The sequence below is a fragment of the Leucopleurus acutus genome, assembly GCF_964270905.1.
Source record: "Leucopleurus acutus genome assembly, chromosome: 2".
In the NCBI taxonomy this organism is placed as follows: Eukaryota; Metazoa; Chordata; class Mammalia; order Artiodactyla; family Delphinidae; genus Leucopleurus; species Leucopleurus acutus.
Window position 1 is genome coordinate 156785220 of NC_139143.1, and position 140687 is coordinate 156925906.

General features: G+C 50.0%; 7 protein-coding genes across 8 annotated transcripts; 3 read left to right on the forward strand and 4 right to left on the reverse strand.

The window, feature by feature from the left end:
- Positions 1-208: 208 nt before the first annotated feature.
- On the forward strand, positions 209-15253 carry PTCH2 (patched 2; the record flags this gene model as incomplete). Its single annotated transcript, XM_082832979.1, has 22 exons — positions 209-280; positions 724-916; positions 7434-7623; positions 7731-7800; positions 7991-8082; positions 8723-8918; positions 9517-9638; positions 9787-9934; positions 10020-10151; positions 10234-10389; positions 10474-10566; positions 10843-10968; positions 11062-11180; positions 11287-11635; positions 11785-12097; positions 12189-12331; positions 12417-12597; positions 12725-13005; positions 13095-13232; positions 14287-14429; positions 14517-14616; positions 14990-15253. The coding sequence occupies 22 exons, from the start codon at positions 209-211 to the stop codon at positions 15251-15253; spliced, it is 3621 nt and encodes a 1206-aa protein (XP_082689105.1).
- A 7861-nt stretch (positions 15254-23114) lies between these two features.
- Positions 23115-26961, reverse strand: BTBD19 (BTB domain containing 19; the record flags this gene model as incomplete). Of its 2 annotated transcripts, XM_082833633.1 has the most annotated exons (8): positions 23115-23249; positions 23378-23503; positions 23627-23758; positions 23836-23904; positions 24004-24063; positions 25259-25312; positions 25405-25618; positions 26876-26961. In XM_082833633.1, the coding sequence occupies 8 exons, from the start codon at positions 26959-26961 to the stop codon at positions 23115-23117; spliced, it is 876 nt and encodes a 291-aa protein (XP_082689759.1). The 2 variants fall into 2 exon arrangements, with proteins under 2 accessions (XP_082689759.1, XP_082689760.1); XM_082833634.1 differs by lacking the exons at positions 24004-24063; positions 25259-25312.
- Positions 26962-29082: 2121 nt separating this feature from the next.
- Positions 29083-29819, forward strand: DYNLT4 (dynein light chain Tctex-type 4; the record flags this gene model as incomplete). Its single annotated transcript, XM_082859537.1, is given in 4 exon segments — positions 29083-29353; positions 29356-29453; positions 29457-29726; positions 29730-29819. Coding segments are annotated over 4 exon segments (729 nt in total).
- Positions 29820-29838: 19 nt separating this feature from the next.
- On the reverse strand, positions 29839-34592 carry PLK3 (polo like kinase 3; the record flags this gene model as incomplete). Its single annotated transcript, XM_082859545.1, has 15 exons — positions 29839-30349; positions 30457-30570; positions 30749-30878; positions 31036-31198; positions 31292-31375; positions 31512-31605; positions 31847-31938; positions 32132-32258; positions 32370-32568; positions 32656-32751; positions 33563-33650; positions 33732-33861; positions 34001-34117; positions 34212-34319; positions 34479-34592. 15 exons carry the CDS (start codon positions 34590-34592, stop codon positions 30158-30160), a joined length of 1848 nt encoding a protein of 615 aa, XP_082715671.1. The 3' UTR covers positions 29839-30157.
- A 9614-nt stretch (positions 34593-44206) lies between these two features.
- Positions 44207-47570, forward strand: BEST4 (bestrophin 4; the record flags this gene model as incomplete). Its single annotated transcript, XM_082834818.1, has 9 exons — positions 44207-44358; positions 44451-44545; positions 45138-45371; positions 45560-45714; positions 46120-46197; positions 46491-46676; positions 46777-46857; positions 46969-47123; positions 47297-47570. 9 exons carry the CDS (start codon positions 44207-44209, stop codon positions 47568-47570), a joined length of 1410 nt encoding a protein of 469 aa, XP_082690944.1.
- A 3250-nt stretch (positions 47571-50820) lies between these two features.
- On the reverse strand, positions 50821-53450 carry RPS8 (ribosomal protein S8). Its single transcript, XM_082862117.1, has 6 exons — positions 53391-53450; positions 52888-52994; positions 52321-52420; positions 51760-51935; positions 51398-51527; positions 50821-50981 (listed from the first exon to the last, which is right to left on the reverse strand). Exons 1-6 carry the CDS (start codon positions 53392-53394, stop codon positions 50872-50874), a joined length of 627 nt encoding a protein of 208 aa, XP_082718243.1. The 5' UTR covers positions 53395-53450; the 3' UTR covers positions 50821-50871.
- An 11152-nt stretch (positions 53451-64602) lies between these two features.
- KIF2C (kinesin family member 2C) lies at positions 64603-76237 on the reverse strand (the record flags this gene model as incomplete). The annotated part of the gene is made up of 17 exons (XM_082832980.1): positions 76123-76237; positions 74239-74364; positions 73590-73690; positions 72843-72938; positions 72113-72167; positions 71859-72021; positions 70606-70696; positions 70272-70335; positions 70101-70192; positions 69197-69339; positions 68209-68413; positions 67980-68090; positions 67038-67105; positions 66595-66700; positions 66388-66501; positions 64795-64918; positions 64603-64685 (listed from the first exon to the last, which is right to left on the reverse strand). Exons 1-17 carry the CDS (start codon positions 76220-76222, stop codon positions 64603-64605), a joined length of 1842 nt encoding a protein of 613 aa, XP_082689106.1. The 5' UTR covers positions 76223-76237.
- Positions 76238-140687: the final 64450 nt, after the last annotated feature.

Genomic DNA, 140687 nt, shown 5'->3' on the forward strand with positions numbered 1-140687 from the left:
CACGCGGGAGGCACTCCGGCTCCGCGCCCCGGGCCCGCACCGCCCTGCACTCCTACAGCTCACGAACGCCACTGTACACCCGTACCCGCGGCTAAGCGGCCCCACTGAATTCCGACGCGGGACCTCGCGGTACGCGGGACCAGGCCAGCCTATGGGGGCGCCCAGATAACGCGGGTTGGGGGCGCCCAGGCCCCCCATCCCCGCCAGCATGGCTCGGCCGCCACCCCTTGGGGAGCTGCCCCCGGGCTACACACCCCCAGCTCGATCTGCAGCACCCCAGGTGAGTGGAGGGGAAGCCGGAAGAAGGGGCCGGGTCTAGAGACCCCAGGTCTGTCACTCGGCAAGGTGTGATGTCTCTTAAATGCCATGCGTTATTGGCCCTCGCCCGGGAAGGCTGTGTTGTGTGTCTGTCCGTGTCTTCTCCTGCTCTGCCCGGTGAGAGTAGGTGTGTCTATGTCCACCTCTGTCCACCTGAGAACAGGTGTGTGTATATGTATCCTATCTCAGAAAGGAATCTGTGCCTTCCTCAGGTGTATATTGGGTGGGAAGCAGGGAATGGAGTCCAATTTTTTCCAAGTTTGGGCCCGTGTCTGTTTAGGTCCTCTGTCTTGTATCCAGAAACCAAGAAGCTAGAGCTTGGTAGAGGGCGTAATAAGGAGAAAAGGGAAAGGTTTCATGTGTTGTTGCAGTAATGCCTGGCTGACCCTTCTCTTTCCATCCCAGATCCTAGCTGGGAGCCTTCAGGCTCCACTCTGGCTTCGTGCTTACTTCCAGGGCCTGCTCTTCTCTCTGGGCTGTGGGATCCAGAGACACTGTGGCAAAGTGCTCTTCCTGGGACTTTTGGCCTTTGGGGCCCTAGCATTGGGTCTCCGCGTGGCCATCATTGAAACAGACCTAGAACAGCTCTGGGTGGAAGGTGAGTTGTGGACACTGGCCATAGCTGCTTGGGTATGGTGAGAATAGGGTGAGGCGCTGGCTACTGAGTTCTAGTGGGCTTTGCGCTGGGTCTGGAGGGGGCACCTGCCTTCCAGAGCCTGGGCGTCTGGGAGCCCTGCTCCCTCTCACATCCATAAATGGACATCTGCAGATGGTGGAACCCTGTGAATGGGTATATGGAACAGTTATCTGTGAGTGCGTGTGTGTTTATTTAGCATTTACTGGCAATCTTTAATATGTGTTTGATTGCACTGCAGTGCTTGTAAAGGCAACTAAAACAAGACCCATCTTTCAGTAGCAAGGAAAGTAAAATATCTGCTGGGATATAATATACAATATAATACAAAGCAGAAAAAGATTATGTTGTATAAAAGAAGGCAGGGAGAGATCTCATCTAACTAGGAGAATCAGAAAAGTTAGAACTAGAAGGCTGGGGAAACAGTAAATCATTTGGCAGGCCTCCAGGGAGAGGTCCCATACACCGAGGTCCCCTGCAACCATTTAGTGGGAAAGTGGCACAGAATCTGTACTTTGAGGCAATAGCAGAGTCAAATGGAACCAGATCTTCACTTCCTAATGGCAGCATTAGAGTAAAATCATTTCTTATTAATAGTTTTGACATAACTCTCTCTTGCTGGAGCCTGGTATGGCAACCCTTTAACAGAGTCCAACTCCCCTCTGTTCTTTCCTGGGAAATTTACATTTGTGGGCTCGCCCAAACCTCCCCCGGCCCTGGCCCACACCCAAAGGCAGGGCCCAGGTTAGACTCTCACACCCTTGAGTTATTTTAAATGCTAGCAAGCCCTAGGATCCAGAGCAGATGTTTCTTGGAGCCTGCCTGCCTATTGGGCTCCCACACCCCATCCCCACCCAACCCCCCAGCCCTCTGCAGACCCTCACATATATACACACTCTAGGTCAGCCCTGGGGTCCAGAGCAGCTGTTTCTCTGTGCCTGCCTGCCCCCAGCCCCAAGACAAACATGTGCACACACGCACATGCACATAGCCCCACCCACACTACTGCTGCCTGGGTGGTCCCAAATGACTCTTGGATTTCCTGCCACAGTAGAGGCTGTCTCCCACCTCTTTTTCCTTCTCCATTCCCCAGATCTTCCCAATCTAAACACTGCTTGAACCTCCATGTTTCCTCATCCTTTCTCCTACACTCCAGCACAGGATAGGCTAGATCCCACTGGATTTTTGCTGCTGCTTGTGCGAGGGTGATATAAGAGGGTGGTAATCAATTCCTAAGTCTTTTCTCTTTATGTCAGAATATCACTCTGGGACTTCCCTGGTGGCGCAGTGGTTAAGAATCCGCCTGCCAACGCAGGAGACACGGGTTCAAGCCCTGGTCTGGGAGGATCCCACATGCCGCGGAGCAGCTAGGCCCGTGCACCACAACTACCGAGCCTGTGCTCTAGGGCCCGCGAGCCACAACTACTGAGCCCGCGTGCCACAACTACTGAAGCCTGCACTCTTAGAGCCCGTGCTCTGCAACAAGAGAAGCCACTGCTATGAGAAGCGCGCACACCATAACGAAGAGTAGCCCCCGCTCAGCGCAACTAGAGAAAGCCTGCGCACAGCAACAAAGACCCAATGCAGCCAAAAATAAAAATAAATAAATTTATTTTTTTAAAAAAAGACATTACCTGGGCTTCCCTGGTGGCGCAGTGGTTGAGAGTCCGCCTGCCGATGCAGAGGACGCGGGTTCGTGCCCCGGTTCAGTAAGATCCCACATGCCGCGGAGCGGCTGGGCCCGTGAGCCATGGCCGCTGAGCCTGCGCGTCCAGAGCCTGTGCTCCACAACGCGAGAGGCCACAACAGTGAGAGGCCCGCGTAACACACACACAAAAAAAAGACATTACTTAAAAACAAAAAAGAATATCACTCTGCCCTGTATTAGCTGGGGCTACGGGTGAGATGAAAGCAATGATCTTGACCTGATCTTTTCTCTGTACATCTGTCATTGAGGCTTCTTCCAACAATGCCCTAGGCAGTGAGGACTGAAGGGTATTTTCCATTCCTTTCCTGTTTTGTTAATGCAGAAAGCAAAGAAAGAAGCTAGACATTAACTATCAGAGTTCTGGACTCTCCAGCTTTGCCGTGGTGAGATTTGGAATGTGACTTCTCCTTCCTGATCAATATTAAAGCTGAAGGACTCAGATAAATTCTCTAAAATAAAAATCACAGGGAATCCCCTGGTGGTCCAGTGGTTAGGACTCTGTGTTCTCACTGCCGAGGGCCCGGGTTTGATTCCTGGTCGGCAAACTAAGATCCCACAAGCCAGGTGGTATGGACAAAAAAAAAAAAGAAGAAGAAAGAAAGGAAGGAAGGAAAGAAAAGAAAAGGAAAATCACAACATGTAGCCCAATTAGTACTTACAGGAACAGTGATAGAGATGGTTTGAAACTGGAGCTGTCCCTGAAGATAAGGAACATACAGCCCTTCTGTCTGGAAGGCAGGGGACAGCCACATATCAATTGGTGGGACCACTATTCACTCAGACACCCAAGGCTGAAACCTTGAGAGTCAGCCTCAGTTCTTCTTGCTCACCTGATTGGTCACTAAACAATTAAAATTCTTCCTTCTCGGCCTCTCTCAGATCCCTCCTTTCCACGCTTGCGGCTGTTGCTCTAGTTGAGGCCTGGCAGTACGCTCCTGATTGTATCATTTAGCATGCTTTTAGCCACATGAAAGAGAGAGAAAGGGAAAGAGGGAGGAAGGAAGAAGAAGGCTGATTTATTATCCCCCCCAACAAGGAGTCTAGCAGTAGACAGTAGAGAAGTTCCAGCACGGATAATTCAGCAATCTAAGGACATCAGCAATGACCCAGTTTCTTTCTATCTTTCTCCTCTGCCTTCTGCATGTTGGGCTTTTGTCCTCAGGCTTATCACCTCCTTCTCCCAAGGTGGCTGCTGCAGTGGTAGAAAAGGGAAGTCATCCCTGTCTTGCATCCCTTTTTGAAAGTGAGGAAAAATACACCACCTACCCCTCCCCACCATCCACCCCCACTGACTTCCCATTTGGTTATATACTCTGGCAAGAACTGTGTAGCATCTTATGCCTAAATCCTTCACTTGGCAAAGACGGTGGAATTACTGTGATTGACTTATTAGACTAATCAGGTGTCACCTCCTAAGGCTGGGGAAGGGCCCAGCTGCCCTGAATCATTAGGCCTTTCAGAGGATGGCCCGGGAAATCGAGGTCTATTAAGTGACTCATCTTTCCCCCTCACCTTCAAATCTGCCTCTGCACTGCCCTCCTGTGGTGCTTCTAAATCTGGCCAAGTCAGTCCCTGCTTAGAGCCCTTCCACCACTCTCTACTGGGTTTCGGGGAGTCTCCAAAACCAAGTTCAAGCTCCTTAGCATACTCTAGGCTGCTTATCCAGTTTTGTCTCTGCCTCACTCTTAGCAGCCCAGCAACACAGAGCCTCTTACAGTTACCTGCACACACTTGGTCCAGAACCCCTTTCCCTGACTTCTTTCCCTGGCCAACTCCTATGCATCATTCACAGCTCAGCTCCAGAATATATCAGGTGATGAAAAAGCCAGGTCATCTCACTTCTCTTCTTAAAACATAACATGGCTCCCATTCCACACAGAGACAGCTTGAGTCCCTACAATAGCTTCCAGGTCCTCACATGTGAAATTTCTGGACCAAAGATTATGAACATTTCTGAGGATCCTAAAACATACTGCAGTATTGCTTTCCCCCAAATACTGTACCAAATTAAACTCCTGCAGTAGGTAAGTTAGAATGCATTCCTGTAAGCCAGCAATGAGTACTACCAATTCTTAAATTTTTGCTAATTTGAAAGATGATAATTCATTGCTATTTTAATTTGCATTTATTGGATTACCTATAAAGTGGACTCTTTTTCCATGCTGGCTAACTGGTTATATTCTCCCTTTTGTAAAGTTTTTTTTTTTTTTCCCCCACAGTTCAGTAGCTTTTATTTATTTATTTATTTTAACATCTTTATTGGAGTATAATTGCTTTACAATGGTGTGTTAGTTTCTGCTTTATAACACAGTGAATCAGCTATATATATACATATGTCCCCATATCTCTTCCCTCTTGTGCCTCCCTCCTACCCTCCCTATCCCCCCCCTCTAGGTGGTCACAGAGCACCGAGCTGATCTCCCTGTGCTATGCGGCTGCTTCCCACTAGCTATCTATTTTACGTTTGGTAGTTTATATATGTCCATGCCACTCTCTCACTTCATCCCAGCTTACCCTTCCCCCTCCCCATGTCCTCAAGTCCATTCTCTACGTCTGCGTCTTTATATCCTTCCCCTAAGTTCTTCAGAGCGATTTTTTTTTTTTAGATCCCATATATATGTGTTAGCATACGGTATTTGTTTTTCTCTTTCTGACTTACTTCACTCTGTATGACAGACTCTAGGTCCATCCACCTCACTACAAATAACTCAATTTCATTTCTTTTTATGGCTGAGTGATATTCCATTGTATATATGTGCCCCTTTTGTAAAGTTTTCAACAAATGTGATGATTTTGACGTCTCCTTCCCCTGTTCCCCCTGCTTCTTCCCCACTCACTTACAGTCTCTTTTTCTCTCCAGTTCTTTCTCATTTTTCCATCATATCATTTCTCTCCCAGCAGCCATTGAATAATAGCTCCGTATCTGTACCTACTGTGTTCTGGACAACTTCCTAAGTACTTTGCTCACATTGATTCTAATTCTACCAAGGTAGGCATTTCTCCATTTCACAGATGAGAACATTGAGGGTCAGAGAGACTAAGTAATCTACTCAAGCACAGACCAAGCATCAGAGCCAAGACCCAAAGCCAGGTCTGTCCAGAGCCTTTGTGCCCCCCCCACCCCATCTCTTCTTGCCTCACAATACATCCTAGTGCATCTGTCATCATCATCGTCAGTGAAGACTTATCTTTTTCTCTTTCTCATTTTCTCTGAGGATTCCTTATTCTCTTTGATGCCGTATTTTTTTTTTTTTTTTTTTTTTTTTTGGCCACGCAACGTGGCTTGCAGGGATCTTAGATCCCTGACCAGGGATCGAACCCATGCCCTCGGCAGTGAGAGTGCAGTCTCAACCACTGGACCTCCAGGGAATTCCCTTGATGCTGTATTTTAAATTGTGCTTGTCTCTTTCTCTTGCTTTCTTATTAGTTCTGTCCGGGTTCCTTCTTTCTGCCATGCCTCCTTTCCCTCAGCAAACTCACTTACTGTGAGGAGCCTATCTCTGCCCTCCCCTCCTATCCCTCCTTGTGGCAGCTCTGGTCCAAGCCTGATGAAATAAACACTGCAGTACGGACCTACTGCAGAGGAGTGGGGAGTCGGGAAAGGAAGAAAAAGAGTAGGTGGAATTGCCAGCAGAGAAGGCAGGATGATGGCTGTGTGAGACTGTTGTGGGGATGGGAGGTGTGAGCATATGGGTGAATCTGTGATGGGGAGTTACCAAGGGTTTGGGGCTCGCATGAGTGAGGGGATTGTGTGGGTTTGGAAAAGAGATTGGGGAGCATGATAATCCCAGGTGGGGCTGGAGTCTCAGAGAAGCAGTCCGTTGGGCCCCAAGGGTGGCAGTGACCTACAGGAAGAGGCCCCAGATGGGTTGAAGCAAGATTATGGGTCTAAGACCAGGCCAAGTCCACAAAGCCTCCGGGGTGGTTTGGCCCTGGCCCTCGCCTCCCCCAAACCACAGTCAGGTCATAGCATCCCTCACAGCATCCCCACCTCCCCAGATCCCAGGTACAGAGCTGGCCTCCATGGCCAGTGCAATGCAGGACTTGATCAAGGAGATGAAGGCAGGCCTGGCGCTGGGACTCCCTGTTGTCTGAACAGAGAGACTGGTGAAAGGGATCTTTTTCCCCAGGCCCGCTTTGATGTCACCTCTGCCAGGATCCAGGAGTGCTTCCATGAGTGGAAGCAGTATGTTGGCAGCATCACACTGAAAGACCGTCTGACCCTGCCCCGCACCTGTGCCACCACAGAGCCATTATTGCCAGGCACACCCCACCCCTTTGCAGAGCAGTTTGCAAAAAAGTGTCTGTCCACTGCCTGGGACAACCTGAACTAGGAACCAGCCCCAGCGCTAGACCTGTTCTTTTAGGAGACCCTCCAAGGGCAGCCTCCCTATTGGCCCCTCTGTCCCTCCTTCTCCTCCCCACCAGAGTAGAGAGGGACTGAGTGAGGGCTCCCTTCCCAGGACACCCCCAGAACCCCACCCTGCCCCAGCTCATGTTGATCTCTCGTTTTAAAGTTATTTGCTCCAAACCCAGCCAGCCGGGTTCATGCTTAAACCTTAGGTCCCACAAGAATTCCACAGAGCCACACAGCTGGACCTCTCCACTCCAGATTCCAAGCAGAGGGCCAGGAGCCTGGGAGTCAGCATGACCATCAGGGAGAAGCTTCCCCCACTTGTCCTGGGAGGCCTCTGTGGGTTAGGGTCCCACGTCCCCCAGAGCTCTGATCCACTGAGGCTCTTTCCCCCCAGCTTTCTCTCTCTGCTCTGGCAGCGGGCAGCCGGGTGAGCCAAGAGCTGCAATACACCAAGGAGAAGCTGGGGGAGGAGGCTGCATACACTTCCCAGATGTTGATACAGACCCCGCGCCAGGAGGGGGAGAACGTCCTCACACCTGAGGCACTTGGCCTCCACCTCCAGGCAGCCCTCACCGCCAGTAAAGTGCAAGTATCACTCTATGGAAAGTGAGTCTGGCTGAGCCCCTGAGCAGCTGGGGGTGAGAGGTGCTGCAGCAGGGCTGGAGCGGGAATCCCCCTCTTCTGCTGATGTCCTGTGCCCCTGGCTATTGCAGGTCCTGGGATTTGAACAAAATCTGCTACAAGTCAGGAGTTCCCCTAATTGAAAATGGAATGATTGAGCGGGTGAGCATCCTGAGCTGTTCTCTGAGACTAGGTAGAGGTGGAGCCTTTTCTGCAGTAAGGGAGGGCTTGGAGAGATGGGGAAGGGGGAGGTGGCGTCGGGAGGTGGGGGCATTGCAGAGGGCATCCTACAAAGGTCATGGAGAAAAGAGCCCAGGGACAGGACTGATATGGCCTGGGATGTCCCTGGCAGATGATTGAGAAGCTGTTTCCCTGCGTGATCCTCACCCCCCTCGACTGCTTCTGGGAAGGAGCCAAACTCCAAGGGGGCTCTGCCTACTTGCCGTGAGTGCTGCCTCAGCTGCTCCCAGGGCCCTGCTTCATCCCCTGCCAGGAACTCCCCAGCAGAAAGGAGGGTGGGAGTAAAGATGATGATCAAAAGCTCACCCAGGGCCTAATTACCTCCCAGGCCAGGGTCAGAGCACCGGCAGCCTCAGGGCTCTCTCCACATCCCCCTTCGCCTCACCTCCGAAGGAGAGGCAGACCTGTCTTATTTGGACAGAACACGAAGATCTGTAAGATCTGAACAAAGGACGGAAAAGATCCCCAGAAAGACTTTGCCAGGGAGACTTAACTAGGTGTCAGCTCAGCTGTGACCCAGGCCAGAAAGAAAACCTGTTATAAGCAGGTGCCTGTATGGTTATGTATTAGATCCAAGGATAGACGGTTTGGGAAGGAATGCAATGGGGCTTTTCTGGGCCTTTTCATCGTGTTAAGTACCATCTGTCTTGAGGTCCATCTCGGCCCCGGTATCTGTCCACAGCTCACTGCAGCAGCCTGCTGGGCTGAGCCTTGCCCACCCTCCACACAGAGGGACAGATGAGCAGCTAGGAGGAGGGTGGGCTACTACATGGGTCCCATTGCAGTGGTTTGGAGGGTGGGCATTGATCCTTGATCCTCACCAACTGTGAGCTCTCCCCTGCAGGGGCCACCCCGACATCCAGTGGACCAACCTGGATCCAGAGCAGCTGCTGGAGGAGCTGGGCCCCTTTGCCTCCCTTGAGGGCTTCCGGGAGCTGCTAGACAAGGCACAGGTGGGCCAGGCCTACGTGGGGCGGCCCTGTCTGCACCCTGACGACCTCCACTGCCCATCTAGTGCCCCTAACCATCACAGCAGGCAGGTGGGTTCCAGCCAGGTCTGCCAGGGACAGGTTATTTTCCTTCCCTTTCCCCTCATATGTTCCCCTGTTCTAGGAGAGAGCAGACTGCTCTGTGCTCTGCCCCCCATTTCCTGGACGTTGTTACCCTGGCCCCACTGTGCTAGACACCTAGAGGGTTCCATTCCCATTCAGCTCTGCTAAAGAACCCTCAAGTGGCCTATGAATCCCTTTGTCCTTTTCTAAGCCCAGAAAGGCTGGACTTCATCAAAATACACGTTTACAGGGAAACAGGACAAATTAGCTAAGCACGAGTATCATACCTAATTTCCTGAGTGTCTGTGTGGCCCTGTGTACGTGGACCTTTTTCCAAAACCACCAAAGTTATGCCAGCTCCTCTCCGCAGCCTGTCTCTAGGCCTCTGCTCCCTCTTGTGGCCTCCTCTCTGCAGGACACTAGCTGCTCCCTTACAGAGTAGGCAAGAGGCTCAGCAGAATAGCTGAGCACTCCAGGTCCACAGAGCTCCGTGGCAAGCATGGTTCCTGGAGGTTCCAGCCCAGAGACACCCAGTTATCCAAAACCAGGGCCTTGAGTAATGAGCCCCTCCGCTGTCCCCCTCCAGGCTCCCAATGTGGCTCAGGAGTTGAGCGGGGGCTGCCATGGCTTCTCCCACAAGTTCATGCACTGGCAGGAGGAACTGCTGCTGGGAGGCATGGCCAGAGACCCCCAAGGACAGCTGCTGAGGTAGGGCCTCCCCTGGGAGTTGGTAAGGGCACCCCAGGTATGGGGAGCCACACCCTGATGCCAGGCGACTCTGGCAAAAGCCCCTTGCACACCCCCTCCTGAGTGTTCAGACCAGCTCTGACCCCTACTTCTCCTGTACCCCAACCAGGGCAGAGGCCCTGCAGAGCACCTTCCTGCTGATGAGTCCCCGCCAGCTCTACGAGCACTTCCGGGGCGACTACCAGACACACGACATCGGCTGGAGCGAGGAGCAGGCCGGCACGGTGCTGCAGGCCTGGCAGCGGCGCTTCGTGCAGGTCGACGTGCAGGCGTGCAGGTGGCGAGCGCGGCGCCCTGAGGCCGCTGCCACCTTCTGCCCCTCACACCGCCCTGTCTCTCCAGCTGGCGCAGGAGGCCCTGCCTGGGAACGCGTCCCAGCAGATCCACGCCTTCTCCTCCACCACCCTGGATGACATCCTGCACGCCTTCTCTGAAGTCAGCGCTGCCCGCGTGGTGGGAGGCTACCTGCTCATGGTGGGTCCTCCTGGCACCTTGTCCCCCACCACCGGCCCCCACCCTGGGAGGCCCTATCCAAGACTGCCCTCTCTCCCCACAGCTGGCCTACGCCTGCGTGACAATGCTGCGGTGGGACTGTGCTCAGTCCCAGGGTGCTGTGGGCCTCGCCGGGGTGCTGCTGGTGGCCCTAGCGGTGGCCTCGGGCCTCGGGCTCTGCGCTCTGCTCGGCATCGCCTTCAATGCCGCCACTACCCAGGTACATCAAGACTGCGGGGCAGACTTGGGGGCCGACGGCCCAGGCTGCCCGGTTCCTCCAGCTGCCCACCCCGTGCCCCTCCAGGTGCTGCCCTTCTTGGCACTGGGCATTGGCGTGGATGACATATTCCTGCTGGCACATGCCTTCACAGAGGCTCCACCTGGCACCCCTCTCCAGGTGAGGCCTCGTCCTCCAGCCTGGGCTCATCTGAGGCAGTGCTGCGTAGGGGCTCAGAGCCTCTTGGTTTGAGTGACCTTGGGCTGGTAATTAACCTCTCTGTGCCTCGTTTCCTCATCCGTAAACAGGGGTAATAATAGTGCTTGTGTCGTAAGGGTTGTAGTGAGGATCGGTGAGGTAATCCAAGTCGAGTACTTAGAACAGTACGATAACTATTAACTGCTGTGAGGCTCCTTCCCCCCCCATGCCGTCCTTCACGCTGCCTTGTCCTGACAGGAGCGCACAGGTGAGTGTCTGCAGCGCACAGGCACCAGCGTTGCACTCACGTCCATCAACAACATGGTCGCCTTCTTCATGGCTGCCCTAGTTCCCATCCCTGCACTGCGGGCCTTCTCCTTGCAGGTGAGGCCTCACAGACGGGGCCCGGGCTCAGGGTGAGCATGGAGCCGGAGCGGGCTTCATCCAGGCTTTGTGCCCCTCCTGTCCATCCTGCAGGCGGCAGTAGTGGTTGGCTGCAACTTTGCAGCCGTGATGCTTGTCTTCCCAGCGGTCCTCAGCCTGGACCTGCACCGGCGCCACTGCCAGCGCCTTGATGTGCTCTGCTGCTTCTCTAGGTATCCCTAACCCACCAGACCATCCTTCCTTGGCCCCATCCCGTCCTGTCCCTTCAGCAGCATTTCCAGGCACAGACCCGTCACCCTCTCTCTCTGCCTCTTCCAGCCCCTGCTCTGCTCGGGTGATTCAGATTCTGCCCCAGGAGCTGGGGGATAGGACAGTACCAGTGGGCATTGCTCACCTGACTGCCACTGTTCAGGCATTTGCGCACTGTGAAGCCAGCAGCCAGCATGTGGTCACCATCCTGCCTCCCCAAGCCCACCTGGTGCCCCCACCTTCTGACCCACTGGCCTCTGAGCTCTTCAGCCCAGGAGGGTCAACACGGGACCTTCTAGGCCAGGAGGAGGGGACAAGGCAGAAGGCAGCCTGCAAGTCCCTGCCCTGCGCCCGCTGGAATCTTGCCCATTTCGCCCGCTCTCAGTTTGCACCCTTGCTGCTCCAGTCCCACACCAAGGTAAGCCTCCAGGCCCAGGCAGGTCAAGGTGAGACACAGCAGAGGCTTCTTAGGTATCTCTGGGCCCCAAGAAGGGAAGAGGGCTTCGCCCAGCATCTGAGGGCCCAAGGGTATCCCTGGGCCTCCAGCTTGGTTGCCGTTTCCCACAGGCCATGGTGCTGGTACTTTTTGGGGCTCTTCTGGGCCTGAGCCTCTATGGATCGACCTTGGTGCAGGATGGGCTGGCCCTGACAGATGTGGTGCCTCGGGGCACCAAGGAGCATGCCTTCCTGAGCGCCCAGCTCAGGTACTTCTCTCTGTACGAGGTGGCCCTGGTGACACAGGGTGGCTTTGACTACGCCCACTCCCAACGCGCCCTCTTTGATCTGCACCAGCGCTTCAGTTCCCTCAAGGCAGTGCTGCCCCCACCGGCCACGCAGGCACCCCGCACCTGGCTGCACTATTACCGCAACTGGCTACAGGGTGAGAGGCAAGGAGACCGGCAGGGAGGGCTGCGGCCAGCAGGAGCTCCCAGAGCTCCAGGCCAACCGGACCCCACCCTGTTTTCTCCCAGGAATCCAGGCTGCGTTTGACCAGGACTGGGCTTCTGGGCGCATCACCCACCACTCATACCGCAATGGCTCTGAGGATGGGGCCCTAGCCTACAAGCTGCTCATCCAGACCGGGGATGCCCAGGAGCCTCTTGATTTCAGCCAGGTTAGGAGAGGACTGGAAGGGTCAGGGAGCACCCTGGGGCTCCAGGCCCCATGGGCCCAGCCTTCAGCTCTCTCTGCCTCTGCAGCTGACCACAAGGAAGCTGGTGGACAAGGACGGGCTGATTCCACCTGAGCTCTTCTACGTGGGGCTGACCGTGTGGGTGAGCAGTGACCCGCTGGGTCTGGCAGCCTCACAAGCCAACTTCTACCCCCCACCTCCCGAGTGGCTGCATGACAAGTACGACACCACCGGGGAGAACCTTCGCAGTGAGTCCCAGGGGAGCCCGCAGAGCCTAGGCCTGGGCCCACACGGGCCCTACCCTAAGGCCCTGCCCACTGCTCCCGGTGCTTACCGGCCACCCCTCCCTCTCCCTCCGTCCCCTCCCCTCCACAGTCCCGGCGGCCCAGCCCCTGGAGTTTGCCCAGTTCCCCTTTCTACTGCACGGACTCCAGAAGACTGCAGACTTCGTGGAGACCATTGAGGGGGCCCGGGCAGCGTGTGCCGAGGCAGGCCAGGCTGGGGTGCGCGCCTACCCCAGCGGCTCCCCCTTCCTCTTCTGGGAGCAGTATCTGGGCCTGCGGCGCTGCTTCCTGCTGGCGGTCTGCATCCTGCTGGTGTGCACTTTCCTCGTCTGCGCCCTGCTGCTGCTCAACCCCTGGGCAGCTTCCCTCATAGTGAGTCCTGGCAAGGGTGGGGCTGGAGAGACCCATAGCTCCCCACCCTGCCCTGCCCAGGAGCCCTGGGTGAGCCCTGCCCTCCCTAGGTACTGGTCCTGGCAGTGATGACCGTGGAGCTCTTTGGCATCATGGGTTTCCTGGGCATCAAGCTGAGCGCCATCCCCGTGGTGATCCTTGTGGCGTCTGTAGGCATTGGTGTCGAGTTCACGGTCCATGTGGCTCTGGTGAGCACAGGCACTAGGGGAGGGGTGGGCCAGCTGATTTGGTATTCAACAAATATTGATCAAGCACCTACTGTGTGCTAGGTACTATTTAAGAACTGAGGAGATAAGAGCACTACAGACGGGCTTTACCTTCAAGGAGCTTATTCTAGAGCATAGAGATAAGCAATAAACATGTAAACAAACAAATAAATAAGCAGCCATTTCAGTAGAGAGGAGGGACAAAGGCCTGACCAGAAAGGGGGGAGGACAGAATGGAAGGTGAGAAAATGAGAACCAACAATTCTTTTGGATGGATTTACAGTGAAGAGGATCAGAGAAATGGGGTGGTAGCTGGATGGCAAGATCCCACCAAGACAGAGATATTAGAACAGGCAGGCAGGCCTCTCTCACAGCCTCATGGTCTCTGGCAGGGGAGGAGCGTGGGTGGGGTGGGGGGCGTGGACCAGCTGGCAGCTCCGGCACAGACCTGGCCAGACCCCGCAAACAGCTCCCTTCTTTCTTCCCCCATAAAAGCCTTATTATTTTTCCGCTTATAAGAATAATATATACTCCTTGGGAGACAAAAAATGTCAGCATGCTGGAAAGTACCAAGAAAGAATTAGAAATCCTCTGAAATGCCACCCCTAGAAGTTATCACTTTGGTGTCCATCCTTCTAGACCAACCAGGGGTTGGCAAACTTTTTTCTGTAAAGGACCAGATAGTAAATATTTTAGGCTTGGCAGGCCATAGCGTCTCTGTGGCAACTCTGCCGGGGTAGCCCAAAAGCATCCATAGATGCTATGTGCACGAATGGGTGTGGCTGTGTTTCAACAAAACTTTATTTACAAAAAAACATGGGACAGACTGTAGTTTGCCAGCCTATTCTAGACATCCCTGTGTCTCACTCATCTATACAGTGTTACCTATATGGACTCGTGCTTGCGTCCTGGGCAGCTCCCAGGGACTCGGTTCACCTGGCCTTCTGTGGGCCAAGGCATGGGTGAGCCCTGGGAACACAGATGAGCTGGCCGTGGTTGGCCAAGGAGCAGCTCCAGGACCACTTTATTCCCTTAGGGCTTCCTGACCTCCCAGGGTAGCCGGAACCTCCGGGCTGCCCGGGCCCTAGAGCACACACTGGCCCCGGTGACCGATGGGGCCGTCTCCACATTGCTGGGTCTGCTCATGCTTGCTGGTTCCAACTTTGACTTCATTGTAAGGTAGGGGAGGGCTCGGGGCAAGGAGGCAGGGCTGGCCTGCACTGGCTGCAGGACCTGCCCAGACTGAGCGGCCTCACACCCCCCCAGGTACTTCTTCGTGGTGCTGACAGTACTCACACTCCTAGGCCTCCTCCACGGGCTCGTGCTGCTGCCTGTGCTGCTGTCCATCCTGGGCCCCCCACCAGAGGTGACCACCCTCCTTCTGCTCCCAGCCCAGGGGACGGGGTGGGACAGAGCCAGGGCAAAATGCCCTCAGCGGCCAACAGACAGGGCTCAACTCACAGGGACCCCTCCCCATAAGTACCACCAGCTGAAGGTGGCAGCCTCCCCCTTTGCCCAGACATCATGTCCCTACCCCTCAGCCCTCCTGACTTCTTCATGGGACCCACCTTAGCCATTTAGGTGCAGGGTTTGCCCCAGACCTCGACATCCTGTCCCTTGTCAGCTCTCATATCCTGCTGGAAGCCGCCAAAGGCCCCAGCTTCCCAACCAGGGAGGTGCTGAAGGGGGCTGCGTCCGCAGTAGCCCCTGGGCTCACTGGGGCTGGTGTCTCCCCCAAGGTGGTACAGATGTACAAGGAGAGCCCGGAGGTCCTGAGCCCACCAGCTGCACAAGGAGGAGGGCTCAGGTGGGGGGTAGCCCCCACCCTTCCCCAGAGCTTTGCCAGAGTGACTACCTCCATGACCGTGGCCCTCCGCCCACCCCCACTGCCTGGTGCCTACATCCACCCGGCCTCTGAAGAGCCTACTTGGTCCCCTGCTGCCACACCAGCTGCCAGTGGCTCCAGCAACCTCAGTTCTAGGGGACCATGTCCAGCCACCTGATGAAAGAGCAGCTGAAGCGTGGAGACCTTGTTCAGGCCACATGAAGGCACTGGGAAGCCATGGGGGGTTATTGAATGCAGGGCGGACTCCTGGAGAGCCCTGCTGCTGCTGCTGTCTGCCTCCATCTCCTCCCCGACCCAGCCATCACAGACCTCCCTGAGATCCACACTAAGCCACCACCCTCTAGGCTGTGAGCAGCCTTGCACACCCGGGTGCTCCGTGCCTGTGCCCGTGACTGGGTGGGGTGAAAGCCAGCAAGCACTTCAGGCTGCAGTGCAGCCCTGTCCCCCCTCCCACCCCACCCTGCTGCCCCCAGCAGACCAAGCCTGAGGGATCCTCTAGCACCCTTCTCCAGTCCTGGTCCCCCACTGCTTGCTGACTTCTGGGTAGGCTCTCTGTATCCCTGCCCACCTCTTACCACATAAATTATTTATATGGAGACGTTTATTTTTGTAGTTTGTATAGATGTTAGCTATGCTGAAAGTTTTATTTTTAAAAGTGAAATATATTCTATATGAACTCATCTCAAATGACTTTGGCGCTTTCTTTTCAGATAGAGCTGTGAGTTTGCAAGTGGAGGCGTCAGGGCCGCAGGTCGTGGGGCTACCCTAGTCCTTGGTGTGTTTATTCACCTGGCACGTGAAGATGATGTTCAGCCAATGTGTTGGTCATATACATGGTAACAGGGTCTGGCTGAAGTGCTTAGTACACAAGGTGATACAAATGTTTTTGATGTCAAACCCCACCGTGTGGCTTTCAGAGCCATCATAAGCCAGCCTTGTGCACCTCTCCAGACTCATCACCCACCTTCCTTTGTGAGCGGCATGGGGGGATGGGCAGAGGGACACAGCCAGGCAACAGGTGAGAGGAGAAGTGGAAGCAGATCAAGAAAGCGTCTGAGGGAATTCCCTGGCGGTCCAGTGCTTAAGACTTGGGCACTCTCATTGCTGGCCCGGGCCTGGGTTAGATCCCTGGTTGAGGAACTAAGATCCCACAAGCCATGCAGCCAAAATAAAAAAAAAAGAAGAAGGTGGCCAATTGAAACAGAGATGGGGATAGCAGGGAGGTATTTTAGGAGTTTTGTGCCCAGACCAACCTCCAAGGCAGAGGCCTCTGCAAGTCAGCAGTCAGCTTGGCGCCCCAGAGGCATCTTTGGCCAGACAGCTAGCGGATCAGTAGGGGCACTGCTGAAATTGAGGTCGCATTAGCAACCAGTGAGGCTCTGTATTTAAGCTGTTTGTTCTGTGAATGTTGAACAGGCCCACTATACAGAGGCCTGGACGATTCTGGCCACACCCCTGGGTGTAGAGTGCAGAGTCTCATCTGACGCACGAGGTGGGGGAGGTCTTTTATTGCCCTTCTCCAATTATCCCAGGGCTCGGTCTCAACTGACACTCATACACACCCTGGGTTCCAGCCACCCACTCACCAGGAACGATCCCACCCCCAGAGTGCTGCATTCTCACACTCCACCCCACCAGGCCAAAGGCCAGAAAATCATGTTCTGACCAAAAGTGGGCAGGGAGGTGGGGGGGGGAGGGCGAAGACTTCTGCAGCTGAATCAACACTAAGATGCTTGAGAAGACTTAAGAGAAGCAGGCGGTTGGCTTGGAACCTAGAGTAGGGGATGCATCCAGGATGCCCAAGGGGTGGACACTGGATTTGGAGCCAGTAGTGTTTGGGTCACTTTGGAGGGGCTTTTGGGTAGAGCAGGAGAGCTCACCAGGCTGGAATAGTGCAAAAGATGTCACTCCATCGGTGCCACTTACCAGCTGAGTGACCTGGAAAAGTCAGAGAACCTCTCTGAGCCTCAGCGTCTTCATCTGTGAAATGGGAAGATTAGAGCCTATCTTGTAGGGTACTAGTTTTTCCTTTCAGGATTTTAAATGAAATATTTATGTAAGACATCACCCGGCTTCTCATAGGTGCTCTCTATTTCTGTAGTTTGTGGGATATTAGCTATGCTGAAAGTCTGTGCTCCAACTGCATGCTTAGTGAATAACCCTGAAACATTGCCCAGTGTCCTGGTGTGGCAGCAGCTGAAGGATTCCAGCCAGTTGGAGCCGGACCACCCCAGGAATAGTCAGTTCCGGGACACTGACCACAGCCAGTCTTGGGGACAAGTCTCAGTGTTTGCAGGACAGCCCACCCTGCGTGGCAGTGCACACTATTCAGCCCCGTTCATGGCTCCCCATCACTGATATCACAAGATCAAAGCCAAGCCCTTTCCAGGCCTAACTCCATCTAGCCTCTGCCATCATCCCAGCTCTCTCAGGACAGCGACTGGCTGGATTCACACCCTCATTCAGACACACCACACTCTACTCCAGACAGACTGATTACTTTCTATGTTCCCCACCCATAACTTCACAGAGGGCATTCCCTCTGCGGAGAACACGTTTCCACCTCCCATAAACCCGAACCATCCTTCCAGATAATTTGGATGCCATCTCCTCCAGAAGGGGTGGTGACCTGCCTCCTACATGGTCCCAAAGTCCCTGAGTGTCTGTGCTTGACCGTTTCTGCTTCTGTCCCTAGAACAGGGTTGGGGGCGGGTGGGGGGAGGGGTGGTCCCTGAAGGTACCGAATGGTAGGACTTAACCTCAGCCTGGGTAAGGAAGCGCCGGCTCCCGGGCGGACCTACAGCGACGAGAGAGCGCTGCAGCCCTGGGGTCCCCACGGTGCCGCCTTGCCTGGCCAGCGGCTGGTGTCGCCCAGCTGCCGGAACGGCCTGCGATTTGCATACCCATGGTGCACCACGAAAAGACAGTTTCACGCTGCTTGAGTTCCCCCCACGGGGTTTGTCCACTGTTGCAGGGGACAGTGCCTATTAGAAATCTATGGTCTGTGTAAATCCCACGCAGGGAGCGCGAACTGCGCAGGAGCGGAGCAACCATAACTGAGCTGAGTGTTACGTTGTTCCGGGAGTGTTCCAAGCGGAAGCGAGTAACCATATTGTGGTTTTTCTTCAGATCGTATAGAATTTTCGCCTTTTACTGAAGTTTCCATGGAGGGAAACAGTTTTGAGAATTTTAGTTTTTGAGGTTGCGTGTTTTAGTGGGGGTACATATTGGAGTTAAAAAAACGAGAAGTTAATGTTTGATCCTGTGTTTTAACAACTTGTCTGTAATTACCCGGGGGAATTTAGACAAAGGCTCGTGTCGGATGTTGGAGTTCCTTTCCAATTATTCACTTCGTTTTGCCAAGTGTGCCTCTTTTACTTTTCTGCTGGTTTCTCTCCAAGGCTTCGCGGTAGGTGATGAAGTTAACGAAATAAAGGAAGGCGTGAAAAAGCACTGAACGTTTTTGGCTCGACATATAGCGACACAAATTAAGCGCAACAGTGTTCATTTCCAATCAGGCTTATTGGTTCCCTTCCCAAAAATAGCAGAGGAGGCAGTTTGGTCAGATTGTTCCCGTTCAATGCTCGCTCGATGCCAGTTTTCCGTGTAAATATACACGGTTCCTTCTCTTAAGGAGCTTAAGTTTTTGGTGAAATCAAGAACTAAAAAAACAAAAAAAATTGGGTACATAATACAGGATCTCAGTGAAAAGTGCTCTACAGCAAGAGCATTATTGAGAGGACAGGGCTAGCTAGCAAATGTGGTTCTCTTGTTCCTGGGTCTTAGATCTACCTCACGGTAGGGGAGGTTACCTAGATCTGTGGCTTTAAGTAAGTATCATCTCCTACCTGGTGTCCTCCGAATTCACAGCCATCAGCTGCTCCCACTGACTCTCATATTCAAAGTATATGCTTCACGCAACCGCATACGTTTTACTTCCTCCAGTGCTAGCAAGCTGCTCCAAGAGTTCTTGGATTCCGGCAATAGCCTCCCAGCCCCCGCCTCACTCCCTTGACCGTCTTTGTCCCAATCCTCCACACAAAGGCCAAGTAATCGTTTAAAATGTAAATCCGATCACACCACCACGTCGCTGTGTAACATGTTTTTTCTTCAGAGTGCAAACCCGCCCCGGAATATCATACATGCATTTCTTTACTTGTCTGCTCTTTCTCCTCCTAGAATGTAGGTTCTGTGAGGCAGAGACTTTACCTGATTTGTCCTCTGATAGATCCCATGACCCTAAATCAATGTCTAGCACATGAACACTCAATGAATATTTGTGTAACAAATGAATGAAGAGATTTATTTTCTAAACACATGTACTGTCCCACTACAGTCCTAAGCACTTTACAAAATTAATCTTCCTGAGAACCTAAATAGATTCTATTTTTATCTCCATTTTATAAACAAAGAAACTGAGGCATAGAAAGTTAAATAGCCTCAATCAAATCACAAAGCCAGAAAATGATGGAGCTGAGATTCAAACCCAGGCAGTCTGGCTCCAGAAGAGGCATTCTCTTCATCACTGCGCTACTTAGCGATGGGGTTCAGGACATGCTATCCTAAAATATGGCACCTCCACATACTGAGTATTTTAAGCTGAAGGAGTTTGAGAAAACAGGAAAGTCATTCTGACCTCCTCACTCCCTCAATGCCCGACACACACACACCCCCCATGAAACAGGTCATAAAACTCTCAAGTGAGAGCTGCCCTTAGTATACCGAGAGGAAGGGAGCATCATCTCCAAGGACAAGGAGACTCTGAGAAGAATTCTAACGAGCAAGTCTTGCTAAATTCCCCCCCCAGATTACTACCCTTTAACCTAGCATAAAAATACTCAGGTTTAACTGTTTCTTTTGGTCTTCATTTCCTTATGAAGGCTCCCATGTCACGTAAAAACTTACATTAAATAAATTTGTAGGGACTTCCCTGGTGGTGCAGTGGTTAAGAATCCGCCTGCCAGTGCAGGGGACACGGGTTCGAGCCCTAGCCTGGGAAGATCCCACATGCCGCAGAGCAACTAAGCCCGTGCGCCACAACTACTGAGGCTGCACTCTAGAGCCCGCGAGCCACAACTAGTGAGCCCTTGTGCCACAACTACTGAAGCTCACACGCCTAGAGCCCATGCTCCACAACAAGAGAAGCCACCACAATGAGAGGCCTGAGCAACGCAACGAAGAGTAGCCCCCGCTCACCACAACTAGAGAAAGCCCGCTCGCAGCAACGAAGACCCAACGCAGCCAAATAAAAATAAATAAATAAATTTATTTTTTAAAAACATTGTATGCTTTTCTCCTGTTAATTGTTTTTGTCAGTTTAATCTTCAGATCCAGCCAAGGACCTGAAGAGGAGCAAGGAAAACTTTTTCCTCTCAATATTACCTTTTCTTTCAGCAAAATGAATCATGCTCTACTTGGTCTGCACTGTGCTTTTCTTACCAAAAGTCATGGATTTCTTTTTTTGTTGTTTTTTAATTTTAGCTGCGCTGGGTCTTTGTTACAGTGCACGGGCTCTTCGTTGCGGCACACGGGCTTCTCGTGCAGGCTTAGTTGCTCCGCGGCATGTGGCATCTTAGTTCCCAAACAGGGGTGGCACCCGCATCCCCTGCATTGGAAGGCGGATTCTTAACCACTGGACAACCAGGGAAGTCCCAATCATGGATATTTTTTAATATCACTGTAGGAATATACCATAGTTAATTTAACCAGTCCTCTAGGTTAAACCAGTCCTCTAGGACTAGTTTGTCTTCAATTTTCATTATCCAAACAAAGTGGTACTGAGGGTAACCACATTTTCAGTCTTGAGAAATAATAGCAAATAACTATTTTTAATCCACGCACAATACATTTTTACATACAATCCCTGATAAAGAAGAATATTTTTTTCCAATTAGGGACTTCCCTGACGGTCCAGGGTTAAGACTCCGCACTTCCACTGCAGAGGGCACGGGTTCGATCCCTGGTTGGGGAACTAAGATCCCACAAGGTGAGAGGCACAGCCAAAAAAAAAAAAAAAAGTTAATTGTCCCTAATTTCACACTGATAGTATCTTTTCCTTTTTCTTTTTTTCTTTTTTTTTTTGGCTGCATTGGGTCTTTGTTGCTGCACGCGGGCTTTCTCTAGTTGCGGTGAGCGGGGGCTACTCTTCGCTGCGGTGCGGGGGCTTCCCATTGTGTTGGCTTCTCTTGTTGCAGAGCACGGGCTCTAGGTGCGCGGGCTTCAGTAGTTGTGGCTTATGGGCTCTAGAGCGCAGGCTCAGTAGTTGTGGCGCACGGGCTTAGCTGCTCCGTGGCATGTGGGATCTTCCCGGACCAGTGCTCGAACCCGTGTCCCCTGCATTGGCAGGTGGATACTTAACCACTGCTGCCACCAGGGAAGCCCCACACTGATAGTATCTTAATGGAATAAAATAATATTTAAATAAGAAAGCAAAGTCATCACTGAACATTTACAGAGCACTGATTATGTGACAGGGACTGGGGAAGTAGAAATGAATAAGGCACCACTCCAGGCCCCAGAGATCTTTCTCCAGGGAGATTCAGATCCTCAAGAAGACAAAAATGTGTAACAAATGAATGGGGAGTCTTCAATAACCAAGAAAGTAAATCCAGAGCTGGAGGACCATTGCCTTCCGGACCAGCGAATTTATGCAAAGGCAGTAGTTGAGAGAAGAGTTGCTAATGTTTGGAACCACTAGTAATTTTGAGTTCCCTAAAAGTGAAATAGATTATATTTTGTCCTGAGGGCAGTGGGAATGTTGAGGAACTTAATAAGAAGAGTAGGGCTGACAATCTTACACAAGTCTGGCAGCAGTGTGGGAAATGGTTGGGGCGGGGGGGGGGGGGGTCGCCGCTGGAGTGAAGGCAGGAGGATTAATAAGAGCCTGTGGCAGTGATTCCTGCCACAGATAGGACTGGCTGAACTGGGCTGAGAGAACTGAACCAACTGGAAAGATCTTGTAGGAGAGGAAAAATAATTTTCTCTCTACTCTCTGTGCTCTTGGCTGAGACCTTTGTAATAAGACATCTTAACAAGAGAAAACAAAAAAACCCAGAAGTTTATTAGCATGTATATCTCATGTATACATAGGAAATACCCAGGGGAAAATGAGTAGCTCCCTGAGGTGGCCTAAAATACCTGCTTAAATACCTCCTTCAGCTAACAACAGAAAGAAAACTGTGGGGAGGCCAGTTATAGGAAGGCCATCAGGAAAAAGCACCAAAAGCAAGGATAAGGTTTATTAAGCAGATTTCACTGACTTCACTGGAAGATTCTCCTGTGAGTTAGTCATCCTGGTACAGAGAGGGAGACACCCTTACAAATGGAGATTTCCATTCTAAAAATTTCCATTACAAAAGGGTAACTTCTCTGTTATCAAAACTTCTCCCTTTTCTCAAAATAATCAGCTTAAAATAACCTTATGCCAAAAAGGCATATATTGGGGTGGCATATTCTGCTAACTTTCAGCCTCTTAAAAGGTAGAAGCCACGGGAGGCAGATGTGAGGAAGAGGAAAAAAGCAAGGATGAGCGGTAGACTTCTGGCTTGGGCACCCACGGAGATGAGAAACACGATGGGGGCAAAACTGGAGAAAGCTGAGGGGCGAGCTCAATTTTGGATTGAGTCTGAGGTCTCTGTAGGACATTTAGAGAGAGATCGTCAGGTGGCAGGTCTGGAGTTAAAGAAGGGTCTGAGCTGAAACGATATGTGGGAATTAAATGAGTAAACAGGGTGGGCGAGAGTGCCCAAGAGCCGGCTGTAACGCCAGAGCACAGCGCGAAGGAACCCACTTCCTGGCTTCGCGAGAGCCTTGAAGCCAAGGCTCAGCCCACTGACGCGCCGCCCAGGCCCGCCCTCCCCCGGAACCTCACCCACAGCCCCTGCGCGTGTCAGACTGCCGCCCCTCCTGCGCCCCGCTAGCCGGGCATTCTGGGAGCGGAAACCCGCTCCGAGCACGGAGCATGTTGGGAGCTGTAGTTTAGGAGAGGCCCAGAAGTCCTCGCAAGTCGTGGCATTTGGTCACTTAAAGGGCAGGTCCAGAAAGCGATGATGTTCCCGGGGCAGGGTACCCTTCCGGCGGCGGCACGGGGCGCCCCGGGCCGCATCCCCTCTCCGCAGAGCATGGCATTTCCACGCCTCTACGATCTGTTCCACCTGCAGGGGAGGCGAGTCATGGCGGAGTCACGCAATACCTACCTCAGCCCGCAGATCCTGGGCTGCGCCCCCGCCCTTCCCCCCCCACGCCGCGGAGTGAATCTGAGCCGTGTTCCCCGCGTCCGTACCGGGATGAGCGGCTCCCGCCGGTTCTGCTCTTCCAGGGCGCTCAGCTCTGCCGGAGCCAGCAAGGCCAGTCTCAGCTCCCGCACCACCGGGGCCGCCACCTCGGCCGCAGGCCGCTCCAGCACCGCCTGCCGACGCCAGCGTTGAGCCCAGGCGGGCGGGGCACCTGCCCAGCCGCCCGCTCCCCGGGTTCCTGCGGCCCGAGCCTCCTTCAGCGCCCCCACCCCGCGCTCCCCTCAGCTCCCGCTCACCGCGCCCACGCGCGCCCAGCTCCGGGCTGCCAGGACCAGCTCGGCCTCATCCACGCAGAGCTTGTCGCTGCGCAGCAGGAGCAGCAACGCGGGTGCCGAAAGCTCCAGGAAACCACGGGTCCGGAGGGTCTCCTGTGGGTCTGCGATTGGGTCAGTGGGGAGCAGGATGAAGCGTGTGGGGTTGGGAGTATGAAGGTCGGGAGCTGTACCTGGCTGTGGGCCTCTATGAAAGCTACACAGCGCTCCTGCAGCGGTCCCAGGCCAAAGGATACGGCAATCTGAGAGCAGAATGAGGGAGGTCGGGTTGAGACTGGAGGGGCCATGTAGCCCGGCCCTCCACAGGGGGACCACCTGCAAGCCTGTCCAGCAACACCCACCTGCAGGGCCTCGCAAACCAGCTCCACATCCAGCACCTTCATCACAAACTGCAGGCACAGCTGGGAACAGAAACGAATGTGGGTTGTGCCCAAATGTCCCTCTTCCAAGACCCCAACCCCAGTCCAGAAGCAGTGAGCAGGCTTGGAGCAGTGAGCCACCCAGGCTTACAGCAGCCCCAGGCCCATACAGACCTCCCAGGCCAAGGGAGGCAGGGAATCACCAGGGCCCGAGACTTGGCAAACCTGGAGGAACTAGAAACTAGCAAAGCCAAGCCCAGCAACCTACCTTTTAGTACATTCCTCACTAATCAAGCTAGATAAGAGCCATGTGAAAATTCCACTCTCCATTTCTCTCAGGACACTTATCTTTCTCCATGTGTCCCCCTCTGGACTTGAAGACACTTCTCTTTTAACCAGAAACTTGAATTTCATCCACAACATCTCCCTCTCACCCCCCACATCCAGAAAAGCACTGGGTCATGACAATTCCACTTCTCTCAAAGCCATGCACCTGTCTCGGGCAACCACTGCCACCCCCACCCCCCCTTACTGGACTGGTAAGCCCTAATCCCTTCTCCCCTTAGCTTCCAAATCCTCACTCCTTTATCTGAAACCTCATGAATTTCCACTGCCCTCTGGGTAAAAGAAGTCCAAATTCTTGAAAGTTCTGCAGGAACCAGCCCTTGGCATGCTCTCCAATCTCATATCTCCCTCTCCTCTCACACACTGAGTCCAGCCACACTAAATGTCTCACCAGCATCTTTGTACCTCTGTCTCTGTAACTAGAACGCCATCTTTCCTCTCCCCCTCTGAACAAACTCCTACCTGTTCTACCCGATCCAACACAAATGTTTCCTCCTCCAGGAAGTCTTCCCCTCCTCTCTCCCTGGTGGCGAGACTAGAGACTCTTCGTACAGTCTCAGCACCATTTGCCCTTATCTGTCACACTTCTTATGGCACTGGGTTGAGAGTTTTCTTGTGTCTGTCTCTCTTTGAAGAACAGGGATCAAGGCTAACTTATCCTGGTATCTACAGCACCATCCATAAACACCCCACATGCCCCCACAGCACACACAGGGCACGCGCATATCCGTTTGCACACAGGCACACATAAATGCCTATCTACACAGAGATACCCATACTTCCGTCTGTACCGGTGCACGTTGCTCTCCAGGCTAGCCGGTGTGTGAGGCAGGATAGGAACTGAAGCCCATAAGAGGTGGGGGAAACGAGATGAGGCGCCACATAAACCCACCTCTCGCAGTTCCTCCAGCCCATACTCCACAGCCGCCGTCAGCACTTCCAGCACCTGCAGAGTGGGTGATTGGGGGAGTGGAAAGGAGTCTCCCCCGTCCCTCAGCCACCCCTCCTCCCACCCAGACCCCTGCCCGGTGGGCTCACGGAGTGGCGGTGCAGCTTGGCACTGTTGGTGTACAGAAACTCCAGCACTGCCAGGAAGGCCTCAGCTGGCACGGTGCTCAGCACCACAGGGCTAGGCACCCCGGGGCCCGGCTCTGAGCCCAGAAGTCGCTGGAAGAAGTTGCATCTACATGCCAACAAGCACCGGTGGGCAAACACCTCCTGCCGTTCTTGACCGACGACAAAGCGAACATCACTGTGGGAGAGAGGGGCAGAGAACCAGGAAGAGGAGGCCAGAGTCTCTGTGCAACTCTAGGCTTTGCCTTTGCCCAACTCCGTTTACTTATCTGCCCTGTAAAAGAGACAGTCCCTCCACCTGAAGGTCTGGGTCACACAGGTGTGGTTCTAATTCCACCTCCACCTTGTGGTGCCTAGGCAAGAGACTTCCTACTCATTAACTCAGCTTTCTCATCCCTGAAACGGGATGCGAATCCCAAACCCTAGGAGGTGGCTATGTTTGATCAATTGATCACTGAGGGGGCACCAGGGCTGATACAAGGTTGATCCCAATACCCCTCTCCTCCCCCCCAGCCTGTGTCTTGGGGGAAGGGAAACTCTTTTTGGCTTCTCCTCCACAGACTGCAAACTCAGCTTTTTCAGCCTCCTCCAGACAGGAGAGGGTAGGGTTGGGGGTGCAGAGTGTACCGGCTGCAAATAGACACGTCAGTGAGGCACCATCATGAGGCCGGACCACATTTTCCATCTTCACGATCACTACTGGCCCCACCCTCTGGGCCTCTGAACAGCATAGCGGGTAGGAAGCAGGAGATGAAGCTTGAGCTTCCTGGAGCCTCCCAGTCTCCGGTCCAAGGCCTGGGGGTTCCCACTGCTCAGACCAGACTGCGATGCCCAAAGAAGTAGGGTTATAGGAGTCACCGACCCGTAGGGAGGGGCCCAGCTCTGAGGCAGGGGGAATAGAAAGCTGCATTCTAGTTCTCCTGACCAGCGTTACCCCCGTACTCTATCCCTTGGTTTCAGACAGCACAGCATCCTGGGCAGACAGTGCGCCCCAGGCAGCGCCCTTGAACTACTTCCTGTCTGCAACTCTGGCTCAGTCTCTTGAGCTTTGTTCCTCTTGTGAGTCTGCAGTTCCCAGAGCAGGGTTATCTGCTCCTCTGCCTCCCTAGGGAGGCACTCAAGTTACATTCCATTTCTCAGGGTCCTGGGGGCAGAGGGCTCTTCTCTGCCAGGAGCCTAAGATCCAAAACAGGAAGGCCTTTCCCTGAGGTCACATAGCTGCTCTGAGCTCCGGTCCCCAGTGCCCCCACCTCTGGCTCTCGTAGACACTAAGCGACCAGTAGTTATCCTCTACACTTGACTTCCCCAGACTGAGTTCACCAGGGAGGAGGCTTAAGTCCTAATTCCCCACTTCCTCTGTACCCAGAGCTTCCTCAGAGTCAAGGGGCCCAGCAGAGCCAGCTAGGGAAAACCCACAAACAGGGCCCCCCCTCACCTGTATAGGGGGTTGTTGACGAGGCTTCGGAGTGCTGTGGAAAAGGGCGCAGCCTCCCCGTGCACAATCAGTCCTGGGGTCTCCATGGGTGGGGTAGGGCAGGGGAGTGAGCAGGAGGAACAGCCTAGGAGGTCTGTTGTCTGCTGGTCCGTGGGAGGCGGTAGGTAGAAGGAGCAGGAGGCCTGGTTGAGCCCTAAAGCTGGTGAGGAGATAGAAAGGCCCGAGAGGGAGGGGCAAGAGCTTGGGAGGCCTGTTTGCTGAGAAGCTAAAGTTTAGGAATGAGGCAGGAGGCCCAGGTTCCTGAAGGCATCAGAGGCCAGTGGAGGAGGCCAGAGGCTTGGCCTGGGGATGGGGACTCAGGGAGGGGACCAAGAGAGGCCAAGGTAGAGCGGACTGGACTCGGGAGGAGAGGCTGGCTGTGGATGAGGCCCCAGCTGGGAGCATGCCCAGGCAGCGCTGGGGTGGGAAGCCTGTGGGTTTCCACGGAAACTAGAGCCCAGCCAGAGACGAGGCCCCGCCCAGCTCCCACAGGCCCAGAGAAAACTTCAGCCCTAGAGGGGCCCTAAGCAGAGTCGGAGGGTCTTGGCACCCTGGCCCCTGCCTGTCCTGGGTTCAGAGTTCAAACTCCCTGCCCCCTCCCACCCTCCCCCCAACAGGCACACAGGGTCAAGATCGGGCTAGCCAGGCCTGGGGAACCCCCCTCAGCGGGGAAAGTCCTTGTCCCTATGGACCGTTTTCAGGGCCCAGACCTGGCTTGTTTGGGAGGTGGCAGTCCTGTTGCTCCCAGAGAGGGGTCAGGTGAGGAGGTGTCACCTCTGAAAGAGGAGTCATGATCTCTGGCATCCCTGAAATGCAACCTAACGGGGGGTGGGGGGGGTCGGCAATCTGAGCAGTAGGGCACACAACAGGTGTGGATAGCTGGGGACAAGCCCCAGGGCACTGAGGTCAGCAGGGTGCACTTAGGAGTGGAGTCATCACGGTTGCATCAGGTCTGTATTCGGATGGGTCTCCCTTCCCCTCCCCCAGCCCTGAATTGAGGAAGTCATCTGAGCCACACCCTAGCTAGGCACAGGGAACGGAAAACTTTTGCCCTAGTTGAGGCTGACGGGGAGATGACAGGGCCGGGGGCGGGGGTGGGGGAGCTTCTTCCCGTAGGCCCAGGTCCGGATTTCTGAGGGGCCTCCCCCACAGCCTCAGGGTTTCCCCATATCCCAGGCCCTCTGAGACTTGCTGACAAGTGGAGAGCCAGTCTTCACAAGGGGTGAAATGGACAGTGGGTCAAGAGCTCTGGGGTCGGGGGACACCAATCTGACCAGAGCCCCTCTCTACATCTGCCCCTTCAGTCAGACTTGTATGCCCTTGGGCTCTAAGCCCCCGCTGATCCCTCTCCCCTGATGACTCAGTCACCTGGCACGTGCTCATAGTAGGCACACTCCCAGGTTAAGCCAGAGCCAGGACAGGAAAGAGGGAACCGGGAAGAGGGGAGTGCTTGCCCAGTAACCCATGGCAAATCCACAACAAAGGCAAGGGGCCCTTAACCTCCCACCTGCCAGCCAGGCCAGCCAGGCAAGGGCTGTTAGGAGAGAGCTTGGAGGCCAAAGGCTACAGGTGACTCAGGTGTCTGAGGAGCTTCGGGAGAAGAGGGCAGCCATCCCAGAAGTGATTCTGGAGGTAGGGCCGGAAGCCAAAAGCAGAGAGTGGAAGGACCATCCTGAGTCACCTGGCCCCAGCCGCAGCCAGTTGTAGGGATCTTTGTGCCAGCCACCGTAAGAGCAGGTAGGGGTGGAGGATGTCTGGATTCAAGACTCACAGCGCTAGAAGGATCTGTGGGGGATGAAGGAGTTGGGTCTGTCTGTCCCTCCCTCTGGTCAGGGGGTGGAGGCGCCACTGTCTAGGCTGAGGCAGAGGGCAGATACATCTCCCCCTTCTCCTGCTGGTGAAGTCAGGTGGAAGGGAGAAAAGGAGGTGTACTTCGAGCTCATTTAACTAACCTCCATAGTGCCCAAGGAAAGTGGAGCTCAGGGGGCAGGGATAGCAAGATGACAGTCTGAGCAGCATCTCTCCCCTTATTGTGTCCCTAACAGCCCTTAACCCTCTAAGCACCTAGGAATCCACGCAGCCCCGGACTATTTGATTCACCTGTCCCCAAAAAATCAGGTAAGAAGGGATTAGGGGTTAAAAACTCTTATCATTAAGTAAGAGACGGGATGGTGTACAGAGACGGCCAGGGAGGGCCATCCCGTCCAAGCGTGGGTCTTCCAGCCGGCAGGTCCACGGCTGGCAGGCCTGTGCCCTCCGGTTACGAGGAGGAGGAGGCTGCCAAAGACCATGGGCTGAAACAATCACCAGCGCAGCCTCCAGGCTGTCTGCCCAGCATCGATGAGACCCGACCAGACTGCACGGGCCCGGCCTCCCGCCGTGGCTCCGTGCTAGGTCCGGCCTCGTCCTTTTCGCGCCACAACTCGCGGGCCGGGCCGGGCCAGGCGCAGGTCTTCGGGGTCGGCGCCCATCCCTGGGCCCCTTGCCCCCTCTAGGCTCGTGGGTCAGCTCCTCTGGCTTACCCCTGGCGACCGCCCGCTGAGTAGCGCCCTCGTACCGCACGGAGTCAGCGCCACGGGAGCCCTGTGAGGCCGCGTACGCACAGCAGGCCCTGGAAGCGGCGTTGGAGGCAGCATTGCCCGAAGCGTGCTCCTCCCACGCCGAGGCCGGGCGGCTGGCGCCGGAGCTGTGTGAGCTGGTGCACGCGCGCCTGCGCCTGCGCGAGCTCAGCCCGCCGCGCTACAAGCTGGTGTGCAGCGTGGTGCTGGGGCCGTGCGCCGGACAGGGCATGTGCGTGGTCAACCGCGCGCTCTAGGACTGGGCCCGCGACAGGCTGGCCATGGCCGCGGTCACCAACGCCTCCTTCTTCACCGTGGCCACGGTCCACAGGCTCTACTGCGAGTGAGGACTCCCCCGAGTTTTGCAAAAACGGTTTATTATACCAGGAGGAGGCCCTCCCTGGGGCTCACATCCCAATAAATAAATGTCTGTCAATAAATAAAAGTGGTCCATAAATAACGCCCCCTAGCGGGGGGCTAAGGCTTAGGCTTTTCCTGGAGAAGGGGTAGGAGGCCGCCTCCAACCCCAGTAAAGCTGGTCCCTGATTCCCTGGGGGATTCGGCCCAGAGCCCCCAGTGAGGCACCAAAGGAACAGGGAGGGCCACAAAGGCAAGGGCCAGAGCCTTACAGGCACAGGCGTCAGGCCTGAGGGCTTGGGTGGTGGCCGGCCCCACAGGTTGGGGCCTAGACTGGGCAGCGGTCCCGGAGCAGGCGCAGAGCATAGCAGAGCCGCTGCCTCAGGTCTGGGGAGCAGCCCAGCTGCTGAAGGTGGGAAGCAAGGTAAGTACAAGCACTGCGATTGCGGGCCACAAAAGTCACAAGGAGGGGCTCCCAGCCACTGAGGATCAGCTTGGTGTGGTCTCCGTAGAAGTTCACCTGTGTGCAGGAGGGTGGCACTGATCAGGGCCTAAGGCCCAGACCGTTTCCTCCCCAGCACCCTGGACCTCCCAGACCTTACCCCCAACTCCAAGAGGAGCTCTTACCTGGATGGTGCCATCACTAAAGAGCATGAGTAGGGCCTGATCAGTCTTGACCCACTGTAGCAGGAGTGGGGGGACGGGCACCTCCACCTCTTCCACACTGGGCAGATCTCCACCCTGGGAGCAGGGGCAGGTCACTTGTCTGACATGAGTCAGTCCTCTCTCCATTCATGTCTCCCTTAGAGGTTCAGCTTCTAGCTGCAGCACCCATCCCCTCGCCCTCCCACCCCCAAAGGGGAACAGAAAGGGATCAGGATGTGTTCGTCCTCAACGTGCTCCACCCCAGTCCACAAACCTTCATGAGGCGCTGCTCCATGTAGGAGGCAAAATACCTCAGGACACCCAGCTGAGGCTGCAGGGCCCGAGGCACAGCACCCACAGAGAAGGAGAAGTGCTTGGTGCTGGTGGGGTCGTAGTGCACAGTCCTGGAGGGGAGGAGATGGAGACAGAAGTCAGATGGAGCCCTGTACCCACGCCCCTCCCCTGAGAGACTGCAGGTCCGGGAGCCCAGGAGCACACACCAAGGTACAGCCCTGCTGAGTACCGTGGGCTGGATACAAGACACCCCAAGACACCACTTACTTTCTGTTGGCTGACAGGGCCATGTGTGTGCCATTGTTGAAGAGCACGGCCACACGGCAGCTGGACAGTTGATACCCAAAGCCAAACTTGTTGGAATAGTCAACCCACTTGCTGACCCACACCAGAGGCTCTGGCTGGGCCAGGGGAGCGGGGTTCTGTTCAGCTGTCATGGAAGAGGAAGGAATGAGGACCTGTTCCTGGCCTCCCAGTCAAAGAACTCCCACCACCATTCACATACACCAGACCCCAGCCTCACCTGGGGACATGAAGGCCAGGCAGTTTCTCAGAGCACAGAGGGCTGACTCCACCACTGTGGCCACAGTCAGACCTTCTTCAAACCCTGAAGGGAACAGGGCACTGAGAATTAGGCAATAGTCCTCAAGGTCCTAGACAGTGACTCTCCACCCACTCCTTCCCTTTGGGCCTGGTCTCAGGCCCAGCAACCTCTAGCACCCTTCACCCTCCTGGTGGCTCACCATCTCCACTGCTCGCCAGTGTCCCACGGGGTGAACTGTCCTCAAGTGCTGTCTCTACCAGGCTGACGGGGGCTGGACCTGAAGCTGCCGGAGCCTGGAGGGTTGGGTGGAGAAAGGGAGTGAGATAGGCCCCAAAATCCAAATCCTTGAGAGTCCATGGCCCGGCCCTGCCCTGGCACCCGGGGCACCCCAGGTCAGCCCTTCCTGGCTGATGAGACACAGCCAATTAGGCCACCACGAGGCTAGATGTTTCATCAGCCTCTTTTATCCCAGGCTTCCCGCAGCTGCTAGGGTGGGGGTGAGTCAGGGGAACACTGTCCACGTGAGCACCTCACCTCGGGCCTGGCACCCTGATGGCCAATGGACATCCGAGTGAGGCTGTTCACCAAACAGGAGACTTCGTCCCGCTCCTCAGGATGGTTCTTATCTGGGTGGGGCGAGAGAGAATCCTCAGAACCCTGTCCAGCCCCCCTGCTTCCCGCTGGGATGATACTGTTAGGCATACCCACGTGCCTGTGTAACACACGCTCTCCCCAGGGACTCAGCCTCACACCCTCACATGTACTTGACAAGCTCCCTGCCGCTCTGTACCCTCAAAACCACTGACGTCCCAGACTCACTCTTACTCTTCTTCCTCCCAAATAGGCTCTTGGTGACTTTGACAAACAGAATCCTAGCTGGGTTAAGGGGTGTCAGGTCTGGGACTGTCACACAGCTGCTGACAGGGAGCCGGTAGGGGGTGTAGCCCTGAAGAGAGAAGGCGTGTGAGCAGAGAAGAGCAGTGCAGGGGTCCTGTCACCTGCTCCCATTCAATCCCCTGGGAATCCGCAGACTGGACATGTCTCGGGGGCCACAAACCTTGGTAAAGAAGTTGTGGCGCAGGATCTGGTCAATTGAGGGGCGGTCTTGGGGTGAGGCTCGAAGGATGGTGGCCAGGAGCTGCCGGGCAGGCAGTGAGAGGCTGGCAGGCAGCGTGTAGTGAACCTGTTTGATGCAACGGTATGTCTCCTTCAGGTCAACTGTCTCAAAGGGGGGGCTCCCACATAGCAGTGTGTACCTGTGGGGCAGAGAAAGGGGGTCAGGAGTAAAGTGGAACATATGCCTCCCTGGGTACTCCCTGTGTGCACATGACCCTGGGACTCACATGACACAGCCCAGGGACCACACATCTGCCTCAGGGCCGTGGCCCTGTCTCTGCAGCACTTCTGGGGCCACATAGTTGGGGGTGCCACAGATGGTCCTGAAAGGGGGTAGGGAAGAGCAGAGGACAAGGTTCAGAAGCAGCCTGGCTGGCCCCTCATCCCTGCCCCCACTGTGAGTCCAGACAAAGCAGCTGCCTGTCACCAAAGGCCAGAGAACTCCTGCTTGTTCTGAGACAATGGATGCCAGGGATGGCAGCTGAGTCCCTGCCCACCCGCCTGGCCCAGCTGCTCAGCTGCTCTGCAGGACACGGGGAGGCCCTGACCCCCAACCCAGCCCCCTCCTCCAGGGTCAACAGAGGGTCCATCACTGATCCCTTCCTCCTTCCCCCACTCCCGTCTGTCAGACACCCATACAGGCTGTCACCTCCTATGGTCTGTGCCACACACACCAACACCAGCTGTCACGTCCCCCATAAACACTCAACTACCACACATGCTATCTGTTTTACACCCAGTCTTCGTTGCCACAGCAGGTTATCGTGACACACGGGGTGTCATGTCCCACCATCCCTACACTCAGTCCATCTCACACATTCTTATGTCACCATCCACATTCACACAGGATCAGTCATACACCTCCAAGAATTACACCCATCTGTCTCGGGGACTAAACACACAGAGGACCCACAGCCTCTCCATCATTCCCATTCACCCGGGCTGCCACTGCCACCATCTCACACACACACACACACACACACACACACACACACACACAGCCCATCATCCTTTCCCATCTATTACACAGACACATCAGGCAGTCATCGTGCCTACCACATACATATTTAGTGTCTGTCACGCACGTCATCTGTGTCACACAGACTGTGGCCACCCCCCTCCTCAAACACTCACTTCTTCCTATGCTCCGGGGGCTCCAACCTGGTTGCCAGCCCAAAATCCCCCAACTTCAGTTCCATGTTCTCAGTGATGAAAAAATTTCCTGGACCGGGGTAGAGAAATGTGTCAGACGCCTTTTTCTCTGCCTCCCCAACCCCCCATCCTGTTGGCCCAGGAGTCTCACCCAGCTTGAGGTCCCGGTGCAAGATGCCTCGCTGGTGCAAGTACTTGAGTCCGGAAAGGATCTGCCGAAGGTAGTAGCGCACCTCTGGCTCCAACAGGGTGTGCCGGGCCTTCCAGATGTGGGCCAGGGACTGCAGAGAGCCACTGCCTCAGCCCCTCGTCTGCCCTCCCGGATCCTCCCTCCACTTGTGCTTGCTGAGGAAAACCAGGGCTCCAACTTTGGGTCTTAAGGTCCCCATTCCCTCCCCCACCTCCATCACCATCCCTCACCTTTCGGCTGCAGAGCTCCAGGAAAATGTATATGTTGTCAGCATCCTCAAAGTGGTGCGAGAAACGCACAATGTGGCGGTGCTGCAGGCCGCGGTGCAGCTCAATCTCGTTTAGGATCTGCAGTGGGGACGCGGGGTTGTCATCCGCAAAGGGCTCCCACGCCACTGTCCCCACCCCACCCGTCGTTTGCTGGGACTGGGTCCCGGCTCACCTTCTCGCGCTGATGCGGCTTGGTGATGCGGCTCTGCGAGATGACTTTGACCGCGTAGGCATTGCCGGTCTCTGTGTCAGTGGCCTCGTAGCAGCGGGCGAAGCCCCCCTATAAGGAGGGGGCATCAGGCAGGGCGCTCCAGGGGAGCGCCAGGGCAGGCCAGCAGAGGTTCCCGCGCCGAGGCCAAACGCCCCTGCCACGCCCCGCGCGGGCAAAGAGGCCGGCAGGGTCCCCCTCTACCCTCGCTGACACCACCCCCCAGCTCACCTTGCCCAAAAGGCGCCCTTTGAAGTAGGTGCGGCCGCTGCGCGGGTCAGTGATGAGGCGCCCAGGGTCCAGCGCCAGCGGCCCGGCCAGCACCTCCGGCTCAGGTCCCGGCATGGGACTCCCAGGAGGTCCGGGCCCGGCGGGGGGCGCTGGCAGGGCGGCAGCACGCGGGAAGGGGCGCGGGGACAGGAAGCCGGCCGCGGGCTCCATGAGGGCGGTGCGGCGCTGCGCGGGCCCGGCTAATTCTGGCTTCCGCCAGGCCGCGGCAGCGCGTGGCGCTGGCTGGATTTGCTACGCGGCGCTCGCGCCCGAGAGAGCCCAGCGTTTTTATCAATGAACGCCTGCCCCCTCCCTGGCGTCTCGTCATTAAGAGCCCGCCCCCTTCCTGGAGGCGAGTCACCAAAAAGCCACGCCCTTCCTCGGGCCTTACGTCATCAAGAAGCTCCTCCTCCCACCCATGCACCCGGAGGCCCAGCTTCCTGCTCCAGCCTTGAAGACGTAGCCATACCGCTAGTCACCATGTTGCTGGCCATCAGGATGTAGGAGCCAGCTGTGTCCCCGGTCCCCTACCTACCTGGTGACTGAGAGTCCCTCTAATGGGGGTCCTCTTTTCCCTCATCCTTGGGGGCTTATGCTGAGGTCCGAGGGGGCCTGGACATCTGGGGAATCCCCCTGGCAACTAGATGGACTAGCGTTCCAGCCTGGAGGACAGAGGCAGGGGCGGCGCTCGCTTTTGCCTGAGCTCGTCACCAACACTCCCCCTTAAGTGCGCGGGAATTTGCGCGCTCTGGCACTGGCCACGCCCTTGGACAAAGCCCCCCAGGCTCAGGCCAGTGCTGCCCCCCTTAGGGCCTGAGAGGAATTGCACGCGCCTAGCTGGGCTTGCCTGGCGTGGGGAGGAGCGTGGAGGCCTGGGCTGCTATGTTGAGTTTTGGGGTCAAACAGCCTGGCATTCAAGCTTTTGACATGAGCCAGGCCACATCTTTCGCTACCCACATCCACACCTTTGAAGGGCAGATCTCAGGTTCTGGAGGAGTGCCTATTCCCTTTCCCTGAAAACAACCACTGCCCTGGGTCAGCAGCCAGAGGCCAGAAAGTGAGGAATGGGAATTGTATTTTCTCAAATCTAGCAATAGACAATTGGGCAGGTGGTCCCCGGGCCATCTGAACCCCTAAATCTGGTCTATGCCCACCGTTCCCAGGGCCAGAGACAGAGAGATGGGGACTTTTTAAAAAATTTACTTTATTTGAAGTATAGTTGATTTACCATTTTGTGTTAATTTCTACTGTACAGCAAAGTGATTCAGTTATACATCTATATTCTTTTTCATATTTTTTCCATTATGGTTTATCACAGGATATTGAATATAGTTCCCTGTGCTCTACAGTAGGACCTTATTGTTTATCCATTCTATATATAATAGTTTGCATCTGCTAATCCCGAACTCCCAATCCATCCCTCCCCCATGCCCTCTCCCCCTTGGCCACCACAAGTCTGTTTTCTATGTCTGTGAGTCTGTTTCTGTTTCGTAGATTTTATTTGTGTCACATTTTAGATTCCACATATAAGTGATCTCATATGGTATTTATCTTAATCTTTTTGACTTGCTTCACTTGGATTGATAATCTCTAGGTTCATCCATGTTGCTGCAAATGGCATTATTTCATTCTTTTTTATGGCTGAGTAGTATTGCACTCTATATACGTACCACGTCTTCTTCTTCCATTCATCTGTCAATGGACATTTAGGTTGTTTCCATGTCTTGGCTATTGTAAATAGTGCTGCAATGAACACTGGGGTGCATGGGTCTTTTCTTTTTTAAATTAATTAATTAATTAATTAAATTAATTTTTGGCTGCGTTGGGTCTTCGTTGCTGCACATGGGCTTTCTCTAGTTGCAGCAATCAGGGGCTACTCTTCGTTGCGGTGTGTGGGCTTCTCATCGCGGTGGCTTCTCTTGTAGAGCACGGGCTCTAGGTGCGTGGCCTTAGTTGCAGCGCGTGGGCTCAGTAGTTGTGGCGCACAGGCTTAGTTGCTCCGTGGCATGTGGGATTTCCCGGACCAGGGCTCGAACCCGTGTCCCTTGCATTGGCAGGTGGATTCTTAACCACTTCCCCACCAGGGAAGTCCCGCATGTGTCTTTTCGAATTATAGTTTTCTCTGGATATATGCCCAGGAGTCGGATTGCAGGATCATATAGCAACTCTATTTTAGTTTTTCGAGGAAACTCCATACCATTTTCCATAGAGGCTGCACCAATTTACATTCCCACCAACAGTGTAGGAGGGTTCCCTTTTCTCCACAGCCTCTTACGTGATGAAAAGTGTTATTTGTAGACTTTTAAATGATGGCCATTCTGACTGGTGTGGGGTGGTAGAAAGGTGGGATCTTAAGCCCTCTGAATCCCAGGATCACAGGCTTCTTCCTGGGCTTGTCCTTTCACCTCTCTGCTCACTCTGTACCATCCAATCAATTATTAACCTGTTCAGTCCTCAAAGATCTGAGAGCACCTAGTAAGTGCCAAGCACTGTGTGTATAAGATTGGTCAAGGTTGCAGCCCTTATTTAGTTTACATTCTGCTTGATGGAAACAGATAATAGGCAAGTATATAAACAAGGTAGCTGCAGGCTGTGAAAAGTGCTGTGAAGGAACTAAACATAGGAGCAACCAAAGAGCTTACTTTAGAGACAGTAGCCAGGAAATTCAACAAATATTTATTGAGTACCCAATTCCTGTCAGTTTTATCTTCCAAATATCTCTGAAATCTATGCACTTCGCTCCATCTTCCCCAAGCACCCTAATCTGGGTCACAGTCTCTCAGGTTGGGATAATTGCTACAGCACCTTGCTGGACTCCCTGCCTTTAGTCTCATCTTCATTTCAACCTCTCACCATATGGATATCCCACCCAGTCCCTCATCAGGCCCACAAGAGGCTGCTTCTCTCACCTTGCCCTCCATGACCCCTGAATGGAGAAACAAACCAGCCAGAGAGGTGGAGAAATACTAGTAGTTCAGATGAGTGAGGGGGAGAGGGGAATGGGGGTGGGCAGGAAGGCCTTAACTGCCATACTCTAGAGTTTGGTCTTTATTCTACAGGTCAGCAATTTTCTAGCGGGGTGGATGGTAGAAGTGAGGCCAGAAAAAGCAAATCCACAGGAGAAATGGGGCTGAGGCATGTATAGTTTGATAAGGCATATTTGATATTGCAATTTTTAAAATTTATTTATTTTGGCTGTGTTGGGTCTTTGTTGCTGTGCTTTCTCTAGTTGCAGCAAGCGGGGGCTACTCTTCGTTGTGGTGCGCGGGCTTCTCATTGCGGTGGCTTCTCTTGTTGCGGAGCATGGGCTCTAAGTGCGTGGGCTTCAGTAGCTGTGGCACGCAGCCTCAGTAGTTGTGGCTCGCAGGCTCTAGAGCACAGGTTCAGTAGTTGTGGCGCACGGGCTTAGTTGCTCCGCAGCATGTGGGATCTTCCCAGACCAGGGCTCGAACCCGTGTCCTCTGCATTGGCAGGCGGATTCTTAACCACTGCGCCAGCAGGGAAGTCCTGATATTGCAATTTCATATTTGGAAAATAAAGCAAAATGTCTTTGTATGAGTTTTCTAGGGTTGTCATAACAAAATACTACAGACTAGGTGGCTTAAACAACAGAAATTTATTTTCTCACACTTCTGGAGGCTGGAAGGTCAAGATCAAGGTATTGACAAGGTTGATTTCCTCTGAGGCCTCTTTCTCGGTTTGTAGATGGTGTCAGTCTCCCTCTGACTTCACATGATCTTTTTTATTTTGGAGCCCCACGGAGCCCCCCCGGAGCCCCACCCCCCCACCCTGTGCCTCGCGGCATGTGGCATCTTAGTTCCCAGACCAGGGATCGAACCCACACCTGCTGCCGTGGAAGCGCAGAGTCTTGTCTTAACCACTGGACCACCAGGGAAGTCCCACATGATCTTTTTCTGTGTGTCCTAATTGCTTCATCTCTTAAAGACATCAGTCAGATCAGATTAGGGTCTACCTCAGGACCTCATTTTAACTTGACCGTTTTAAAGGTCATATCTCCAAATACAGTCACAATCTAAGATACTGGGGGTTAGGAGAAGTCAAAGCTCCATCCATCTTAGGTTTTCATACAGGACTTTTTTTTTTTTTCAGTTTTGTATTTTTTATTAGTAGGCTTTATTTTTTAGAACAGTTTTAGATTTTTCAGAAAAATTGAGCAGATAGTACAGAGAGTTGTCGTATACTTCCCCCTGCCCCTGCCCCTGCACACACAGAATTTCCCCTATTATTATCATCTCACATTAGTTGGTACATTTCTTTTTTTTTTTTTTTTTTTTTTTAGTTGGTACATTTCTTACAAGTAACTCTTCAGTGGTTTCCCATTGCTCTGAGAATGAAATCTAGAATCCTTGAAACCATCTATAAAGTTCCCCCTAATCAGGCCCTGCCTAACTCTCTAAACAATCTCCTCTTGTCTACTTTGCTCTAGCCAGGCCTTCTCTTTCTTCCTCACACATAATACCTGTTCTTACCTCTGGGCCATTGCACATTTATTCCCTCTGCCTGGAATACTTTCCCCCTAGTTTTTACTTATTACTCATTCATTCACATCTTTTCTGTCTTAACTCACATGTCACCACCTCAGAGAGGTCTTCCCAACGACACTACCTAAAGTTGGATTCCCTCAACAAATTAACCCATACAGGACTCTTCAACAAAGAGATTAACAAGAACAATACAAAAAACAAAAAGCAAGTTTATTAACACGTAGAGCTTATGTATACATGGGAGATATCCAGGGAAAAATGGATAACTCTCCCATGTGGCTTAGAATTTAGGCTTAAATACCATCTGAGTAGGCTTTCCTGCTGGCGCAGTGGTTAAGAATCTGCATGCCAATGCAGGGGACATGGGTTCAAGCCCTGGTCGGGGAAGATGCCACATGCTGTGGAGCAACTAAGCCCGTGAGCCACAACTACTGAGCCTACATGCCACAGCTACCGAAGCCCATGCACCTAGAGCCTGTGCTCCGCAACAAGAGAAGCCACTGCAATGAGAAGCCCGTGCACCACAACAAAGAGTAGCCCCCACTCGCCGCAACTAGAGAAAGCCTGAGCGCAGCAACGAACACCCAACACAGCCAAAAATAAAATAAATAAATTTTTTTTAAAAAGTACCATCTGAGTAGAGAAAGGGGGAGGGGAATGTAGGCCTCTTAGGGGAGAGTAAATAATTTCTAGGAAAGATGAATGGGCCCTTAGAAGAATGAATGGGAGGTATGATAGTTTATGGCAAAAGTGGCCTGGATATGATATAGAATTCTAATTTCCTCTCCCGTGATATGAGGTGAAACTCCCAGGAAGGGGATTTATGACCATTGAGTTCCTTTTGGAGGCTCTGTCTTTAGGCAGTTAAGGGTAGTTCAGAGAAAGCCTCTCCCTGCATTTGCTGTTTTTCAAGTGCCTACAGCTCAAAATAATCAATATGCCAGAGTGGCATATTTTGGGGTGGCATATTCCATAACCATCACTGGCTCCTCCCCTTGGGAGGTTAACAAGGCTCCTGAGTCCTCCTCCGGGAGCCACAGCATCAGGAGGACATCCTCCTGATGCTGTAACTGGAGGGGATGGCAGCCTGTTCTGCCTCCTCCCTCAGTGTAACATATGCTGCCATTAAGGGATCTTATGCACCTGCCACATACCAGGCATGGGGCTAAGCATTTATCTTCTGGACTGCTCACAGTAACCTTATGATGTGGATGTGATTATTATCCCCATTTCACAGATGAGGAAACCGAGGCTCATGGGGCTAAGCCTCTTGCCCAAGGTCATATGCAGCTACCAAGGGGCAGAGCCAAGATCTGAACCCAAGATGTCTGACTCCACTATTCATCATTGCCTGACTTTTTCTTTTTGTTTGGCTGCGTGGTATGTGGGATCTTAGTTCCCTAACCAGGGATCGAACCCGTGCCCCCTGCAGTGGAAGCACGGAGTCCTGGACTGCCAGGACTGCCAGGAAATTCCCCTGCTTGAGTTTTCTCAGAGCCATAGTTCTCTGACCTTGCATCTGTCCTCCTATACTACTCCATGTCTCCCTGTCCCTCTTACTAGTGCCCTTTCTCCTCCCCCCAAGGCTCTCACAACCCCTGCCCAAGCTGAGTTTTTTCTGACCTCTCTGGGTCTCCATCCCCCAGAGGATGCTCTCAGGCCTGCTGCTAGTTGAGCACGTATCCCACACTCCTTGCCCCTTGACAGCTCAGAGTCAGAATCTCTTGACAGTATCAGGTCACAGAGGTCAAGGGAGTCTTTCAAGAATGAAAGATACCAAGTAAGGTTAGGACTCAGGAGGGGCCTACTGGATTCAGCAATAAGGAGATCTCAGGTGTCCTTGGTGGTGGCAGAGGTGGAAGTAAAAGAGCTGGACCAAAAAGAAGAGAGATGCTAATAGCTACAGTAGCATTTCATGCTTACCAAGCGCTTTTTTTTTTTTTTGCGGTACGCGGGCCTCTCCCGTTGCGGAGCGCAGGCTCAGCGGCCATGGCTCACGGGCCCAGCCGCTGTGCGGCATGTGGGATCTTCCCAGACCAGGGCACGAACCCGTGTCCCCTGCATCGGCAGGTGGACTCTCAACCACTGCGCCACCAGGGAAGCCCCCAAGCGCTTTATAAATATTAATTCATTTAACAGTCACAACGACTCTGTGAGATAGATACTATCATTTGGTTTCCCCAAGGGGAAATTAAGGACAGAGAGGTTAAACAGTTTGCTCAAGGTCAAGGTCACAAAGGTAGTTCACAGTGAAGTCCGGATTTAAAAATCTGGGCGGTCTGGCTCCAGACTCCATGCTGTAAACTGCCAAGTCATATATATATACAGCTCTTGGCTGTGAGGAGGGGAGTGGGCATTGGCGGTTAGGACTGGAAGAGAAGGAGAGGCAAGAGCCAGAGGAGGATAAAGAAGGGTGGGGAAAATGATTTACAGGTGGAGTGGTTCCCTCTCCTGGACCATAAACCAAAGGGACCTGACAGCAGCTGGGAAGGGAGATAAAGTGACCGAGGAAGGAGGGGCTGGGTGGGGCCTGGGGACTGCTCCCTCCTGGGGTGAGTCTTCAGGTTCTGTACCTTTACCCACAGCTCTGTGGGAATTCACAGCCCAGTGATCCAGAGAGTTGGTAACAGGCAGATGTGAGGGGGCCTCACATGGGGATGGGGACTGAGGTCTGAAATGCAGCCAGCTGGGCTGCCCTCAGGGAGCACTGTCAGAGAGAAGCTACCAGGACTTCAGGGCCTGAGCTCCCACAGTCCCAGGGCCTGGCTTCCCAGGTACCAGAGACTCTTTAAGTGGTAAGCAGCCCAGAATGCTCTAGAAAAGTCACAGATCAGAGCTTGGGAAGGGGCTGCATGGCCAAGATAGCTGAGGCCCCAGAGCTGGTATCTTGCCCTTCCCGGGTCAGGTCCTGGGTCTTCCAGACCTCCAGGACACACACATGGAGTCCTGTTCTTTCCACATATGGACATCTCACCTGGGCCCTGGAAGGAGAACATAACTTCTCAGGCCATGAGTTGGCTTCCAGACCTTGCTCATCCAGGGAGTTTCTTATAAAAATTGGGGAGGGGGACCCCTCAGGTTAAAAGATACATGCACCCCAATGTTCATTGCAGCCCTATTTACAATAGCCAAGACATGGAAGCACTGTCCATCGACAGAAGAATGGATAAAGAAGATGTATTACATACATAAATGAATGAAATAATGCCATTTGCAGCAACATGGATAGACCTAGAGATTGTCATACTGAGTGAAGTCAGACACAGAAAGACAAATATCATATGATATCACTTATACGTGGAATCTAAAAAAAGGGTACGAATGAACTTAGTTACAAAAAGGAAGTAGAGTCACAGATGTAGAAAACCAAGGGGATGGGGGGGGTAAAATTGGGAGATTGGGATTGACATAGACACTACTATATATAAAATAGATAATTAATAAGAGCCTACTGTATAACACAGGGAACTCAATTCTCTGTAATGGTCTATATGGGAAAAGAATCTAAAAAAGAGTGGATATACGTATAACTGATTCACTTTGCTGTACAGCAAAAAATAACACAATATTGTAAATCAACTATACTCCAATAAAAATTTAAAAAATAGAATAAAAAGAAAGGAAAGAAAGAGAAAAGAAAAGAAAAGCCTGCCTGGGTTCAAGTCCTCCCCAGCTTTACTGAGATGAATCAGATGCAATCCTGTCCTCAAGGGTTTCATGGGCTGGAGGGGAGATCTCTCTGTAGATGGATTATAGGCCAGTATGATTAACTTATGCAAGGATGGACCTCAAAGGAGCAGTGAAAAGGAGTGAGGCCAGAGGCTGGTGATGGCAGGTGGAAGTGGGGGGCATCTCAGAGGCCTTATACCCAGATTAAAAGCCAGGACCTGGCACTGTTTGGCTCAGGGACAGGCAGGACAGGCATCAGAGGAAAGGTCTCTGACTCTCAGTCTCTGCAGGATTGCCTGGTTCTGGGATGCAAACAGTGGATGGACCAGTAGGTGGAAACCAAAGGGAAAAGACTTGGCTTTTCATGGTAACAGCCGCCCAGGATAAATGCCTGCATGCTCCAGGCTCCAGGCATTGTTTCTCTGAATATTACCAACTGCCCTGTGAGGAAGGAGTTATTGATCCTGTTTTGCAAAGGAGGAAACTGAGGTTCAGAGAAATTAGGTATCTTGGACAAGGTTACAGAGAGCTAGAATTCAAACTCAGGTTTGTCTCTCAAGCTTGTGCTCCTAACCACCTCTCCATGCTTCCTCTCTTCAGAAAACACTTGCATTGAGAACCAGCTCACAGTGTGGGGGAAGGAGCTTCCCAGGACAGGTCAGAGGTGTGATGTAGTGGTGTTTGGCACAGTGCCTGTCACTTAGTCAGTGCTCTGCGATCAGCAGCTGTTGTAACACTTAATCATGCATCTGTCTTCTCACCTGGAGCTGGGACAGTAATTCCTGTCACCCTGGCTTCAAGGACATGGTGTGAACTGTGGGGTCAATGATGATGGCATTTATGACACTCAAAGGCCAGCCCAGCCCTGCAGGCATAGGGAGACACATCCAGTTCCCAGCACCAGGGAAAGCTGGGTGACAGCCTCAATCCATCAATGATAACCTCAGTCCAGCCAAACTTTATGTGCCCAGGAGGTACTTAAGTGCTGTGGGGTGAAGGCTAGCCCAGTTCCCCTTCCTCAGCACAGGCTGCTGTCCAGAGCAGGTAAGTAGATGTGGGGTGCGGGTGAGAGTGCCCTGGGCCTTGAGAGACCAGCTATCAGCTTCGAGAGCAAGACTCCAAGGTGCATGGGTCTGGGCTAGAGTTGGATCTCCTGTCCTCAGCAGTTCAGGACCCGGTTACTCCTAGCCCTGCAAGTGGAAGAGGAGCTTAGGGAAGCTTCATGCATGAGAGGGTGTAGACCTCAGCTCCCCCTTGCCCTACCTCATCCTGGTTTGACCCACACACCACTGAGTCCTAGGGGGTGGGCGTGTGCTCTGTCTGCTCTGCAGCTTCCTCCCCCTTGTCTACTGACACAGGGTGAAGGCTGGGGTGGCGGGTGACCAGAGTTGAAGGAAGGTTGCCTGGGGATCTAAGGTGGGTGATGAGAAGGCAAGCTAAGGAGAAGGTTTGCTGGGGGAGAAGGACAGCTCTGGGAGCAGCTCTTGTAACCTTCTGCCCCAGGCCCGCAGCACCATGACGGTTTCATACACCCTCAAAGTAGCGGAGGCCCGCTTCGGAGGCTTCTCTGGCCTGCTTCTCCGTTGGAGGGGAAGCATCTACAAGCTCCTCTACAAGGAGTTCCTCGTATTCATCGCCCTGTATGCTCTGCTCAGCATCACCTACCGGTGCGAGGGTGAGGGCAGGGTCTCAGGGCTGGCCTGCGGGTGACTAGGCTGCCTACCTCTCTCTAACCCAGGCCTCACCTGACATTCCCCAGGCTGTTGCTGACCCAGGAACAGAGGCTTGTGTATGCTCAGGTGGCCCGATACTGCAACCGCTCTGCAGAACTCATCCCCTTGTCCTTTGTACTAGGTAAGTTCAAAGAACCAGGGGTTCTCCCTTGTAGCCTCCTAACCATCTTTCCTTACCTTTGGGTTGGGTTGCTAGCTCTGAGGGTCAAAATTACCCCAGCGGAACCGCTTGGAGGGCAACCAGAGCAGGCTCAGCAGGCATGGGAGCTGCGTGTGGGGTCCAGGATTTCCAGAGGACTAGGCCCTGCCTATCACGTGCTGGACCCTCACTCCAAACAAGGCCCAAGCCACCTGCTGGCTTCACAACCCTCTGGGTACTGGAGGAGAACTGGAGAGAGGTGACACCTCCCTCCCGACCCCCATGTGAAGCAGGGCTCAGAGTTAACCATTGCCTGGACTTGAACCATCACTTCTCTTCTGCTTGAGGAGGTTTGCACTCTTCTTCCTCCCTGCCTGGGTTGGTACATCAGGGAGGGACCAAGAGGAAGAGGCTGTCCCCCTGACAGAGAGGCAGGGTGCTGGAGCCAATGTGTCCTTCCCCCTGCCTTGGTTCCACCTGGCCTGGACCACGCGCTCTGGGTGGGGGCAGGACACGCTGACTCCTGAGACCTCCATCTTGCCTTCCCGTCCCCCCTACCCATGATGGTGACCAGGTTTCTACGTGACCTTGGTGGTGAACCGCTGGTGGGCCCAGTACACAAGCATCCCACTGCCGGACCAGCTGATGTGCGTCATCTCGGCCAGCGTGCACGGCGTGGACCAGCGCGGCCGCCTGCTGCGCCGCACCCTTATCCGCTATGCCAACCTCGCGTCGGTACTGGTGCTGCGCTCGGTCAGCACCCGCGTGCTCAAGCGCTTCCCCACCATGGAGCACGTGGTGGACGCAGGTGCGCGGCCCACAGCCAGACGCAGGTGCCGCGCTGGGGGAGCCCTGGAGCGGGCGGGACCGGACCTGCCTCCCGGGCTTCCTGGGAGGGGAGGTTTGACCACTAGGGGGAGCTCCAGGGCCCCAAGGCGGTGAGTCCCCAGGGACAAGGATGAGTGAGTCTTCATCCCTCTCACTTCATCCCTGCAGGTTTCATGTCCCAGGAAGAGAGGAAAAAGTTTGAGAGCCTGAAATCTGACTTCAATAAGTACTGGATCCCCTGCGTCTGGTTCACCAACCTGGCGGCCCAGGCCCGGAAGGATGGGCGAATCCGTGATGACATTGCTCTCTGCCTGCTCCTGGAAGTGAGTCAGCCTAGGACCAGACCCATCTGCCCTCCTCCCCCTAGTTTTGCAAACTGGAATAATAATTTTAGTGCTTAACACTTACATGGTGCCAATTATGTACAGCACACTTTTGCAAGTGTGAGGAAGTGAGGAAACTGAGGCACAGAGTGAAAAGAAACTTGCTCAAGTCACACAGCTAGTTAGTGGAGCTGGGAATCATCCTCAGACCTGGCTCCAGGCTCTGTCCTTGCAGTTACTTTGCTAAACTGCTTTCCATCACAGTCACCCCAGCCTGACAACACCTCTGAAAGCAGAATGAGCCTCTAGACCTGGCCCAGGCCTAACGTGTGCTGGGCTCCCCTGTCCCCTCCCCATTCTTCCTTCCTCGCCTCCACTGACTTCCTCTTCCTGCTGTTCCACCAGGAGCTGAACAAGTACCGGGCCAAGTGCAGCATGCTGTTCCACTATGACTGGATCAGCATCCCCCTCGTCTACACCCAAGTAACTGCCTCTCACCTCCCCAGTCCCAGTGCCTACTGTATGTCCTGTGCTGTGTGTGACACTGAGAATTAGAGATGGTACCTGCCCTGGGGCTGTTTGGTCCAGTGAGACACTCAACAGCCACAGGCTCATCTTCAAAGCCTCCCTGGACCCCCCACTAAGATGATCCCCTCCTATGTGGTGCTGCCACACCTTGCTACATGTTTTATTATACTTATTAGATCTGCCACTGGCCCTTGGGGCAGGGGTGGCATTTCTCCCTGCCCCACTTAGCCTGGCTTCCCTTTCTCCAGGTGGTGACCATAGCAGTATACTCCTTCTTTGCCCTCTCCCTGGTTGGCCGCCAGTTCGTGGAGTCAGAGGCAGGGGCTGCGAAACCTCAGAAGCTTCTGGAGCCAGGGCCAGCCCTGGGGGACCTGGACATGTACGTGCCTCTCACCACTCTGCTGCAGTTCTTCTTCTATGCTGGCTGGCTCAAGGTGGGCACTTCGGGTGGTCAAGACATGGGCCCAGGGCCCACCCCAACTCTGGGGTTAGAAAATAGGGCTCTAAGCCCAGAAAACACTCCATCACCTGCAGGTGGCAGAACAGATCATCAATCCCTTTGGTGAGGATGATGATGACTTTGAAACCAACAAGCTTATAGACCGCAACTTGCAGGTGATTAGGGGTCTGGTGGCAGCTCACTGGCAGTCAGGCTCTCCCTCCCTGCCAGCTCTCAGCCCAGGTATGCAGGAGAGGGGGATCCTTGTGACCCGCTGCCCGCCCCAGGTGTCCCTGCTCTCCGTGGATGACATGTACCAGAACCTGCCACCTGCGGAGAAGGACCCATATTGGGATGAAGACTCGGCGCAGCCGCCCTACACTGTGGCCACTGTGGCCGAGTCACTGCGGCCTTCCTTCCTGGGTTCCACCTTCAACCTGCGGTGAGTGGCCCACGCAGGCCGAGGCAGGACCTGAGTCAGCTCATGGGCCCCAGTTCCCCACCCACCCTCCGGGGTGCCCAGGACTCGGTCCCTCCTGCCCCAGGCCCCACTCTGGGGAGCCGGTCCCCCAGCTGCCAGAGGCTCACTCACACCGCCCTCCCCCCCACCTGCAGCATTAGCGACGACCCTGAGCAGAGCCTGCAGGTGGAGACGTCCCCTGGGCCAGCCCGGCCGGTGACTGCCGCGCAGACCCCGCTGCTCAGCCGCTTCCTGGGCGTAGGAGCGCCCTCGCCAGCCATCAGCCTCCGGAACTTCGGCCGCATCCGAGGAGCCCCCCGGACCCCTCACCTGCTGCGCTTCCGGGCCGAGGAGGGCGGCGACCTCGAAGCCGCGGACCGCATCGAGGAGGAGGCGTCGGGGTCAGGGGACGAGGCTCAGGAGCCCTAAGCAGAGGCAGCGAGGCCGGGCCATCTGGCTGCCTCCCCTAGGCCCTCCGGAGCTATTAGAGCAGCACTTCCATGCACCCTAAGCCGGAGCACTTAGGGACGACCCTTGAAAGGGCAGAAGAGCCTGAACCAGAGTTAGGAATGCATCCATTTTGGCTTGGGGGAGGTGAAGCTAGGATACAAGAGGCGAGGTACAGAAGACTAGAGCCAAGGGGCACGATTAATTTCCTCCGCAATGCGGGGCTAGGCCGGTTCTTGAGGGAGCATCAGTATCACTGAAGGGCTGGTTAAAGTTTTGGGTACGACTCCCAGCGTTTGATTCATTAAATCTGGGATGGGGTCAAGAATTTGCATTTCTAATAAGTTCCCAGGGAATGCTGCTGCTGCTGCCCCAGGGATCACAATTTGAGTCATACATAAAAAGATGCTTAGGATATTCCTTATTGTGATAACCTCACTCTGATGAGGGGTCAAAGTGTGTGCTGGGGTACTTTTGCTTCATCTGTCATATTCAATTTTGTTTACAATGAAAATATATTTATTACTGTGCAATTGAAATTGCTTAAAACTGAATTGGCATGCTCTGCCAATGGACTGAAGATGAGGGTTTGAGAGTCTGCCCTGAAGCTGATTCAACTGAGACGTGAGGGTAGTCATACACCACCCAGCCTAGACTTCCAGCATCTGAACCAAGCCCTTCTCTGCTCCCACCAACCAAACAGGGAAAAAGGACAGTTTAAGGGGTGAAAGCTGCAGGTCCATCCATCTCTGCGGTCGGACCGCAGCACTCAGCTGATGGTAGTAAGACGGGGCATTGTGGAAAACAGCCCCACAGAGCACTATGTTAGAGTTGCTGCTAAACTGACTTTCTGCCTTCTAAGCTCAGCCACCACTGAAAAAATTGGCGAATGCCAAAACTGAACATTAAGGCCAAAGGAAGACAAATGCCAGAATTCAAAGGAAGGGAGGCATGAAGAGTGTAGGTAGAGGTTGTGAGGACGCGCAGCCTCCTGTTGACTGACAGGATTACAGTGCTGGCTTCTACTTTCCTGCTGGGTAACAGGGGATACTGAATTTTTCTCAGCCTTGGTCGACAAATCTATACTGTGAAGACAAAGCACCTTGTGGTCACCATTCACTCAGAAGGAACCTGAGGTGTTTTGCTGGGTCTACAGAAGAGGTAGCCTTGCTCCAGGGTAAGAATGGTCATCTATGAAGGCAGTGCAGATGGATAGTTGATGAATTCAAGGCTCTTTAGAAAAAGAACCCCTTATCCTACGGACTGACTAGAGGGTGAAGGAGGGGAGGAATAAACATCAATGCCTTGTAGAGCTCAAATTAGAAGATGAAGGCAAAGTGTTGCTGTGCCATGCCCAACACACAGCTCAGCAAACATCAGCTAATGTTCAGGTGTAAGGGAAGATCACTGGGTGGGAAGGCCAAGGCCAGGTCTCCCCAGAGCCAATGGTAAGGTTTTAGAGGACTGGACTGACTTTTTGTCCTTAAGTTTTTGTACTAGAAAAGGGGGTTCACCTTTCCCAAACGTCTATTCACAGAAGTCTGCAATTTAGCCAAGGTGATGGACCAATTAGATTTTGTACTTCTTTAGCTCTTAAGACATGTGCTTTCCAACAACTTTAAACTGGATAAAACCTTTTTTCTTTAGAACTCATTAACTTAAGCACATATTTGAGTGCCTGGTATATTGCCATGTACTTTTCCAGGTATTGGAGATGCCACAGGAAACATATCCCTGTTCCCCTGGAGATATATTCTAATAGAGGGCAAAAAAAGACAAGCAAATAAAACGAGCAAAATTTATGCCAAATTAAGAGATAAGGAGAAAAAACAGGGGCAAAGGATATGGCATGGAGGGGAGTACAATTTAAAATCCTGTGATCAGGGAAGAACTCACTAGACTAACAAAACAAAGACCTGGAAGGAATAAGCAATGTGGGTATATGATGCAAAGTATTCCCAACACAGGGAATAGTAAGTGAACATATGTTCAGTAAGGCCAGGATGGCAGTCACTATAGAAGGGACCATGGCCCACTGAGTTCCGTACCATCTGGTAGGAATTTTGAGATGGGATGTCCTGTAAAAAAAAATCTCATCTTGGGCTTCCCTGGTGGTGCAGTGATTGAGAGCCTGCCTGCCAATGCAGGGGACACGGGTTCGTGCCTCGGTCCAGGAAGATCCCACATGCCGTGGAGCGGCTGAGCCCGTGAGCCATGGCCGCTGGGCCTGCACATCCAGAGTCTGTGCTCCGCAACGGGAGAGGCCACGACAGTGAGAGGCCCGCGTACCGCAAAAAAAAAAAAAAAATCACATCTTTAAAAATGATCACTGATAGCTGGGATTGCAGTGGGGACAACAGAAGAGCAAGGAGGATGCAGAGATGTGACCAGAACAGTAGAGGTGGCGTTAAAGGTTGAAGCAACAAGATGTGGTGACATTAGATGTGGGAGTTATGACCCAAGGATGACCTTAAGATTTATGTTGTCATATGAAGACCACTATTTGCTGCAGTCAAATAATTGAGAAACTGTTTGAAAAGGGAAAGCTGAAGAACGTGATCAGTTTTGAACACGGTGACCTTTAGAGTCCGATTATGATATCCAAATGCAGGTGTCACGTAGGTCTGAGCTACTTAGAAAGATGGAGCTTAAACCATCTTTAAAAGTTGATGACAGACAATGTAGCTAAACTGAAGACAAGAGCTGACCCTTAGAGATTCAGCAGCCATCACTGGTAATATTACATAATTTTGAGTAATGAGAGGGGAAAGGATTAGGGTTCAAAGGAAAATTAACTTCAGAAAGACATCCAAAAGCTGACAGCATACAGATTATGTCAATGTGTATAACCTGTTTAACAATGCAGAAATCTGGAACACAATTTCAAGGTTTCTAGACCATCCATGAACCTGTAATAAACCCCTAAAACCAAGGTCTGCACACAGGGTCTCTAAGAGAACCTTACAGAAGCAGCATGGTTTCAGGTTCCAATCATGGTCCAGTCAACAGCCCAATACTGTTGGGGGCCCCGTGCTGGGATGCCTCCCTCATACAGTCTCTCCTCAGCCTGCATGCCACATCCCTGATGCCACTGAAACTCAGCCTTAGGGGTGAGAAATGTTCCTCCTGCTATAGAAAGGCACATAATAGGCCTGGGCAAACGGAGGCAGGCAAAGGGAGTTGGGGCACTCTACTGTGTGCCAAACAATCAAATATTCTCAGACACAGGGCATAGAACAATAAACACCTTTATAACATGAGCTAAGATAGGAAGGAAGAGGATTTATTTGCCTTTCCGGGCCTTGATTTTCCTCAGATAGAACTCCAGCTCCTTTCCCTCTAGCACATAGCCATCTGCTCGGCCACACTGGCCTGGTCTTGAGGCGATGCAAGCTGCAAGAGAGTATGTGGTCCTTAGCAAAATGACACTGTGGGCCTACCCACACTATGTATCCCCTTAGGAGTCCATGTTGGTCCAGGTATCCTGGGGGCAGGCATGAAGCCCACTGTCTCCTCAGATATACTTTATCATCACTTAAAGTCAGTAGCAGAACTGGACAAAGTTTTCATCACTAAGACAACCCCCTAAGCCTGGACACAGACTTCTCAGAATACTCCTGAAATTCAGAGGCAAAAACCAAGCTCAGGCCTATGGGCTCCTGCCCACTATTTTCCATTTCAGCTTCAAACTAATGGGATGACCAAATATTCTGATTTGTGCTTGTGTGATGTTACCAAACTCTCTAGCCCACAGAGGGCACACCGTATCTTGGGACCCTCCCCTTTGCCAAACGCAAAAGCCATCTCACCAAGAAGCTTGCCCTGCTGGAACTGCTCCTCTAGAAGACTGCTAATTTTGGCATTCTTTTTCCTTTCATCATATTTCTTCTGAATTTTCTTTGATCGTTTTTTGTTTAAAATCTCTTCCTCCTCAGGAGTCTGAATAAAGGAAACACACATGGGTTAGTGGGGCCTCCCCAAACCCTATCTCAGGGAAGGAATGTCATAGCCTTCAACACTGCATATCCCATGCCCCTGCCACCTTCCTCAGCACTAAAAGCTTTCATCTCTCCCTTTAGTAGCAGAACTGGACAGAGTTTTCATCACAAGAAGGCTGGAATCAGGGCGGCCTCCCCTCCCCCCACAGGACGTTGGTTCCCCAAACACGCACCAGCTTGGCCCCCTTCTTGCGGCCCAGGGGCAGTGCATAGTGGGACTCGTACCACTGTCGGTACGGTGTGCTGTCAATGAGCACGATGCAGTTCTTCACCAGGGTCTTGGTACGGACCAGTTCATTGTTAGATGCATTGTAGACAACATCAATGATCCTTGTCTTGCGTGTACAACCTGCTCACAGGAGAAATTCAGAATCAAGCCATGTGAACCTAAGGTTAACTGTCCCCCACCCGCACCCTAGCAGGGCCTAAGGAGATGGGAACTCTAAGCCTTTACAGAGCCGTAGGGCATAAGCTCATCTTCCACACCCCCATCTTTCCAGATGTGGCTGACACCCACACATACATGGTCTCTAGATTCAGCCCCAATCCCTGAAGCTACAGGAGTTAAGAGGCAGGACAGGATGGAGAGAAAGCTCCAGAACCTCAAGGTCTTTCAACAGGAGAAATTTCAGTATCTTGGTTCAGGCCATGGACTTCCTGCTAAAAGCACTTATTGAAGCTTAGAAAAGGTTTAAGTGCTGAGTTCCCACCCACGCCTGCAGGGCCTCACTCACACTCGGAGCCCCAGGAGAAGTTCCCCACGTCCAGCCTCAAGGCCCGGTACTTCTTGTTGCCTCCCCGCACACGGACTGTGTGTATGCGGCGGGGGCCAATCTAGAAAACACAAGGAGACAGGAAGCAGGTTATCAAGGAGAAGCTAGAGAGAAGGAAGGGAACCCGAGCTGGACGGAGGTAACAGTCAGTGTAACTATGACAAGTCCTAGCATTGGCAAGTGGCACACAGGTGACCAAGACGGCCACAACCACGCCTAAGGATACTTCTTCATCACTCTAGTTACCTCCAAGAAGAAAAACCTGATTCCAAACACTGAAAATTAAGTCTCCGTGCAACAAAAATTCCAGGTTTCTGACTATCACTGAAGAGCCCACTCGCTCCAGGCGCCCTGCAGGTACCACTAGGACACAGTAGCTGTCACCATGCAATCTCTCAGTATTTACCCAACACGCAAAGGCGAGGAGGCCGCCTAGTCCCTACAGCAAATCGCAGAGCCCCACAAAGATTCAGGCGGACCGCGGAAGGCAGGTGGGAGACCTCCCGGGCGGTGAGGCCCCGCACGCACCTTAGTGTTGGCAGCGGGGCGTCCCAGCTCATACTTCCGCTTCTTGTGGTAGGGCTTTCTCTTACCCCCGGTCTTGCGGCGCTTGTGCCAGTTGTCCCGAGAGATGCCTACGTGTGGAATTGGGGCGAGGGAGCCTGAGCCAGGGAGCCCGGGGCCGGGGCCCGCCAGCCCAACGCCCCGCGCCGGCGGCCGCACGCTCAGCTCTCCAAGGTTGGCTCCCCCATAGCGCAGTCGGGAGGTCACAGCATTTCCAAGTTGTCATCACGCGCGTGCGGCCCGACCCCTTCCCGTCCCGACCCTGGCAGCCATGATGGTGCCGCTCGCGGCCCCGGTCCGTGGGGCCCCCGGAGCGGCCCAGGCGGCCCAAGCCCGAGCATCACCCTCCTCGCGGAGGCTCGCTGCCCGGAGCCCGGGCGCCCGCGCTCCCGGCTGGGCTGCGAGGCAGGATGGCGCCGGATTGAACTCGTTCCCCAGCCGCGGCCCCAAAGCAGAAAACCACTCACCCATCGCTCGGCGCTGGCTGGAAAGAGAAAACGCAAAGCGTCACGGTTCCGTTTGTAAAACGTAGCCCCGCCTCTTGACGTATCTTCCGGGCGCCGCAGAGAGCGGCCTTGGGTCGGAGGGCGGGGCGCCGAGGTCTTGGACCTGAGAGGGTCGTGAGGGGGCTGCAGCCTGGCCGAGGGTCAGGCTGGGGTGCAGCAGAACCCGGCCCTGTGCGCGCCTCGCGGGGAGGTTGAGAGACCCAGGGCACAATTCGGGCGGGGCTTGCCTGGTTTTATTTACGCCTTATAAAGACCCGTTTTAGAAGCTACTGCTGTAGTCCTGGATGAGAGCTGTGAGTGCGTTGGAGAAGGGCGGAAGGCAGTAGAGGTGGAAACGAGAGGGGGACTTGGGTTTTGTTTCGAAGGGTTTGGTTTAGGGGGCGGGAGGTGTGTCAAGGATTCCGAATTCCTCACGTGACCAGTTGGATGACTATTGGTGCCACTTAGTGAGAATGGGTAGGCTGAGGTAGGAGCTGGTCTGGACGTGTGCATTTTGAGCTCTTGGTGACTCCCGCACGTGGGAATGACAGGCAGATGGATGGTCATGTCTGGTCCATCCACAGAGAAGGGATCTGGACAGAAGGTGTTACTTTGGGAATCGTTGGCATATAAATGGTAACCAAAGCTACCAGAATGAACGGAACCTAGGGAGAGCGCATAAAGCAAACTTTTCTTGTAAAGGGTAAGTTAATACTGTAGCCTTTGTCGGCTGTAGGGTCTGTGTCACCACTCAGTTTTTTTTTAAATTTATTTTTGGCTGTGTTGGGTCTCCCTTGCTGCACGCGGGCTTTAGTTGCGGTGAGCGGGGGCTACTCTTTGTTGTGGTGTGCTGGCTTCTCATTGCGGTAGCTTCTCTTGTTGCGGAGCACGGGCTGGCTCTAGAGCGCAGGCTCAGTAGTTGTGGCGCACGGGCTTAGTTGCTCCGCGGCATGTGGGATCTTCCTGGATCAGGGCTCAAACCCTTGTCCCCTGCATTGGCAAGCGGATTCTTAACCACTGTGCCACCAGGGAAGTCCCTGCGCCCGCTCTCTAAATAGCAACACTCCTTTTTCTCTACCCACTCAATACTAACATTGTTTTTACATGCTCATTATCTGTCTTTCCACTAAAATATAATAAGCATTAGAGTAGGAACTGTGTTGTTCACTACTGTATTTCCAACACCTAGAATAATGCCTGGCATTTAATAAGTACTCAATAAATATTTGAATGGTACTCAAATATTTGAGTAAATTATTGTTCTACTAACATTGTATTCAATGGGTTTTCCCAGTAGACTGAGGTCTTAAAAATTAGTGCACATATGTCATTCATCTCTCCATCCCCAGCCCCTTGGCACAAGAAAAAGAAAAGGGAATTGCATTGGACATAAAAAGGAGAAAGGGGGGACTTCCCTGGCGGTCCAGTGGTTAAGACTCTGTGCTTCCATTGAAGGGGGCAGGGTTTGATCCCTAGTCGGGGAGCTAAGATCCTGTATGCCACTTGGTGTGGCCAAAAAAACAAACCAAACCAAAAAAACCAAAAAAAACAAAAAGGAGGAGGTGGATTCAAGGGGCATTTGTTTGGTGATGGGATTTTGTGATAGACTGGATTAAGGGGATGAGAGAAGAGTGACATGAGGTTTCTTCCCTGGGAAAACACATTAATGGTGGGGTGACACCACCATTAATAGAGAACACAGGAGAGGCAGGTTTCTGGAAAGTTCAATCTTAGGATAAGTTTGAATTGCCTATGGGACATATAGGTGCTAATCTTTGTATTTAAAGTAGTTGGAAAGATGAGTCTGAAGCTTGGAAGAGAATGGGACTGATAATTCCCACCCCCACCCACCATGGTCTCACTCCTCTATCCACCTAACCCAGTGGTCCACCCCATCAGCTAGTCTGTTTCACATGAGCATTTTGTTGTTGTTACTGCAGAAAAAGCTATAATCAAAACCCAGTGCTATTTCATAATACGAACACTCAAAGTAGGAATAAAAGGAAATTTATTCAATATGGAAAAGAGTAGTTTACAAAGCCACAGCAAACATCTGGCTCAGTGTTAAAGACTGAAAGATTTACTCCTGAAATCAGGAAGAAGGCCAGGAAGCAGGCCTTCACCACAGTTATTCAACAGTGTACTGGAAGTTCTACCCAGAGTCTTGAGGAAAGAAATAAAAGACATCCATGTGTGAATGGAAAAATTAAAACTGTGTTTATTCACAGAACACAGATCACATCATCTTATAAAACTTCATCTTATAAAACTTCCTATAACAACAAAAAATTATTTGAGCTAGTCAACTAATTTAGCAGTTATAGGACAAAATATCAATTCACAAAAATCTGTCTTATATATATACACTAGCAATAAATAATCTGAAAAAGAATTTATGAAAACAATTCCACTTTAGGACTTACCTGGTGGCACAGTGGTTAAGAATCTGCCTGCCAATAAAGGGGACACAGTTTCGAGCCCTGGTCAGGGAAGATCCCACATACCACGGAGCAACTAAGCCTGTGCACCGCAACTACTGACCCTGCGCTCTAGAGCCCGCGAGCCACAACTACTGAAGCCCATGTGCCTAGAGCCTGTGCTCCGCAACAAGAGAAGTGACCGCAGTGAGAAGCCCGCGTACTGCAGGGAAGAGTAGCGCCTGCTCGCTGCAACTAGAGAAAGCCCGCGCGCAGCAACAAAGACCCAACACAGCCAAAAATAAATTAATTTAAAAAAAACAGAAAAAACAAAAAATTCCATTTAAAATAATGTCAACATTAATATTTAGGAATATAGTTAATCAAGTTATTAGACTTATTTTATGTATGTAAAGTTGTCTGTACGTTTGAAATTACTAGAAAGTAAATTACTTTTCAAAACACCATGCCAGAAAAGCAGAGAAAACATCAAACTTCCACATAAAGACAAAGCCTTACCCAGATCCAATTCACCCAAAGTCTATATGTAATTTAGAGGCACTGTGGAAAGTTATATTAGGAGCCACTTTCTTCCGCGTTGTGGATGACCTCAATGTGATAGAAACAGTGGGATTTTTGAATTCCAATTTTCCACAGCATTCCACCAAAAAACTGTCATAGTCTTGGCAAATCTCCCCCACAGCTACCAAGGCCTTCAGGTACTCACTGGTCTGGCAAGGGTGGATGTACTGCAGGAAACAGCCGGTCCTGGGGTCCCCCGTTCGAGGCAGTGGAATCTATAGCTACCTGGGGTGTTCAACAACCTCGACATCTTGCAGAAGTAGGTGGCATATTGCTCACATGGAGGGGCTGTAAATGAGCTGAGTATTTTTCTGGGTTGTAGCCGCCACTGTCATCTGCATCTGCAGATCATGAGACACTGTGGTCCGTACTTTGTCTTCTTTTAGCAGAGATGTAACCAAACACAAATTGCTGTGCCCAACGCACAGTGAAGTCAAACAATTCCAAAACGTTGGAGTTTGAAGCAGAGAAAGGTTTCTTGCAGGGCCGCGCAAGATGGAAGGCTCATGCCCCAAAACCCTGAACTCGAGCCTTTTTTTTTTTAATGTACTTGAAAGGTAAACTAATAAATGCATCTGAATCTCTGTTGGGGCAATATTCAAGATGGACTCTGGAGTTCTTGAAATCAGAGCAAGACAGTTCTCTGTGTCCCACACCATGCCCTCCAAGTCTCTACTCTTGCTTTAGCAGAAGTCAAATGGGCTCTATGATGCTGTGTGATCCTGGAGAGATCCTCTCTTCTGCTGTCCTCCTAGCCAGGCCATCACTCCGTGTGCTTTGAGACCATTAACATTAATTGTCTTATGGCTTTGTCCCTATTTTCATTAGTCACTTTAAAAAAATCGTCTCCCAGATTATACCTATCACCCATGCTCTAATCCTGACCTAGGTATTATATTATCGTTTTTAAACCCATCTCCCACCATTCTTCATTTTCTAAAAATCTTCTGTGTCCTGTGTTCATCAGAAAAATCCTGTATATCTTCACCCTCTTCTCTGAATGTTTCCTTTTACCATAAATCTGCTTCTTTCCGGATTTTCTCTCTTTTCTTGTCAGCCTTCTCAAGTGGAGGATGACGATGCTGTTCTCTAGATGGGAGACAGGTGTGCTCCATCGTCTTCATTGCCAGTTTCAGACCATTCTTACTCTATCCTCCCTAAAAACCAAACTTTGAATCTAAGACTACAACAGTCACTGCTCCTCTTTATTGAACTTACCTGTAAATTCTAGTTCTCACCAATTTGTGCCTGGAAGATTTTATGTCCTGACTCACTGTCTCTTCCTCTAATAATACCCTTGGCATTTTTTTTTGTGCCTATACATGAGCATCTTTACCTCCCTCAACCGTAGGCTTTCACCAGCTCCTCACCCTAAGTCCTTAAACCTGGGATTGGTCCAACCTCTTGTGCCTGACACCTGGGTTACAGAATGCTGCTGGTTAAAGGCACATATATCTGCAGACTACTGCCACTAGAAATTAAGAACAATAATTGGCATTAGGCCCTGGAGGATCTTTACAATGAAAGACTTACTTGGGGAGTTCCCTGGTGGCCTAGTGTTTAGGATTCTGGGCTTTCACTGCGTGGTCTGGGTTCAAACTCCAATTGGGGAACTGCCTGCGCAGCGTGGCCAAAAAAAAACTTACTTGAAGCATAAACTCTACTGGAGAAGACAAGATATTTAGACTGTAATAAATGCTATGAAGGAAATAATGTGCTGTCTTAGGGCAAACTTGAGTTAAGATGCTCTTAGATTGCTTCTCTGGGGTGACAAGATACCTGGGGTAAACTGAGACCTGAAAGAAAAAAGGAACATTTTGAAGAGCTGATGATTCCAGTCTGAAGGAACATCAAGCGTGAAAAGCCCTGAGAAGGGTGTGCACTTCTGGAATGGTGGAGTAAGGATCTTTGAAAAACCACTCCTCCAATAAAGCAACGAGAACACCGGCAAAAATCGTCAAAATCAACTTTTCCAGAACTCTGAAATTAACTAAAGACTTACAACAATCCAAGGAGCATTTATTCAAGAACAACAGCTAAAACTTTGTTCAGTGATCTTTATTGCTTTTAAATTTGCCCTAATCCCCTCCCCTTCTCCTAGCTCCACATTAGCTTTGAAAACCAGTAGCCTTCTGGCTAAGGTACTTGTGAAAAGCGGCAGCCTAACAGCAGGTGGAGGGGGCAGATGGGTCTGGAGCTCCCCAAAAACCCCATCCCCAAAGAACTATCACCATTTGACCTGTCTGGCAGCTGGCTGAAAAGCTCCATTCTTAGGGCTTGTCTTTATTTGATCTCACTCAAAGCTCACTCTGTGAACAGCCCTACCCCTGGTGTTTATAAGAAAAAAAAGTCGGGGGCAACACAACTGCCTGAGGCAGGGTTATGAGTTGGGGCTGACAAGAGGCTGATAAAAAATAATAATAAAAAATATTTTTTTAAAAAGGAGAAATAGGAGAATATGGGAGTTTTTAAAATTCCCACATTTTCCTGGGAATCTAGAAAATCTAGACGGTCATGTGTGTATGCAGGACTGAGTACATGCCCAGTAAAGACCTGCAAAGGCCCTAATATCGGTGATATATGGCTGACCTTGAAGCTCTGCACGAGCAGGAAGTGAAGGCTGTACAGCACGAGCAAGTGGAATTTATCTTAGGTTTTCAAGGTTGGTTTAACATCTGAAAATCAATCAATGTAATATACCTTATTAATAATAAAGGGGAAAAAACACATGATCAGCTCAAAACACAGAAAAAGCATTTGACAAAATCCAATATCCCTTCATGTTAAAAACACTCAACAAATTAGAGTGTTTAGAACAAATTAGAACTTCTTCACCTGATAAAGGAGCCACAGCTAACATCATAATTAATGATCAGGAACAAGACAAGGATATCCACTCTCACCACTTTTTTTTTCTTCGTCTTTATTGTTTTGGCTGTGTTGGGTTTTCCTTGCGGTGCGCGGGCTTCTCTCTAGTTGCAGTAGGTGGGCTTCTCTCTAGTTGTGGCATGCAGGTTTTCTCTCTCTAGTTGTGGTGCGCGGGCTCCAGGGTGCATGGGCTCTGTAGTTTGCGGCACGTGGGCTCTCTCGTTGAGGTGCGTGAGTTCAGTAGTTGTGGTGTGCGGGCTTAGTCGCCCAACCAGGGATCGAACCGGCATCCCCTGCACTGGAAGGTGGATTCTTTACCATTGGACCACCAGGGAAGTCCCTCTCACCGCTTCTATTCAAAATTACATTGGGTGTTTTATCCAGGGAAATTAGGCAAGAAACAGAGATAAAAGGCATCTTAATTAAAAAGGAAGAAGTCAGACTTTCTCTATTTACAGATGACATGATCCTATATAGAAAGAATCTCAAAAGAATCTACAAAAAAACTATTACGGTTAATAAATGAATTTAGCAAAGTTGCAAGGTACAATATCAACACACAATGGGGGCGGGGGGAGAGGAGATAAATTAGGAGTTTGGGATTAACATATACACACTACTGTACATAAGATAGATAAACAACAAGGACCTACTGTATAGCACAGGGAACTATATTCAATATCTTGTAATAATCTATAATGGAAAAGAATCTGAAAAAGAATATATACATATATATAACTGAATCACTGCTGTACACCTGAAACTAATACATTGTAAATTAACTGTATTTCAATTTTTAAAAAGAGGTTAAAAAAAAGATCAACATACAAAAATCAGTTGTGTTTCTATACACCAGCAATGAACAATCTGAAAAGGAACTTAAAAATAATTCCTTCTGCAATAGCATCCAAAAAAATAAAATACCTAGGAAATAAATTTAACCAAGGAGGTGAAAGAGTTGTACACTATAAAATATTGTTGAAAGAAATTAAAGACCTAAATAAATGGAAAGACATCTTGCGTTCATGGATTGGAAGACAATATTAGGATGGCAATACCACCCAGAGTGAATGTAATCCCTATCAAAATTCCATCAGCCTTTTTTGCAGAAATGGAAAAGCTGATCCTTAAATTCATATGGAATTGCCAGTGTTCCTGAATAGCCAAAACAATACTGAAAAAGAACCAACTTGGAGGACTCACACTTTCTGATTTCAAAACTTATGGGAGTTCCCTGGTGGCCTAGTGGTTGGGATTTCGGGCTTTCACAACCACGGCCCAGGTTCAATCCCTGGTCAGGGAACTGAGATCCCACAAGCCTCACGGCACAGCTGAAAAAAAAAAGGAAACCTTATTACAAACTACAGTAACCAACAGTGAAGTATTGGCATAAGGATAGACATATAGACCGAGGGAATAGCATTTAAAGTCTCAGAAATCAGCCCACTCATATATGTTCATTTTCTTTTTTAAAAATTTATTTTCATTATTTCTTCCAGTTTATTGAGATATAATTGATATATAGCACTGTATAAGCTTCAGTTGTACAGCATGATGATTTGATTTATATACTTATGAAGTGATTATCGCAATAAGTTTAATGAACATCATCTCATATAGATATAAGATAAATAGAAAAAATTTTTTTCCTGTGAGAACCCTTAGGATCGACTCCCATGTTAACTTTCATGTATAACATATGGCAGTATTAACTATATTTATCATGTTGTACATCACATCCCTAGCACTTATTTATCTTATAAATGGAAGTTTTTACTTTTCGACTGCCTTCATTCAATCCCCTCCTGCCTCTGCCATCAACTGACTTTCAACAAGGTTGCCAAGACAATTCAATGGGGGAAAGAATAGTCTTTACAATAAGTGATGCTGGAAAAACTGGATCTCCACATGCAAAAGAGTAAATTTGGACCCCTACCTCATAGCAGCTACAAAAATTAACTCAAAATGGATCAATGACCTAAATATAAGAACATAAAACTCTTAGAAGAAAACATTAGAGTAAATCTTCACAGCATTGGATTTGGCATGAGATTCTTAGATATGACACCAAAAGCACAAGCAACAACAAAAATGTAAGTTAGACTTCATCGAACTTAAAAGCTGTGGTGCTTCAAAGGATACCATCAAGAAAGTGAAAAGACAAATCACAGTATGAGGGAAAATATTTGCAAATTATACATTTGATAAGGGTCCAGTATCTAGAATATATAAAGAGCTCTTACAAGTCAACAATAAAGACAATCCAACTTAAAAAATGGGCAAAGGACTTGCATATACACAAGAGAATTGAAAACATATGCTCAGACAAAAACTTGTACATGAGTATTCATAGCACAAATGGTCTGTTCATAATGCCAAAAAGTGGAAACAACCCCCAAATTCATCAAGTGAAGGATAAACAAAAAGTATAGCCATGCAATTGGAATATTATTGGGCCATAAAAAGGAGTGAATTGATACATGCTACAACATGATTCTTTAAAACATATGCTAAGTGAAGAAGCCAAACACAAAAGACCACATATTATATGATCCCATTTATATGAAATGTCCAGAATAGGCAAATCCATAGTGAAGGAAAACTAGATTGGTTGTTTCCTGGGGCTGCGGGGAGAGATGAATGGGGGTGTGTATGTGGCTGCGTGAGGGTAATTTTTTTTTTTTTTTTAATTGAGGTATAGTTGACGTGCAACAGGATTTCTTTTTGGGTCATAAAAATGTTCTGGAATTAGGGATGATGGTTGCCCAATTAAATGAGTATACTAAAACCCACTAAATTGTATACTTTAAAAGAGTGAATTTCATACTGTGAATTACACTTCAATAAATGTAAAAATTACATTTTCATTATTTTAATTAATTAATTAATTAATTTATTTTTGTGGTACGCGGGCCTCTCACTGTTGTGGCCTCTCCCGCTGCGGAGCACAGGCTCCGGACCCGCAGGCCCAGCGGCCATGGCCCACGGGCCCAGCCGCTCCGCGGCACGTGGGATCTTCCCCGACCGGGGCACGAACCTGTGTCCCCTGCATCGGCAGGCAGACTCTCAATCACTGCGCCACCAGAGAAGCCCACATTTTCGTTATTTTTTAAAAAGCCCTGGCATATTCAAGAAATAAAGGCCAGTGTGGTTGGAGAACAGTGAGTGCCTAGAGAACCGTTCATTCATTCATTCAAAATATTTTGTGTGCTTGTCATATGTTCAGGATATTGTGGATACAGTATTAAAACAAATATCTTTGTTCTTATGTGCTTAAATAGCTAGTAATTATATAGCACTTATTAAGTGTGAGACATTGTACCTATTGCTTGGTGTGTGAACTCAGTTTTCTTTTCTTTTTTTTTGGGCCACACCGCACAGCTTGCAGGATCTTAATTCCCCAACCAGGGATCCAACCCAGGCCCCTGGCAGTGAGAGCGCAGAGTCCTAACCACTGGACCACCAGGGAATTCCAAAACTCAGTTTTCATAGTAATTCTATACTGTACAAGCATTATTCCCATTTCAGAGAGCACAGAGGTTAAACAACCCACTTAAGGTTCTGCAGTCACAGAGGTCGGATCCCACCCTGCACTATGGCTTGAGAAGCTGGGCTCTTAGCTTCCAAACCATTCTGCTCAAATTACATTCTCACGGGACCAATAGAGAGGAGCTGACCAGGTGGGGCCTAATAGGCCATGATAGGGCATTTAGAATTTATTCTTTGTGTTATTAAAGGGTTCCAAGCAGGGGAGAACCTACAAAGATTCTTCTGGCTGCTTGGGGAGAATGGGTCACTGGGAGTTAAGAATTCACAAAGGGGGGCAGTTAGGGAAGGTGGTCAGGTCTGGGATGGTGGCATTGGATCTTTGCAATTTAATATACTAAAACCCACTAAATTGTACACAAAATTGTGGGTATTGGTGGCCTTGTTTTACAGATGTGGGAGAAGTTAGGTATCTGGAAGCTTTTAAGGCCTCAAGAGTTAGTGCCATTTCTATCAAACTTCTGATTTAGCTGAATTTCTGAATCCAAGCCCTCTATTTGGTTATTTAATGGCACCTGAAACTCCTGTAATTTTCTCACCATGAGGTAGAGAATGCCCCTACTTTACAATGAAGTAACTGAGGCTGAGAGGGCTAGAACCTGGTCCATCTGACCCCACTCTTCTCTGGAGTTTCTGCAGTAGCCCACATGACCCATGCCCCACCGTGTCTCCCGGACTGAAGCCTTTCTGAAACACACATTTGGTTGTATGGCTCCCAGGCTAAAAACCTTTCAGTGGCACATTACCATTTAGATAATTCATGTTCTGTGACACGGGATCTGGAGTCTTCTAGTTCCCAAACCATACATGCCCTATTGTTTGGTTCCTCAGTCTACCTGGCAAACTTCTCATTTTTCAAGATCAAACGTGTTACCCATCAGATCCTTTCCTGTCTAGCAAGGCAAGTGCTTTCGTGTCAGTGTTGCCACAGAATCTTTTAACATGCCTTGAGCAGACTGTAAATGACAGAGCACCATCTCCTTTCTGCTTACGGCTCCTGTGCCCAGGACAGGGCCTACGACCTAGTCAGCATTGAACAAGGCAGAGGTTGGAGTCTTCACCATGTCACTGAAACTGCAGGTGTAGATTTGGTCTCCTGGGTAGAGTACAGAATCAGAACTACCCAGAGTTGCAGTAGGGTCCTAAGTCCCAGAAGGCTCATACACATCCCAAGCACTTCCCACATACCACTCAACAGGCTGATTTTTTTCTCTTTATTGTTAGACACAATGTATAAATACATAAAACAGAAAACAGCAGGGATCCTCTTGGGCCTCAAAAAACAGCAGGGAAGGAAGAGGTCCCGGCAACTTTTTTTCAAGTACAAAACATATTAGTGCCCCGACCAAGGGTATGGAAGGCAGGCCAGGGCCAGCAGAGCTGAACTAAAGGCTCCTTCCCTCTCCCAAGAGCCAGGACAACCCCAGGGAGCTCTCCACCAGCAGCCAGTCCACACAGGCAGAGTGCTGCCCAAGGGAAAACTCTACACCAGAGAGCTTTCCCCTCTTGGAGAGAAGGGCAGCACATAAGATAACTAAAAGCTCCCTCTTTCCATCCTTGTTCCCTTCATGGCTACAACTGAGGAAAAGGAAAGTCGTGTCCCATGCACTCTGACCCCTCCCCAGCTGCCCTGGGCCCAGATGCCCCCATACTTGGCATTTACCAAAGCTTGTCCCAGCTCAGCCCTTGACTAGACCCACCAGGTGCCCAGAGTTCGCTGAGGAGGGAAGGGAAGGGGAAAAGGCTGGGTGTGACACCAAACAGATCTTTATTTGCAGTCGTCAATGGGGCCGTTTCTTGCTGCTTATTTGTTTGCTGGCCTGCTCTTCTAGCTGCATGGCCAGGCGCAAGGCCTTGAGGACATCTGGAAGGAAAGGGTGGTGCACCCGGGGTTAGTGGGTCTCTCAGAGGCCTCATTCCCTCTGGCAGAGCTGCCATCACCCGCAGAAGCCCCATCCTCTGGCTGTACCCACCTTGCAGGGCTGAGAAGTGCTTGGTTTGCTGGGCCAGGGCACATTCTGCTTTATTCACAAAGGTCTCCAGGTCGTAGTCTGGCTGCTCAGCCATCTCGGAGAGCTCCAGCCAGCCTGGCCCTTCCTGCAACAACACAGCGCGAACCTTGTCAGGTCAATAATGACCAAACCAATCTAGCAAATCATTCCTAGGGCTCTACCATCTGCAATGCAGATGCCCACTCCTCCAGCCATGCCCCATACCCTGCCTCCTGATCCTCTCCCAGAAATTCTCAGCTTGAATTCATCCTCTTCCCCACCCCAAACTTGTGCATGTGCCTTATATCAAATGAATGTTATCATCTGTCTTGATGCTCAAGCATCAGCAAGAACTGAAATCTCAGCAAGAACTTCTTTCACCCTGCTTGTCCCCCAATCCTACTAATTCCACCCCCGAAATGGTTCTTAAATCTCATGCCCTAATTCCAATACCATGGCCATGGTCATAGTTGGTCTAGACACCAACATCTCTCTTGAACTCTAACAATCTTCTAACTGCTCTTAACTCCTAAGTGCCTCTACTCATGCTCGCCCCACATCCCAAAACCAGCCTCTATACTGTGGCCATAGTAAGGTACCTAAAGCTCTGATGTGACCATGTCACCACTCTGCTTTACTCTCTTCAAAGGCATCTACTGCCCTCATAACGAAGTCCAGGCCTTTAGCATCAGGTCCCAGCTGACCTGTCCACAGCCTTCATCTCCTTCCCTCATCTGCTCACACCTTTTGCTCTGGCCAGAGTGAACCTCTCATTATTCCTGAAAGTACCACGTCCTTTCAAACATTTGTACCCTGAGCGTGCCACGGAGGGAGGACATATGTAGGCATTTATCCTACATGTTCCCTCCTCAGTTCTAAGTGCCCCGAGCTCTCCCCTCTGCTCTGCACTCTGAAAGCCCCATTCTTAGGGACTCTCCCCCACTTGCTCTTCCACAGCAGGGATCACAGCAGTGGTAGCATCTACCACTTACTAAATGCTGACTACATGCTGGGGATGGCTGAGTGCTTTAAAAACATATCACTTAATCCTCAGATGTAACCATCTTGTCTTGCCCATTTTGGGGATGAAGAATCTGGGGGCCCAGTGAAACTCAATGACTTTCACAAGGAAATCAGCTTATAAATAGAAGAGTCACGATTGATCAAGTCTTATTTCGGGCCTGTTATCCATACTTCAGGTTTTTGGCCCTTGGTCTCAGCACAGGAGCTGGCATATAGAAAGTACTCACCAAACATTCACTGAACAAACAAGACAAGGTTACCCTCCAAACCCTCAGTCAGGAGCATGGGGTAGAGACACCAGCTCCAGCCAGAACGATGGAGGAAAGCCTATGTGTGCCAGGCTGGGGAAGGAGGTGCCGTAATCAGCTGCTCTAGAAGAGCAGCTGAAAAAATAAATGGAGAATTAAGAAATGCTGGTGTAGACGGCTGCCTCTTGCCACCCCAGCCAGAAGACCCGGGGAGGGGCAAAGCCCAGGTCACAGTCAAGGAATGGCGCTGAGCCCGTGCTAGGATGGATATCCAGTCTCTCCCAGCCCAGGGCTAGCCCTCCACCTGTATAATCTCTTTGAGCTCTTCCATGGCCCTCTCCTCCAGCTCCCTGATCTGAGTCATGGCTTCATTGAAGCTGGACATCTGGGAAGACAGTTCCTCCTCTTCCTTGGAGAACTAAGGGGGCAAAAGCAGAGACACAACAGTGTGGCCCAGTCCCCATCTCAGGAGGCCACGTTTCTGTCTTGCCTGGCCCACCCTGCCCCTTACATTGCCTGTGCTCAGGGCCCCGTCAGAGCTGGCTTCCATCTCTTCTGTTTCCATCTGAGTTGGCTGCTCCCCACTGGGCCCACTGTGGGGGCTCAGCTCCTTGACCCTGAGAAAAGAAGAAGGTCTCAGATCCCACAGCAGCCTCCTTGGCACTCACGAGTGTGCAGCACCACTCAGATTGCGAGACTTCGAGGAGATGGACTAGCAGCTTTGCTTTGGCCTAGGAGAAGTCCCTCACTCACACTGCTCCCCACCAAAGCCTGAGGGGATCGGAAAAAACCTTGTAGCATCATATATGAACTCCCAGGCCTCAGATTCAGCGAGTCACAGAAGAGGAGACAATGGGCACTGAGTCGCCAGAGCTTCCTCCCCGCTCTCATTGCTGTCATTCCCTCCCCCATCCTGCACCCCCTCCCCATCCTACCTGGTGTAGGTACTAGTACCTGTCTGCATATCTTAGTGTATTTAAAGTATATTCACAGGAGCTTATGCCTGGTGAGATCATGGCGATCTGCAAAAGAGGGAATGGGCACTTAAATGTCAAGGATCACAGGGTAAGGGTGCTCTTGGAGAGGCTGCCAGTAGGAGTTCTTTAGGCTGCTAATACCCACGTGGAATTGGGGGCAGAACCCATTAAGCAACCACTCTGTGCCAGGCAACTTGCCCCATGAGCCCTGCAAACTAAGGTGCCTTAAAAATTAGTCCCTGGGGACTTCCCTGGTGGCGCAGTGGTTAAGAATCCGCCTGCCAATGCAGGGGACATGGGTTTGAGCCCTGGTCCGGGAAGATCCCACATACCGCGGAGCAACTAAGCCCGTGCACCCCAACTACTGAGCCTGCGCTCTAGAGCCTGCGAGCCACAACTACTGAAGCCCGCATGCCTAGAGCCCGTGCTCTGCAACAAGAGAAGCCACTGCAATGAGAAGCCCGCGCACCACAACGAAGAGTAGCCCCCGCTCACTGCAACTAGAGAAAGCCTGTGCACAGCAACAAAGACCCAACGCGGCCACACACACACACAAAAAAAATCACTCACAGTTGTGGCCCTCTATTTCCTAGGCTGGGAGCCAATGACCCCTGAGGGAAGCCACAGAAGAGACGAGGACTGCCTCTCCTGCTTCCCCAAAGGTCCTCCTTCTGAATTCTCCAGCCCCCTTTTCATCAGGTAAGGGAGGAATGACCTTCCCCTAAACAAGAGCTGCACGGACATACAATAAAGGGAGAAGACCCTTTCCTCCCCTCTTGGGTAGGCAAAGAGGAGCCTGGTGTCCAAAAGCAGGGGGTGAAGCCCAGTCAAGTTAGAGCCTAGAAACCCAGGTGGCCAAGAGCACCAAGCCTCTTGCCCAGGGACAGGAGTGCACCACCTCCAAAGGGACCCTACTCACCATGCAGGTCCTTGAGTTCTCCCCGATAAAGGAGTCCCTTAGCACCTGTGTCAGCTTGCTCTCGCGGAACGGGGTGTGAGCTTTGTTCTGTCCCAGGGCCCTGATGCACTCCTGGGGCACAGCAGGGGAAGCTGAGGTCCCCTCCCTCCTCTTGAGATGCCCACTCTCTCCCTCCCTCCCCCAGCAGCCCTCCAGGCCAACCCCTTCCCCTCCAGCTGCGCTCCACTACCTTCAGAGCCAGGAGACTCTTGTTGATTTCTGCGCCCTCCATGCGGGTCTGCCGGTCAGCACTGGAAGTGTCTGCACCTCGCTCGTTCCCTGCCAGATCCACCAAAGAGAACTTGCCATGCACTCTCCCTTTGGCTCGAAGAAGAATCTGGAAACAGGCGTGGGAGCGGGAAGAGCTGGAGTTGGCAAATGTCTGCCCAGAGGTCCTGTGGCAAAGGAGGACAAAGAAGGACTATGAGCTCCCAGGGTCACCAGCCACCATGGCACCCCAAGTTCCAAAGCAGTCAGTTCTCCGGTAGCAGAGGGACACAGGTCAGGACTCTAAGATGTCTTGTGTCATCCTGTCCCACTTCTGTCCTGCCCCCCCTCCAGCTCTGGACCTAGTGGCTTACGCTTGCAGTCAAAGTACTGGATTCTGTGTGAGGGCCGTGGCCAGACCCCAGGGCCCATAGGACATGGGGAAGAATGAGTTGCCTCTGCTGAAGGGCACACAGGGAAGGAGGGGCTGTCATGAACCACTTGCTGCAACTCAAGGGCCCTGGGGTGGGCAGCCCTCTCCCTGGGCCTCCATAAGCTGCCCAGCATCCACTGCACCACGCCTAGGGCCCTGGTAGTGCACTTCCCTACCTCTATACAGGAAGGGAGCTGTGGCCCCATCACTTCCAGCCTAGAGCACATCCAGAGCTCCTGTCTCCCACCACAGAGGGAGGGAACAGCAAGGAGAAACCCAGAGAAGCCAGGAAGCATGCCTTTGGGTAAAAGCCGGGGAATAAAGCCTGCCTTGGTCAGATTCAAGATACTTTGACTTGACCCTGATAAGTCTCGTCCTGGGTCATCGGCCCCATTGAGACCACTTAAGGCAGAGGCCTTCAGAGCCTGCACCAAGCCAGGGAAAGCGGCGCTCCGTGGAAATAGCAAAGGACTCAGCGCTAGTCTGTTACCTGACCTGGCATTAGAAGGTGGCCCCTTCCCCTGGCCGGAACTCTGACCTGCAGGCACTGCCTATGTCGATCATCTTGATGACGTCATCAGCACAGCTCACCACGTGCTCCTGCAGCCCCACCACCTGCACCTGCTGCTTGCCATCCTCTAGCACACGCAGCTTGGCCTTCTTGTTGAGCAGGTCGAACAGCTGTGTCAGGCAGGGGAACAAGGCCAAGGCCATCAGGCGCCGGGCACCCCCACTGACTCCTCCCTCCTTCAGGGCCGGTCCCAGCTTAGACAAGGGCTGGCAGCAGGAAAGGCAGGAGAGGCTGAGCTGGGTTATGCCAGACTAGCAGCGGACAGTCCACTTGGGAGCTGAACCAGACTGCCTCAGTTTGATGCGACCCTGCTACTTTACTAGCTATGTGAACCTGGACAAGTACTTAACCACCTAGCCTCGTTTCTCATCTGTACAATAGTGACAGTGACAGTAATACTTCCTAGTAGGATTGTGGTGATGAGCTGAGACAAGTAAAGTGCTTAGAATAGTGCTTAGCACCTAGTAACATCTTAATAAGCAACCCTAGCTATTATTATTATCTAGACCCCACTTGGGGAAGATGACTCTGCAAAAGCATAGAGGTAGAAAGATACATAGACATCTATAGAGAGAACACGAGTGTGAGAATGGGGAAGAAGAGAGTTATGAGGGAGGTGTGTGGAGGGAGGACAGGGCACACACAAGCAAACCTCCCATCTGAGAGGTGGCCCTGAGGCATATTCCTGCCATACTTGTTGAGCGTGGGTACCATCCCACCATTGGATGAAAGCTCCCACACGTTTGGGCGAAGTGGCCCAGAGGCTTGACAACCCACAGGTTGTTTGGCTTCTACAATTTCTAGCCAACCTCAAGGTTTCTGAAACTTCAGGGGCCCCAACAGCATAAACAAAGGGCTCCCTGCCAGCTACCTTCCCATTATAGATCTCGAAGAATGTCACATAGACTTCCAGGCCCAGGTTCCGGTATCGGGGCTGATTCTTCAGGAGGAAGACGTCCCGGGCTGTGGGAAGAGAGGCTGGATTAAGTAAGCAACCTGCCCTTCTGTGCCCAACCCCACTGTGGCAGAACACACTACTTACAGGCCATCGCATAGATCCCTTTCGATGCGTTCTGGGCTTTCCCACAGAGGTCTCCACCCATCGTCTGCAAAGGGAGGGGGCAGAAGACCGTGGTAAAGGGCCCTTGGCCTAGGCCAGGGCACTACTGGCTCCACCACCACAGTGGGCCACACCAAAGCTGGGAGGGGAGGCTGGACCTACTAAGGCCCCTCCTTGAACCTCGCACAGCAAAGGCATCTGGAGATGGGGCATCTGCACTGAGGGGATTTTCTGCAACAAACTCATTGTCCTCCTTTTCAGAGACCCAGAATTCCACTGTGGGTAGGCTTGCTCTCTGCCAGGCCTGAATACTTACATGAGTCTTACCACTTCCTGTCTGGCCGTATGCAAAACAGGTTGCTTTTCCCCCTTCAAAGATTGTCTGTACGAGTGGCCTTGCTGTGAACCTAGGAGAAAGGATGGGGAAGAGTGTACATCTCTCCTCAAATGTGCTCCCTGGGACATGGAGCACAAAGCAGGACTCCTGGAGGCCTCCTTCCAAGCATGAGCACACCTCTCACACAAAGTGGTCCCACCTGACCCCATCCCCACTTATAAATTTGAAATTCTCCTAGCCACCTGGGGAGAGCTAGACCGACCTGCCAGGAGCAGGCTGATGGTCCACACTCTAACTGAGCACCTCCTCTACCCTGGAGACACAAGGTGAAAGCTTGAGCTTCGCAGCCGACTTCCAGCATAAGATATGCTACAAAGATCAAAGAAACCATCTAAAGTAGGAACCTAAATTATTTTAGGCTTTGTGGGCCTAAAATAGGTCTCTTCCATATATATACATACATACATACATAAATATACATATATATTTAATGATTCTTTAAAAACACAAAATCCATTCTTAATTTGAGAGCCATATAAGAAGGGATTGCAAGCCAAATTTGGTCCATGGACTATAGTTTATCAACCTCTGGTCTAGAGCAGTGCTGTCCAATAGTAGCCACTGCCACACATGGCTATTGAGCACTGGAAATGTGGCTAGTGTAACTGAAGAACTGAATTTTTTTTGGCCACACCGCATGGCTTGCGGGATCTTAGTTCCCCAACCAGGGATCGAACCCAAGCCCCCTGCAGTGGAAGCACAGATTCTTAACCAGTGGAGTGCCAGGGAAGTTCCTGAAGAACTGAATTTTTAACTTTATTTAAACAGTCGCATGAGGCTAGTGGGTGCTGTATTGGACAGAGTAGTTCCAGAGTTTGCTGAGTCTGCTAAGCCCAGTGGAAAATGGGTGGCTGCACAGGACATAGGAAGAACCCCTAGGGCTTGCCCAGCCCAGCTTCAAAGAGTGCAATGGGTAATACCTCACTTCTGTCCACTCAAGCGCGGGCCACTAAAGCTGAAAAACGGGATGGGACAGCCCCAACAGGGCCTTCCAGGTGCTGGGAGCCAGAGCCAGCTCTGTGTCATGGCCCATCCAAAGAAAACACAAGAGGAAGCCAGGAAGGGCTTCAGGGTCAGCATGTCTGTGAGTGTGAGTGTTACCACAATGTCCCTCATTGGAAAGAGTAAAGTGTCAGGGGGAAGGAGGAGAAACAAAGAGGCAAGGGACTAACCTGTAGACGACTTCATTTGAAGCTGTTTCATCAAATGCGAAGTCAAAGCAGAATGCTTGGTTCTCCAGGTACTTTGTTAAATCCACTTTTAACTTGGGCTCATGTACCAAGAGGACACTCTTGCTAGGAACGGAAATCACATCAATTTCTTTCTTGGCCAATTCTGCAGAAGGACAGTATTTCAGGGGATGCTCCCTGGACACGGGGGAACCCACAGTCAGTCCAAAGCCTCATTCTGACTGAATAGGGCTTACCTTGTTTATTCAGCGGTCGTTTCCTAACACAAACACATATCCTGTGCTCTTCAATCTTCGAGGATGAGAAAAGACAACCAAGAGCAAAAGGTCAGAGCAATACTGAAAGAAACTTGTCCACAACCCGTCCAGTTCTAATCCCAAGTTTGGCTCAGGCAAGGGCCAAGATCTAACACTGGAACCCACTATGCCCGTAGTTACTCTGGAGCGTAAGAAGGTAGCTCTGAATTTTCTTCCCAGTTTCCTCACTCTGCTGCCTATAGGAGGGTTCAGCATACTTTCATGATTAGTAGTAAGAATCTAGCCAACCTACTGAAGCAGGGAGGATGGGGGTGTGGGAGTTGATAAAGATCAGACTCTCCCATCTAGGCCTCACTAGCTCCAGCCCACCAAAGGGTATTAAAAAACCCCTTGAGGGTGAGTGAAGATTCCTGCACGCTCTCATTCCCTTAAGAGATGATTCTGTCTCTCACCTGTACGCCTACTCGGGAAAAGAATCTGAAAAGGAATCGTGTGTGTGTGTGTGTGTGTGTGTGTGTGTGTGTGTGTGTGTGTGTGTGTGTGTGTGTGTGTGTGTGTGTGTATTTACATATATATGTAGAGAGAGAGAGACTCAATCACTGTGCTGTACACCTGAAACCAACACAATGTTGAAATCAACTATGTTTAAACAAAAAAAATTGTACACCTACTCAGGAAGGAGAGGTAGAAACCCTTTGGGATTACTTACAGGATCAGTCACAGTAAGTGGATGACATTCCAAAGTAGCCCGAAATTCTTTAATCATCCGGGAAAATTCCCAGTTTGGAAAGCTGTTGTCATACTCCTGTTTGGGATAGGAGTGAAGAAAGACTGACTGCCAAGATGTTAAGTGCTCTCAGGCCTCAGTGCTAGGAACAGCAACAACAGCTCTTCATATGCACACAGCCCTGCAGGGCTGACAGCCCCCACACGATCTCACTGCCCCCAACTCTGGCTCTGGGCAGAGAACCCAGGAACAAAGTCTTGGGAACAAAGATTGGCAGGGGGCCTAGGCATGCACCAACCACTCTAGGAACTGGGGCAAGAGCCACTGTCCCACATCTTAGGAGATCAGCAGGCTGGGATTCCCCTGTGCTATTAACCCAACTAAAGGGAAATAATCCAAACTGGAACTCCACTGTGGCACCCCTGCATACATGCAACTAGGAAGTCGGGGGAGGCAGGCAACTGTGCCCAGCAGCCCACTGGACACCGAACTGTGTGATGGGCGTGCCCATTGGACAATCAGCAGCAAACATTCCTCATCTGAGGGCCTTCAGAAGAATATCTGAATTATGTGTTCTCTGAATCCTGATGAGAAACTAGTTAAACTTCTTGGATATCAGAACTGGAGCCTCAGAAATGCTGGGGCCAAACTGTTATCTCTGTTGCAGACAAGATTTCAGTTAAGGATGCCTGTCCAAAAACCTTTGCCCTTGCTTCCCAAGAAAGGTACCTGAGCTCGTTTTATTCTCATTTCAGAGTTCTGGGCTCTTTTCTCTTCTCGCTTGTTCTTCATTTTTTCCATTTCCTTCACAATACAAGATTTCCTCCGAACTACGGGGAGAAAAAAAAAGGAAGCCCTTTCTTTTACCTGTCTAGGCCAGCCTGTTCTTCTCTAGCTGTTGTGTTGAATCCTGGGCCTTTCCCAGGACTAGGCCTTCTCTAGACCCTTGCTCTTATGTCACCATATGCATGGAGAGGAAGCAACAGCTATGACTCTTGGGATGGCCAAGCCCACAAGAGACTTGCTAATGTGGGCACTCCAGGTCTAACCCAAGCTCTCTCTACGCCTCTGTGGCATCTCAAAAATCAGAAGAGGTGAGATCATCCCTGCTTGGTCTTGGTGGGCACTCTGGGCTGTTCTTCGGGTGTTGGCCAAGACTTTAGCTGTGATAGCACCTCAACTACATCAGAGGGCTCCTGCCACCTGGCAGTGACAGGGTCACCTCTTGTGAAAGATTGATTCCGTGGCCACAGGGAAACACGACCCCATGTGACAAACATGGTTTGAATTCAGGTGCCAAGGCAAGCCAGGTGTGGGACAGGCTGTAACTACCTATCCTGCACTAGGAGCAGGGCAGCAGACAGCTCAGCGTGTCTACCTGAGTTCACAGGGTTTGCAGAAGAGCTGCCTTGGACGGAGGAATGGACTTGCTCTTCCACCTCCTCGCTGACCATCGTCAATGGTATCTCAGCCACTGCAGGGCAGGAGGGCCTAGGGGGGCCGGCTGTGGGGGAACAAGAGTCATTGGAGAAGCAGGCAGGCATACGGCAGCCATGCTCATCTGAGCCCTAGCGGGTCATAGGCCAGGAGGAAGGCTACCGACTGCCAGCTCAGCAAGGGCTCAGGCTCCTACTGTGTGAGCAAAGCTCAGGCTTTTTCCTGCATCTCGGCCCACACCTTGAACCCAACAAGTCCCTCCACAGGGGCTGGCTCCTGGGGTCAAGAAATCTTAAAGCGGGTGGTCGGGACAAAAAAAAAAATCTTAAAGAGTGTGTGAGTAGCTCAGTGTGGGCTTCACCATGAAGGGAAAAGCCTTTAAAGGCCTGAACTCTTCAGGCTTGACCAAGCATGGGTTCTCAGGCCAGGCCAGGCCAGGCCTTTCTACTCATTTAGGAGAAATTTCTGACTTCAGAACCCAGGTGGTTAACAGGAGCAAGGACTGAAACCCAGGAATAATGGGAAACTGAGCAACAACCAACCATATATTTTTAAAAATAAATTTATTTATTTTTATTTTATTTATTTTATTTTTGGCCGTTGGGTCTTCGTTGCTGCGTGCAGGCTTTTCTCTGGTTGCGGCGAGCAGGGATTACTCTTCTTTGCGGTGTGCGAGCTTCTCATTGCGGTGGCTTCTCTTGTTGTGGAGCACAGGCTCTAGGCGCGCAGGCTTCAGTAGTTGTGGCTCACGGGCTTAGTTGCTCCGCGGCATGTGGGGTCTTCCAGGGCCAGGGATCAAACCCGTGTCCCCTGCATTGGCAGGTGGATTCTTAACCACTGCGCCACCAGGGAAGCCCCAACCAACCATGTTGATTCAACCCAGAAAGGTACAACCCATGGTGACTCACTACTTCCCATACCTGGTCGTGACCCTTTTGTTTGCCTTCACTTTATTAGAGCTGAATTTGATACACATTAAATGTAATGATTACAAAAATCACCTACTTTATTCACTAATAACTAGTAAAGTTGACAATTAAAAATGTTTGGGACTACCCTCTACCCTGCTGGTGCAGTGGTTAAGAATCCGCCTGCCAATGCAGGCGACACGGGTTCAATCCCTGGTCAGGAAGATCCCACATGTTGCGGAGCAACTAAAGCCCGTGCACCACAACTACTGAGCCTGCGCTCTAGAGCCTGTGAGCCACAACTACTGAAGCCCGCGAGCCACAACTACTGAGCCTGCGAGCCACAACTACTGAAGCCAGCGCTCCTAGAGCCCGTGCTCCAAAACAAGAGAAGCCACCACAATGAGAAGCTTGCGCACCGCAACGAAGAGTAACCCCCACTTGCTGCAACTAGAGAAAGCCTGCGTGCAGCAACAGACCCAGTGCAGCCAAAAATAAAAGAAGAAGTTTTAAAAACTCCATTTATATAAAGTCAAAAAAAAGAGAAAAAGTTAATTTATGCGATCTGAAGTCAGGACGCAGGTACCCTTGGGGGCTTAGGAACTGGGAGGGGGCCTGAGGGGGACTTTTGGGGGTGCTGGTAATGCTCTGTTTGATCTGGGTGTCAGTTACATGAGTGTGTTCACTTTGTGAACTATGTAGTCAACGATAGGTTTAGTCTTCTGTATATATATTATGTTTAAATAAAGTTTAAAAAGTAAAGTGAGATGATTTCCAGATAAGGAGCAGTGGGGCAGGAGCAGAACAATACAAAAGCCAGAGAGTGTAGGAAGCCTAGGGTGCTCTAGAGCAGGTTCAGGGCGGCGTGTGACGGCCGCTCCAGGGCCCCAGACGGGGAGAACAGATTCACTACTCACCGGGAACTGAAAACTGCTTGCGGGAATTTGCAGACGCAGGCAGTTCCACCTCCATATCATTCTCCTGAGTGGTGATGCGAACCTCTGGGACAGTGGACATGCGAGTGGAGCGGCCTCGGAGACCTGAAGGACCGAGGGCGGAAGCCGATCAGTGCAGCATGATCAGGAGAGCCAACAGGCATAATAGAGGGGCCGTCGGGGGTAACCCTCCAAGATTCTATACAGGAAAGGAGCCCACCAACTCCCCACTCCTTCCACCCAAGGAAAGGAAAAATTAGAAAGGCCAAGTACTAGTGACCCCAAAACTAATTTGTTACGTTCTGCAATCTGAGAGCTCCTGAGGGCTCCCACAGAGCATCTGTCTTGAGTAAATGGAGGGACCTACAGACAATCTGAAATCATTTCTGGAGACATAGACCTAATCCCTGAAAAAAAGCATTCTTAACCTTAGCAACAGCACCTACCATTCTACAATCTTCCCATACCGCGAAACATCATGAGGTAAGTATCAGTATTCCCAACTAATGGAAGATGACATTAAGGCACAGAAAAATTAAGCAACTTGCCCAATGCCACTCAACTAGTAAGCGTCAGAACCAGGATGTGAACCCAAGACTGCCAGATTCCAGTCTGGGCTTTTTCCACTGCTCCAAGGTATTTTACAGAGCCAGGCCTGGGCCACATCTTTAGAAACCAGGGGATCAGCTACATGAATTTTCTGGAATCTTAAAAGAATGCTTAACTGAGAGAAACAATTGAGTTATACTTTAATTCTTGCCAATTTCTACCCATCTATATAGTTTCTCTCCATAAGAAAGAAATAATGCACCTATAAATAAAACAAGTAGTGAATTTGGAAATAAAACACTTGTGTCATATAAGTAAATATCAACTTGTACTGAATTTGAGTTTCCTAAATTTGGGCTGATCTGATGGCTCTATATAATCCCTATTTTTCATAAAGAGCATGAATTATTATAATTTTCCTATTTCTCAAAAGATCTATAATCTTGTGTTTCATTTCTACTGTTCAATATCATGCACATTCATTAAGGTTTTTTTTCCATTAAAAGGAGCGGTGGCAGTATCCTTTCGTGTCATGCACGTGGAGTGGGATGGCTGCCACCCCCATCTCTCTTGCAGGCCCTTACGGTGGTATAGCCTGCAAGAGAGGGCCAGCAACACACCAGTCATGCCCAGCTGAAGCTCAAAACTGCACCACCTTTCACCTTGGGCCCCCGGGAACCTGAAGCTCCAGGCATGTCGTTTCTGGGCCCAAGGTGGCTGTGTTATGTCAAGGCAGTGATACCCCCTGGACTGGGACAGGCTGTGAGGTATAGCTGGTTCTGGGTTATAAGCTGGATTATTTGGGCAGTTTGTGCCTATAGCCACCGTCACAGATGACTGTAGTCAAAGTAGGTTTATGCTGACTCCTTCTGCAGAGAAAGCCCAACCTTCTGTTGGAGTCCGAGGCATTGCTATTATCTGTCCAATCTCACCCCACCCCCAGATCACCACAGCACTGCCAACTCTACTTCTAAATGGCCCTGACCTAGCTTTTCTCACAGCCTGCCCACCACCTCACTCCAAGGCATGTTGTCCCCCCAAGGAGAGAAAACAAGCCCACAATGGCTGATTACTGCTCTGGATTCCACAGGCCAGTCAGCAAATTTCCCAAATGCACCAAGTCCCTGAGAGGTTGGCCTAAGTAAGAGCTGTAGGTTGAACTGTTGAATTCTTTCTCTTCTTTTCTTTTTTTTTTAACGCTTTAGAGGTATGATTGACATATAAAAAGCTGTAGATATTTAATGTGTACAATTTGATGGGTTTGGAGGTAGGTATACACCCATGAAACCATTATCACAATCAATGCCATAAACCTACTCATCACCTCCAAAAGTTTCCTCCTGCTCCCTTTGTTTTGTATTTTGTTTTTCCTTTTGTGGTAAGAACACTTAACATAAGATCTACCCTCACAGTAAATTTCTAAGTATACAATACAGTATTATTAATCATAGGCCCTATGTTGTACATTAAATCTCCAGAACTTCTTTATCTTGCATAACTGAAACTCTGTACCCTTTGACCAACACCTCTCCATTTCTTCCTCCCTGTAGGTTAGATTCTTCCTCACTGAGGAAGATGCTTGGAAGACAGGGCAGGACTCAGCCCACACAAAAGCCACCTGCTAAACTGGAGCAATGAGTCTACTTCACAGCTTCCTGAGCTCCAAGAATATCATTCCTGGCACAAACCCCATGACAGTGAACCAGTAGAAATCCATTTACCTTCCTTTGGAGCGGGAATTTTGGAGCTGACTGATCTGCGCTTTTGTTTCTGAAAAACAAAACAAACCACCACAATATATGGCTCTTATCAATTCTCAAGGGCCTATCCTGGGCCCATGTGCTGTGCTAAAGAACTAAGCAGCCCCAGAAAACAAACCAGCAAAGAGCCAACAAGCCAAATGGGGCACTGGCTGCAGTCAGGTGACAGGCACCTACCTGAACCGTTACATTCTCCTGCAGGGGCAGATTGTCCTTTGGGTGTAAAGGAAGAAGCTGTAAGATTTCTGGGTTTATTGCAGCCACATCATCAAAATCAATCTGCAAGGAGCAAGTAAAAGCTTCTGTGAACAACATAGCTTGTTCAGTCCAACTGCATCTCTGCAATCAAGGCTACCCCTAGATTCAGACTTTATAAACTTTAAGTTCCACCAAGTACTAATAGCTATAAACAAATATTTATTCCCTAGTCGTGTTTTACCATCTAGATGGATATTGCTTTCTGATTCCAAGCCAGTAGTAGCTGTCAGTGATGAGAATGAGGCGAAGAGGAAGGCAGACAGGCAGGCAAACAGTCAGGAAGTCCACAGCAGATCTAGGCCACTCGGCTCCCCTACTGCTCTGCGGGGCAGTGGGGTCCTACTGGGCACAGCCCCCTGAGCACCCCTTGCTGCCTGACACCAAGGAGGAAACAAGTTCTAACTGCCCACTGATAGTCAAATGAAGGGCCCTTCAGGATCTTATGGGCAGGGACCAGTTCCTGAGAACTGCTACCTAATCCTAAATCTACCTACATTTTCTACTGGGCCCAGAAACTTCAGGCCCAGAAACTTCTTCCCCAGTCTTAGTGTCCTGCTCAGGCCTTCCCTACTTCCTGCTCATGCCTGCAATAAGGTCACAATTCTAGGTTTACATCACCAGAGTCCTGAAACCCTCTGGGGACAACTCAAACTTCACCAGCATACTTCACAGCAGGTTCAAACACACCTAAATAGTACCAACTTGATTATTTCTGTTTCAAAATGTGAAAGAGCTGAAGCATGTACTCCAGGGTGAGAGCTTCACCTCCTACATATGCAACCTTTATGTATTAATCAGCTATTCAAACACTTATTAGGCATGAGTAAGGCTGTAGGGGGAAGGTATTCAAAAATGAATTAAGACATGTATTGTCCTTGCTTTCAGTGAGCTCATATGCTAGTGGGAGACAGAAGCCATGTGCACAAAGGGCTAGAAACCAAAGCAGCATGGGATAGACGAGGAGGACAGAACCACCAAATGCAAAAGCTGGCGAGTACTTCAGTAGCCAGGCTTCTATCCACTTTTCTTGGACAGCTACAGACCCTTACCCTCCCCCACTCCCCCGATTCCAATCCCTAAACTACGGAGAGCATAAACAGCACAGGAGACCAAAGTTCTGACATTAACTGATCCTCACTTTGATGATTCAGGAGGAAGGAATAAGAGTGAGAGTGTGAAGGCAGCGAGACACTAGGCAGGATCATAGAGTGGGGAACTGCCCCATTTGTGCCTGGCACTACTCTGGAAGGAGTGTGTAGTATAAAGAAAAAAAGTTGATTGGGATCAGATCTTGAAAAGGCTTTAATTCCTCACTAAGAAGTTTGGACTTTATTCCAAAGGCAATATTTAAGCTGGAGTGAGACCCAATAAGAGCTGTATTTCTAAACGAAAAACAAAAACAAAAATAAGTCTCACGGAACTGCTAATAGATGGTTGAAAGGAATTTTAGGAACCTCTTGATTCAAGGACAGATAATGTAAAGAATTCAGTTCTTCTATTTCTCAGATATACCACCTAAATATATGCATACCTACCATAAGGCACGATACTAAGCAAGCCCTTTACATGTGTTATCTGTTAAGCTCCACAGAAGAGGGTCCAGGTCTGTCTTATTCACTTCTGTATCCCCAGTACCAAACACACTGGCTGGCATTTTGGAACCAGTACAAATGGATTTGTTGAATAAGTCCTCAAAACAACCCAAAATAAGTAAATATTATCATCCTCATTTTAGAAATGAGGAAGTTGAATTTTTAAGAGGGACAGAAACGTGCCTGAGAACACATTAAGTAGTGGCAGAGCCAGACTCTAGAATCCAGGTTTTCATAGTCTTAGCTTGGTGACCTCTTCACCACACCACAATGCCTCTAAAACATAAATATCTTAGGCACATCCCTCCTCTTCTCAAAATCCTTCCAAGGCTCCTACTGCCTACAGAATAAAATCTTAAACAACTTACTGCCAGAGACAAAGACCCTCTAGTTTCCTTTTTTAGCCTTTTTGCTGCTGCCAAGCATCCTTGGCCTTCCTCAATGCCCGGAGCCAGCTTCTTTACCAGTCCCCATGAGGGCCATCTCACTGTTTCTGTTAAGCTTTCTGGCCCCCACAAGCCCAGCTCATCCTCAGTGATTTTCCACCTCTGAGCTGCTCTAGCATTATTCATCTGTAGTTGCCTTCTATTATTTGGTGTTTCAGAAACATACTTTTGTCTCCCCAACTAGATTATCAATTTTGCTCCCCAAATCAATATCATAGGTAGTGTGCACTCAGAGCTAGCTTGGGTGAGCAAGGTTTTAGAATTCTGTGCAGTTTACTTTCTAGAAACACACCAGAAACTGTTGATTGCTTCAATTTAGAACAGGCCTGCCTAAATAAAATCCCAATGCATTCAAAGAGGACCATATTTAAGATTAGGGAGGACAAGTCGACATCAAAAACAAGGCTGACACAAGTTCCATTTCCACACACATCTTTTAGGTAGGAAGGTGTTAAATGTGGTACAGGCATACTCATAGAACCTACCTCTTTGCCCTTTGTGGCTCCTCCTTCTGTCCATTCCACCGAAACGCAGGATTTCTCCAAGTTCACAGTCCTTACATTGGCACTGTGAATTAAGCCTATAGTATGAAAAGATCAGAGTTACCCATCTTTTTCACTTTTAGGATCCCACAGAGACTCTTAATGTAGAGTTGGCCTGAAGGAAGGGACAGTTGACTTTCTTTCTAACCCCAGGAGACAAACCTCCTGGCACTTCACCCTTGGAATATCCCACAGTGAGGTAGGCAAGGAACAGTTCTTAAAACTGAGCTGCAGAGGATAAGGACTCATCCCTACTCAAAAGAGAGCCTACTGTGGGGTGAAGGTATGTTTGGGCAGGGGAATCACTCTAGTGCTTAGGTGAGCAGTTCCTCAACACAGCACTGAGGCTCTAGCGCCCTCAGGTTTCCCTATCTCACTCCTGACCTTTACGTCAGACCATTCTAGTGATATGGGTATTAGACCTGCCAGAGGTGAGGTAGCTGCTCAACTAAAAAAGAGAGGGCAGGATTGCAAGCTCCTGAAGAGCAGGGATCTCGTCTGTCTCGTTACCCTGAATCCCAGTATCTGACATACTGCAAGTGCACAGCGTTTATGGGAGAACAGAGGGGCCAGAAAGCCGAGGTCCCTGCAAGAGCAGGGCAGTTGCAGGGGCGAACTTTGGAGGGGAAATGAATCCAGCAACCCTGACGTCCCAGAGAGGTCCAGTGACACAAAGGAGCTCCGCTCATTCCTGGAGGACGGGGAGGGGACCCACCGCCAGTGCAGAGGCCCCTGGCCCTGGTAGAGAAGACTGACTGCCAGTGCGGAGACCTAGACCTGGGGGGTGGAGGGGAATCCCCAATAGTGATTCAGGGCCTGCTGTTTGGGGAGGGGAGGTAATCTCTGCCGTCTCAGCCCACGGGTCCCCTTGGCCTCAGGACCCCGCCCCTCACCATTACTGCGTTGTATCTTGATGGTGAGACCGGGAAACAGGCGAGCCTGAAGAAGCGACGAGTCCATGGGTAGGCAGGAGCTCCGGGAAGAGAAACGCGAAATGCCAGAAAACCACCACTCTACCAACACTGCGAAGTCTTAACGCCGCGTAAACCGCCGAAGTTTAAATCCCGCGCGCCGGCGTCCCTAAACGTCATCACGCTGTCGCCGGCCTCTCTTCCGCCAATCAGCGGCGCCCTGCGGAGCCTATTGGGATACGTAGTCTCCGGGGGTGGGGGGGGCGCCTTCCGGGGCATGGGACCGCCCACTCGTCAGACCACAGCGGAGAACGCAGGGTCTGCAGAGAGATTCGGGAGCCGTCGCGGCCGGAGGGGACAGATTGCATATAGGCATTCAGAGGGTTGCAGTACTGCTGGGGTTCCCTAAACTGAGAAACCTCAAGATGGTGTCTCAGAGGGAGAGCTCACGGGTCCTACAGTCATGGGTTCGAATCCGAAGTTCTTTAGTTGCCTGCTCAGTGACCTCGGACAAGTTACAAACTTTCCCTCTTCACGCAGTGGGGAGCATGTTTCCTTACTCGCGGAATTACTGCTAAGTTTCAACGAGGGGCTATCATTTACAGTGAATGGAAGACCAGATTCACTAGCTTTTTATCGAGTGTCTACCACGTGGTAGGCATGGTGCAAGGCGCTGGAGATAGCAATAATGAAAGCGACACGTAGTTCTTGCCCTCGAACTAACATTTCTAACGTGAACAGGGGACAAAAAGAAGAAAATTACAAGTAAATTACGATATGTAGTAAGTGCTCTGAGGGAAACTGAGAACTGGAATACAGAAAAATGGAGGAACCTACTTCAGATAAAATAGTCAGGGGAGAAATCTTTGAAGTGATACTTAACCTGACTCTAGAGAACAAGGAGGAATGTCAAAATGAAGGGCAGGGAGGTGGAGAGGCTTCCAGACTAAGATCTGAGAATGATATATGCAAAGGCCCTGAGGTGGGACAGAACTTGATCTTGAAGAACTGAAAGAAGCCTGTATGGATAGAAGGCAATAGGTGAGGGGGAGAAGAATGAGATCAACTTAGCATCTTGTATCCCATAGTAATATTATAATTTTGGCTTTTGTCCTAATGAGAAATCATTGAAGAATTTTGAGCAGAGGAGTGACAAGATCTGAATTACATTTGATTTTATGTTTATTGGGCTTGCTGCTGTGTGGAGAACTGATTTGAAGGGGGCAGGACTGGAAGTGAGGTGACCTAGTAGGCAAGAGATTATACCGGCCTAGCCTGGGGCCGTGATACTGGAAATGTAGCTAAGAGGATGGATTAAAGGTGTACCTTATTTGGGAGGTGGAAAGGTGGAGTGAATGGGTCTTGCTGATGGGTTTGTGAAAGGATTTCGGTCTAAAATGAAACAGGAGGATCTGAAATGGAGAATCTCACAAAGGTACCCTCCAAAGAATGGAACTTAGAGACTGATTTCCCATAATTGCCTGGTTTACAGAAAACAGACTTATTTCCTGACCAATGAACATCCACCAAGAATTACTCCCCATCCTCAAGCCAATTAACTTAATACTTTAGGACTCTGGTCAGACTTGCTTCTGGTCCATAAACACAACTCTGCCCAAACCCTCAACGGACTTGCTTGTATCTTGCTACAGCATATGTTTCTCAAATTGCAACTCAATTTCTGGTAGTTCGAGCTTGCCTTGGTTTGCCTCTGTTTAGGTTGACAGGTTGGATACGTGGGTGAAGGAGAAGGGATAATCATGGATGACTGCTGGTTTCTGGCTAGAGCAACTGGGTGGGTGGTGGACTATTTCTTGAAATAGGAGAGTGGGGTTATGAAGGAAACAGTTTGGGGGGGGTAGGTCAAAAGCTTCACTTTGGTCATGTTGAGTCCAAGATATATACAAGACTTCAGAGTGGAGGTGTCAGGTTAGCAGTTGGATACACGAATTAGGAGCTCAGGGAGAGATCCAGGCCAGAGATAGAGATTTGGCAGTCATTTTAGGTAGATGTATTCAGAGTCCTGGAACTAAATGAGATCTCCTAGGGAGAGAGTATAGATGGAGATGAGAAGAACCATCATGGAGCCATGGGGGCATACCAGCATTTTGAGGGAGTGCAGAGGAGGAGCAAAGGAGGTGAGATTAGGGCGGTTTGAAGGGATGAGGAAAACCAGGGAGTAGAAGTAGAGGAAGGAATGAAGGAGGAAGTAACTTTGGAGAACTGCAGTAAGGACGGGCAAGATGAGGACATGGAAGTATCCTTTAAATTTGCTAGCACCTAAGTCATTGGTGACCTTGAGCAGTCTTGGTAAAGTATTGAAGATGAAAGTCAGAGTAGAGAGAGAAGTGGGATATTGTTTACAGATACATACATATGCGATAAAAGAATAAAGATATGCTTGGGAATGATAAACACTAAGATTCAAGAGAGCAGTTGCCTCTGGCAGAGAGAGTAAAGTGGTAGGAGAGGGGTACTTCAACAAAATAGAATTTTGTTTTTTAACATGAATCATGTGTATACATGATGTTCATTATGTTATTTTCTGTGCCTCCTGAGTTAGGAGGGCAATATAAATTCAGACCCATCGCTACCTTTTTTGCTTTTTCCACCCGTGGGTCCAAGTAGTTGCAAACTTCCTTGCTGCTTCCCAAGGCCCTTGGGGCACTTGGGGTTTTGCAGGGGGCATTGCCAGTTCCTCAACCTTGGTCAGACCTAGTGAATTTCTCCTGGCCCTGAATGGGTGGTAAAACTCCAGCCCTCATAACTTGTTTCTGATTCCAGTACCCTCCTGTTATAGGAACCTGAAGTCAAGGAATTAACACCGAGTGGTCCAAAAACAGTAGAACCTATAGGAAACTCAGAGTCTCCAAAGTCGAGAATTCCTTTTGTGCCAAAAATGAAGAGAGTAGTCAGAGCAGCAAGGGGAACTGACCCAGAAGAGTCCCATGGTCTGAGAATAATGAAACCTCTAGGACTTTTGGAAACACAAAGCCATTAAATTGGGGACACTTACGTGTGCCAGGGACTCCAACATATTACCATGTACATATCACCACAATAGAGAGAAAAAAAGCCCTCCCTTCCTTGAACTGGTAATAGAACAATCAGAGTCTATAAAATTGGTATGCTTTACATCAAAAAAATAACAAGTTAAAAAAAATCATTGTGAAAGGATAGAACAATATGTTTACAAAAAAGACATATATGAAAAAAACAAAAACTAGAAACACTTTAAAAGTACAGCCACTGAAATAAAAAATCCTCTGGAACTGTACTACAGTTCCCAATTAATTAAATGATTCAGTGGATGCTAGGTGAAAGGTTACTGAGTACAGGATGTTTGTATGGTGCCGGAGTATTGCTCCACAGATTATTTGTTAACAATTTGTAAAGGGAAAGCACACCTTTATATGAAAAAAAGTGGCGGTCACCATTATAGCCAAGTGATCAAACAGCATCACCAGTAGTGAGGCACCCTGTCATTAAGTGTCTCCTGATAGGATACAAGATGAAGTACACAGCATCATCTAAGAGATAATGATGCCAAAAATGTGTAAGTTAAATCCAGTCCAGCCTCTAGACTTAGGTTTTATTCATTATTTTTTTCTGAACTACTTGATAGTTGTGTTAAAAAAACACAATTTAACCGAATAAATTTGAAGATCTAATTGGCGATTAGACTGGTGACTCATGAATCGGGCAGCATTCCATTTAGCAACTAGGAGGGTGCTCTAAGTGGTTGTATAAAATGGAAGGTTTTTATAGGAAGGAGGGTGGGGCAAGGGAGCTATTAGCAAAAGAGAAGAAAGGATTATTTTTAGACCAGGACGTCTTTTTGTGGGGGAAGGGACAGCAAGGGTTTTATTATACAGATTGACTCTTCTTTCTCTGGGGAATAAAGAGGGCCCATTTGGCAGATTACCTCATTGGTGCTGACTAGAAAATTCCAGACTAAGTGATTAAGATTACATTTCCAATGAAGGTTGAAACTGCCATAGGTTAGGTATTAAATCTAGGATTGGTGTCATGGGCTTTAGCACAAGTGACACCATTTTGGGCCTGTGGTTTTTCTCTTTAACCATTGCAAACATCATGACTCTTTAGCTCTAAGTATTTCAACATGCATCTCCCAAGAATAAGACCATTCTCCCACATAATTACAGTATCATTATTATACTTAAAAAATTGAAAATAATTCCCTAAAGTCTTTTATATCTAGAAATGAGATTTGTTTTAAAATTATTCAATAATCCAGTGGGCCAGCGGTGAGGGATGGGGAGACAGGAAATAACTGTGGCCATGAATTGATGATAGTAGATGCAGTCTAATGGAAAATGGTGTCTTTGTACTTAACGTTTATTTGTTTGAAAATTTTTTTTAAAGATTTTTTTTTTTTTTTTGCTGTGGACCATTTTTAAAGTCTTTATTGAATTTGTTACAATATTGCTTCTGTTTTGGTTTTTTGACCACGATGCATGTGGGATTCTAGCTCCGCAACCAGGGATCGAACTCAAACCCCCACCCCCTGCATTGGAAGGCGAAGTCTCAACCACTAGACTGAAGAGGGGTTAAGGATTTGAGAAAATATAGAGTGAAAACCGAGAAATCCATGAGAAGACGGAAGGTAGTTGGGGGCCAGTTGTGGGGAGACTGTGACTGTAGCCAGAGTTGAAGGGCGTCAGATGCCTTGAGATGGGGGTAAGACTGAGGGAGAGCTATTTCAGTTGTGCTCACCTGTGCCTCTCCCCTCCTCACCCCCACTCCTCAGGACCCTGGGTGGATCATTACCTGCCCCATTGCCTCATGAGGCTGTAAACCCAGCACTCCAGCCTGACTAGGTAGGGCTAGACCAGTAGACCTTAAACATTACCTCCCCACCTGCTTCATATCCTAGGGTCTGGGCCTTAGCCTTCCCCTAAATTCACTGACACGCCTAAAATAATAGGAACTCAAAGGGAAACATATTTGCAATGAAAGAAAAACAACAAACAGAGAAACCTATATTAGATGAAGCTGAGTTAATAGACCTGGTCAAGTTTAAAATAAGTATAATAAATATCCCCAAAATATAAGGGAGGATATTGTTAACCTAAGGTAGGAACAAACAAGAAGAATCAGTTGGAAATACTGGGAATGAAAAATTTAATAGTTGAAATCCATACGTGGATTGAATAGCAGAATGGTTACAGGCAAAATGAAATGATGAGCAATAAGATTAGGGTGAGGATTCTTCCAAACGGCATCAGGAAGGGATAAAGAAAACAAGAAAGATAGAAAACAAATGAGCTAGTTGTTTGTGACCCACACTGTTGGTGACCAATCCTACAGCCATTCTCAGCCCCCTTCTCCCTTACTTATCTCCACATTGGAGATCAAAAAAGAAGGGGCTGAAATGAGGTTCATTTGCTTGTAATATGTCCTCCCCCTTTTTTCTTGCCTTGGACACGGATGTTTTGTCAGGAGCTGTGACAGCTGTCTTGCGATCATGAGGTAGGTTATAGTCATCAGATCAAAAAAATTCAACACACTCAGGACCGCCAAGTAGGAAGGCAGGAAGAGCCCAAGAAGGTTCTTGGTGGCTGCACAGTTGAACTAATGCCAGCAACCACCTACAATCCAACTCCTTGCTATGTAACTACAAACAAAAGAAAAGAAAACAAAAACCCACTTGTTTATTTATTTTTAAAAAACATTCGTTTATTTATTTGGCTGTGCTGGGTCCTAGTTGTGGCGTGTGGGATCTTTTTATTTGCGGCATGCGAACTCTTAGTTGAAGCATGTGGGATCTAGTTCCCTGATCAGGGATCAAACCCGGGCCCCCTGAATTAGGAGCATGGAGTCTTAGCCACTGGACCACCAGGGAAGTCCCCCAAATTGTTTATTTAAGCCACCATTATTCATGTTTTCTTTAATCAACAACTGAAAACATACCTAACTAAAATATTCCTAACTGATGCCTTGTTCAATAATTTGAAAAAGAACTACAAAGTTGAGATTCAAAGAAATGAGAGGGGAAAAGGTAGAAATCAGTGAAAAAGAGATTTAAAAGAAGTATTTTAGGACTTCCCTGGTGGCCCAGTGGTTAAGAATCCACCTGCCAATGCAGGGGATATGGGTTCAAGCCCTGGTCGGGCAAGATCCCACATGCCGTGGAGCAACTCAGCCCGTGCGCCACAACTACTGAGCCTGCACTCTAGAGCCCGCGAGCCACAACTGCTGAGCCTGTGCACCTAGAGGCTGTGCTCTGCAACAAGAGAAACCCGCGCACCACAACAAAGAGTAGACCCCACTCTCCACAACTAGAGAAAGCCAAAAATAAATACATAAATAAATTTTTAAAAAAAGAAGCTACATGAAATAGTAGAAGAAAACATGAGTGTATTTTTCTTAATAATCCGTGTGTGAAGAAAGCCTTTTGAACTATAACTCAAAATCCAGAAGAGATAAAAGATTTATAAATTTGACTCCATTAAAAAACACCTGCTTGGCAAAATGAAAACCTGGGAGAGAATATTAACAACTTAACGATACATGGCAGATAAAGAACTAACGTCCTTAACACACAGAGAGCTCTTTAAAATAAAGGCAACTTTTCCTTTCTGTGATGCATGGCTGAAAGATGGCAATGCAGGTTTCCGAGAAAAATTGAGGGGAAAGAGCAAACATAAAAATGGACAAAATATATAAACAGAAAATACACACACAAAAGATACAAAAATGTGGGGCTTCCCTGGTGGCACAGTGGTTGAGAGTCTGCCTGCCGACGCAGGGGACACGGGTTTGTGCCCCGGTCCGGGAAGATCCCACATGCCGCGCAACGGCTGGGCCCGTGAGCCATGGCCGCTGAGCATGCGCGTCCAGAGCCTGTGCTCTGCAACGGGAGAGGCCGCGACAGTGAGAAGCCCGTGTACCGCGAAAAAAAAAAAAAGATACAAAAATGAAAAATATACTCAACTTCACTTATAAAAAAGAGAAATGCAACTTAAAACTACACTGAGATACCATTTTTCACCATTTAGATAGGTAGAAATTTTAAAACTTTACAATATCCTGTTGACAAAGCTGTGGGGAAACAGACACCCTCATATGTTGCTGGAGGGAGCACCACTTGGAAACAAACTATAGAATTTGGCAGTATTTAACTAAACTACATGTGAATTTAGATTTTGACTCAACAATTCACTTCTGAGAATTTACCCCAAAATACACACTTAGAAATATGAAAAAACATATGCACAAAGCTATTAGTTCAGTATTATGCGTAATAGCAAAATTTTGTAAACAACTGAAATTCCCACCTATAGGGACTGACCGAATAAATTATAGTATGTCCACACAATGCAGTACTGTGCAGCCACAAAAGAATGAGGGAGATCTCTATAAACTGACGTTGCTTGATTTCCAGGGTGTATTAAGTGAAATAAGTAAAGTGTATGTTACCTTTTGTTAAAGGAAATAAAATATGTGTGATAATAATGTTTTCTTTTTTCTTCAGAAAGCAACACGTAAACATAAACCAGAAACTAATGAACACAGGGGAACACAGGGTGGAGGGGATGGGGTGGAAAGGATAAGGCCAAAAGTGAGACTTCTCTTGAGTTTATGTATTTATTTATATATTTATTTGTTAAAATTTTAGGCTGCATTGGGTCTTCATTGATGCATGAGGGATTTCTCTAGTTCCGGTGGGCGGGGACTACTCTTATTGCATTGCCCAGGCTTCTCATTGTGGTGGGTTCTCTTTCTTGCAGAGCACAGGCTCTAGGCGCATGGGCTTCAATAGTGGCAGCACACGGGCTCAGTAGTTGTGGCGCATGGGCTCAGTAGTTGTGGTGTATGGGCTCAGTAGTTCTGGCGCACAGGCTGAGTTGCCCCTTGGCATGTGGGATCTTCCCGGGCCAGGGCTTGAACCCGTGTCCCCTGCATTGGCAGGTGGATTCTTAACCACTGTGCAACCAGGGACATCCCGAACCTATGATTCTTTAACACTATGTGAATTACATCCTGCACTGCCTTGTAGCAAATCACCCCCTGTAGCATTTGCATTTTAGAAAAAAGATCGTGCAGGCCAAGAGCCCCGAGACACACCGGCTCAGTTACCGGGCTGCCTGAGGCCAGCAGTGACTGTTTTGAAATAACGCAGGAAGAAGAAGAAGCAAGACCTTCACTATTTTGATCCTTATCATATATGCCAGACTGCGAGCCCCGCATATAAAATCTTTTCCTATTCCCGAAGGAGATGGGGGCACAGTTCTTCAGGCGCTAGCCTGCTGTGTCTTCCTTTCTGCCTGGCAGAAAAATAAAGCCATCTCTCTCTTCCTCCAAAATCTGTGTCTCCGTATTTCTGTTCGGCATTGGTGCACAGGCAAGCTGATATTTCGGCAACACCATCATCCATCTGCTCTTGCTCTTAAGGCCAGTTGAAGATGGTCCCTTGCAGTTTCCCAAGTTAGGTTACTGATGTGAAATTCTCCTGCCCCTGGCCCTACCTCCTTCCCTGTCCCCAGCCACGCAGAAGGCAGTTTGCTGGTTGTCTTCCCCAATTCTTCTCCAAGTAGATTATGTTTACTCCCCAAATCCCTGAGCCAGAGGTGGGGGTGCCTACACTCCCAAACTCTGAGTGTCCACCTTCCCCTGCTGTTTTGTTCCTGTTCCCCTGCTCTTGTGCTGTGCCTGCAGTGGCACCTGGGCGGGGGAGGACACTGCCCTTGTCTAGGTTTTTCTAAATATCTTACTCAAGTTCCAACCTCCAGCTTGTGAATCAATTGTGTCTCTTTTTTGAATTGTAAGCAAGTATTAAGCTTTAGGGTTGGGGGGAGGTCTGTAATGTGAAACAACTTCTTTTCTTCCCTCCCCCTACAGTGTTGTAAATAACTTTTAACGGCCAAACCCCAGATTTGCACTTTTTTTTTCTCTAACTGCTAAAACCATTTTCTTGCCCCTGGTCTTACTGTAACAGTTGGAAAAAGAATAAATGTCGTCCCTTAAAAAAAAAAAACAAAATAAAACAGACTTTCTGGCTGGACTCGACGACTATATTCCTATCTGGCTTGTGCTCCGCCGCCTGGTGGTGGCTCTAGACCGAGCAGGAAAACTAATAAAGGAAGGCATTTGCCGAAGCGCGAGGTTGGTGACTCAGCTTCATTTACATACCCACAATGCATTGCATTCGGGATCTTGCCTACTTTCAAAAGGCTCTAGCCTTCTATTTCTTTTGACTCCCAGCCCCGCTCGGAATCAGGATATTTTCAAAGAAGTGTGTGAAATAATTGCAGAACTCACTCGTTGTTTGCGGGTAAATAGTTACCGTTGGTGCCTTGGGACTTCCAGTTAGCCGAGGACTGTGTGAGCGGTTCTGATGGCATACTCTGGTTTCTCTTCAGAACGCATAAATCTTTCGCCTTTTACTAAAGATTTCCGTGGAGAGAAACAATTCCGAGTTTCTACCCAATTTTTTGAGGCCTTGTTTTTACAAGGTTAACAAGTTAATACAAAAGAGAGAATGTTTTGTGTTTCGGTGTGTCCCGGCTAGCAGCGTTCCATACGCTGCAAAGAGTAATGAACGCTGTTTCGACTTAGTTGTAGGCCGTTTTTGGGACAGCGAGTCCGCATTCGTTTTTCTCCAGGCATTTGTTTTTCGGTTTGTCGTGTCTGCGCGTGTGTGGTGGTTGTGGTGGTGTTCTCGCGGTGAGGAGCGTGAAGTCCGTGTGATTTCGGATCCCGGACAAGCGCCCGGAGTTAAACTGGTTGGCGGAGCGGTGTAATAACAGTGGCGAGCCGTGCTTGTAGATTCTGACTGCTGCTCGTAAACAGCTGCGTTTCTCAGTGGTAGCAAGGTGTTGTGTCATGTTTCTGTGAGGTTGTCTTCAGGAGGCGGGTTTAGGTGTGGACGGTGCAGCTGGTGCTCGCGGAGTCCGTGTGGTGTTCTGGCGAGGCGCTATCGATCCTGGCTTGAGGAAGGCGGCACCCGGGAAGGGAAAGAAAGAGGCGCGGGAGAAGTGAGCTCCGCTTTCTTCGCGCGAGCGGCCGCACAGTTATAAGGAATTCAAATACTCACAGAGCTGGAGAACGCACTTTGTTCCTCGCGCTTCGGGTTTATCTTCGCACGTTGGAGACCACCAGGCATAATACAGTTGAACTGCTGCTTGTGCACGGCACGCGGCCTGGCACAGAGCAGTCAGTCGTCCAGTAGACGGTTGCTCGCTGTAGACTATCCGCTTAACCTGGTAGGTCTTGAATTCAAGTTCAGGCTTGGGCACATCTGTTTGCAAAGGTTTTTTCAAGGCAGTACGTGAGCACCTCCGGCGAGGTCCACCTCTCTGGGATTGTGGTTTTAACTGCTGCACTTGTGTAACTTGGCTTTTCTAAAAGCTTCCAAAAAATTGAAGTATAGTTGGTTGATTTTTGTATGATACATATTTAAATATAAAATTTCTGATGAGGTAGTTTAGCCTTAAAAGTAGAACTGTTAACAATAAGAAATCCTAGGAATTCCCTGTCGGTCCAGTGGTTAGGGCTCCACGCTTCCACGGCAGAGGAGGCGGGTTCTATCCCTGGTTGGGGAACTGAAACCCAACATGCCGCGTGGCGCGGCCAAAAGAAAAAAAAAAAGAAAAGGAAATGCTCAAGATCAGCGGTTGTTTCCAGTTTCTAATGTGGATCAAGACCGCAAGTAATTGCTCTAAATTTTAATTTTAGAAGTAAGTTTAGGGCTTCCCTGGTGGTACAGGGGTTAAGAATCCGCCTCTCACTGCAGCGGACACGGGTTCGAGTCCTGGTCCCGGAAGATCCCCCATGCCGCGGAGCAACTAAGCCCGGGCCCCACAACTACTGAGCCCGAGTGCCACAAGCACTGAAGCCCGGGCACCTGGAGCCCGTGCTCGGCAACAAGAGAAGCCACCGCAGTGAGAAGCCCGCGCACCGCAACGGAGAGCAGCCCCCGCTCCACGCAACTAGAGAAAGTCCGCACGCAGCAACGAAGACCCAACACAGCCCACAATAAATACAGTACATAAATTAAACAGACAAGAAAAAGCTTATACTGCATGACAATCAAATGCAATATACAAACCTTAACTGGATCCTGAACAAAACCCAATAACACACCAAGGAAAAGAAGGCAGGAAGAAAGCAAAAGGTACACTTTTGGTGCCTTTGTGGAAATTTTAGTATGTACTCTATTTCACTTGACAGTATTCAATTAATAATTGTATTTGTTTTCTTGCTGCTGTAACAAATTATCACACGCTTAGTGACTTAAAACAACTTCTGGACGGCAGGAGTCTAGAATTAAGGTGTTGACAGGGCTGCATTCTTTCTAGAGGCTTCAAGGGAGAATCTGTTCCCTTGCCTTTAGAAAGCTGGCTTCATTCCTTGGCCTGTGACCCCTTCCTTGCAGTCCAAATCTCTTGCTTCTGTCGTGTCGTCTCCTAACTCTGGATCCTCCTGCCGTATAAAGAGCCTCGTAATTACCTGGGGCCCACCTAGATAATCCAGGAGAATCTCCCCATCTCAAGATCCTTAATCACACCTGCACAATCCCTTTTACCACGTGAAGTAACATATCTACAGGTTCCTGGGATTAGGATGTGGATGTATTTGGAGGCTACGACTCACACTACCACAATACTGATATAGTAATTATGTAGGAGAACGGCCTTATTCTTAGTAGACACGTAATGTGAAATATTTAGTAGTGAAATGTCATGATATCTGAAACTTTCAAATAGCCCAGTAAACAGAGAGAGAGAAAGAAAATGTGTCATAGGTACTCATTCTTTCAACTTGTTGTAGTTCTGAACTTTCGGAAATAACAAGTTGGGGGAGAATAAATGTATAGTAATAAATTTCATGTAACGTATATTTGTTTTGGATATTTGTATTATACTTAAGATTTCCTTTTTATTTATTTATTTTGAAAAATATTTATTTATTTCGCTGAGTCAGGTATGAACTGCGGCACGCATGATCTTTAGCTACGGCATGAGAACCCTTAGTTGCAGCATGTGGGATCTAGGTCCCTGACCAGGGATCGAACGTGGGCCCCTCTGCATTGGGAGTGTGGAGTCTTAGCCCCTGGACCACCAGGGAAGTCCCTTAAGATTTCATTTTTTAAAGCTCCATTGTTATTAAAGAGTTATCGTCTTAGACCAGTGGTTTCCAGAGTTTTGGATTTTCCAATTATTAAAATTTCTAAAAACATTTTGCGGTACTAATTTTTAAAATCATGATTCTACAAAAAGGCCATTCCAAGACTACAAACAGTAAGAGTGACTTTACACCAAAGAACAGGACACGTCTTTAAAACAGGAAATCCATTTAGCTTTATGGAAAACATACCGGTATTTCCTTAACTTTTCCCTCCTCCTTCCACCCAAATAGAGGAAAGGTGAGGCTCAAAATCGCAGTTTGGGGTAAGTTAGGCTGCCTCTGACCAACAAGATCAGGGCCGGTAATGCCCTCTTGTGGCACCCTGGAGAATTACTGCCATCTGACTTCATGTCCTCAGACTTCATGTCCTCTGACTTTGAGGGACAGTGCCCTCACAGTAACTCGGTCGTTCATTCATATGTGCCAGGCATTGTTCTCAGCATTTGGGACATATCAGTAATGAAAACAAATATCCCTGCCCTGCTGGAGCTTACATTCAGGTGGGGAGACACCCAATAAATAAATAACACATAAATAAGTGCTATGGAAAAAACAGCAGTGGTAGGGGTTGGGGGTCAGAATATAGGGGTTGGTAGTGTGGGACGCAACTTAAAATAGGGTAAGCCCCCCCGAGAAGATAACTTTGTTTTTTAAAAAAAATTATTATTTTGGTTGCACCGGGTCTCAGTTGTGGCAGGCAGGCTCCTTAGTTGTGGCTAACCAGTTCCTTAGTTGTGGTATGCACATGGGATCTAGTTCCCTGACCAGGGATCGAACCCTGGCCCCCTGTATTGGGAGCACGGAGTCTTATCCACTGCACCACCAGGTAAGTCCTGAGAAGATACCTTTTGTGTAAAGAGTTGAAAGGAGGTCATGGAGTTAGCCATGCAGACACCTGGGGTGAGGGTTCTAGGAAGAGGACCTCTCTCAAGTGTTCAGCAGAAAAGTCTGCACAAAAGCCCTAAAGCGGGAGCTTGTTTTGTCAACTTCAAGAACCACACAGCCAATGTGTCTGGTGCCCAGTGAAGAAGAGAGAGAGAAGTAGGAGAGAGTTCAGAAGTCATGGGAGCCTAGATCACCCTGGAGGCCGTAACAGTAAGGGCTTGGGCTTTACTCAGTGAAATGGAGAGCCCTGCAAGGTTCTGAGCAGAGTGACAGAATCTGAAGTTTACAAGGACCACTCTGGCTGCTGTGCTGACAAAGAGAATGGGGCAGAAAGCAGAGTCATCTAGAGGAGAGATGATGGTGGCTTGGACCCGAGTATTAGCAATGGAGGTAGTGAGACATACTTGGATCCTGGGTATATTTGGAAGGTAGAGTCAACAGACAGGATGGATCCGGAGGTTAAAGAGAGACATCAAGGAGAACACCACGATTTTGTTCTGAGTGGCAGGAAGGATGAGTTGCCATCAGTTGAGTTGGGGAAGATGGCACAGGACTGGGAGTTCAGCTTTGGACACTGATGAAATACAAATGCATATTCTAAAGGGAGTCAAGGAAAATTTGAACATAAATAATTTTCTCTGCCCTTTGGCCTCCTCTCTTCCCTCTACTGGGCATTGCGTATCTGCACCATGCATCAACCAGCCTCCCCGTCGGCAGAAATACCTGGTCAACTGTAAAGAGCAACCTTCTCCTAGTATCAACAAGATAACTCCTTAGGAGATAACCTTCCTCCTTGATCTTGTAAGGGGCCCTGATGACCCATGACCCATTACTTGCTTTGTAGGTGTCGATGTGGATTGTGTGAATGTCACTGTGTACGTCATTTAACGAACAAAGACCTGGATAACTGTGCTTTGACCTCTCACAGGCAGAACACTTCTTGAAGCTTTCCGAGAGGCTGTTCCCGGCTCACACGCCACAATTTGGCTCAAATAAAATTTACCATTGCTTTCTTAGATCGACTGATTAAATTTTTCTTCGACAACACCATGAGGTAGAAATGTTTAGCTGGAAATAGAAACGTGGGAGTCGTTGCACAGAAGTGGTATTTAAAGCAATGGAATCACCAGGGTGTAAAGGTAGGGAAGAGGCTCCAGGTCAGAGTCCTGCCTCACTCCACCTTGAAGGAAGCTGGGTTGAAGAGGAGGACTCAGCAAAAGAGAATGAAAGGAAGCAACCGGAGAGGCAGGAGAAAAACCAGGTGGGTGTGGTGTCCTGGAGGGGAGAGCGCAGGGGCCAGCAGGGAGCTGAGGTAAGGCCCGCTCCTCAGGCTGTGCCCTTGAATCTTCTACAACGTTGGTGGTTCTTCCCCTCAGACCAGCGTTTTTCCTTGGTGAGCAGAGGCACCCCGACCCGTCATCATAACTCTCACTAGATCGCCCTCTGCCCTCCACACACGGACACCAGATAGATAGCAAGACCGTTTGTTTATTGAACCCTTCCCAGCCAGCTCTCCTTTTCCCCTTCTGGCGGGCAGATCCCCAGCCTCCCACCAAGGGCCAAGAAGAGTCAACCGGAGCTTGGCCCTGGCTCCTTCCTCCTGCCAGGCTTCCCTGCCACACAGCCTGGGCTTCCTGGCTTGCCTTGGAGGCTCTGTTGCTCCTTTTCTCCCACAGCCTCCCTCTGGAAGTGTGTGATGTAGGCCACCTGACCCTGATTACAATGGCCAAAGTAAGAGCTCATGGTGCTGTCGGAGAGGCCACTGAGATGCAGCTCTGGGGACAGGGAGATGAGCCTGAGTGTGGGTGCCGCCGCACCTCTGCTCCAGCCCCCTCACACCCCACTCACCTTTGGTGACATTGACTTCGTTGGCCGCCAAGATGTCCGCCTGATTGCTATCTATTCTCCTGTACAAGTCCTCGGCGTTGCCCTGAGGACAGGAGCAAGGGGAACTGGGCTGGATGCCAGGGCAGCCTGGACTTGGAGTTGGGCGTGGGCACATGGAGGTTGCAGGCTGCGGTCAGGCTCTTAACCTGACTGGAAGGGCAGGAAAGGGGACGGAAGGGTGCCAGGTGGAGAAGCCCAAGCCAGGGCAGTCCCTCCCGCTGCCGGCCCCGAGGCCGATCTGTGTGGGGGGTGTACAGGGGGAGGGGCCGTGCGCTGGGCTGTGCACAGGGGCACTGTTGTGTCCCGCGGGGCGCGGCGGGGCGGGAGCACTTACACGGAAGAGCTTGTAGAGTTCCTCCCCCATGGACCTGCGCACGTGCTCCTCCACCACTGGGAATAACTGCACAAAGTACTGCGTGGGCGGGCGAGGGGGCGTGACTGCCGTGCCCACGCTCTGTGCCTGCCGCGCCGCCCTGCCGCCCGCCACCCGGCCGCCCAGCGCACCTCTAGCGTGAGGCTGGCCTGCCGCTGGCCGTTGCTGTGGTCCATGTTGCCCATGGCGGCCATGAGGCTGTGCACCACGCGCAGGTGCAGCATCTCCTCGGCCAGGCTCGTGTTGCCTCGCGCCAGGATCCTGGGGTGGGATGCCGTGGGGTGGGGGTGGGATTCGTGCTGCGGCGGCCCCGTGGGACCCTTTGGCGGCCGGAGCGCTCTTGGGGGCCCGCGGGCAGCGCCGGAGCCTGGCTTGCCGCATCTGCCCACTACCTGCTGCCCGCTTACCTGATGGCCTTGGCGGCCGCGGCCTGCTGCAAGAACCACGGCAGGTGGGTGGTGAGCTGCAGAACCGAAGAGTCTGGAAAAGGGAGGAGTGGCCGTGAGACTGGAGGACCCCTCGTCCTTATCTTCCACCCTGCCCCGTTGGGGTCCACCACCCCGTTCTCAGTGGATCCCTACCGCTGACGATCTGGGACTGCTGTTTGCTGGTCTCCTTGAAGGACGGTATCAGCAGCGCCACGAGGCCCTTGAGAAGCGCCGGGCGCACGTCGTAGTTGACCAGGTCCTTGATCAGCTCGATGGCTGGGGAAGGCAGGGGCGCTGGAGAGGCCCGCCGCTCCACTCCCCGCCCTCGCCCTCGCAAGGAAGCAGCACCCCCTCCCCTCCAACTCTTTATCGACCTTTCTTAGCACCTCTTACTGGCCAGCACTGTGCCAGGCGTGGGGGGAGCTGGGCCGGCGACCCCTCCGTCCTGCCCTTCTGGAGCTTGTGGTTAAAGGGGAGAGGGAGGAGGAGGCCGAGGCCCCCTGGGACTCACAGAACCAGCCAGAGCCGGAGGAAGAAGCATTGGAGGCTTAGAGGCTGAAAAGAGCTGGAGGCCCCACAGGGGTAGGGCCGCCAAAGGGCTTTGAGGAATCTAGAAGGTTTCCTGGAGGAGGGAAGGACGGCGGGTCTTCAAAGGGAGACAGGATGGGGAAAGACAAGGGGTGAGGGGGAGACAGAGCAAGTGGGTGGGGATGTGTAGCAGAAAATGAGAACGGAGGCAAGGTCGACAGCAGTTTAGAGAAACTTTCCTTTCTGATGGACCCTTATTGAGGCCTTGTTTGCCTAGGCTCTGTGCAGAGGCTCTCCGTTCAGAGTCCCAGTGACGATCCCAGTGACCAAGGAGCTTCATTTTGCAACAGCATGATGACTTATCCCTATTGGACATTTGAGGGAATGAGGCACAGAGAGGTAAAGCACTTGCCATAAGGTACCACAGCTAGGAAGCGGTGGAAGCAAAAGGAGGGAAAGATTCGGTTAGGAAGGAGGAGGGGACTAGAATTTAAAGAGGGCATTTTCTGTGGCTGCTTCGCAGTCATTCATTCCACCTAGCATTGACTCAGCCTTTCGGCCAACCTGCATAGGACGCGTCTTGTGCCCGGCGAACAGTTTGGTGACAAGTGCTATAAAAGGGGTCGGTGGGCTGTGGGAGAGCCTGGGAAGATGGCAGAGGACTGAATATTTTTGTAAAGAGAAAAGAACCCCAGACAGGCAGAGCTGGAAACGGGCAGGTAATGTGGTGTGATAGGACAGCGGGTAAACACAAGTGCTTGCTGCATGGAAGACGGGGCTTAGAAATGAGCTGTCCCCCCAGCTGCAGAGTCAAGTGCCGCTGGCCTCTCCACCTACTTCGAGGGCACAGTTGTTTCCCTGACTAGCTCATCTGCATACCAGAATGCAGTGTAGACTACGTGAGAAATATTAACAGTATTATCTGTTTGAAAAACAAAAAATAATGTTTCATTTTCTTTTTAAAAAAATTTTAAAAATCTATTTATTTAAGGCTGCGTTGGGTCTTTGTTACTGTGCACGGGCCTTCTCGAGTTGTGGTAAGCAGAGGAGCTACTCTTTGTGGCAGTGCACGGGCTTCTCCTTGAGGTGGCTTCTCTTGTTGTGGCGCACCGGCTCTAGGCGCGGGGGCTTCAGTAGTTGTGGCCCTCGGGCTCATTAGTTGTGGCGCACGGGCTTAGTTGCTCGGCGACATGTGGGATATTCCCAGACCAGGGCTCGAGCCCGTGTCCCCTACGTTGGCAGGTGGATTCTTAACCACTACGCCACCAGGGAAGTCCCACCTTTTATTTTCTTGTCCGGAGCTTTTACCCAGTAAGAACATGTTTAGGGGTAATTCTCTACAATGGAAGACAGGTTTTTGTTGGCAGGTACAAAGACACCACAAACGTTGGGGGACCAACGAGTATATGGGAGGATGGGCATGCATGGTACACACATACACATTCCTCCCCAGTTTAAGGAAATCTTTTGTGTCTTGGCAAAGACTTTCGTGGAGAGAAACACTTGAGAATTGGTAGTGGAATCTTTTGAGGTTTTACTTAAATAAGGGTAAGTATGTGGGATTTCAAAGACAAATGGCTGATGTGTAGAACTATAAAGAGGTCCGTAGTTAAGAAATGGAAGATACAGCCAACTTGTTGTTTTAGAAAGCAGTTCCAAGTTTAAGTTGTAGGTTGGGAAGTGCGTTCTCTGATTCCCTGCCCCAGCTGTAAGTGAGGCTCTAGAGAAGTTATATAGCAATCTTACTCATGAACACAGATGCAAAAATTCTACACAAAATATTAGCAAATTGAGTCTAGCAGTGTGTAAAAGGAATAATGTGCCATCTAGCAATGCACATATATCATCTTAATAGAAAGAAAGTTTGAGAAAATTGAATCTCAGTGTGGTAAGAGCTATCTACCAAAAACTATAGCAAAGGTCACACCTAATAGATGAAACCTTGGAAACTTTCCGTCTTAGATGAGAAGGCACCCTCCCACACATTCCTCTCCACAAAATCTTTAGTAAAAGGTAAAAGACAAGTGATCTGGGACTTCCCTGGTGGCACAGTGGTTAAGAATCCGCCTGCCACTGCAGGGGACACGGGTTCGAGCCCTGGCCTGGGAAGATCCCACGCGCCGCGGAGCAACTAAGCCCGTGCTAGAGCCCGCAAGCCACAACTACTGAGCCCACGTGCCTCAACTACTGAGCCAGCGCTCCACAACAAGAGAAGCCACTGCAACGAGAAGCCCACGCACCACAACGAAGACCCAAAGGCAGCCGAAAAAACAAAAAAGGACAAGTGATGTGAAGAGAGGCCAGAGTACACTTAGCTACATTTGCCACTCTCTCCTTAACTGATTGTAACTCTTCAAGACTGGTGTCTATTCCTGTGCTACGGCCGCTCCTCAAGGAAAATCTGTGAAAGGGATTTTTGGAAAAGATGTACTCTCCTTTTCTAATCTCTGGAAGAGTTTAAGACTAGAATGTTTTCTTGAATGTTTGATCGAATTCTCTGAAGCTTCTGATCTTATGGAAAAAATTAATTACTGATTCCTTTTCTTTAATGGTTAGAGGACACTTTGGGTTTTCTACTTCTCGAGTACGTTTTGGTAAATTATATTTTCTCGCTGTTTTCGTCTAAAGTTTCAAACATACTGCAAGAAGTTTTCATTATGTCATTAAAAAATCATTTTAATGAATGTACCATCTATAATGATGACTCCTTTTATAGTCTTCATATTGATTATATGGGTTTTCTCTTTTTGAATCAGTTCCCTTTGCCCCCAAGTCCATGGGAGTAACACAGATAAACGCCTGCTTATGCAATGGATTTTATTACAAAGAGGAACCCTGATTTCAGAGAACCTGAATGTTATAGAGCAGTCAGTAAGCATGCCTGCCCTTTGCTCTAAAGGGGAAAGTGTCTTTCTTTTCTTTTCTTTTTTTTTAATTTATGGACATTATTATTTATTTATTTACTATGTATGGCTGCATTGGTTTTTCGTTGTTGCGTGCGGGGTTTCTCTAGTTGCGGCGAGCGAGGGCTACTCTTCGTTGAAGTGCGCGGGCTTCTCATTGGGTGGCTTCTCTTGTTGCAGAGCACGGCCTCTAGGCACGCGGGCATCAGGAGTTGTGGCATTTGGGCTCAGTTGTTGTGGCACACCGGCTGAGTTGCTCCTTGGCATGTGGGAACTTACCGGGCCAGGGTTCGAACCCGTGTCCCCTGCATTGGCAGGTGGATTCTTTTTTTTTTTTTCTTTTTGTGGTACGCAGGCCTCTCACTGTTGTGGCCTCTCCCGTTGCGGAGCACAGGCTCCGGACGCGCAGGCTCAACGGCCATGGCTCACGGGCCTAGCCGCTCCGCGGCATGTGGAATCTTCCCGGACCGGGGCACGAACACGTGTCCGCTGCATCTGCAGGCGGACTCTCAACCATTGCGGGACCAGGGAAGCCCGGCAGGTGGATTCTTAACCACTGTGCCACCAGGGACATCCCAAACCTATGACTCTTTAACACTATGTGAATTACATCCTGCACTGCCTTGTAGCAAATCACCCCCTGTAGCATTTGCATTTCAGAAAGAAGGTCACGCAGGCCAACAGCCCCGAGACGCACCGACGCAGTTACGGGGCTGCCTGATGCCAGCAGTGACTGTTTTGAAATAACGCAGGAAGAAGAAGAAGCAAGACCCTCACTATTTTGATCCTTATCATATATGCCAGACTGCGAGCCCCACATATAAAATCTTTTCCGATTCCCGAAGGAGATGGGGGCACAGTTCTTCAGGCGCTAGCCTGCTGTGTCTTCCTTTCTGCCTGGCAGAAAAATAAAGCCATCTCTCTCTTCCTCCAAAATCTGTGTCTCCGTATTTCTGTTCGGCATTGGTGCACAGGCAAGCTGATATTTTGGCTACACCATCATCCATCTGCTCTTGCTCTTAAGGCCAGTTGAAGATGGTCCCTTGCAGTTTCCCAAGTTAGGTTAGTGATGTGAAATTCTCCTGCCCCTGGCCCTACCTCCTTCCCTTTCCCAGCCACGCAGAAGGCAGTTTGCTGGTTGTCTTCCCCAATTCTTCTCCAAGTAGGTTATGTTTACTCCCCAAATCCGTGAGCCAGAGGTGGGGGTGCCTACACTCCCAAACCCTGAGTGTCCACCTTCCCCTGCTGTTTGTAGTCTCTTGTGCTGTGCCTACAGTGGCACCTGGGCGGGGGTGGACACTGCCCTTGTCTAGGTTTTTCTAAATGTCTTACTCAAGTTCTAACCTCCAGCTTGTGAATCAACTGTCTCTTTTTTGACTTGTAAGCAAGTATTAAGTTTTGGGGTTGTGGGGAGGCCTGTAATGTGAAACAACTTCTTTTCTTCCCTCCCCCCACAGTGTTGTAAATAACTTTTAACGGCCAAACTCCAGATTTGCACTTTTTTTTTCTCTAACTGCTAAAACTATTTTCTTGCCCCTGGTCTTACTGTAACATTTGGAAAAGGAATAAATGTCGTCCCTTAATAAAAACAAAACAAAATAAAACACTTTCTGGCTGGGCTCCGCGACTATATTCCTATCTGGTTTCTGCTTCGCCCCCTGGTGGTGGTTCTAGACCGAACAGGAAAACTAATAAAGGAAGGCATTTGCCGAAGCGCGAGGTTGGTGACTCAGCCTCATTTACATACCCACAATGCATTGCATTCGGGATCTTGCCTACTTTCAAAAGGCTCTAGCCTTCTATTTCTTTTGACTCCCGCCCCCACTCGAAATCAGGATATTTTCACAGAAGTGTGTGAAATAATTGCAGAACTCACTCGTTGTTTGCGGGTAAATAGTTACCGTTGGTGCCTTGGGACTTCCAGTTAGCCGAGGACTGTGTGAGCGGTTCTGATGGCATACTCTGGTTTCTCTTCAGAACGCATAAATCTTTCGCCTTTTACTAAAGATTTCCGTGGAGAGAAACAATTCCGAGTTTCTAGCCAATTTTTTGAGGCCTTGTTTTATACAAGGCTAATAAATTTGTGTAAAAAGAAGAATGTCTTGTATTTCGGTGGATTTATGCTGCTAGTGTTACACGCCAAAAAGAGTGGCAACACTGTTCTGACTTGGCTGTAGGTCGTTTTTGTGATGGTTTGTTAGTGTGAGGTACGTGTGATTTCGGAATTCTGGCACACGCCTGGAATTAACCTGGTTGGCGGAGGGGTATAATACAGTGGCGAGCTGTTCTTGCGGTTTTTGACGGTTGCTGGTAAACAACTGCAGCCGTTGGTGACAGCAAGGTGTTGTGTCATGTTTCTCTGAGGTTGTCTTCAGGAGGCCGACTTCGTGTGGACGGGGCAACTGGTGCTCGCGGAGTGCGCATGGTGTTCTGAGAAGGAGGTATCGTTCCTGGTTTGAGGAAGGCAGCGCCGGGGAAGGAAGAGAAAGAGGCGCAAGAGAAGTGACCCCCACTTTCTAAGCGCGAGCGGCCCCACAAGTTATAAGGAATTCAAATACTCACAGAGCTTAAAAACGCGCTTTGTTCCTAGAGCTTCGGGTTTATCTTCTCGGAGACCACCAGGCATAATAAAGTTGAACTGCTTCTCGTGCACGGCACGCGGCCTGGCACAGACCAGTCAGTCGTCCAGTAGACGGTTGCTCGCTGTAGATTATCCGCTTAACCTGGCTTTGGTTAGGTCGTGAATTCAAGTTCAGGCTTGGGCACATGTGTTTGCAAAGGATTGTTCAAGGCAGTACGTGAGCACCTCCGGGAAGACCCACCTCTCTGGGATTGTGGTTCTAACTGCTGCACTTGTGTAACTTGGCTTTTGTAAAAGCTTCAAAAAAATTGAAGTATAGTTGGTCGATGTTTGTATGATAAATTCAAATATACACTTTCTGATGAGGTAGTTTAGCCTTAAAACTAGAACTGTTAAAAATAAGAAATTCGAGGAATTCCCTGGCAATCCCTGGACCGGTGGTTAGGGCTCCACGCTTCCACGGCAGGGGGCGCGGGTTTGATCCCGGTTGGGGAACTGAAACCCAGCAGGCCACTCGGCGCGGCGGAAAAAAAAACAAAAAAAAAACAAAGAAAAAAGAAAAAAAAAAAAAAGGAAATGCAATGCTCAAGATCATCTGTAGTTTTCCAGTTTCTAATGTGGATGAAGACCGCAAGTAATTGCTCTAAATTTTAATTTTAGAAGTAAGCTTAGGGCTTCCCTGGTGGTACAGGGGTTAAGAATCCGCCTCTCACTGCAGCGGACACGGGTTCGAGTCCTGGTCCCGGAAGATCCCCCATGCCGTGGAGCAACTAAGCCCGGGCCCCACAACTACTGAGCCCGAGTGCCACAAGCACTGAAGCCCGGGCACCTGGAGCCCGTGCTCGGCAACAAGAGAAGCCACCGCAGTGAGAAGCCCGCGCACCGCAACGGAGAGCAGCCCCCGCTCCACGCAACTAGAGAAAGTCCGCACGCAGCAACGAAGACCCAACACAGCCCAAAATAAATACAGTACATAAATTAAACAGACAAGAAAAAGCTTATACTGCATGACAATCAAATGCAATATACAAACCTTAACTGGATCCTGAACAAAACTCAATAACACACCAAGGAAAGGAAGGCAGGAAGAAAGCAGAAGGTACACTTTTGGTGCCTTTGTGGAAATTTTAGTATGTACTCTATTTCACGTGACAGTATTCAATTAATAATTGTATTTGTTTTCTTGCTGCTGTAACAAATTATCACACGCTTAGTGACTTAAAACAACTTCTGGACGGCAGGAGTCTAGAATTAAGGTGTTGACAGGGCTGCATTCTTTCTAGAGGCTTCAAGGGAGAATCTGTTCCCTTGCCTTTAGAAAGCTGGCTTCATTCCTTGGCCTGTGACCCCTTCCTTGCAGTCCAAATCTCTTGCTTCTGTCGTGTCGTCTCCTAACTCTGGATCCTCCTGCCGTATAAAGAGCCTCGTAATTACCTGGGGCCCACCTAGATAATCCAGGAGAATCTCCCCATCTCAAGATCCTTAATCACACCTGCACAATCCCTTTTACCCTGTGAAGTAACATATCTACAGGTTCCTGGGATTAGGATGTGGATGTATTTGGAGGCTACGACTCACACTACCACAATACTGATATAGTAATTATGTAGGAGAACGGCCTTATTCTTAGCAGACACGTAATGTGAAATATTTAGTAGTGAAATGTCATATCTGAAACTTTCAAAAGCCCAGTAAACAGAGAGAGAGAAAGAAAATGTGTCATAGGTACTCATTCGTTCAACTTGTTGTAGTTCTGAACATTTGGAAATAACAAGTTGGGGGAGAATAAATGTATAGTAATAAATTTCATGTAACGTATATTTGTTTTGGATATTTGTATTATACTTAAGATTTCCTTTTTATTTATTTATTTTGAAAAATATTTATTTATTTCGCTGAGTCAGGTATGAACTGCGGCACGCATGATCTTTAGCTACGGCATGAGAACCCTTATTTGCAGCATGTGGGATCTAGGTCCCTGACCAGGGATCGAACCTTGGCCCCTCTGCATTGGAAGCGTGGAGTCTTAGCCCCTGGACCACCAGGGAAGTCCCTTAAGATTTCATTTTTTAAAGCTCCATTGTTATTAAAGAGTTATCGTCTTAGACCAGCGGATTCCAGAGTTTTGGATTTTCCAATTATTAAAATTTCCAAAAAATTTCTGGGGTACTGATTTTTAAAATCATAATTCTACAAAAAGCCCATTCCAAGACTAAAAATAGTAAGAGTGACTTCACAGCAAAGGACAGGACACGTCTTTAAAACAGGATATCCATTTAGCTTTATGGAAAACATACCGATATTTCCTGAGCTTTTCTCTCCTCCCTCCGCCCAAATAGAGGAAAGCTGAGGCTCAAAATCCCAGTTTGGGGTAAGTTAGGCTGCCTCTGACCAACAAGATCGGGCCGGTGATGCCCTCTTGTGGCACCCTGGAGAATTACTGCCATCTGACTTCATGTCCTCTGACTTTGAGGGACAGTGCCCTCACAGTAACTCGGTCGTTCATTCATATGTGCCAGGCATTGTTCTCAGCATTTGGGACATATCAGTAATGAAAACAAATATCCCTGCCCTGCTGGAGCTTACATTCAGGTGGGGAGACACCCAATAAATAAATAACACATAAATAAGTGCTATGGAAAAAACAGCAGTGGTAGGGGTTGGGGGTCAGAATATAGGGGTTGGTAGTGTGGGACGCAACTTAAAATAGGGTAAGCCCCCCCGAGAACATAACTTTGTTTTGTTAAAAAATTATTTTTTTGGTTGCACCGGGTCTCAGTTGTGGCAGGCGGGCTCCTTAGTTGTGGCTCACCAGTTCCTTAGTTGTGGTATGCACATGGGATCTAGTTCCCTGACCAGGGATCGAACCCTGGCCCCTGTATTGGGAGCACAGAGTCTTATCCACTGCACCACCAGGTAAGTCCTGAGAAGATACCTTTTGTGTAAAGAGTTGAAAGGAGGTCATGGAGTTAGCCATGCAGACACCTGGGGTGAGGGTTCTAGGAAGAGGACCTCTCTCAAGTGTTCAGCAGAAAAGTCTGCACAAAAGCCCTAAAGCGGGAGCTTGTTTTGTCAACTTCAAGAACCACACAGCCAATGTGTCTGGTGCCCAGTGAAGAAGAGAGAGAGAAGTAGGAGAGAGTTCAGAAGTCATGGGAGCCTAGATCACCCTGGAGGCCGTAACAGTAAGAGCTTGGGCTTTACTCAGTGAAATGGAGAGCCCTGCAAGGTTCTGAGCAGAGTGACAGAATCTGAAGTTTACAAGGACCACTCTGGCTGCTGTGCTGACAAAGAGAATGGGGCACAAAGCAGAGTTATCTAGAGGAGAGATGATGGTGGCTTGGACCCGAGTATTAGCAATGGAGGTAGTGAGACATACTTGGATCCTGGATATATTTGGAAGGTAGAGTCAACAGACAGGATGGATCCGGAGGTTAAAGAGAGACATCAAGGAGAACACCACGATTTTGTTCTGAGTGGCAGGAAGGATGAGTTGCCATCAGTTGAGTTGGGGAAGATGGCACAGGACTGGGAGTTCAGCTTTGGACACTGATGAAATACAAATGCATATTCTAAAGGGAGTCAAGGAAAATTTGAACATAAATAATTTTCTCTGCCCTTTGGCCTCCTCTCTTCCCTCTACTGTGCATTGCGTATCTGCACCATGCATCGACCAACCTCCCCGTCGGCAGAAATACCTGGTCAACTGTAAAGAGCAACCTTCTCCTAGTATCAACAAGATAACTCCTTAGGAGATAACCTTCCTCCTTGATCTTGTAAGGGGCCCTGATGACCCATGACCCATTACTTGCTTTGTAGGTGTCGATGTGGATTGTGTGAATGTCACTGTGTACGTCATTTAACGAACAAAGACCTGGATAACTGTGCTTTGACCTCTCATAGGCAGAACACTTCTTGAAGCTTTCTGAGAGGCTGTTCCCGGCTCATACGCCACAATTTGGCTCAAATAAAATTTTTCATTGCTTTCTTAGATCGACTGATTAAATTTTTCGTCGACAACACCATGAGGTAGAAATGTTTAGCTGGAAATAGAAACGTGGGAGTCGTTGCACAGAAGTGGTATTTAAAGCAATGGAATCACCAGGGTGTAAAGGTAGGGAAGAGGCTCCAGGTCAGAGTCCTGCCTCACTCCACCTTGAAGGAAGCTGGGTTGAAGAGGAGGACTCAGCAAAAGAGAATGAAAGGAAGCAACCGGAGAGGCAGGAGAAAAACCAGGTGGGTGTGGTGTCCTGGAGGGGAGAGCGCAGGGGCCAGCAGGGAGCTGAGGTAAGGCCCGCTCCTCAGGCTGTGCCCTTGAATCTTCTACGACGTTGGTGGTTCTTCCCCTCAGACCAGCGTTTTTCCTTGGTGAGCAGAGGCACCCGGACCCGTCATCATAACTCTCACTAGATCGCCCTCTGCCCTCCACACACGGACACCAGACAGATAGCAAGACCATTTGTTTATTGAACCCTTCCCAGCCAGCTCTCCTTTTCCCCTTCTGGCGGGCAGATCCCCCGCCTCCCACCAAGGGCCAAGAAGAGTCAACCGGAGCTTGGCCCTGGCTCCTTCCTCCTGCCAGGCTTCCCTGCCACACAGCCTGGGCTTCCTGGCTTGCCTTGGAGGCTCTGTTGCTCCTTTTCTCCCACAGCCTCCCTCTGGAAGTGTGTGATGTAGGCCACCTGACCCTGATTACAATGGCCAAAGTAAGAGCTCATGGTGCGGTCGGAGAGGCCACTGAGATGCAGCTCTGGGGACAGGGAGATGAGCCTGAGTGTGGGTGCCGCCGCACCTCTGCTCCAGCCCCCTCACACCCCACTCACCTTTGGTGACATTGACTTCGTTGGCCGCCAAGATGTCCGCCTGATTGCTATCTATTCTCCTGTACAAGTCCTCGGCGTTGCCCTGAGGACAGGAGCAAGGGGAACTGGGCTGGATGCCAGGGCAGCCTGGACTTGGAGTTGGGCGTGGGCACATGGAGGTTGCAGGCTGCAGTCAGGCTCTTAACCTGACTGGAAGGGCAGGAAAGGGGACGGAAGGGTGCCAGGTGGAGAAGCCCAAGCCAGGGCAGTCCCTCCCGCTGCCGGCCCCGAGGCCGATCTGTGTGGGGGGTGTACAGGGGGAGGGGCCGTGCGCTGGGCTGTGCACAGGGGCACTGTTGTGTCCCGCGGGGCGCGGCGGGGCGGGAGCACTTACACGGAAGAGCTTGTAGAGTTCCTCCCCCATGGACCTGCGCACGTGCTCCTCCACCACTGGGAATAACTGCACAAAGTACTGCGTGGGCGGGCGAGGGGGCGTGACTGCCGTGCCCACGCTCTGTGCCTGCCGCGCCGCCCTGCCGCCCGCCACCCGGCCGCCCAGCGCACCTCTAGCGTGAGGCTGGCCTGCCGCTGGCCGTTGCTGTGGTCCATGTTGCCCATGGCGGCCATGAGGCTGTGCACCACGCGCAGGTGCAGCATCTCCTCGGCCAGGCTCGTGTTGCCTCGCGCCAGGATCCTGGGCGGGGGTGGCGTGGGGTGGGGGTGGGATTCATGCTGCGGCGGCCCCGTGGGACCCTTTGGCGGCCGGAGCGCTCTTGGGGGCCCGCGGGCAGCGCCGGAGCCTGGCTTGCCGCATCTGCCCACTACCTGCTGCCCGCTTACCTGATGGCCTTGGCGGCCGCGGCCTGCTGCAAGAACCACTGCAGCTGGGCGGCGAGCTGCAGAACCGAAGAGTCTGGAAAAGGGAGGAGTGGCCGTGAGGCTGGAGGACCCCTCGTCCTCATCTTCCACCCTGCCCCGTCGGGGTCCACCACCCCGTTCTCAGTGGATCCCTACCGCTGACGATCTGGGACTGCTGTTTGCTGGTCTCCTTGAAGGACGGTTTCAGCAGCGCCACGAGGCCCTTCAGCAGCGCCGGGCACACGTCGTAGTTGACCAGGTCCTTGATCAGCTCGATGGCTGGGGAAGGCAGGGGCGCTGGAGAGGCCCGCCGCTCCACTCCCCGCCCTCGCCCTCGCAAGGAAGCAGCACCCCCTCCCCTCCAACTCTTTATCGACCTTTCTTAGCACCTCTTACTGGCCAGCACTGTGCCAGGCGTGGGGGGAGCTGGGCCGGCGACCCCTCAGTCCTGCCCTTCTGGAGCTCGTAGTTAAAGGGGAGAGGGAGGAGGAGGCCGAGGCCCCCTGGGACTCACAGAACCAGCCAGAGCCGGAGGAAGAAGGTGGACGCTTAGAGGCTGAAAAGAGCTGGAGGCCCCACAGGGGTAGGGCCGCCAAAGGGCTTTGAGGAATCTAGAAGGTTTCCTGGAGGAGGGAAGGACGGCGGGTCTTCAAAGGGAGACAGGATGGGGAAAGACAAGGGGTGAGGGTGAGACAGAGTAAGTGGGTGGGGATGTGTAGCAGAAAATGAGAACGGAGGTGAGGTCGACAGCAGTTTAGAGAAACTTTCCTTTCTGACGGACCCTTATTGAGGCCTTGTTTGCCTAGGCTCTGTGCAGAGGGATCTCCGTTCAGAGTCCCAGTGACGATCCCTGTGACCAAGGAGCTTCATTTTGCAACAGCATGATGACTTATCCCTATTGGACATTTGAGGGAATGAGGCACAGAGAGGTAAGGTACCACATAAGGTACCACAGCTAGGAAGCGGTGGAAGCAAAAGGAGGGAAAGATTCGGTTAGGAAGGAGGAGGGGACTAGAATTTAAAGAGGGCATTTTCTGTGGCTGCTTCGCAGTCATTCATTCCACCTAGCATTGACTCAGCCTTTCGGCCAACCTGCATAGGACACGTCTTGTGCCCGGCGAACAGTTTGGTGACAAGTGCTATGAAAGGGGTCGGTGGGCTGTGGGAGAGCCTGGGAAGATGGCAGAGGACTGAATATTTTTGTAAAGAGAAAAGAACCCCAGACAGGCAGAGCTGGAAGCGGGCAGGTAATGTGGTGTGATAGGATAGCGGGTAAACACAAGTGCTTGCTGCATGGAAGACGGGGCTTAGAAATGAGCTGTCCCCCCAGCTGCAGAGTCAAGTGCCGCTGGCCTCTCCACCTACTTCGAGGGCACAGTTGTTTCCCTGACTAGCTCATCTGCATACCAGAATGCAGTGTAGACTACGTGAGAAATATTAACAGTATTATTTGTTTGAAAAACAAAAAATGTTTTATTTTCTTTTTAAAAAAATTAAAAAGAAATCTATTTATTTATTTATGGCAGCGTTGGGTCTTTGTTACTGTGCACGGGCCTTCTCGAGTTGTGGCATGCAGAGGGGCTACTCTTTGTGGCAGTGTGCGGGCTTCTCCTTGAGGTGGCTTCTCTTGTTGTGGCGCACCGGCTCTAGGCGCGGGGGCTTCAGTAGTTGTGGCCCTCGGGATCATTAGTTGTGGCACACGGGCTTAGTTGCTCGGCGACGTGTGGGATCTTCCCAGACCAGGGCTCGAGCCCGTGTCCCCTACGTTGGCAGGTGGATTCTTAACCACTACGCCACCAGGGAAGTCCCACCTTTTATTTTCTCGTCAGGAGCTTTTACCCAGTAAGAACATGTTTAGGGGTCATTCTCTACAATGGAAGACAGGTTTTTGTTGGTAGGTACAAAGGCACCACAAACGTTGGGGGACCAACGAGTATATGGGAGGATGGGCATGCATGGTACTCACATACACATTTCTCCCCAGTTTAAGGAAATCTTTTGTGTCTTGGCAAAGACTTTCGTGGAGAGAAACACTTGAGAATTGGTAGTGGAATCTTTTGAGGTTTTACTTAGATAAGGGTAAGTATGTGGGATTTCAAAGACAAATGGCTGATGTGTAGAAGTATAAAGAGTTTCGTAGTTAAGAGATAGAAGATGCAGCCAACTTGTTGTTTTAGAAAGCAGTTCCAAGTTTAAGTTGTAGGTTGGGAAGTGCGTTCTCTGATTCCCTGCCCCAGCTGTAAGTGAGGCTCTAGAGAAGTTATATAGCAATCTTACTCATGAACACAGATGCAAAAATTCTACACAAAATATTAGCAAATTGAGTCTAGCAGTGTGTAAAAGGAATAATGTGCCATCTAGCAATGCACATATATCATCTTAATAGAAAGAAAGTTTGAGAAAATTGAATCTCAGTGTGGTAAGAGCTATCTACCAAAAACTATAGCAAAGGTCATACCTAATAGATGAAACCTTGGAAACTTTCCGTCTTAGATGAGAAGGCACCCTCCCACACATTCCTCTCCACAAAATCTTTAGTAAAAGGTAAAAGACAAGTGATCTGGGACTTCCCTGGTGGCACAGTGGTTAAGAATCCGCCTGCCACTGCAGGGGACATGGGTTCGAGCCCTGGCCTGGGAAGATCCCACGCGCCGCGGAGCAACTAAGCCCGAGCGCCACAACTACTGAGCCTGCGTGCTAGAGCCCGCGAGACACAACTACTGAGCCCGCGTGCCTCAACTACTGAGCCCGTGCTCCCCAACAAGAGAAGCCACTGCGACGAGAAGCCCACGCACCACAACGAAGACCCAACGGCAGCCGAGGAAAAAAAAAAAAAAAAAGACAAGTGATGTGAAGAGAGACCAGAGTACACTTAGCTACATTTGCCACTCTCACCTTAACTGATTATAACTCGCCAAGACTGGTGTCTATTCCTATGCTATGGCCGCTCCTCCAGGAAAATCTGTGAAAGGGATTTTTGGAAAAGATGTACTCTCTTTTTCTAATCTCTGGAAGAGTTTAAGACTAGAATGTTTTCTTGAATGTTTGATCGAATTCTCTGAAGCTTCTGATCTTACAGAAAAAATTAATTACTGATTCCTCTTCTTTAATGGTTAGAGGACACTTTGGGTTTTCTACTTCTCGAGTACGTTTTGGTAATTTATATTTTCTCGCTGTTTTCGTCTAAAGTTTCAAACATACTGCAAGAAGTTTTCATTATGTCATTAAAAAAATCATTTTAATGAATGTACCATCTATAATGATGTCTCCTTTTATAGTCTTCATATTGATTATATGGGTTTTCTCTTTTTGAATCAGTTCCCTTTGCCCCCAAGACCCATGGGAGTAACACAGATGAACGCCTGCTTATGCAATGGATTTTATTTCAAAGAGGAACCCTGATTTCAGAGAACCTGAATGTTATATAGCAGTCAGTAAGCATGCCTGCCCTTTGCTCTAAAGGGGAAAGTGTCTTTCTTTTCTTTTTTTAATTTATGGACTTTATTATTTATTTATTTACTATTTATGGCTGCATCGGTTCTTCATTGCTGCGCGCGGGGTTTCTCTACTTGCGGCGAGCGGGGGCTACTCTTCGTTGAAGTGCGCGGGCTTCTCATTGGGTGGCTTCTCTTGTTGCAGAGCACGGCCTCTAGGCACGCGGGCATCAGGAGTTGTGGCATTTGGGCTCAGTTGTTGTGGCACACCGGCTGAGTTACTCCTTGGCATGTGGGAACTTACCGGGCCAGGGTTCGAACCCGTGTCCCCTGCACAGGCAGGTGATTTCTTTCTTTTTGTGGTACGCGGGCCTCTCACTGTTGTGGCCTCTCCCGTTGCGGAGCACAGGCTCCAGACGCGCAGGCTCAACGGCCATGGCTCACGGGCCTAGCCGCTCCGCGGCATGTGGGATCTTCCCGGACCGGGGCACGAACCCGTGTCCCCTGCATCTGCAGGCGGACTCTCAACCACTGCGCGACCAGGGAAACCCAGCAGGTGGATTCTTAACCACTGTGCCACCAGGGACATCCCGAACCTACGACTCTTCAACACTATGTGAATTACATCCTGCACTGCCTTGTAGCAAATCACCCCCTGTAGCATTTGCATTTCAGAAAGAAGGTCGCGCAGGCCAAGAGCCCCGAGACACACCGGCCCAGTTACCGGGCTGTGAGGCCAACAGTGACTGTTATGAAATAACGCAGGAAGAAGAAGAATGCAAGACCTTCACTATTTTGATCCTTATCATATATGCCAGACTGCAAGTCCCACATATAAAATCTTTTCCTATTCCCGAAGGAGATGGGGGCACAGTTCTTCAGGCGCTAGCCTGCTGTGTCTTCCTTTCTGCCTGGCAGAAAAATAAAGCCATCTCTCTCTTCCTCCAAAATCTGTGTCTCCGTATTTCTGTTCGGCATTGGTGCACAGGCAAGCTGATATTTCGGCAACACCATCATCCATCTGCTCTTGCTCTTAAGGCCAGTTGAAGATGGTCCCTTGCAGTTTCCCAAGTTAGGTTAGTGATGTGAAATTCTCCTGCCCCTGGCCCTACCTCCTTCCCTTTCCCAGCCACGCAGAAGGCAGTTTGCTGGTTGTCTTCCCCAATTCTTCTCCAAGTAGGTTATGTTTACTCCCCAAATCCGTGAGCCAGAGGTGGGGGTGCCTACACTCCCAAACTCTGAGTGTCCACCTTCCCCTGCTGTTTGTAGTCTCTTGTGCTGTGCCTGCAGTGGCAACTGGGCGGGGGAGGACACTGCCCTTGTCTAGGTTTTTCTAAATGTCTTACTCAAGTTCCAACCTCCAGTTTGTGAGTCAACTGTGTCTCTTTTTTGACTTTTAAGCAAGTATTAAGCTTTGGGGTTGTGGGGAGGCCTGTAATGTGAAAGAACTTCTTTTCTTCCCTCCCCCCACAGTGTTGTAAATAACTTTTAACGGCCAAACTCCAGATTTGCACTTTTCTTTTCCCTAACTGCTAAAACCATTTTCTTGCCCCTGGTCTTACTGTAACATTTGGAAAAGGAATAAATGTCGTCCCTTAATAAAAACAAAACAAAATAAAACAGACTTTCTGGCTGGGCTCGGCGACTATATTCCTATCTGGTTTCTGCTTCGCCCCCTGGTGGTGGTTCTAGACCGAGCAGGAAAACTAATAAAGGAAGGCATTTGCCGAAGCGCGAGGTTGGTGACTCAGCCTCATTTACATACCCACAATGCATTGCATTCGGGATCTTGCCTACTTTCAAAAGGCTCTAGCCTTCTATTTCTTTTGACTCCCGCCACCGCTCGGAATCAGGATATTTTCACAGAAGTGTGTGAAATAATTGCAGAACTCACTCGTTGTTTGCGGGTAAATAGTTACCGTTGGTGCCTTGGGACTTCCAGTTAGCCAAGGACTGTGTGAGAGGGTATCACGGCATACTCTGGTTTCTCTTCAGAACGCATAAATCTTTCGCCTTTTACTAAAGATTTCCGTGGAGAGAAACAATTCCGAGTTTCTACCCAATTTTTTGAGGCCTTGTTTTTACAAGGTTAATAAATTTGTGCAAAAGAGGGAGTGTTTTGTGTTTCGGCGTGTCCCGGCTGGCAGCGTTCCATACCATGAAAAAAATAGTCAACAGTGTTTCGACTTCGACGTAGGCTATTTTTGGGAATAGCGAGTCCGCGTTCGTTTTTCTCCAGGCATTTGTTTTTCGGTTTGTTGTGTCTGCGCGTGTGTGGTGGTTGTGGTGGTGTTCTCGCGGTGAGGAGCGTGAAGTCCGTGTGATTTCGGATCCCGGACAAGCGCCCGGAGTTAAACTGGTTGGCGGAGCGGTGTAATAACAGTGGCGAGCCGTGCTTGTGGATTCTGACTGCTGCTCGTAAACAGCTGCGTTTCTCAGTGGTAGCAAGGTGTTGTGTCATGTTTCTGTGAGGTTGTCTTCAGGAGGCGGGTTTAGGTGTGGACGGTGCAGCTGGTGCTCGCGGAGTCCGTGTGGTGTTCTGGCGAGGCGCTATCGATCCTGGCTTGAGGAAGGCGGCACCCGGGAAGGGAAAGAAAGAGGCGCGGGAGAAGTGAGCTCCGCTTTCTTCGCGCGAGCGGCCGCACAGTTATAAGGAATTCAAATACTCACAGAGCTGGAGAACGCACTTTGTTCCTCGCGCTTCGGGTTTATCTTCGCACGTTGGAGACCACCAGGCATAATACAGTTGAACTGCTGCTTGTACACGGCACGCGGCCTGGCACAGAGCAGTCAGTCGTCCAGTAGACGGTTGCTCGCTGTAGACTATCCGCTTAACCTGGTAGGTCTTGAATTCAAGTTCAGGCTTGGGCACATCTGTTTGCAAAGGTTTTTTCAAGGCAGTACGTGAGCACCTCCGGCGAGGCCCACCTCTCTGGGATTGTGGTTTTAACTGCTGCACTTGTGTAACTTGGCTTTTCTAAAAGCTTCCAAAAAATTGAAGTATAGTTGGTTGATTTTTGTATGATACATATTTAAATATAAAATTTCTGATGAGGTAGTTTAGCCTTAAAAGTAGAACTGTTAACAATAAGAAATCCTAGGAATTCCCTGTCGGTCCAGTGGTTAGGGATCCACGCTTCCAAGGCAGAGGACGCGGGTTCTATCCCTGGTTGGGGAACTGAAACCCAGCAGGCCGCGCGGCGCGGCCAAAAGAAAAAAAAAAAGAAAAAGAAAAGGAAATGCTCAAGATCAGTGGTTGTTTCCAGTTTCTAATGTGGATGAAGACCGCAAGTAATTGCTCTAAATTTTAATTTTAGAAGTAAGCTTAGGGCTTCCCTGGTGGTACAGGGGTTAAGAATCCGCCTCTCACTGCAGCGGACACGGGTTCGAGTCCTGGTCCCGGAAGATCCCCCATGCCGCGGAGCAACTAAGCCCGGGCCCCACAACTACTGAGCCCGAGTGCCACAAGCACTGAAGCCCGGGCACCTGGAGCCCGTGCTCGGCAACAAGAGAAGCCACCGCAGTGAGAAGCCCGCGCACCGCAACGGAGAGCAGCCCCCGCTCCACGCAACTAGAGAAAGTCTGCACGCAGCAACGAAGACCCAACACAGCCCAAAATAAATACAGTACATAAATTAAACAGACAAGAAAAAGCTTATACTGCATGACAATCAAATGCAATATACAAACCTTAACTGGATCCTGAACAAAACTCAATAACACACCAAGGAAAGGAAGGCAGGAAGAAAGCAGAAGGTACACTTTTGGTGCCTTTGTGGAAATTTTAGTATGTACTCTATTTCACGTGACAGTATTCAATTAATAATTGTATTTGTTTTCTTGCTGCTGTAACAAATTATCACAAGCTTAGTGACTTAAAACAACTTCTGGACGGCAGGAGTCTAGAATTAAGGTGTTGAGAGGGCCGCATTCTTTCTAGAGGCTTCAAGGGAGAATCTGTTCCCTTGCCTTTAGAAAGCTGGCTTCATTCCTTGGCCTGTGACCCCTTCCTTGCAGTCCAAATCTCTTGCTTCTTTCGTGTCATCCCCTAACTCTGGATCCTCCTGCCGTATAAAGAGCCTCGTAATTACCTGGGGCCCACCTAGATAATCCAGGAGAATCTCCCCATCTCAAGATCCTTAATCACACCTGCACAATCCCTTTTACCCTGTGAAGTAACATATCTACAGATTCCTGGGATCAGGATGTGGATGTATTTGGAGGCTACGACTCACACTACCACAATACTGAGATAGTAATTATGTAGGAGAACGGCCTTATTCTTAGCAGACACGTAATGTGAAATATTTAGCAGTGAAATGTCATGATATCTGAAACTTTCAAATAGCCCAGTAAACAGAGAGAGAGAAAGAAAATGTGTCATAGGTACTCACTCGTTCAACTTGTTGTAGTTCTGAACTTTCGGAAATAAAAATTTGGGGGAGAATAAATGTATAGTAATAAATTTCATGTAACGTATATTTGTATTATACTTAAGATTTCCTTTTTATTTATTTATTTTGAAAAATATTTATTTATTTGGCTGAGCCAGGTCTGAACTGCGGCACGCATGATCTTTAGCTACGGCATGAGAACCCTTAGTTGCAGCATGTGGGATCTAGGTCCCTGACCAGGGATCGAACGTGGGCCCCTCTGCATTGGGAGTGTGGAGTCTTAGCCCCTGGACCACCAGGGAAGTCCCTTAAGATTTCATTTTTTAAAGCTCCATTGTTATTAAAGAGTTATCGTCTTAGACCAGTGGTTTCCAGAGTTTTGGATTTTCCAATTATTAAAATTTCCAAAAAAATTTTGCAGTACTAATTTTTAAAATCATGATTCTACAAAAAGGCCATTCCAAGACTACAAACAGTAAGAGTGACTTTACACCAAAGAACAGGACACGTCTTTAAAACAGGAAATCCATTTAGCTTTATGGAAAACATACCGATATTTCCTGAGCTTTTCTCTCCTCCCTCCGCCCAAATAGAGGAAAGCTGAGGCTCAAAATCCCAGTTTGGGGTAAGTTAGGCTGCCTCTGACCAACAAGATCAGGGCCGGTGATGCCCTCTTGTGGCACCCTGGAGAATTACTGCCATCTGACTTCATGTCCTCTGACTTTGAGGGACAGTGCCCTCACAGTAACTCGGTCGTTCATTCATATGTGCCAGGCATTGTTCTCAGCATTTGGGACATATCAGTAATGAAAACAAATATCCCTGCCCTGCTGGAGCTTACATTCAGGTGGGGAGACACCCAATAAATAAATAACACATAAATAAGTGCTATGGAAAAACCAGCAGTGGTAGGGGTTGGGGGTCAGAATATAGGGGTTGGTAGTGTGGGACGCGACTTAAAATAGGGTAACCCCCCCTGAGAAGATAACTTTGTTTTTTTAAAAAATTATTTTTTTGGTTGCACCGGGTCTTAGTTGCGGCTGGTGGGCTCCTTAGTTGTGGCTCACCAGTTCCTTAGTTGTGGCATGCACATGGGATCTAGTTCCCTGACCAGGGATCGAACCCTGGCCCCCTGTATTGAGAGCACAGAGTCTTATCCACTGCACCACCAGGTAAGTCCTGAGAAGATACCTTTTGTGTAAAGAGTTGAAAGGAGGTCATGGAGTTAGCCATGCAGACACCTGGGGTGAGGGTTCTAGGAAGAGGACCTCTCTCAAGTGTTCAGCAGAAAAGTCTGCACAAAAGCCCTAAAGCGGGAGCTTGTTTTGTCAACTTCAAGAACCACACAGCCAATGTGTCTGGTGCCCAGTGAAGAAGAGAGAGAGAAGTAGGAGAGAGTTCAGAAGTCATGGGAGCCTAGATCACCCTGGAGGCCGTAACAGTAAGGGCTTGGGCTTTACTCAGTGAAATGGAGAGCCCTGCAAGGTTCTGAGCAGAGTGACAGAATCTGAAGTTTACAAGGACCACTCTGGCTGCTGTGCTGACAAAGAGAATGGGGCAGAAAGCAGAGTCATCTAGAGGAGAGATGATGGTGGCTTGGACCCGAGTATTAGCAATGGAGGTAGTGAGACATACTTGGATCCTGGATATATTTGGAAGGTAGAGTCAACAGACAGGATGGATCCGGAGGTTAAAGAGAGACATCAAGGAGAACACCACGATTTTGTTCTGAGTGGCAGGAAGGATGAGTTGCCATCAGTTGAGTTGGGGAAGATGGCACAGGACTGGGAGTTCAGCTTTGGACACTGATGAAATACAAATGCATATTCTAAAGGGAGTCAAGGAAAATTTGAACATAAATAATTTTCTCTGCCCTTTGGCCTCCTCTCTTCCCTCTACTGTGCATTGCGTATCTGCACCATGCATCGACCAACCTCCCCGTCGGCAGAAATACCTGGTCAACTGTAAAGAGCAACCTTCTCCTAGTATCAACAAGATAACTCCTTAGGAGATAACCTTCCTCCTTGATCTTGTAAGGGGCCCTGATGACCCATGACCCATTACTTGCTTTGTAGGTGTCGATGTGGATTGTGTGAATGTCACTGTGTACGTCATTTAACGAACAAAGACCTGGATAACTGTGCTTTGACCTCTCATAGGCAGAACACTTCTTGAAGCTTTCTGAGAGGCTGTTCCCGGCTCATACGCCACAATTTGGCTCAAATAAAATTTTTCATTGCTTTCTTAGATCGACTGATTAAATTTTTCGTCGACAACACCATGAGGTAGAAATGTTTAGCTGGAAATAGAAACGTGGGAGTCGTTGCACAGAAGTGGTATTTAAAGCAATGGAATCACCAGGGTGTAAAGGTAGGGAAGAGGCTCCAGGTCAGAGTCCTGCCTCACTCCACCTTGAAGGAAGCTGGGTTGAAGAGGAGGAATCAGCAAAAGAGAATGAAAGGAAGCAACCGGAGAGGCAGGAGAAAAACCAGGTGGGTGTGGTGTCCTGGAGGGGAGAGCGCAGGGGCCAGCAGGGAGCTGAGGTAAGGCCCGCTCCTCAGGCTGTGCCCTTGAATCTTCTACGACGTTGGTGGTTCTTCCCCTCAGACCAGCGTTTTTCCTTGGTGAGCAGAGGCACCCGGACCCGTCATCATAACTCTCACTAGATCGCCCTCTGCCCTCCACACACGGACACCAGACAGATAGCAAGACCGTTTGTTTATTGAACCCTTCCCAGCCAGCTCTCCTTTTCCCCTTCTGGCGGGCAGATCCCCAGCCTCCCACCAAGGGCCAAGAAGAGTCAACCGGAGCTTGGCCCTGGCTCCTTCCTCCTGCCAGGCTTCCCTGCCACACAGCCTGGGCTTCCTGGCTTGCCTTGGAGGCTCTGTTGCTCCTTTTCTCCCACAGCCTCCCTCTGGAAGTGTGTGATGTAGGCCACCTGACCCTGATTACAATGGCCAAAGTAAGAGCTCATGGTGCTGTCGGAGAGGCCACTGAGATGCAGCTCTGGGGACAGGGAGATGAGCCTGAGTGTGGGTGCCGCCGCACCTCTGCTCCAGCCCCCTCACACCCCACTCACCTTTGGTGACATTGACTTCCCACTCACCTTTGGTGACATTGACTTCGTTGGCCGCCAAGATGTCCGCCTGATTGCTATCTATTCTCCTGTACAAGTCCTCGGCGTTGCCCTGAGGACAGGAGCAAGGGGAACTGGGCTGGATGCCAGGGCAGCCTGGACTTGGAGTTGGGCGTGGGCACATGGAGGTTGCAGGCTGCAGTCAGGCTCTTAACCTGACTGGAAGGGCAGGAAAGGGGACGGAAGGGTGCCAGGTGGAGAAGCCCAAGCCAGGGCAGTCCCTCCCGCTGCCGGCCCCGAGGCCGATCTGTGTGTGGGGTGTACAGGGGGAGGGGCCGTGCGCTGGGCTGTGCACAGGGGCACTGTTGTGTCCCGCGGGGCGCGGCGGGGCGGGAGCACTTACACGGAAGAGCTTGTAGAGTTCCTCCCCCATGGACCTGCGCACGTGCTCCTCCACCACTGGGAATAACTGCACAAAGTACTGCGTGGGCGGGCGAGGGGGCGTGACTGCCGTGCCCACGCGCTGTGCCTGCCGCGCCGCCCTGCCGCCCGCCACCCGGCCGCCCAGCGCACCTCTAGCGTGAGGCTGGCCTGCCGCTGGCCGTTGCTGTGGTCCATGTTGCCCATGGCGGCCATGAGGCTGTGCACCACGCGCAAGTGCAGCATCTCCTCGGCCAGGCTCGTGTTGCCTCGCGCCAGGATCCTGGGCGGGGGTGGCGTGGGGTGGGGGTGGGATTCATGCTGCGGCGGCCCCGTGGGACCCTTTGGCGGCCGGAGCGCTCTTGGGGGCCCGCGGGCAGCGCCGGAGCCTGGCTTGCCGCATCTGCCCACTACCTGCTGCCCGCTTACCTGATGGCCTTGGCGGCCGCGGCCTGCTGCAAGAACCACTGCAGCTGGGCGGCGAGCTGCAGAACCGAAGAGTCTGGAAAAGGGAGGAGTGGCCGTGAGGCTGGAGGACCCCTCGTCCTCATCTTCCACCCTGCCCCGTCGGGGTCCACCACCCCGTTCTCAGTGGATCCCTACCGCTGACGATCTGGGACTGCTGTTTGCTGGTCTCCTTGAAGGACGGTTTCAGCAGCGCCACGAGGCCCTTCAGCAGCGCCGGGCACACGTCGTAGTTGACCAGGTCCTTGATCAGCTCGATGGCTGGGGAAGGCAGGGGCGCTGGAGAGGCCCGCCGCTCCACTCCCCGCCCTCGCCCTCGCAAGGAAGCAGCACCCCCTCCCCTCCAACTCTTTATCGACCTTTCTTAGCACCTCTTACTGGCCAGCACTGTGCCAGGCGTGGGGGGAGCTGGGCCGGCGACCCCTCAGTCCTGCCCTTCTGGAGCTCGTAGTTAAAGGGGAGAGGGAGGAGGAGGCCGAGGCCCCCTGGGACTCACAGAACCAGCCAGAGCCGGAGGAAGAAGGTGGACGCTTAGAGGCTGAAAAGAGCTGGAGGCCCCACAGAGGTAGGGCCGCCAAAGGGCTTTGAGGAATCTAGAAGGTTTCCTGGAGGAGGGAAGGACGGCGGGTCTTCAAAGGGAGACAGGATGGGGAAAGACAAGGGGTGAGGGGGAGACAGAGCAAGTGGGTGGGGATGTGTAGCAGAAAATGAGAACGGAGGCAAGGTCGACAGCAGTTTAGAGAAACTTTCCTTTCTGACGGACCCTTATTGAGGCCTTGTTTGCCTAGGCTCTGTGCAGAGGGATCTCCGTTCAGAGTCCCAGTGACGATCCCTGTGACCAAGGAGCTTCATTTTGCAACAGCATGATGACTTATCCCTATTGGACATTTGAGGGAATGAGGCACAGAGAGGTAAAGCACTTGCCATAAGGTACCACAGCTAGGAAGCGGTGGAAGCAAAAGGAGGGAAAGATTCGGTTAGGAACCTGCATAGGACACGTCTTGTGCCCGGCGAACAGTTTGGTGACAAGTGCTATGAAAGGGGTCGGTGGGCTGTGGGAGAGCCTGGGAAGATGGCAGAGGACTGAATATTTTTGTAAAGAGAAAAGAACCCCAGACAGGCAGAGCTGGAAGCGGGCAGGTAATGTGGTGTGATAGGATAGCGGGTAAACACAAGTGCTTGCTGCATGGAAGACGGGGCTTAGAAATGAGCTGTCCCCCCAGCTGCAGAGTCAAGTGCCGCTGGCCTCTCCACCTACTTCGAGGGCACAGTTGTTTCCCTGACTAGCTCATCTGCATACCAGAATGCAGTGTAGACTACGTGAGAAATATTAACAGTATTATCTGTTTGAAAAACAAAAAATGTTTTATTTTCTTTTTAAAAAAATTAAAAAGAATCTATTTATTTATTTATGGCAGCGTTGGGTCTTTGTTACTGTGCACGGGCCTTCTCGAGTTGTGGCATGCAGAGGGGCTACTCTTTGTTGCAGTGTGCGGGCTTCTCCTTGAGGTGGCTTCTGTTGTTGTGGTGCACCGGCTCTAGGCGCGGGGCTTCAGTAGTTGTGGCCCTCGGGATCATTAGTTGTGGCGCACGGGCTTAGTTGCTCTGCGACGTGTGGGATCTTCCCAGACCAGGGCTCGAGCCCGTGTCCCCTACGTTGGCAGGTGGATTCTTAACCACTACGCCACCAGGGAAGTCCCACCTTTTATTTTCTCGTCAGGAGCTTTTACCCAGTAAGAACATGTTTAGGGGTCATTCTCTACAATGGAAGACAGGTTTTTGTTGGTAGGTACAAAGGCACCACAAACGTTGGGGGACCAACGAGTATATACACATTCCTCCCCAGTTTAAGGAAATCTTTTGTGTCTTGGCAAAGACTTTCATGGAGAGAAACACTTGAGAATTGGTAGTGGAATCTTTTGAGGTTTTACTTAAATAAGGGTAAGTATGTGGGTTTTCAAAGACAAATGGCTGATGTGTAGAACTATAAAGAGGTTCGTAGTTAAGAGATAGAAGATGCAGCCAACTTGTTGTTTTATTTTATTTTATTTTATTTGTTTGTATTTTTGCGGTACGCAGGCCTCTCACTGTTGTGGCCTCTCCCGTTGCGCAGCACAGGCTCCGGGTGCGCAGGCTCAGCGGCCATGGCTCACGGGCCCAGCCGCTCCGCGGCATGTGGGATCTTCCCGGACCGGGGCACGAACCCGTGTCCCCTGCATCGGCAGGCGGACTCTCAACCACTGCGCCACCAGGGAAGCCCCAAACTTGTTGTTTCAGAAAGCAGTTCCAAGTTTAAGTTGTAGGTTGGGAACTGCGTTCTCTGATTCCCTGCCCCAGCTGTAAGTGAGGCTCTAGAGAAGTTATATAGCAATCTTACTCATGAACACAGATGCAAAAATTCTACACAAAATATTAGCAAATTGAGTCTAGCAGTGTGTAAAAGGAATAATGTGCCATCTAGCAATGCACATATATCATCTTAATAGAAAGAAAGTTTGAGAAAATTGAATCTCAGTGTGGTAAGAGCTATCTACCAAAAACTATAGCAAAGGTCATACCTAATAGATGAAACCTTGGAAACTTTCCGTCTTAGATGAGAAGGCACCCTCCCACACATTCCTCTCCACAAAATCTTTAGTAAAAGGTAAAAGACAAGTGATCTGGGACTTCCCTGGTGGTACAGTGGTTAAGAATCCGCCTGCCACTGCAGGGGACACGGGTTCGAGCCCTGGCCTGGGAAGATCCCACGCGTCGCAGAGCAACTAAGCCCGTGTGCCACAACTACTGAGCCTGCGTGCTAGAGCCCGCGAGACACAACTACTGAGCCCACGTGCCTCAACTACTGAGCCAGCGCTCCACAACAAGAGAAGCCACTGCAACGAGAAGCCCACGCACCACAACGAAGACCCAAAGGCAGCCGAAAAAACAAAAAAGGACAAGTGATGTGAAGAGAGGCCAGAGTACACTTAGCTACATTTGCCACTCTCTCCTTAACTGATTGTAACTCTCCAAGACTGGTGTCTATTCCTGTGCTATGGCCGCTCCTCCAGGAAAATCTGTGAAAGGGATTTTTGGAAAAGATGTACTCTCTTTTTCTAATCTCTGGAAGAGTTTAAGACTAGAATGTTTTCTTGAATGTTTGATCGAATTCTCTGAAGCTTCTGATCTTATGGAAAAAATTAATTACTGATTCCTTTTCTTTAATGGTTAGAGGACACTTTGGGTTTTCTACTTCTCGAGTACGTTTTGGTAAATTATATTTTCTCGCTGTTTTCGTCTAAAGTTTCAAACATACTGCAAGAAGTTTTCATTATGTCATTAAAAAAATCATTTTAATGAATGTACCATCTATAATGATGACTCCTTTTATAGTCTTCATATTGATTATATGGGTTTTCTCTTTTTGAATCAGTTCCCTTTGCCCCCAAGTCCATGGGAGTAACACAGATAAACGCCTGCTTATGCAATGGATTTTATTACAAAGAGGAACCCTGATTTCAGAGAACCTGAATGTTATAGAGCAGTCAGTAAGCATGCCTGCCCTTTGCTCTAAAGGGGAAAGTGTCTTTCTTTTCTTTTCTTTTTTTTTAAATTTATGGACATTATTATTTATTTATTTACTATGTATGGCTGCATTGGTTTTTCGTTGTTGCGTGCAGGGTTTCTCTAGTTGCGGCGAGCGGGGGCTACTCTTCGTTGAAGTGCGCGGGCTTCTCATTGGGTGGCTTCTCTTGTTGCAGAGCACGGCCTCTAGGCACGCGGGCATCAGGAGTTGTGGCATTTGGGCTCAGTTGTTGTGGCACACCGGCTGAGTTGCTCCTTGGCATGTGGGAACTTACCGGGCCAGGGTTCGAACCCGTGTCCCCTGCATTGGCAGGTGGATTCTTTTTTTTTTTTTTCTTTTTGTGGTACGCGGGCCTCTCACTGTTGTGGCCTCTCCCGTTGCGGAGCACAGGCTCCGGACGCGCAGGCTCAACGGCCATGGCTCACGGGCCTAGCCGCTCCGCGGCATGTGGAATCTTCCCGGACCGGGGCACGAACACGTGTCCGCTGCATCTGCAGGCGGACTCTCAACCATTGCGGGACCAGGGAAGCCCGGCAGGTGGATTCTTAACCACTGTGCCACCAGGGACATCCCAAACCTATGACTCTTTAACACTATGTGAATTACATCCTGCACTGCCTTGTAGCAAATCACCCCCTGTAGCATTTGCATTTCAGAAAGAAGGTCACGCAGGCCAACAGCCCCGAGACGCACCGACGCAGTTACGGGGCTGCCTGATGCCAGCACTGACTGTTTTGAAATAACGCAGGAAGAAGAAGAAGCAAGACCCTCACTATTTTGATCCTTATCATATATGCCAGACTGCGAGCCCCACATATAAAATCTTTTCCTATTCCCGAAGGAGATGGGGGCACAGTTCTTCAGGCGCTAGCCTGCTGTGTCTTCCTTTCTGCCTGGCAGAAAAATAAAGCCATCTCTCTCTTCCTCCAAAATCTGTGTCTCCGTATTTCTGTTCGGCATTGGTGCACAGGCAAGCTGATATTTTGGCAACACCATCATCCATCTGCTCTTGCTCTTAAGGCCAGTTGAAGATGGTCCCTTGCAGTTTCCCAAGTTAGGTTAGTGATGTGAAATTCTCCTGCCCCTGGCCCTACCTCCTTCCCTTTCCCAGCCACGCAGAAGGCAGTTTGCTGGTTGTCTTCCCCAATTCTTCTCCAAGTAGGTTGTGTTTACTCCCCAAATCCCTGAGCCAGAGGTGGGGGTGCCTACACTCCCAAACCCTGAGTGTCCACGTTCCCCTGCTGTTTGTAGTCTCTTGTGCTGTGCCTGCAGTGGCAACTGGGCGGGGGAGGACACTGCCCTTGTCTAGGTTTTTCTAAATGTCTTACTCAAGTTCCAACCTCCAGCTTGTGAATCAACTGTCTCTTTTTTGACTTGTAAGCAAGTATTAAGCTTTGGGGTTGTGGGGAGGCCTGTGATGTGAAACAACTTCTTTTCTTCCCTCCCCGCACATTGTTGTAAATGACTTTTAACAGACAAATCCCAGATTTGCACTTTTCTTTTCCCTAACTGCTAAAACCATTTTCTTCCCCCTGGTGTTACTGTAACATTTGGAAAAGGAATAAATGTCGTCCCTTAATAAAAACAAAACAAAATAAAACCAGACTTTCTGGTTGGACTCGGCGACTATATTCCTATCTGGTTTCTGCTTCGCCCCCTGGTGGTGGTTCTAGACCGAACAGGAAAACTAATTAAGGAAGGCATTTGCCGAAGCGCGAGGTTGGTGACTCAGCTTCATTTACATAACCACAATGCATTGCATTCGGGATCTTGCCTACTTTCAAAAGGCTCTAGCCTTCTATTTCTTTTGACTCCCGCCCCCACTCGAAATCAGGATATTTTCACAGAAGTGTGTGAAATAATTGCAGAACTCACTCGTTGTTTGCGGGTAAATAGTTACCGTTGGTGCCTTGGGACTTCCAGTTAGCCGAGGACTGTGTGAGCGGTTCTGATGGCATACTCTGGTTTCTCTTCAGAACGCATAAATCTTTCGCCTTTTACTAAAGATTTCCGTGGAGAGAAACAATTCCGAGTTTCTAGCCAATTTTTTGAGGCCTTGTTTTATACAAGGCTAATAAATTTGTGCAAAAAAAAGAAATGTTTGTTATTTTGGTTGGTTGTGCTGGTAGTGTTACACGCTGCAAAGAATGGCAACATTATTCTGACTTGGCTGTAGGCCGTTTTTGTGATGGTTTGTTAGTGTGACGTACGTGTGATTTCGGAATTCTAGCGAGCGCCTGGAATTAACCTGGTTGGCGGAGCAGTATGTAAGTGCAGTGGCGAGTTGTTCTTGCGGTTTTTGACCGCTGCTGGTAAATAACTGCAGTCCTCGGTGAGAGCAAGGTGTTGTGTCATGTTTCTCTGGTTGTCTTCAGGAGGCGAGGCGACAACTGGTGCTCGTGGAGTGCGCATGGTGTTCTGAGGAGGAGGTATCTTTCCTGGTTTGAGGAAGGCAGCGCCGGGGAAGGAAGAGAAAGAGGCGCAAGAGAAGTGACCCCCCACTTTCTAAGCGCGAGCGGCCTCACAAGTTATAAGGAATTCAAATACTCACAGAGCTTAAAAACGCGCTTTGTTCCTAGCGCTTCGGGTTTATCTTCTTGGAGACCACCAGGCATAATAAAGTTGAACTGCTTCTCGTGCACGGCACGCGGCCTGGCACAGACCAGTCAGTCGTCCAGTAGACGGTTGCTCGCTGTAGATTATCCGCTTAACCTGGCTTTGGTTAGGTCGTGAATTTAAGTTCAGGCTTGGGCACATGTGTTTGCAAAGGATTGTTCAAAGCAGTACGTGAGCACCTCCGGGAAGACCCACCTCTCTGGGATTGTGGTTCTAACTGCTGCACTTGTGTAACTTGGCTTTTGTAAAAGCTTCAAAAAAATTGAAGTATAGTTGGTCAATGTTTGTATGATAAATATTCAAATATACACTTTCTGATGAGGTAGTTTAGCCTTAAAACTAGAACTGTTAAAAATAAGAAATTCGAGGAATTCCCTGGCAATCCCTGGACCAGTGGTTAGGGCTCCACGCTTCCACGGCAGGGGGCGCGGGTTTGATCCCGGTTGGGGAACTGAAACCCAGCAGGCCACTCGGCGCGGTGGAAAAAAAAAAACAAAAAACAAAGAAAAAAGAAAAAAAAACCGGAAATGCAATGCTCAAGATCATCTGTAGTTTTCCAGTTTCTAATGTGGATGAAGACCGCAAGTAATTGCTCTAAATTTTAATTTTAGAAGTAAGCTTAGGGCTTCCCTGGTGGTACAGGGGTTAAGAATCCGCCTCTCACTGCAGGGGACACGGGTTCGAGTCCTGGTCCCGGAAGATCCCCCATGCCGCGGAGCAACTAAGCCCGGGCAGCACAACTACTGAGCCCAATGCCACAAGCACTGAAGCCCGGGCACCTGGAGCCCATGCTCGGCAACAAGAGAAGCCACCGCAGTAGGAAGCCTGCGCACCGCAAGGAAGACCCAACACAGCCCAAAATGAATACAATACATAAGTTAAACAGACAAGAAAAAGCTTATACTGCATGATAATCAAATGCAATATACAAACCTTAACTGGATCCTGAACAAAACCCAATAACACACCAAGGAAAGGAAGGCAGGAAGAAAGCAGAAGGTACACTTTTGGTGCCTTTGTGGAAATTTTAGTATGTACTCTATTTCACTTGACAGTATTCAATTAATAATTGTATTTGTTTTCTTGCTGCTGTAACAAATTATCACACGCTTAGTGACTTAAAACAACTTCTGGACGGCAGGAGTCTAGAATTAAGGTGTTGAGAGGGCCGCATTCTTTCTAGAGGCTTCAAGGGAGAATCTGTTCCCTTGCCTTTAAGAAAGCTGGCTTCATTCCTTGGCCTGTGACCCCTTCCTTGCAGTCCAAATCTCTTGCTTCTGTCGTGTCATCCCCTAACTCTGGATCCTCCTGCCGTATAAGGAGCCTCGTAATTACCTGGGGCCAACCTAGATAATCCAGGAGAATCTCCCCATCTCAAGATCCTTAATCACACCTGCACAATCCCTTTTACCGTGTGAAGTAACATATCTACAGGTTCCTGGGATCAGGATGTGGATGTATTTGGAGGCTATGACTCACACTACCACAATACTGATATAGTAATTATGTAGGAGAACGGCCTTATTCTTAGTAGACACGTAATGTGAAATATTTAGTAGTGAAATGTCATGATATCTGAAACTTTCAAATAGCCCAGTAAACAGAGAGAGAGAAAGAAAATGTGTCACAGGTACTCAGTCGTTCAACTTGTTGTAGTTTTGAACTTTTGGAAATAACAAGTTGGGGGAGAATAAATGTATAGTAATAAATTTTATGTAAGTATATTTGTTTTGGATATTTGTATTATACTTAAGATTTCCTTTTTATTTATTTATTTTGAAAAATATTTATTTGGCTGAGACAGGTCTGAACTGCGGCACGCATGATCTTTAACTACGGCATGAGAACCCTTAGTTGCAGCATGTGGGATCTAGGCCCGGACCAGGGATCAAACCCTGGCCCCCTGTATTGGGAGCACGGAGTCTTATCCACTGCACCACCAGGTAAGTCCTGAGAAGATACCTTTTGTGTAAAGAGTTGAAAGGAGGTCATGGAGTTAGCCATGCAGACACCTGGGGTGAGGGTTCTAGGTAGAGGACCTCTCTCAAGTGTTCAGCAGAAAAGTCTGCACAAAAGCCCTAAAGCGGGAGCTTGTTTTGTCAACTTCAAGAACCACACAGCCAATGTGTCTGGTGCCCAGTGAAGAAGAGAGAGAGAAGTAGGAGAGAGTTCAGAAGTCATGGGAGCCTAGATCACCCTGGAGGCCGTAACAGTAAGAGCTTGGGCTTTACTCAGTGAAATGGAGAGCCCTGCAAGGTTCTGAGCAGAGTGACAGAATCTGAAGTTTACAAGGACCACTCTGGCTGCTGTGCTGACAAAGAGAATGGGGCAGAAAGCAGAGTCATCTAGAGGAGAGATGATGGTGGCTTGGACCCGAGTATTAGCAATGGAGGTAGTGAGACATACTTGGATCCTGGGTATATTTGGAAGGTAGAGTCAACAGACAGGATGGATCCAGAGGTTAAAGAGAGACATCAAGGAGAACACCACGATTTTGTTCTGAGTGGCAGGAAGGATGAGTTGCCATCAGTTGAGTTGGGGAAGATGGCACAGGACTGGGAGTTCAGCTTTGGACACTGATGAAATACAAATGCATATTCTAAAGGGAGTCAAGGAAAATTTGAACATAAATAATTTTCTCTGCCCTTTGGCCTCCTCTCTTCCCTCTACTGTGCATTGCGTATCTGCACCATGCATCGACCAACCTCCCCGTCGGTCGGCAGAAATACCTGGTCAACTGTAAAGAGCAACCTTCTCCTAGTATCAACAAGATAACTCCTTAGGAGATAACCTTCCTCCTTGATCTTGTAAGGGGCCCTGATGACCCATGACCCATTACTTGCTTTGTAGGTGTCGATGTGGATTGTGTGAATGTCACTGTGTACGTCATTTAACGAACAAAGACCTGGATAACTGTGCTTTGACCTCTCACTGGCAGAACAGTACTTGGAGCTTTCTGAGAGGCTGTTCCCGGCTCATACGCCACAATTTGGCTCAAATAAAATTTTTCATTGCTTTCTTAGATCGACTAAGATTAAATTTTTCGTCGACAACACCATGAGGTAGAAATGTTTAGCTGGAAATAGAAACGTGGGAGTCGTTGCACAGAAGTGGTATTTAAAGCAATGGAATCACCAGGGTGTAAAGGTAGGGAAGAGGCTCCAGGTCAGAGTCCTGCCTCACTCCACCTTGAAGGAAGCTGGGTTGAAGAGGAGGACTCAGCAAAAGAGAATGAAAGGAAGCAACCGGAGAGGCAGGAGAAAAACCAGGTGGGTGTGGTGTCCTGGAGGGGAGAGCGCAGGGGCCAGCAGGGAGCTGAGGTAAGGCCCGCTCCTCAGGCTGTGCCCTTGAATCTTCTACGACGTTGGTGGTCCTTCCCCTCAGACCAGCGTTTTTCCTTGGTGAGCAGAGGCACCCGGACCCGTCATCATAACTCTCACTAGATCGCCCTCTGCCCTCCACACACGGACACCAGACAGATAGCAAGACCGTTTGTTTATTGAACCCTTCCCAGCCAGCTCTCCTTTTCCCCTTCTGGCGGGCAGATCCCCAGCCTCCCACCAAGGGCCAAGAAGAGTCAACCGGAGCTTGGCCCTGGCTCCTTCCTCCTGCCAGGCTTCCCTGCCACACAGCCTGGGCTTCCTGGCTTGCCTTGGAGGCTCTGTTGCTCCTTTTCTCCCACAGCCTCCCTCTGGAAGTGTGTGATGTAGGCCACCTGACCCTGATTACAATGGCCAAAGTAAGAGCTCATGGTGCTGTCGGAGAGGCCACTGAGATGCAGCTCTGGGGACAGGGAGATGAGCCTGAGTGTGGGTGCCGCCGCACCTCTGCTCCAGCCCCCTCACACCCCACTCACCTTTGGTGACATTGACTTCCCACTCACCTTTGGTGACATTGACTTCGTTGGCCGCCAAGATGTCCGCCTGATTGCTATCTATTCTCCTGTACAAGTCCTCGGCGTTGCCCTGAGGACAGGAGCAAGGGGAACTGGGCTGGATGCCAGGGCAGCCTGGACTTGGAGTTGGGCGTGGGCACATGGAGGTTGCAGGCTGCAGTCAGGCTCTTAACCTGACTGGAAGGGCAGGAAAGGGGACGGAAGGGTGCCAGGTGGAGAAGCCCAAGCCAGGGCAGTCCCTCCCGCTGCCGGCCCCGAGGCCGATCTGTGTGGGGGGTGTACAGGGGGAGGGGCCGTGCGCTGGGCTGTGCACAGGGGCACTGTTGTGTCCCGCGGGGCGCGGCGGGGCGGGAGCACTTACACGGAAGAGCTTGTAGAGTTCCTCCCCCATGGACCTGCGCACGTGCTCCTCCACCACTGGGAATAACTGCACAAAGTACTGCGTGGGCGGGCGAGGGGGCGTGACTGCCGTGCCCACGCTCTGTGCCTGCCGCGCCGCCCTGCCGCCCGCCACCCGGCCGCCCAGCGCACCTCTAGCGTGAGGCTGGCCTGCCGCTGGCCGTTGCTGTGGTCCATGTTGCCCATGGCGGCCATGAGGCTGTGCACCACGCGCAGGTGCAGCATCTCCTCGGCCAGGCTCGTGTTGCCTCGCGCCAGGATCCTGGGCGGGGGTGGCGTGGGGTGGGGGTGGGATTCATGCTGCGGCGGCCCCGTGGGACCCTTTGGCGGCCGGAGCGCTCTTGGGGGCCCGCGGGCAGCGCCGGAGCCTGGCTTGCCGCATCTGCCCACTACCTGCTGCCCGCTTACCTGATGGCCTTGGCGGCCGCGGCCTGCTGCAAGAACCACTGCAGCTGGGCGGCGAGCTGCAGAACCGAAGAGTCTGGAAAAGGGAGGAGTGGCCGTGAGGCTGGAGGACCCCTCGTCCTCATCTTCCACCCTGCCCCGTCGGGGTCCACCACCCCGTTCTCAGTGGATCCCTACCGCTGACGATCTGGGACTGCTGTTTGCTGGTCTCCTTGAAGGACGGTTTCAGCAGCGCCACGAGGCCCTTCAGCAGCGCCGGGCACACGTCGTAGTTGACCAGGTCCTTGATCAGCTCGATGGCTGGGGAAGGCAGGGGCGCTGGAGAGGCCCGCCGCTCCACTCCCCGCCCTCGCCCTCGCAAGGAAGCAGCACCCCCTCCCCTCCAACTCTTTATCGACCTTTCTTAGCACCTCTTACTGGCCAGCACTGTGCCAGGCGTGGGGGGAGCTGGGCCGGCGACCCCTCAGTCCTGCCCTTCTGGAGCTCGTAGTTAAAGGGGAGAGGGAGGAGGAGGCCGAGGCCCCCTGGGACTCACAGAACCAGCCAGAGCCAGAGGAAGAAGGTTGGAGGCTTAGAGGCTGAAAAGAGCTGGAGGCCCCACAGAGGTAGGGCCGCCAAAGGGCTTTGAGGAATCTAGAAGGTTTCCTGGAGGAGGGAAGGACGGCGGGTCTTCAAAGGGAGACAGGATGGGGAAAGACAAGGGGTGAGGGGGAGACAGAGCAAGTGGGTGGGGATGTGTAGCAGAAAATGAGAACGGAGGCAAGGTCGACAGCAGTTTAGAGAAACTTTCCTTTCTGACGGACCCTTATTGAGGCCTTGTTTGCCTAGGCTCTGTGCAGAGGGCTCTCCGTTCAGAGTCCCAGTTACGATCCCAGTGACCAAGGAGCTTCATTTTGCAACAGCATGATGACTTATCCCTATTGGACATTTGAGGGAATGAGGCACAGAGAGGTAAAGCACTTGCCATAAGGTACCACAGCTAGGAAGCGGTGGAAGCAAAAGGAGGGAAAGATTCGGTTAGGAAGGAGGAGGGGACTAGAATTTAAAGAGGGCATTTTCTGTGGCTGCTTCGCAGTCATTCATTCCATCCAGCATTGACTCAGCCTTTCGGCCAACCTGCATAGGACGCGTCTTGTGCCCGGCGAACAGTTTGGTGACAAGTGCTATGAAAGGGGTCGGTGGGCTGTGGGAGAGCCTGGGAAGATGGCAGAGGACTGAATATTTTTGTAAAGAGAAAAGAACCCCAGACAGGCAGAGCTGGAAGCGGGCAGGTAATGTGGTGTGATAGGACAGCGGGTAAACACAAGTGCTTGCTGCATGGAAGACGGGGCTTAGAAATGAGCTGTCCCCCCAGCTGCAGAGTCAAGTGCCGCTGGCCTCTCCACCTACTTCGAGGGCACAGTTGTTTCCCTGACTAGCTCATCTGCATACCAGAATGCAGTGTAGACTACGTGAGAAATATTAACAGTATTATCTGTTTGAAAAACAAAAAATAATGTTTTAGTTTCTTTTTAAAAAAATTTAAAAAATCTATTTATTTAAGGCTGCGTTGGGTCTTTGTTACTGTGCACGGGCCTTCTCGAGTTGTGGCATGCAGAGGGGCTACTCTTTGTGGCAGTGCACGGGCTTCTCCTTGAGGTGGCTTCTCTTGTTGTGGCGCACCGGCTCTAGGCGCGGGGGCTTCTGTAGTTGTGGCCCTCAGGCTCAGTAGTTGTGACGCATGGGCTTAGTTGCTCGGGATCTTACGAGCGTACGTTGGCAGGTGGATTCTTAACCACTACGCCACCAGGGAAGTCCCACCTTTTATTTTCTTGTCAGGAGCTTTTACCCAGTAAGAACATGTTTAGGGGTCATTCTCTACAATGGAAGACAGGTTTTTGTTGGCAGGTACAAAGGCACCACAAACGTTGGGGGACCAATGAGTGTATGGGAGGATGGGCATGCATGGTACTCACATACACATTCCTCCCCAGTTTAAGGAAATCTTTTGTGTCTTGGCAAAGACTTTCGTGGAGAGAAACACTTGAGAATTGGTAGTGGAATCTTTTGAGGTTTTACTTAGATAAGGGTAAGTATGTGGGATTTCAAAGACAAATGGCTGATGTGTAGCACTATAAAGAGGTGCGTAGTTAAGAGATAGAAGATGCAGCCAACTTGTTGTTTTAGAAAGCAGTTCCAAGTTTAAGTTGTAGGTTGGGAACTGCGTTCTCTGATTCCCTGCCCCCAGCTGTAAGTTAGGCTCTAGAGAAGTTATATAGCAATCTTACTCATGAACACAGATGCAAAAATTCTACACAAAATATTAGCAAATTGAGTCTAGCAGTGTGTAAAAGGAATAATGTGCCATCTAGCAATGCACATATATCATCTTAATAGAAAGAAAGTTTGAGAAAATTGAATCTCAGTGTGGTAAGAGCTATCTACCAAAAACTATAGCAAAGGTCATACCTAATAGATGAAACCTTGGAAACTTTCCGTCTTAGATGAGAAGGCACCCTCCCACACATTCCTCTCCACAAAATCTTTAGTAAAAGGTAAAAGACAAGTGATCTGGGACTTCCCTGGTGGCACAGTGGTTAAGAATCCGCCTGCCACTGCAGGGGACATGGGTTTGAGCCCTGGCCTGGGAAGATCCCACGCGCCGCGGAGCAACTAAGCCCGTGTGCCACAACTACTGAGCCTGCGTGCTAGAGCCCGCGAGACACAACTACTGAGCCCACGTGCCTCAACTACTGAGCCCACGCTCCACAACAAGAGAAGCCACTGCAACGAGAAGCCCACGCACCACAACGAAGACCCAAAGGCAGCCGAAAAAACAAAAAAGGACAAGTGATGTGAAGAGAGGCCAGAGTACACTTAGCTACATTTGCCACTCTCTCCTTAACTGATTGTAACTCTCCAAGACTGATGTCTATTCCTGTGCTATGGCCGCCCCTCCAGGAAAATCTGTGAAAGGGATTTTTGGAAAAAATGTACTCTCTTTTTCTAATCTCTGGAAGAGTTTAAGACTAGAAATTTTTCTTGAATGTTTGATAGAATTCTCTGAAGCTTCTGGTCTTACGGAAAAAATTAATTATTGATTCATTTTCTTTAATGCTTAGAGGACAATTTGGGTTTTCTACTTCTCAAGTATGTTTTGGTAAATTATATTTTCTTGCTCTTTTCATCTAAATTTTCAAACATATTGCAAGAAGTTTTCATTATGTCATTACAAAATCATTTTAATGAATGTACCATCTATAATGATGTCTCCTTTTATAGTCTTCATATTGATTATATGGGTTTTCTCTTTTTGCATCAGTTCCCTTTACCCCCAAGTCCCATGGGAGTAACACAGATGAACGCCTGCTTATGCAATGGATTTTATTACAAAGAGGAACCCTGATTTCAGAGAACCTGAATGTTATATAGCAGTCAGTAAGCATGCCTGCCCTTTGCTCTAAGGGGAAATTATCTTTCTTTTCTTTTTTTTTTTTAATTTATGGACTTTATTATTTGTCTATCTATCTATTTATTTATTTGTTTATTTATTTATTTATGGCTGCATTGGGTCTTCGTGGCTGCACGCGGGCTTTCTCTAGTTGCGGCAAGCGTGGGCTATTCTTCATTGCAGTGCACGGGCTTCTCATCGTGGTGGCTTCTCTTGTTGCGGAGCATGGGTTCTAGGTGCGCGGGCTTCAGTAGCTGTGTCACGCAGGCTCAACAGTTGTGTCACGCTGGCTCAACAGTTGTGGCACACAGTCTTAGTTGCTCCGTGGCATGTGGGATCTTCTCGAACCAGGGATCAAACCTGTGTCCCGTGCATTGGCAGGCAGATTCTTAACCACTGCGCCACCAGGGAAGTGTCGAAACTATCTTTATTTTCCAACACTCTTTGCTAAACAAACATCCTTGAAAAGATAGTCTGGAACAAAGAACTGTAATTATTTCATTTACAAGGTATGCAGAAGCGTGAAAGACCTGTAGAGAATTGTCTCCTAGGATTATTTTTCTTTTGCTAGAAGTAATCCTTTAGCAGACACAGTGGCTCTGTTCCTGAATTTAGGGGGAAAGCATTAGTCTTTCATTATTAAGTATAATGTTAGTTGTAGATTTCTTTTTGTAGATGCTTTTTATCAACCTGAGGAAGTTCTTCTCTCACCCTTTCTTTTTTCCTTCCTTTTATTTTATTTTTTTCCCCGGTGTGCCTCATGGCTTGTGGAATCATAGTTCCCCAACTAGGAATTGAACCTGGGCCCTTGGCAGTGAAAGTGTGGAGTCCTAACCACTGAAGCACCAGGGAATTCCCAGGGAAGCTCTTCTCTAGTCCTATTTTTCTGAGGATTTTAAATTACGAATGAGCTTTGAATTTTGTCACATGCATTTTCTGCAATGATTGATATACAGTAATGTGATTTTCCTTCTTTAGTCTGTTAATTTGCTAGATAAAATTGGTTGACTTTAGGGTATTGAACCAGCCTTGTATTCCTGGAGTGAACCCAGTTGGTCTCAGCCTGTTCTTCCCATTCAAAGAATCAAAGAGTTACTCTCCCACGCGGAAGATCCTCAAGGATGTGTAGTGCCACCTCTTCCAGTGGTTGGTACTCTGGGGACAGGCCTCTGGGACAGCCCTTTTCCTCTGTGGGCCAACCTGATTCAGAAACAGCTGGCCACTGCTTCGGCACTTTCTCTTTCATCCAGGCCTCCTGGGATAGCCCTCATAATCCCAACTACACCCTACCCCAACCTCTTATTGCTCAGATATGTTTCTAATCTGGAATCCCAGAGCCAGCAACCCTGTGGAGGGAAAGGGTCCAGGACACTGAGCCTCCCTGTCTTCACCCATATGCTCTCCCACCTGGATAAAAATGCAGCCTAGGATGCCTCTGGCCACTTGGCAGCTATAGCCTGGTGCTATAATCTTCCTCACTTGTTCTTTTATTGTTTGGTTGTGAAACCTTTTCTTCCTTTTTCTTGAATTAATGCTGCTTGGTTTTGGGGTCTGAGTGGTTGGCTCCTCCTCATATCTGACTATAGGGGCCTGGTCAGCTGCAGCACAGCTCTCAGTAGTAGCTGGGCTCTTCCCAGGCACAAGTACTAAATGCTTGAGCCTTCACTGATTATGTATCTGCTCCTTGATTATGAATGGGGATCCTTGGCAAAATGAAGATTTATTCACTGAATCATTGTTGTGTTTTTGGGTTTTTTTGGCTGTGCCACTCAGCTTGTGGGATCTTAGTTCCCCGATCAGGGATCAAACCCGGGCCACGGCAGTGAAAGCACCGAGTCCTAACTGCTGGACCGCTAGGGAATTCCCCAATGAATCACTTTTTTTAAAAAAAATAAACTTATTCATTTACTTTTATTTTTGGATGTGTTGGCTCTTTGTTTCTGCGTGTGGGCTTTTCTCTAGTTGTGGTGAGCGGGGCCTACTCTTCGTTGTGGGCTTCTCATTGGGTGGCTTCTCTCGTTGCAGAGCACGGGCTCTAGGCCTGTGGGCTTCAGGAGTTGTGGCCCTCGGGCTCAGTAGTTGTGGCTCACGGGCTCTAGAGCACAGGCTCAGTAGCTGTAGCGCACAGGCTTAGTTGCTCTGTGGCATGTGGGATCTTCCCGGACCAGAGATTGAACCTGTGTCCCCTGCATTGGCAGGCAGATTCTTAAACACTGTGCCACCAGGGAAGCCCCCACTGAATCACTTTTGATTGAGTTTTAAATTTCACAGGTGACACTGTTTACACCCAAAGTGGAAGTGCTAGTCCCTGCCCAGATATCTCCACAAGAACCACAGCCAGTTACAACTCTATACACTGTGCAAATTACTCAGCATAGCTGACTCATTCAGAAAGCAAAGGGAACAGGAGACCGCTGCCATTGGCAGCTTTGCCTGAAGCCTGTGGTGTTGACAACACCCAACTGTCCTAAATTGAAGCAGCCACTGATTTATTCATTGGCTGATTCATTCATCTAACAAAATGATTATTGAGCAACTTCTCTGTGCCGGATCCCTGGGCTATGAGGAGGACTAACATACAATCCCTGCCCTCAGGGAGCACACAGTCCATTGGAGGGTACCAGTAAAGAAATTGGCATTTATGATTTGGTGTGAAAGAGCCATGGGAACACAAAGGAAGCCAGGCTGGTGTGAGGGCCTGTTGAGGTCGTGGGGGATAGAGAATCAGGAGAAGACGTCCCTGGAGAAGGTGGCACGTGAACTGGCAAGGCCATGGGGAGAAGAGAAGGACTGGGAGGGAGAATGTGGTGAGTGCCATGTTGGATGGTGTGTGCCACTCTGGTAGCCAGGCAAACAGGGAGGTGTGGCTGGGATGCAGCGTGGTGGGTCATGGAGTGAGAGCTAAGGCTGTGTAGGCAGGCCAGCCCCAGCTTCTGGAGGCTTTGCATGTGCCAACTACCCTGTAGAGGAGATGTTTTCTCATCTTTCATTTCAGGGAAGACTAAGACTCAGAAAGATTGACAAGCTTGCCCAAGTTCAAACAGCTAATGAGTAGTGAAATAACTCTGTTGGATTCCAAACCTCATATTCTTCACCGTTAAACTAAGCTCACTGCAACCTCTCTGGTGGAGGACCAGGAAAATAGACTGTGTGGGTACCATGCTGGAGAGATGGAGATCAGTGTAGATGTGAGAAATACAAAGACCTGAATTATAGCAGTGGAGACAGAATGGAGAAGGCAGAACAGGTCTGAATGATATTAAGGAATTAGAGTTGACTGGTCTTGTTAGAAGTTGGTTTAAGGTGGGAAGCAGGAAGAGATGACAATTACCCACATGTCTAACCTGGGTGATTGGATGCTTTTTGCTGAGATTGGGACCTTGGAGAATGAAAGGTTTGGAGCAGGAATACCAGGAGTCTAATCTTTTTTTTAACACCTTTATTGGAGTATAATTGCTTTACAATGGTGTGTTAATTTCTGCTGTATAACAAAGTGAATCAGCTATACATATACATATGTCCCCATATCCCCTCCCTCTTGTGTCTCCCTCCCACCCTCCTTATCCCACCCCTCTAGGTGGTCACAAAGCACCGAGCTGATCTCCCTGTGCTATGCAGCTGCTTCCCACTAGCTATCAATTTTACATTTGGTAGTGTATATATGTCAGTGCCACACTCTCACTTCGTCCCAGCTTACCCTTCCCCCACCCCATGTCCTCAAGTCCATTATGTACATCTGTGTCTTTATTCCTGTCCTGCCCCTAGGTTCATCAGAACCATTTTTTTTTTTTAGATTCCATATATGTGTGTTAGCATACGGTATTTGTCTTTCTCTTTCTGACTTACTTCACTCTGTATGACAGCAGGAGTCTAATTCTGAACATGGTCAGTGACATCGAAGGGGAGATGTCCAGAAGGTAAGTGGGTATGAGGGTCAGGCTCTCGGGCTCAGGAGAGAGGTCTGAGCTGCACAGTGGTCACTCAGCCACTCTGCACTTCATCCACAAAATGGGAATAATAGTGATATCTGCCTCATCAGCTTGTTGTGAGGACTAAATGAGTAATGAGCTAGAGCAGTACTCAGTATATAGTCAATACTCTATAAAAGTGAGCTATTATTGTTTCTATCATTCTGGGTGGTAATTAAAACCATGGGAGTGGATGAGGTACCACAGAATCAAAAAGAAGAGAAGAGAAGAAGACCTGGCATTGATTCCTAGGAGAAAAAGAAACCAACACTTAAGGGACTGGTGGAGGAAAAGGGATGTATGAAGGGCTGAGAAATAGTTTCCAGAGAGATAGGAGGAAGACAGGAAAGTGTGGGGTCTGGGAAGGAAGGGATCAGAGTCCTCAGGGAGGAGGGTGGGATCAGGAGGGTTTGTAGTTTGAGAGTTCATGCCCAGTGAGGCTGAGAAGCAGCTCTGCAGGACCTATGCCCATTCATTGGACAAATAACCGATTGGGTGTGTGTCTGCTACAGTCAGCACCAGCGCTGACTGAAACTGCAGTAAACAAAACAGATGCAAGGAGCATGCCACCGACACTCGATGGAAACTGGAGTGCAAGGGGAAGGATCCCTCCAATCCAAAGAGGAACCACGGAACCCACAGCCTGTCAGCACCAGAAGAAAGCTCTGTGATCACCTGTCTGGTAGATGCAGAAACCCAGAACAAAGACTTGCCCAGGGAATTGCAGTGAATGGGAGACAGAGTTGTAGCACCAGGCTTCGTATTCATGTGGCAGACGTGCCTCAGAAATGGCATGGCACCTGGGAATTGTGGCTCTGTCAGGCAACCGTTGCCAAGGCACTCAGCACTGATGAGGCTGGTTTTACAATTCTTTGCTCCTAGAGCCTGGGAAAACCAGTGCCCCCGTTCTTTGTCCTCACATCCAGACAAGACTGCCACCTGCTGGCCACACTAAAGAAGTGCACCTCAGTGCCATCCATACACAGCTTTGCTTCCTTTTACAGCAGAGTTGAGGGTATGAATA

Coding starts and splice junctions, on each gene's coding strand:
- RPS8 (XM_082862117.1), bottom strand. Junction 51,936..52,320: donor CTTCTCCTGGGGCTCCGAGT/GTGAGTGAGGCC, acceptor TCCTGTGAGCAG/GTTGTACACGCAAGACAAGG. Junction 50,982..51,397: donor CCAGCAGGGCAAGCTTCTTG/GTGAGATGGCTT, acceptor ACTCTCTTGCAG/CTTGCATCGCCTCAAGACCA.